Below are 119841 nucleotides of genomic sequence, written 5' to 3' on the forward strand. Positions count from 1 at the left end.
CTGGAATCATCAGACGCAGATAAAGAACTGCGATCCGTCACTGCCCAGAACACGTCCAATGTTGGCGGCTTTACACCACTCCATCCGACGCTCTGCATTGTGCTTGGTGATGCACGGCTGCAGGCAGCTGCTCGGCCATGAAGCTCCCGGCGGGGGCTCACTGTTTATTCTGATGTTATACCAGAGGAGATCTGGACTTTGCAGTTATGGTGCCAGCAGAGCGGTGGGGACTTTTCTGCCCTCTGTTCCTGAGCACTCAGCCCCCCACTCTGTAATGTTACAGGGTCTCCACTTCATGGCTTCTCAATAGTATCACTCACAGGTGATGGGGGAAGATTCAGGAAGAAGAAATGTCATAGACGGACTTGTTACCCCGATGGCTCCAGGACCGCTCTGGTATCAGTGAGCGCCGTACCACCGGCTGCTCTGTCACATGGTAGTAACGGCAGACGGCATGGCGGGGGGCCGGAGAATGGAACCCATGACCTCTAGCATTGCAGACAGCAGCATTGCAGCCTGTGAGTCCACAGCAGAGGATACTGGTACACAGAGATATATCTGTACATAGCAGTGTATTTCTATCTCCCTGTATTCTAGAGGGAAAATAAAAAGATTTTTTTTTCTTCTTTTTTAATAAAAAACAATTACAATATTGTCATTTTTTACTGCACTTTAAAGAAACATAATGAACATCACAAATAAGTGAATAACAGACATCTCTGATGTCCCTGTAATTGTAACGAGCCGCAACACTGCGATCAGATTATTTACGGTGATCGGTTAATGGTGTAAAAAAAAATGGTGTGATTACTAAACTCATAAAAATGTAATAAATATGTAATGCTGAGGCCGTGTTCACACGCAGAGTAAATGCTGCATTTTTTTTTTTGCTTATTTTCTGTGCATACCAAATGACGCAATAACAATCTTCTCTGATTATTGTGTTTGCTGCGTTTCTTTTATGCATTTTCCCCTTTATTCGATGCGATTTTGCTGCAGATGTGAAGCCGCTTTTTTTTAATGCTTTTCTAATTGTACAGAAAAGCTTTGATTCTGCACTTAAAAATGCAATGGCGGTTTTGTTCAATTTATTCATTTTTTTTCCCCAGCTCCACCTAGAAGCCTATGGAGAAAAAAAAGTACCGAAACCGCAGAGTTCAGCAGCGTCTTTAGACCAGAGGGAATCGCATCCACTTTTCTTGGACATTTAGACCGTGTTCACATGTAAGGTAAATGCTGCGTTTTTTTCTGATGCTTGTTTTGCACAGAAATTTTTCTGTTTAACTTTCCAAGCAAAGTGGATGTGATTTCATGAAAACTGCGCCCCCTGTGGTCTGAACTGTGCGGTTTTGTTGCTTTTTTTTTTTTTCTTTTCCAGAGGCTTCTATATGGAGCCTGAAAAAACGTATGTAAAAAAAATGCAATTTTTTTTTAAAGAAAGAAATGGTAAATGGGTGAGACTCGGGGTGTAGTCAAAATGTGTCTTTCTTTCTCTTCTGCAATAGTTGGGAGATATCGGAATATTTTTTTGTTTTATTGGGGCCACATATAACAAGTGGTCGTCCTTTAGTCGACGTCCCCTTTAAGACGAGTGGCCCAATACTTTTCTATATGCAGTGTTCACCTGCTCAGAATTATCGTCCTCGTTAAGATCTGTCCCGGCAGCTGAAGGGTTACAGCTGCGATTTCCCTTGTCCCAGGTGTAGCCCCTCCACACATCTTGTCTCCTGCCATCTTGTGCACTGACACATTGTAGCGAAGGTCAGCTGTCTGCAGATAGAACCTGGTATGTAGATTGTTCCAAAATAAAAGACAAATGTTTCCATTTCTGCTGATCTCACAAGGTTGTAACAAGGGGAAAACTGATTATGGGGGAAATATTTCCCTGTAGGTAGCGACTATGGTTGATAACAGAGAGCAGCAGTCCACGTGTCAGCCTGAGCAGTATGAATTGTGTATTGTCAGATTGACCCCCCCACAAGTCTTGTAGACTTCACACCTGAGGGTTTGCTACAGTTGTATCTTGGTCTAGTCAGTCCTGTGTGAACAGACACCAGCTTGTCACTGTATATGGCAGCCTGCACTCTGCGCTCGGGATACAGACTACTGCAGATTTGCAATAAATTTGTTTTGCGTTGCTCCCGCAGGTAATGGCTGGAGTTGCTATTTAAGCAACAAAAACTTTTCTCCAAGGAGCTTTAAAAATGTCAAACTCTACTCAATGACGCGATTAATGGCGGCCGGGATAAAACCTATTATTGGGATTGTTACTTATGAGCTGATACATTCTCCAGCTGTTGTGAATGTACAACTCCAGCCTTGGTCACAGTCTGCTGGGAGTTGTAGTTTCCTTATCACTGTCTACTTTTATGGCATTCCTGTATATGTGTAATTCCCTATTGGGGACCATATGATTGGTGGGTTAACCCTTTTGCTCCCCAGACCCGGTAAGGATGGCCGTGACGACTCCTCGATGCACTTTGGATTTTGATGACGTTGACTTGAGCACTCCGAAATCCTCCCCCACGGACGACGTTCTGGTTCCGCCATTCATGGTTTCAGATGCTGATCTATCGTGTCTAAACGCCCCACAGGGCGGCCATGTACCCGCTCTGCCCCTCTCGGCATTGAACCCTGGCACCGAGCAGCATCATCCACTAAACCCAACTGTTATCAATGGGAACTTGGGCACCATGATGTCTTCATCCAACCCACCAGTTGGCATGAAGGCCAGTCTCAGACCGCCGCTTCCAGCTGTGTATGCCCAGAGCCGCCCTCCAGTCCAAGCAAGGGTTAACCAGAATTGCCATGGTGGTCCTGGTTCTGGATACTCGGGGGCTAGTACTGATGGTGAGTACACGTCGGGGGGGGGGGGGTCTTGTTTTGGCTTAGGCCATTAAATTTAAAAGAATGGACCAAACAGAACTGGCGCAGGGCATAATCACAGCTCAGTGTTTGCTACAATTGTATCCAGTCTAGATGATTCTCTGTGCGCGAGACTGATACATTGTAACAAAACGTCAGGATGTGAGGGCCAGAGCAGGGGCGGAAAGACCACTGGTGCAGCCGCACGGGGGTCCGAGAGGTCAGGGGCCACTATCCCCTCCAGAGCAGCTGGCATTGTGCATTATGATGGGATATTGGACTGTACAGGGGCCCCTTCCTGCTGGGTCTCCCATTGGAGAATGCTGGGAGTTGTAGTTTTCTCACACCTGGAGAGCCGTGGGTTGATGGTCGATTATATTTTGGAATTGCTATATATGCGATTCTCTCATGTGGATACCATGTGAATTCATAATAAATTAACCCATTAATCACTAAACAGATCACCCTCATTTGTCGGCTTCTTTACTTCCACATTTCCTTCCAGAACTTTTGAGTAATGATTTTCAGATTTGCCTTTCAGGTCTCTAGGAAAGTTGGGTGCCGGCACCTCACAGGGGGCTTTAATGGTCTCTATTTCTACAGGTGGGAAGCGTCGATCTTCTCCTTTAGACCCAGCTCAGGGGTCTGCCGGGACATCCTGCCCTACAAATACAGACCGCAGGTAAGAAGCCCCATGTTATCTTGACCCCCAGGGGCTGGCGAGGGTTAAATTATTTTAAAGGGACAGACCATCATAATCCTGATAATCGGCCGCCCTCTCTGTAGGGCGCTCCTGATCACCGAAGCTGCAGCCAAACAAGCTTTTCAGGAGTACGGTAACGGCAAATGTTGCTACGGGAGCTCTCCGGCCAAAGACATGACGACCGAGGAGCTGCAGCCATTCAACACTTATAGGGTGAGCGCCATAGACTGCTGCTCTCTTCACCATGCTTTTCACTGCAGCTTTTCTCCTTTTAGGATTCCAGCTTTGTTTTGTTGAATTTTTGGGTATCCACGCTTTTCTCCTCTCCCCATAAACTCAGAAACCTATTCTCCTTCTCTCATGCTTTACAGTGCAGCTCTGCTCCACCAGTGCACAGCGATGATCATAACCCCACCCTAGGTGCATTGTCTGCTGGAGACCTGGGTGGTCTGAAATCCACCTTATGTCTCATTACATGTTCATACTACTTCTTCTTCTCTATCCCTCCCCATGCTTTACACTGCAGCTTTGCTCTGAGATTTGTGGAAAGGACAGAAATATAGTATTATTGCCGAGGACAGTGATCAGATATTGTTACTGTACATCCACATCTAAAGTGTTTTTCTTTGCAGTATTCCCTGGAGACCTTCACGGAGTCGCGGATCTGTGAGTGGATAACGGCACAATATACGGGTCAGTGCCCTGAGGGGGCCACATTTACTGAGATTACCAAAGAGGAGGGGTCATAGTGACATGGGTGGAGCTTATCTGATGGATGAGAACATTCCTCATTGGTTGCAGATTAATGGAACCTTATTATATTAGGGAGTTGCTTTTAAAGGGGCGGCATCATTTTTGGGATGAACGGTAACGACTTGTCTGACGGTGACCCTCCAGGGTCAGGTTTTGGGGATGTTCTTTTTCATATTTATAAAATGGCTGATCCCTCTGGTCCGTAGGTCAGCACGTGGATGCCCCCAATGCCGGATCGGTCCTGCAGCCTTGGGAGATCCCGGTTGTTGTACCCGATATGTTCAAGGACGGAGCCCAGACGATGAAAGTTCCTAATACGACCTGTGTGAAGGTACCGAGCCGGGGGAGGGCAGCCCACCTATAAGATTCCGATAGTCCGGTACCCATTAGTCCAGAAATAAGAGGCCGACTATAGTAGGATGGGAAGATGGATCCCGCGCTGTTGGGGTGAATTCACACACGACATAGATTTCTGTGCTGCCCCATCCATATACACGAGGTTTGGCAATCTGGGTCCATGCAGAATCGTGACGCCTGGCAGACTCTGACCGGTTCATGCCTGCTAATAAGTTTTGCTACCTTTTGGACCTTGAAAGAAATAGGAGCAAACTGGTTGATAAAAGGGAAAAATAGCCCAACATGAAGGAGCAGAGCGAGATCTCGGCCCTGATGAGCTTGGCTTGGGCGCACAGTGCAGCACTAGCAATATCTAATAGGGATCTGTCCGGTCGTAGTGCACATTACATCTCCGGACCCCACGTGTTGCCCCCGTCCAGGGTTCATCATTTCTTCCTGACCTTTTCCTCTTCTTGTATTTTTCTTTTTTTTTTTTTTTCAGACTTGTTCAAATTGCAAAGGGATGGGAAAGAACATGTGTCTGAAGTGTCACGGGACCGGCCGGGTGCGTCCTACCAGCCAGTCACTGAGAATATGCGGAAAAGTGGTGACATGTCCCCTTTAAATCTTTAACAAGAAGCAGCATGTAAAAATCTCCTCCAGTCACATCCAGAGCTGCATCAACCATTTTTACAGCAGGCGCAAAAGGGAGTGTCATCCGAAGCTGACCGTATAGACTAAGCGCACAGCCCTGTAAGATATTGACCTCATAGATATGGCACCATTATTGCTCTAATCGTTGCCTCCGTTCTGCAAAAACTGATGCTAATTAGGTGCTCGTTGTGTTAAAAGGCTCGGATGCCGCACGCAGAGAGTATGGCAGAGGTTTAATTCAAGATTTGGTTTCTCCACGCAGGGAGTGTACATATAAGTAACCCAACAATAAAACAGTAAAATCGGACAATAAACGATTGTGGTTTAACTATAACACGGAAAGGATGAACAATACGGCGCAGTCCCAAAAGTTCAGGCTGAATAAGGGTATGTGCACACGATGCAGAAATGAAGCAGAAAATTTCTGCATCATTTCTGCATCTCCCTGGCAGAAAAAACGCATGCAGATTGTGCATGCGTTTTTCCTGCAGAATACATGCGGATCCACATGCAGATTCACATGCGTTTCCGCATGCAGATTGACAAGCGCTTTCCAGGCGATGTTAGCATCACCTGGAAAGTGCTTGATAACTAGGTCACACTGTATAAATCCATGCAAACAGCATGGATTTATACAGTGTGAACCGAGAGAGTGTATATACTTACCTCTGATGGCCCGCGCTGTCCTGCTCACTCCGTTCTCCCGGCTGCCGGCAACTTTGAATTGAAAGACCTGCCGACGTCAGCGTCACGTGACCCGTCACATGACTCTGACGTCACCGCAGGTCCTACAACTCACTGCAAGTGCCGGGAACCAAGCGGGAGCGCTGCGCGGGCCGACAGATGGTAAGAATACATTTATTTTTTATTTTATTCTTCTTTTTACAGCTTTTTCAATGGTACCTGGGTGTGGAGGAGACTCTCCTCTCCTCCACACCCGGGTACCATCCGCACATTAGAACGCACCAATTACGCAAGTACAAATGCTGTCTTGCGGAATTGGCGCGTTCTAATGCAAGTCAATGGCGGCGAAATCGCCGCGTTTCCGCAAAATTAATTGACATGCTGCGGATTTTTGACCGCAGCGTTAACGCTGCGGAAAAATCCGCATCATGGGCACAGCACATGCGGATTTCCATTGGGGAACATTGCTGCCCTTCTACCATGCGTTTTTCATGCGTTTCCGCGGCGTTTACGCAACTGCAAAAACGCCGCGGAAACGCATGAAATACGCATCGTGTGAACACAGCCTTAGAGAAGGCAGATTACTGGAGGCTTGCACTTATATGTCCTTTAGCGATAACTACGTCCGTCTTCAGACACTCACTCCGGAGGGTGTCCGTCTTCTGGTGGCAGTGGGCGGTCTCGGGTCTCACCCACTGGGCCCCCAGTCCTTTTGACCACATGACAGCGGTCACAACTCCTTTTAAGAGCCGTTGCAAGCTCCTCCGGCGTACAGCAAACTGCGTTAGGATCACTAATCCCGGGTGCGTCCTCTCCCGTAGGTCACCGTCAGATGTCTGGAAAACTGTGGTGATGCAGGTAACTGAACGATCACTTTCTGTAGGCCCGGTACAGACCGCACGCCCCTTGTTTTGCGGCAAGCTGTGCCACCTGTTTGTCCGTCACTGCAGACAGGTCAGCACGTCTCTATTTCTCCGAGGACAGGTCAGCACGTCTCTATTTCTCCGAGGACAGGTCAGCACGTCTCTATTTCTCCGAGGACAGGTCAGCACGTCTCTATTTCTCCGAGGACAGGTCAGCACGTCTCTATTTCTCCGAGGACAGGTCAGCACGTCTCTATTTCTCCGAGGACAGGTCAGCACGTCTCTATTTCTCCGAGGACAGGTCAGCACGTCTCTATTTCTCCGAGGACAGGTCAGCACGTCTCTATTTCTCCGAGGACAGGTCAGCACGTCTCTCCCTCGTTGTCGGCAGGTCAGACTGTTTCTCCCCAACTGCCGGTCTGCTCTCAACCACCAACTGTCTCTTTCGCGCGAGGCCAGACACATGACTTCCTCTCTTCCGTCCCTCTCCTCTGTCCCCCAGCACTGTCCAGGAAGCCTACCCCCCCCCCACCCCGTGTACTCTTAATCCCGTCCCCTGGCAACACTGGGCAGGACCCTGGCAGTCCTGGCACCGGAGCTCCGCACCTGTCCCTAGGCAAGTCTTCCTTCTTACACTCCCGCTCCCTTTGAGCTCGCCATTCCACGGGCGAGCGTTTTTTCCCCAGGCGCTCACACTCTCTGACCTCTTGGATGATACGTTGCCAGATGAACTGATCCTGATTGTAGCGGATAGGCGGCACACCAGCCGTGGATCGTTCGGACCGGCGTAACGCAGTTGGAGCGCAGGGTGCTTGAGAGTCGCTGGGGTTCCCAACTTCGCCCGGCCCAGCCTGATGGAGCGGTGGGCCCTCCTCTCTCGTGTGGGAAGCTGTGGGCGATGTGAGACTGGGGATCGCAGCCACTATCGTTTCTTCCTCCTCATCATCGTAGACGGGCGCACTGGGTGTGGGATCTCTCGTCCTTGTGCTGAGTTCTTCCTTCTTTTCCTCATCGCTAGACAAACAGGGCCATAACATGCTTCGATGAACGATTCTAGTTGGAGCCGCTTCTTCCCCCTCAGGCTGAACCTCATACACCGGTCCTTCAGGACTAACTCTCCGTTTCACTCGATACAGGGTCGACTCCCACCGTCTACTCAGCTTGCCCCGGGGACTCTTGTCCCGTACCAACATCCGTTCTCCCGACTTAAGGGCTGTCCCCCGAAGAGGTGGCGTTTCATGGTGCCTATGTTCCTTAAACTTCTGCTGCACCAACCTCCGAAGAGTCTGCAACCGGTGCCGATGATCCCGGACCCAGGTAGATGGGCCAGTCCTCCACGGGATCTAGTTCGAGCTTGGTGATCTCCCTACCCTTTTGTCCGAACAGCAGGGTGTAGGTGGTGAACCCTGTGGCACTATGTACCCGGTTATTATAGACCCACACCAGCTCGGCCACAAACTCCGGCCAGCGTACCTTCCGATCTTCTTCCAAGGTTCGAAGCATCTGGATTGAAGTTCTGTTGACGCGTTCACAGGACCCATTCCCTTTCGGATGGTAAGGGGTGGTCCTAGACTTCTTGATCTTGTATAGCCGGTGCAGCTCCTCCATCACCCGTCCTTGGAAACAAGCTCCTTGATTGGAGTGAATTCTCTTTGGACAGCCATAGACCCTGATGAAGTCCCGACAGAGAGCCTGAGCAGCTGATTCAGCTGTCTGATCCCTGGTCGGAGTTACCACCGCAAATTTCGTGAAGTGGTCGGTCATGACCAGGCAATGTCCATACCCAAGATGCGCCGGCCCGATGGTCAGGTAGTCGATCATCAACACCTCTAAGGGCGCAGCCGTCACAATGGTCTGGACGGGGGCCCGCTGCTCTGGGGTTTTCACCAACTCACAACTCCGGCACTTCTGGCAGACGTTCTCCACTGCAACGCTTAGCTGGGGGTGGTACACCAGCCTCTGCAGCCACTGGAAGGTCTTTTCGGGTCCAAAGTGTGCTCCCCGCTCGTGTGCTTCCTTGGCCAGTGTCCCGATCACACTCTCTGGAACCACTACTTGCCAAGTGGGGCCAAACTCCTGCACCAACTGGACCCGTCTGTACAACAAGCCATCCTGCAGGCTCACTCTCTCCCACTGCCGCAGCATCTTCAGCCCCTCTGGCGTCAGGGTCCCCCTTTCTTCGCAGTTAGGGACTTGTTTCAAAGCCACCCACTGTCGCATCCGCGCAATCTCTCCATCCATTTGCTGTATCCGTACCCACTCGTCCCTGGGCCGCCCCAACACGTGTCCTTCTTTCACTTCCCCGATCTGTCCCTGCGTAGCGGACAACGGGCTGCCAACCCTCAGGAAGATGGGCACCTCTTCGGCCTCCAGTTCTTCGTCTGTCACGGTTGGGGTGCTCATGGGTCACCCTGGAGAGGGCATCAGCATGCATGTTTTCAGCCCTAGGCCGGTAGGTGATCTTATACCGGTACCGAGCCATGCGAGCCACCCATCGTTGTTCCAGGGCTCCCAATTTCGCATTCTCCAGATGAGCCAACGGGTTGTTGTCTGTCTTCACCAACACTTCAGACCCCGACAAGTTCTCTGCGAACTTTTCTGTCATTGCCCACACTAGGGCCAACAATTCCAGTTTAAAGGAGCTGTAATTGTCTGGGTTCTTCTCCGAGTCTCGTAGGGAGCGACTCGCATATGCTCTCACCCGCTCTCTCCCCTCCTGCTCCTGCGTCAGCACGGCCCCTAGACCAAGGAGACTTCCATCGGTGTGAAGAACGAAGGGCTGAGAAAAGTCCGTGTAGGCCAGTATGGGAGCTTCCGTCAGGGCCATCTTCAAGGCCCTGAAGTCCTCCTCCTGTTCTCTTCCCCATTTCACTGTTCGATTTTTCGAGCCCGCAGGTATCCCTTGAAGGAGCTCCAGGAGCCGATTAGCGATGCGCGTGAAATTTTTCACGAATCTGCAGTAATACCCTGCGAGTCCTAGGAAGGCCCGCATGTCCTTTACAGTCTTCGGGGTGGGCCACTCTTGCACGGCGGCCACTTTCTCCCGAGTGGGCCTAACTCCTTCACCGGACACCGTGTGCCCGAGGTACTCAACCTGCTTGCGGAATATATGCCATTTTTGTGGCTTCACCTTCAGGCCGTGATTTGGAAGGCGACTCAAGACTTGCTCCAGTCGTCGTAGATGTTCCTGGAAGGTAGACGCATAGACTATGATGTCATCGAGGTAGATCAGTGTGGCCTCAAAGTTCAGATCACCTAAACATCTCTCCATCAAGCGTTGAAAGGTCCTGGGAGCATTGGTTAGGCCAAAAGGCATCCGAATAAACTTGAAGAGTCCCATGGGCAACACGAATGCGTTCGTGTTCAGCCACTGGCACTTGCCAGTATCTGCTGGCCAGATCCAGGGAGGAGAAGTATTTCACCTTGCCTAGGGCGGATAGAGACTCCTCGATCCTGGGTAAAGGGTACGAGTCTCTTACGGTGCAAGCATTTAGCCGCCTGTAGTCCACACAGAATCATAGGGTTCCATCCTTCTTCCTGACCAGGACGATTGGAGCCGCCCACGGGCTCTGGCTTTCCCGAATCACCCCGTTCTGTATTATATGGGCCAGCATTTCCTTCACCTCCTGGTACATTTGCGGGGGTATCTGTCTATACCATTCCCGTACCGGAGCAGCATTTCCTGTAGGGATCTCATGGGTGATGGCCTCGGTACATCCAAAGTCGTCCTCATGTCGGGCAAAGACGTCCTGGTACCGTCCCAGCATCTCTTCGACCTGGTACACCTGTTCCGTCGTGAGCCCTGTCAAATCAGCACGCATCTGTTCTAGGATCCTTCGACCGTCCTTAGTCTGAGGTCGAGGAGACCCCGATTGTATGGTGATCGCCAGGGTCCAGGGATCCCCCCCTTACGGCTGACAATTGTATCGCATCTGGCGGTTCCAGCTGTTCTGGCATCCCCAGGATCTGGGCCATTTCGGTCCTGGCGGGAAGAATGAGCTCACTCGGATTCAGATTCACGCATCGTACCACCATGTTTCCCTTATGGACGGTAGCCAAGGTCCGCGCTACCAATAAACCCGGAGGCACCTTGTCCACGGTGGTTGACTCGATCTGAATCTCTACCACTTCTAGTGGGGTGCAGGCTCGGACAGGCAAAGTGCGTACTGTCTGTCCTGGTGGTAAGGTGAGGGTGTTGGTGGTGGGTATTATCACCTTTCCCAGAACTTTTCCCCCACTCCAGGTCTCTTGCGCCTGGGCAACCCTGATCAGCTGCTGGAGGGCCTTCCTTTTGAGGTGCTCTAGAGTTCCACCGCCCTAGCGTGAGCTCTCGTGGTTCCCTAATCAAGATCTGCCCGATTTCCTTCAGCACGTTCATACCGAGGGTCACTGGTGGTCCTGGGCCAGCATCTCCGCCTGTCAGGACGACTCCTTTTCTTCCCACATCTTGTCCACACACCTGGATGCGTAACCACACTACTCCTGTGACCGGAATGGGCAGTTGCTTAGCGCCTGTGAGCTTTATCAAGGGACCCCCTTTATTTCGTGCCATCTCTGGGTACGGCTGACGGAAATAAGTTTCTCCCATGGTGGTCACTTGAGATCCCGTGTCGATCAAGCAGTGAACCGCCCGTCTGCCAAGCTCGGCCCACACTGTCGGGCTCATGGATATTAAGTCTTCGGGACTCACTGCCTTCCTCCGCTCCGGGTTGCGTCCCTCACACCCGGAGCCCGTCAGTTTAATGGCTGCCGGGACAGAGGCCTTCCTCGACTGGCACAGCTCCTGGTGTAATGCCCCCACAATTCCAACACGTTGGTCCCCTGTCTTCAAGGGGTCGTCGGGCCCCCCGATTGGGCTCTGTTCCAACCCGGGGTCTGGGCTCGTCCTTTACTTCGCCCGGGGGTCTCGGGTCAAGTGTTCCGGCTCTCACTGAGCCACTCGAATATTGTACCACTCTTCTCTTCTATTTCTTGGATCGCCCACCGCATCTCTCGGGCTCATTCTGGTTCGGCCGTGGGCGACGGGGACACTGCATTGTCCCGGACCATCCCTGCCAGGGTCACTACCCCCATCTCCTGTTCCCTCACGCGGGCCTCTGCCCCTGCCTCCAGAAATGTCATACGCGGGTTGATGCGCAAGCGCTCTCGCAAGGCCTGTCTTAGCTGCGCATCTCTGAGGCCGGCTACGAACTGGTCCCTAAGTACTAGGTCTGGGGGCCCCACTCCCATGTCTTCTAGGTTCGTTTTCCTAGTGATGTAAGTGTATATGTGGCACCCCAGGGGTCTGGTTTCCACAGTAACAGCAATGTTATGTCTGAGAGCAGGTGGGAGGTCTCTTGGTCAGGGATCCGATGCATGCCACACCTCCTGCCCAGTCCTGGGAGGGGAAGAACTTCCCCTATATAAACCTAGGGCTGAGGCAGGGTTAGTGAGTAGAGAAGAAGTAGAGACAGAGAAGAGCAGCAGATATAGGAGAAGAACATCAGGAGCTCTGTGGGAGCAGTGCTATAAGGAGTCAGGGGCTGGCAGCTGCAGAGCTCGCCCTGACTGAGAAGCTATCACCAGACCCGGAGTCCGAGGCTGTGGGGACTAATCTTTACCCAGCAGCAGAAACTGCCCGGCAGGGGATTTCAGGTCCTCTGGCCAAGAAACCCGAAGGCACGGTCACACGCGTGGGACCAGCACCGCCGTCGTGGAGCGGACGCCACTAGAAGGCCCCGAGTCACCGGCCATACGGGTGAGCACCACACGGTACACTCAGGGACGAGGGCTACTTATACCCGCCTCTAGCAAGGTAGCCAGAAGAGTACAGTCAGTTTGGAAGGCCTACAACTCCGCCTGGCCAGGGGAGATCCCATCTGCTCAAGGACTGACCAGGCCCCGATCGCTAGCCAGTACTCCGGGAGTGTCTATCTTTATCACCAGTAAAGACCCTGAACTACACCGCATCGTCTGAGTGATTCCTGATACCCCCATCATCCACGTCGGCTGCCCTGAGGCCATACCCCTCCCGTTGGGGGTGATACTACCACGCTGCACAATCCTACCACCGGCCTCAGCGGTCTGCCCTGCAGCGGCAGCTCCTTCGCTGCATTCAACGGGTGGCGTAGTCGTCCAACATCTACCGCTAATACAACGCCACTTAGTCTGACTCCCTGGGCACGGACCGGGTCACCGCCACGAGACTACAACCCTCAACAGATCCGGCTCCGGGTAAGCTCCTGCATGCGCAACGCTGTGCGACACAGGCCCAGGGGTGCGTCAACTTTTGGCGTAGTCGGCAGGATCTCGTGCCCGCAACCACCCCGGGTACTGCGTGCCTGAAAAAGACTGTTCAAACTTACCAGTGGTGAAGATTCCCGCCATCCGTGGAGGTTTCCCGCCATCCGGCGCCATCTTCTACCTTCTTCCCGCCATCCGCAAAGTTTTCCCGCCATCCGGCGCCATCTTCTGCCTTCTTCCCGCCATCCGTGGAGTTTTCCCGCCGTTGGACGCCATCTTGAAGACGCCGCGCGGGAAGAAGAGGGGCGTGGACTCCGAAAGCGCGCGAGAACTGAAGCCCCGCCTCACGTCCGGACGTTGCGTAAGGTCCTGGAAGGAGCCCAGCAGACGCCGACGTCACAGGAGCGCGACGGAAGGTCCTCAACCCTGACGATCCACTGCGGAGCCGCGGCCTACGGAAGAGGATCATCGCAAGGTAGGCCACGGTCCACTAGGGGGGAGGAAGATGTCGGATACGGAGGAGAGCTTCACTGCCTCAACCCCCGCCAGCGCCACCGCTGCTGCAGTCATGCCTTTCACCATGCCCTATATCCCGGGAGCGGCCTGGCTACCCCAGTACTCAGGGGAGTCACATACCCTGCATGACTTTAGAGAAAAGCTGGATAGCCTCTTCCAGGTGTATCCCCTCACAGAAGAGCAAAAAGTGAGCATCCTGGTTGCCCAATTAACCGGGGCAGCCCAAAGGGAGGTAAAGTCCTGGCCACCTGGGGGGAGGACTGTTGCAGGGATACTAATCCGGCTGAGGGACACCTTTGATACCCGCACCTCAGCCGAGATCAAGCTTAGATTCTACGGGTGCAAGCAGCGAGCACACGAGAGTATAAGGGACTATGCCCTGAACCTACAAGAGGCCCTGAGAGCTATTAAGCAGACCGACCCTGACGGCGTGGGAGACGAGGACAGGCTGTTGACTGAACAATTTATAGAGGGTTTATATTGCAATGCCCACCGAACCCAGTTGCGGGCAATGGACTTACAGGACCCTCATCTGGGATTTGCACAGTTCAAGGACAGAGCCATCCGGGTGCTCCGAGAACCGGCACCAGGTGGCGTTGTGACCCACAGACGCCCCACTACCACTTACCACCAGGAGGCGGCGCCCTTGTCGGCAGGGCCTGTGGGAGCTGATGCGCAGGCTTTGAACAATGACCCGGCTCCAGACCTGCACCATCAGGTCCAAGAGCTAGCTAAAAGCGTTGCCGCGCTAACCCGAACTGTGCAGTCTTTACAGGTTACCACTATCCCGTACGTGCTCTTCAAGCAGTACTGGAATGACTCTGATATCACCCGCTACCCTGACGACGATTTGAGTATCATCGCCAGCAATGGTCAGCCCGTGCCACAGATTGGATTTAAAGAGGTGACCATTAAAATCGGTAGAGTTGAACTGGCGGCACAGGGACTGATCATTGTACACATTGACAAGCACGAGAGTCACCCAAAGATAACTCTAGGAACTAATGTAATTGAAAATTGTCTTGCAGAGGTGATTTTCCTTTTACAGCAGGTTGCCAAGAACGCCAGCTCCGGCCAGCAGCGAGTGCTCCAAAAAGAGATCCGGGCACTGATGCGACGGCAACAGGTGGAACTCTCCGGTGGTGAGATTGGTAGCGTAAGAATGTGTGACCCTTTCCCTATTGCCATGCCCCCAAAAAGTGAAATGATGATTTGGTGCCGGGCAGCTATTGGTCTGAGAGGTAGAGATTACCAGGCAATGGTAGAACCAGTTTACTCCGACAGTAGGCCCACCATTTTGACAGCACGGGGGGTGGTCAATGTACGCCATGGGAGGGTGCCCGTTCGCATAATAAATATCGGGAAGAGGGAAGTGTACCTGCCCCGGTATGCCACGCTAGCCAAATTGTATACCATCAATCAAAATTCCATACAGTCCGTAGAACCCTTGCCTCCATCTTCCCCGGAGGAAGGTAACGGCTCTAAGGAAACAATGGAGGACTGGTGTCAGCAACTACGTTTGGGTGCTGACTCCACTCCCTCACACCAGAGACAGGGAGTCTACCGGGTGGTTCAAGAGTACGAGAGAGTGTTTAGTAAACACCCGTTAGACTTCGGGCGAGTCAAGGGGGTAGAACACCGCATCCCCACGGGAGACCATCTTCCCATAAAAGAGAGGTATCGACCCGTACCCCCTGCACACTACCAACACGCCAAGGGGATGCTTAGGGACATGAAGGAGGCTGGGGTGATCAGGGATAGCTGTAGCCCCTGGGCAGCTCCACTAGTCTTAGTCAAAAAGAAAGACAACACCATGAGGATGTGTGTAGATTACCGGAAAATCAACCGTATCACACACAAGGATGCGTACCCCTTACCAAGGATAGAGGAGTCTTTGGCTGCTTTAAGATCTGCTAACTTCTTCTCTACCTTGGATCTCACTAGTGGGTACTGGCAGGTTCCTGTAGCAGAGGCGGACCGGGAGAAGACCGCATTCACCACCCCGATGGGACTTAGCGAGTTTACCTGCATGCCGTTCGGACTCTGTAACGCACCAGGAACCTTTCAACGATTAATGGAGTGCTGTCTGGGCCACAAAAACTTCGAGACGGTCCTGTTGTACCTGGACGATGTCATCGTATATTCCAAGACTTATGAGGACCACCTGAAACACTTGGCGGAAGTGTTCGAAGCTCTGGCAAACTACGGCCTAAAGGTAAAACCCTCCAAGTGTCACCTCCTAAAACCAAAGGTGCAGTACCTGGGACATGTGGTGAGCGCTGACGGAGTGGCTCCCGACCCTGATAAGATCACCGCAATTAAGGAATGGCCAAGTCCCTCCAGTGTAAAGGAAGTGCGGCAGTTCCTCGGGTTGGTAGGCTATTACCGCAGATTCATCCCCGGTTTCACCAAAAAGGCAGTTCCTATGCAGGACCTCCTGATAGGCCAGTCCCGGAAGGCCAAGAACCAGAAGCCGCCCTTCAAATGGGAGAAGTTAGAAGAAGAGTCCTTCCGCCAGCTGAAGATGGCCCTCACGGGGGATGAAATCCTGGCGTACCCTGATTACAGCCAGCCCTTTATCCTCTACACCGACGCAAGTAACATCGGGCTAGGAGCCGTACTGTCCCAGATCCAGCAGGGGAAAGAACGAGTAATCGCTTACGCCAGTCGAAAACTGCGACCCACCGAAAGAAACCCTGAGAATTACAGCTCATTTAAGCTAGAGTTCCTGGCAGTGGTGTGGGCAGTCACCGAACGCTTTAAGCACTACCTCGCTTCTTCCCGGTTCACCGTGTACACGGATAACAACCCGTTGACACACCTGGACACGGCAAGACTCGGTGCCTTAGAGCAGAGATGGATGGCCCGTCTGTCCAACTACGAGTTCACAATCAAATACCGGGCAGGACGCTCCAATACCAACGCGGACGCCCTGTCCAGGATGCCAAACCTACCGGACGTAGGAGAAGATTCAGAGGGGCTGGAAGAAGTCGAACTCCCCGCGTTCCACCGTCATGGGACTATCCAGTATTCCCATCGGGTAAGGAGTAAGCAAGCCCCTACGTTTAACCCCTTGCCTCACTACAACTGGGAGGAAACGCAAGACAGTGACCCTGCCGTCCGACTGGTGAAGGAGATGCTGACTCGGCCAGAGGCTCGCCTTGACCCAGACGCTCCGGAGGAAGCCAAACAACTGTGGGCTGAGAAGAGTCGACTGTTCCTTTACAAGGGGAAGTTGTGCCGCAGAATGGTTAACTCCCGGACGCATGAACTAATCTGGCAAGTAGTGGTGCCAAGAAGAGACGCAGCTATGGTGATGGAGGCATACCACGACGGAGCTGGGCATTTCGGATGGAAGAAGCTGGAGTTCCTGCTGCGCGGGCGGTTCCACTGGGTAGGCATGAGGGGAACCATCGAGAGGTGGTGCAGAGACTGTGGCCCGTGCAACCTTAGAAGGAAGGACCGTGCCAGCCAGAAGACCCCCCTTCAGTCCATCGTCACCAAGCAGCCGTTGGAACTGGTAGCCTTGGATCATGTAAAACTGACCCCAAGCAGAAGTGGCTACGTCTACGCGTTAACCATTGTGGATCATTACTCCCGGTTCTTGGTTGTCGTCCCCGTTAAGGACTTAACGGCTCAAACAGCAGCTAGAGCCTTCCAGCAGCACTTCTGCCGTCCACACGGGTACCCGGACCAAGTGCTGACGGACCAGGGACCTGCCTTTGAAGCGGAGGTCTTCCAGGAATTCTGCAATCTGTATGGCTGCCGGAAGATAAGGATGACACCCTATCATCCGCAAACTAATGGACTTTGTGAGAAAATGAACCAGGTGGTAATGGATCTTCTGAAAACGTTGCCCCTGGAAGAACGCAGTCTGTGGCCTGAGAAGCTGCCCGACCTGGTGGACCTATACAACTACATCCCTGTAGGTTCCACCAACTGTACCCCGGCTTACCTAATGAGGGCAAGGCCTGGTAAGCTACCTGTTGACCTGGAGATGGGAGTCCTGACACCCGAGGACACTTCACCGGAAGCAGACTGGGACACAGAGAGGCAGCAGCAGTACCGGAAAGTACAGGAGAGCGTGGAGCGAAGTCTCTGTCTCGCTAGGGAAAGACAAGAGAAAACTTACAACCAGTATGCTCCCGCTGTTCCCCTGGTACCCGGAGAGCAGGTCTTGAAGAGGAAGAGACGGCTCCACAAGTTGGACGACCAGTGGGAGAAGGACCCGTACACCGTACTGCCCTCAAGCCACGATAACCCAAAGGTTTGTACCATCAGTAAAGACGGAGGGGAAACCACAGCCATTGTATCCCGGGATCACCTGAAGAAGTGTCCCGAACAGCTACGGAACCCAGAAGGAGAGCAAGAAGACCCTCGACCCGTAGAGGAAAAGGAAGATATGGTTAGTACTGTGCTCGGAGACTTCCCTCGGTCCTGGACTCAAGTCAATGGTGCAGTTGTGGTACCCGTCCTCACGTTCCTCCAACCAGCATCCCAAGTGCCTACGGAGCAACAGGTAGAGCTGGAAGAGCAGCCGGTCCAGGAGGCAGCAGACTCCACACAAGCAGAACAGGAGGATCAACCCTCTGCTCATAGTGAGCCTGCCGTACCCCTAGTGAGCCAAAGAGCCCGTAAACAGCTGCCCAGTTTACCCTTGACAGCTCCTACACCCTGTAGTTCAGGGCCAGACAGTCAGCTCCGTAGGTCCACTAGGGCCACTAGAGGCCAGTTACCCGCACGTTGGAGGATTTGAAGTGTTTAAATTGTTTTATTGAGGTCACCTGTCTGTTACTTGTAAATAATTATGTGTTTCTAGTTATTTTTAGGAGTCCTTGGTGGGTTTACCGGGAATCCTTGTACAATTGGTTGGAGCGTAACCTAGGAATGGACTAAAGACTGTTAAGGACTCGGGGCAGGACAGACCCCTACCTGGTTACGTCTCCCTGTTTTGGTGAAATGGACACCTTGCTTTTCTTCAAAATTGCACCCGGTTGCGGACACGCCGCAACCATCTTTGTGTTTTTCTTATTGTATTATTATTGTTTATACCTTGTTATGTTTTTCTAAAAATATGTTTAGTCCCGGAGTACTAAATTTCACTAGGGGGGAATGTGGCACCCCAGGGGTCTGGTTTCCACAGTAACAGCAATGTTATGTCTGAGAGCAGGTGGGAGGTCTCTTGGTCAGGGATCCGATGCATGCCACACCTCCTGCCCAGTCCTGGGAGGGGAAGAACTTCCCCTATATAAACCTAGGGCTGAGGCAGGGTTAGAGAGTAGAGAAGAAGTAGAGACAGAGAAGAGCAGCAGATATAGGAGAAGAACATCAGGAGCTCTGTGGGAGCAGTGCTATAAGGAGTCAGGGGCTGGCAGCTGCAGAGCTCGCCCTGACTGAGAAGCTATCACCGGACCCGGAGTCCGAGGCTGTGGGGACTAATCTTTACCCAGCAGCAGAAACCGCCCGGCAGGGGATTTCAGGTCCTCTGGCCAAGAAACCCGAAGGCACGGTCACACGCGTGGGACCAGCACCGCCGTCGTGGAGCGGACGCCACTAGAAGGCCCCGAGTCACCGGCCATACGGGTGAGCACCACATGGTACACTCAGGGACGAGGGCTACTTATACCCGCCTCTAGCAAGGTAGCCAGAAGAGTACAGTCAGTTTGGGAGGCCTACAACTCCGCCTGGCCAGGGGAGATCCCATCTGCTCAAGGACTGACCAGGCCCCGATCGCTAGCCAGTACTCCGGGAGGGTCTATCTTTATCACCAGTAAAGACCCTGAACTACACCGCATCGTCTCTGAGTGATTCCTGATACCCCCATCATCCACGTCGGCTGCCCTGAGGCCATACCCCTCCCGTTGGGGGTGATACTACCACGCTGCACAATCCTACCACCGGCCTCAGCGGTCTGCCCTGCAGCGGCAGCTCCTTCGCTGCATTCAACGGGTGGCGTAGTCGTCCAACATCTACCGCTAATACAACGCCACTTAGTCTGACTCCCTGGGCACGGACCGGGTCACCGCCACGAGACTACAACCCTCAACAGATCCGGCTCCGGGTAAGCTCCTGCATGCGCAACGCTGTGCGACACAGGCCCAGGGGTGCGTCATATACACTCTGTAGGGCGTTGACATATTGGGTCACAGTCTCCCCCCTCCCTTTGTACCTGTTGGAACAGTCGCATCCTTAACTCTGCCACATTAGTAGGGTCCCCATGCATTTCTTCTAGGATCCGTACCACCTTTTCCACAGTATTTCGGTCAGTGGGGGAACGAAACATTACTGACTGTCGAGCTTCTAAAGCCAGCAAAGCTATCTCTGCTTGCATATCGGGGGTCATTGGGTGCATCCGTAACATGCTCTTAACCCGTTCTACCCAATCCCACAGCATTATGTTGTCTCCGATAAACTTTTGGAGATTATTCAACATGGCGCCCAGGGGTAGGCTAGCTGTAGGGGCTCTCGTGCTGGCCTGGTCTGCCATGCCTGCAACTGCATCTGGGGACGACATCCTGCCGACTACGCCAAATGTTAAAAGGCTGGGATGCCGCACACAGCACGCAGAGAGTATGGCAGAGGTTTAATTCAAGATTTGGTTTCTCCACGCAGGGAGTGTACATATAAGTAACCCAACAATAAAACAGTAAAATCGGACAATAAACGATTGTGGTTTAACTATAACACGGAAAGGATGAACAATACGGCGCAGTCCCAAAAGTTCAGGCTGAATAAGAGAAGGTAGATTACTGGAGGCTTGCACTTATATGTCCTTTAGCGATAACTACGTCCGTCTTCAGACACTCACTCCGGAGGGTGTCCGTCTTCTGGCGGCAGTGGGCGGTCTCGGGTCTCACCCACTGGGCCCCCAGTCCTTTTGACCACACGACAGCGGTCACGACTCCTTTAAGAGCCGTTGCAAGCTCCTCCGGCGCACAGCAAACTGCGTTAGGATCACTAATCCCGGGTGCGTCCTCACCCGTAGGTCACCGTCAGATGTCTGGAAAACTGTGGTGATGCAGGTAACTGAATGATCACTTTCTGTAGGCCCGGTACAGACCGCACGCCCCTTGTTTTGCGGTAAACGGTCACCCGTTTTTCCGTCGCCGCAGACAGGTCAGCACGTCTTTCTCTCGTTGTCGGCAGGTCAGACTGTTTCTCCCCAACTGCCGGTCTGCTCTCCACAACCAACTGTCTCTTTCGCGTGAGCCCAGACACCTGACTTCCTCTCTTCCGTCCCTCCCCTCTGTCCCCCAGCACTGTCCAGGAAGTCCCCCGTGCACTCTTAATCCTGTCCCCTGGCAACACTGGGCAGGACCCTGGCAGTTCTGGCACCGGAGCTCCGCACCTGTCCCTAGGCAAGTCTTCCTTCTTACAGGTGCACTCTGGGTGTGGCCAAGAGGCTCACTCTACTGTTCCACCAATCAGTTTTTCAAGTCCCATCTCTATCATGGTGATTGACAGCGCAGACTTGCTTGGAGTGAGCTCTGTCTGCAGAGAAAGCTGAAGCCCATCAGTGCTATCAATCACCAATGAGGGAGGAGGGCACATGCGAAACCAGTGGGCCGAACAGTGCTCTGAGCCTCTTGGCCACACCCAGAATACACCAAGTATCTAATTAGCATATGTGATTTAAACTTCAGTTTCTGCAGAGAAGGCAGCGATTACATCAGTAATGGTGCCATATATACAGGGACGATATCCTCCACAGGGCCGTGCGCTTAGTGCATGCTGTCAGTTTGGGCTGACGCTCCCTTTAACTGAGCTTCTACACTGCACAAAGCAGCAAATAAAGGTGATAATCTCCCACAATTCATAGCCATGCATAATCTGCAGGGGATGCAGCAGAGGCTTGAATGCTGCTTTGGGTGTGACTGGAGGACTAGCTAAGTAAAAGTTGACATTGGATATGTTTTTTGCAATGTTCAGTAGTAATAATCATGTAATGCTATAAATGAGGGCTTGGAGGTGGGACGGGGAGGTCCACACACTCTCTCTGATCTTCTGTACAGTGATATTCCTGTTCCTATTGCTGCAGATCCAGTGCATGTGGTGCAACGGGACCGGGAGGCGGCTGCAGATGGAGATGTGTCAGCAGTGCTACGGGGTCGGGACCGAGAGGTGAGCGATGGGATGATCCATGCTCAGAGCCCTGCAGCTTGTGACACCACCGCTCCCCGCTGAAGGCCGTCAGAGCATGCTGGGAGTTGTAGTCGCACAATAATTTGGAATCTGTCTCCTTCTTTTTCTCTGCAGCTGCAGGATGTGTAACATCAGCTACATCCAGACCTGCGTCACCTGTGCCGGGACGGGACAAGTCCTGACCTACCTGCAGCTGAGCACCACCTGGTGAGGACCTGATAACAGAGAATATAGCGGCACCATTTTTCAATATCTCTGCTTACTGGGATGGGAGTTTTCATGTTCACCTGTGGAAGAAGAAAACCTGTTGGGTGTGAATAGTTCCGTATCTGAAGGTTTGCTACAATAGTATCCAGACAATTCTGTGACTGACACATCTCACCTGCACTGATACATTGTAGCAAACTATAAAGATAAATATTGTAATCACCGGCTAATCTGCCCCACGTGATGGTATAATATGATTAACTCTTCATGGTCTGACATTCGACTGCTGCTTATATATTTCATGTATTAATCAGATCTGTAATTTTTTTTCTTTTTCTTTGCAGGAAAAATAATAAATATCAATTCCTATCGGATCATCACTCGGAATTCTCCGCGGATCTCTTCCAAGCTGTGCACGGAGAGAGGATCCATACAGAGGAGCAGTTGTCGGTCAGCTATCCAGACAGATCAACCATACAGGGGGCACAAACTTAAAATTCTATAGTGACGACAGTCACTGTGATCAAGCAGCACAGAGTATTTCAGGAGGTAGAGCATGCTGATCATATAGGACTTCACAGATGAGAAGTGCATAAGAAAAGAACATGGTTCCCAGGAGCACAGAGGATTTGAGGAGCGATGTACTGTATGCTGCACATATGAGGTTGGGGCAGTTGCATTATGGAAGCGGCAGGATTCTTGACAGCACAGAGTATTTCAGTAGAGGAGTGAGCTGATTGTCACGGTTAGAAGGTCCACAGCAGCACAGAGTATTTCAGCACGGCGTTCAGATCTTGTAGGAGCTCTCAGACGGGAAAAGATTCTCGGAAGCACAGAGTATTTCAGGAGAGACGTGGGATTGGGCAGAGTCCTCGTTCATTACATTGTGACATTAAATGTTTAACGAACGATTGAATTCCTTTTTTTTTTTTTATTTCACATAAAGGCGACTCCGCTGTCAGATTTCCCAGACTCCTCCATTACTTGGGCTTCCCAGAATGCTTTGGAGCAGCATCGTATGCAGTTCTCCTCATCGTGTCGTGTTCTTAGACAGGTATGGGTCAGTGCGCTGTATCTGCTCGGTGTTGAGGGAATTATATTATTGTTGCATTAATGGTTCCCATAATATCATATGTTGTGGAGTCCCAGCTTTGCTGTCAGCTTTAATTTCAGATAATTTGAAAAAATTGCAGATACTGGTTTTTGCCACTAGAGGGCGAGAACTACACAGCTGTAATTGAATCCTATGTACCTGAAAAGGAGCTGCACACAGATTGCCCCTAGTGGTGATAAGCAGTATCTCATGTTTTTAATTACTGTTTTGTTTTTTTTTGTTTGTTTTTTTTAATGATAGAAAGTTAATTTTTTTAAATAAGCTTTACTCTACTCTTCCTGCAATAAAACATAACAGGTTTTATTTCCTCCCGGCAGAGGCAGAGCGTTGAATTAATTCCTCTCACCAAGGTGCAATATGTCTGGAAAGGGAAGAAATTAAACTACTTTGTTTATGGAATGGAGAACAAGGTGTTTGCGCAGAATTACCCCCAGAAGTGCTGCTGCGCGGTCATGTGACCTCCCTGGATCAATCACATTTACACCCCCTAAACCACCATCTTTTGTAATAATTTAATATTAAAATATTTTTTTCACTCATCTGAGCAAAGAGAAGATAAAATCCACAACCCAAGAATGTGCAAAGAGTTTTTTGTTCTAAAAAGCTTAATTTTATAAATTTGTTTTTATACTGTTCTCTCTAATGGTAAATTATATATATTAAAGTGTGTATTTTTCCTGTCATCTGTAGTGTTCTATATTTAAAAAAAATATATATCTATATCTATATATATAATCGTCTTATCCCGTCTGTCTGTCTGTTTGTCTGTCTAGGAAATCCCGCATTGCTCATTGGTACGGCCGCGGCCAATCAGCGCCGCGGGATTTCTGAAAAAAGATGGCGGCCGTTAGCGGCTCATCTGCGGGACGGAGGTCAGCGGCGATGCAGCCGGGAGATGAGCGGTGCGAGGCACTGCCCGCGACCAATCACCGATTTGGGCGCCACATTTAAATATCGGCCGCGACCAATCAGCACAGCGGTGTTTTAAATGTGGAGCCAAGATCGGTGATTGGTCGCGGCCGATATTTAAATTTGGCGCCCAAATCGGTGATTGGTCGCGGGCAGCGATAGCGACCAATAAGCGATTTTTTAACACAAATGTCCGGACCTTTGTAACACCATGCGGATACTGTGGGGACATCAGCGGCTAGGGTGTGAAGGGAGGACCGGGGAGCGGCGCTGCGGGTCGGGATACTTCTGCTGCGAGCAGTCGCTCATGTCCCGGCTTCTCGTAGCGGAAGTAGCCGCACAGGCAGCGGCGCTCCCCGGTCCTCACTAATACGATTCGCTGATGGTCGCGTGCGGAGAGCGCGACCAAATCAGTGATCTTGGCGCTAAAATTAAACACCGCTCTGCTGATTGGACGTGGCCGGCCACCCCGACCAATCAGCGAGAAGGGCGGCAAATTTAAACACCGTTTTGCTGATTGCGCCCGGTCGGCCGCATACATATTCTAGAATACCCGATGCATTAGAATCGGGCCACCATCTAGTCTATATATCTATATCGTCTTATCCCGTCTGTCTGTCCAGGAAATCCCGAGTCACTGATTGGTCCGGCCGCGGCCAATCAGCGACGCGGGATTTCTGAAAAAGATGGCGGCCGTTGGCGGCTCATCTGCCGGACGGAGGTCAGCGGCGATGCAGCAGGGAGATGACCGGCGCCAGCCGCTCATCTCCCCGCTGCTGGCAGCACAAGTACCCCGACGGGCGGCGCCGCTCACCTCCATACGGCTAACGTCGGGAGATCAGCGGCTTGGCCCACTGATCTCCAGACGGCAAGTGTGAACAGAGGACCGGGGAGCGGCGCCGCCGGTCGGGATGCTTCTGCTGCGAGTAGCCGCTCATCTCCCGGCTTCTCGCAGCAGCAGTAGCCGCACAGGCAGGACCGCTCCCCGGTCCTCACTAATACGATTCGCTGATTGGTTGTGGCCTCCTGCCACAACCAATCAGCGAGATTTAAACAACGCTCTGCTGATTGCGCCCGGTCGGCCGCATACCTATTCTAGAATACCCGATGCGTTAGAATCGGGCCACCATCTAGTGTGTATGTATATATGTATATGTATATGTATATGTATATGTATATGTATATGTATATATATATATATATATATATATATATATATATATATATATATATATATATATATATAATATAAATTTCCCAGTAGTTTATAGGATGGTGTCACCTTGAGATATTCTATCTGGAGTGTAGACTATGACCACAAAGTGTCAGTGTTACAATGGTTCTCTGTTGGGCTGTGTTTACATGAGGCAATTAGATATCTAGCCCCCTACAGATCAATGGAAAAGGGGGTCAAACCTTTCTGAATCCATCACTCCTACAGAGTTATTCTTGACAGCTGCTCCATTCACCGTGTAAAAAGTGAAGGACAACTGACTCGGGGACCTCCGTATTACTGACTGCTGGGGGTCTCAATGGATGAACCTATTTGGTGACACAACCCATTTAAGAGCAAGAAGTGCAGCCCACAATGTTACATGACAAATTCAGCTCTGCTACATCTGTCCATAAAGTACCAATGTACGTAACCTACAGCTTGAAAATAGTAGGTGCCGTCACTTGTGCAATGAACGTATCGCCCGGTGTCCTATAATTAGACCGGGTGACAATGAGGCCGCGCGGTCGGAGTTTCCTGAGTATTTTCTCTTGCAGATTCTTAGTTTTAGTTTTGTTTTTTTTTTTTCTTCACTTTTGATATTTGTCATAATAAAATGTAACGGACACAATAGAAGCGCCGCACCCGGCACCGAGCCGCACAATAACATGGGACGCCACCCACTGCTTCATTGTACACAGAGGACCCTGGGGACTTCTGCTATGTGGTCTTAAGTGGAACTACAAGTCCCAGCTTGCCCTGATAATACACTGGGAAATACAGCTTCTGCTTTATTTACACTTGTAAACCGGATTCTAAAATGTTCATAGTATCATTCAGGCTTCCAACTGGATAAAATTACTGCCGTGACACAAGTGCCGTCACCCAGCTTTCTCAGGATCCGATACTCAGCTTTCCCAGACACACACAAATAGCGGCCGCTCAGCAGGACCCACCGGCCCCTTCACTTTCTCGATCTTATCTATTGCTGTAGTGTAAGTGACGCCCCCTAACAATGGAGCGGTTACTTCAGCCGCCCTATATTTAGCGCAGAACAATCCATCTGCGTGCGGCCGCTCCGGGCTCCTCTTATCACAATCTGAGCAGATTGTACAAGCCATTGTCTGCCCGTCCCGAGGGGCATTAATACAGAGCCCCATCCCCGGGGCATGCCCCTTTTAGAGGTGCCAGCCGTGTGATTCCCCCCAGAGCACTGTGTCCGGGCTCCAAGTGAGACGTGACATGATTTTCTGCGCTCAGTGATTTCTCTACCTGTGGAGCAGGTTGTGTTGTCTCATCGCACAATGTCTGGAGGATCTACGTCTCTCAGTGTTTATTCTAAAAATGGCGCAGCCTCAGGAGCCGTCCGCCCGCTACTGACCTCCTGGATGTGACACTGGAAACATCTGCATGGAGCAAGGTGGGTGACTTGGACGCTGCTTTGTACATCTACGGTACTTTCTCTTATAGCTATGTACTAGATTAAAGAATGTTGACTTAATATAGAGCCATAAAAGGTGACTGCTATGGGGTCCCTGGAGGAAAAGTATATGGCACTAAACTGCTTCCTCTCTGTTCTGTCATAGCCTGTCTGCAGCCACCACTAGGGGGAGCTCCCTGTATACAGACATACATGATAAGATCCTGTCTGCAGCCACCACTAGGGGGAGCTCCCTGTATACAGAGATACATGATAAGATCCTGTCTGCAGCCACCACTAGGGGGGAGCTCCCTGTATACAGAGATACATGATAAGATCCTGTCTGCAGTCACCACTAGGGGGGAGCTCCCTGTATACAGAGATACATGATAAGATCCTGTCTGCAGCCTCCACTAGGGGAAGCTCCCTGTATACAGAGATACACGATGAGATCCTGTCTGCAGCCACCACTAGGGGGAGCTCCCTGTATACAGAAATACATGATAAGATCCTGTCTGCAGCCACCACTAGGGGGAGCTCCCTGTATACAGAGATACATGATAAGATCCTGTCTGCAGCCACCAGTAGGGGGAGCTCCCTGTATACAGAGATACATGATAAGATCCTCTCTGCAGCCACCACTAGGGGGAGCTCCCTGTATACAGAGATACAGTGCCTACAAGTAGTATTCAACCCCCTGCAGATTTAGCTGGTTGATACATGCGGAATTAACTTGGCATTGTGACATTTGTACTGTAGATCAGCCTGGAAGTGGGAAATGCACTGCAGCAAATTTTTTTTTTTTTTTTTTAAAACGTTAAAAGTTAATTCAGAGTGTCATTTATTATTCAACCCCTCAAACCACAAGAATTCTGTTTGGTCCCCCTAAAGTATTAAGAAGTAGTTCAGGCACCAAGAATAATGAGCTTCACATGTGTGGATTAAAGATCTCTTTTGCCAGCCTTTTCTGACTATTTAAGACCCTCCCCAAACTTGTGAACAGCACTCAGACATGGTCAACATGGGAAAGACAAAGGAGCATTCCAAGGCCATCAGAGACAAGATCGTGGAGGGTCACAAGGCTGGCAAGGGGTACAAAACCCTTTCCAAGGAGTTGGGCCTACCTGTCTCCACTGTTGGGAGCATCATCCGTAAGTGGAAGGCTTATGGAACTACTGTTAGCCTTCCACGGCCTGGACAGCCTTTGAAAGTGTCCTCCCGTGCCGAGGCCAGGCTTGTCCGAAGAGTCAAGGCTAACCCAAGGACAACAAGGAAGGAGCTCCGGGAAGATCTCATGGCAGTGGGGACTTTGGTTTCAGTCAATACCATAAGTAACGTACTCCACCGCAATGGTCTCCGTTCCAGACGAGCCTGTATGGTACCTTTACTTTCAAAGCGTCATGTCAAGGCTCGTCTACAGTTTGCTCATGATCACTTGGAGGACTCTGAGACAGACTGGTTCAAGGTTCTATGGTCTGATGAGACCAAGATCGAGATCTTTGGTGCCAACCACACACGTGACGTTTGGAGACTGGATGGCACTGCATACGACCCCAAGAATACCATCCCTACAGTCAAGCATGGTGGTGGCAGCATCATGCTGTGGGGCTGTTTCTCAGCCAAGGGGCCTGGCCATCTGGTCCGCATCCATGGGAAGATGGATAGCACGGCCTACCTGGAGATTTTGGCCAAGAACCTCCGCTCCTCCATCAAGGATCTTAAGATGGGTCGTAATTTCATCTTCCAACAAGACAACGACCCAAAGCACAGAGCCAAGAAAACCAAGGCCTGGTTCAAGAGGGAAAAAGTCAAGGTGTTGGAGTGGCCTAGTCAGTCTCCTGACCTTAACCCAATTGAAAACTTGTGGAAGGAGCTCAAGAATAAAGTCCACATGAGACACCCAAAGAACCTAGATAACTTGGAGAAGATCTGCATGGAGGAGTGGGCCAAGATAACTCCACAGACCTGTGCCGGCCTGATCAGGTCTTATAAAAGACGATTATTAGCTGTAATTGCAAACAAGGGTTATTCCACAAAATATTAAACATAGGGGTTGTATAATAATTGACCCACACTTTTATGTTTAAAATTTAATAAAATTCAACTGAGCAACATAACTTTTTGGTTTGTAAGATTTTTGCTTCTGTTCATAAAACCTACTCTCGTTTGCAGTTTGAAGGCTCTAACTTATTTGCATCTTATCAAAGCAGCTAAATCTGCAGGGGGTTGAATACTACTTGTAGGCACTGTACATGATAAGATTCTGTCTGCAGTCACCACTAGGGGGAGCTCTCTGTATACAGAGATACATGATAAGATTCTGTCTGCAGCCACCACTAGGGGTAGCTCCCTGTATACAGAGATACATGATAAGATCCTGTCTGCAGCCACCACTAGGGGGAGCTCCCTGTATACAGAGATACATGATAAGATTCTGTCTGCAGCCACCACTAGGGGAGCTCCCTGTATACAGAGATACATGATAAGATCCTGTCTGCAGCCACCACTAGGGGGAGCTCCCTGTATACAGAGATACATGATAAGATTCTGTCTGCAGCCACCACTAGGGGGAGCTCCCTGTATACAGAGATACAGGATAAGATCCTGTCTGCAGCTTCCACTAGGGGGAGCTCCCTGTATACAGAGATACATGATAAGATTCTGTCTGCAGCCACCACTAGGGGGAGCTCCCTGTATACAGAGATACATGATAAGATCCTGTCTAGAATAGATAATCTTCACATGTCTCAGTCCTGTTAGTTATCTTACATAGACTCGGACTGGCCCGTGGGGTGACAGGAGAATTCCCCGGTGGGCCCCACCCTTCTACATGGTCTATATTGGCACAATACACTGGTTTGTATGCACAGACAGGAGCAGCTCCTCATCATTCATTTACTAATCTCCCCGGTATATTATTATTATATAGAAGCAGAGGTAAATCTGTGCATGAGGGGAATGTGGCGTTTGCATGTAGCCATCTAGTGGCCCCTGAGTCATGTTCCTGCTGCACCTTTGGAGCCCCAGGCTGACAGTGCTCTTATATATTATCTTTCTATAGGAACCTCTGTGTTTAGAGACACGTCTCCGAGAGACCCCCAGGATTACAGGTGAGGGTCTGCATTGGTTGTGCTTTATCGAGTCTCAGTTCCCTCATTACAATTACAGAGCCCGACTCCCTGTTCCTCTTCTTACTTAGAAATGTCGTGTTCATCCCAAAGGAAGCGGCGAGGGACGCCGTGCGGAGATATGTGTGGTCCTCACACTGCTGCTGCAGACCCAGAAGAGAAGAGCCGGTGGTCGAGAGGTTAACACAAATGCCGGTCTATAGAGTGAGTCCAGAATCCGCAAAATACTAGTTATCCTCCAGTCACATCCAGAGCTGCGTTCGCAGCCACAGTCTCCCTGATTCACTGGACACGCCATAGCTGTATAGAGAAGCAGTGAAATGACCTCCCACAAAAGGACAGCCTCCCTAAAGTCCTGCACCGCAGAGAAACTGTCAGTGTGGAAACTGTCAGTAAGCTGCCGGTGGAGATCAAGCGGCAGAGAACCAAATTTCAATCTTTGAATGTGAATAGTGTATAAAACACAGTGCAAGAACAAAAGCTAAAAATGCAGTTCTAAAATGCAGCTCTGGATGTGACTAGAGCATAAAACATGCAGCTCTGGATATAACTTGAGCATAAAACATGCAGCTCTGGATGTGACTAGAGCATAAAACAAGCCGCTCTGGATGTGACTAGAGCATAAAACAAGCATCTCGGGATGTGACTAGAGCATAAGACAAGCAGCTCGGGAAGTGACTAGAGCATAAGACATGCAGCTCGGGATGTGACTAGAGCATAAAACATGCAGCTCGGGATGTGACTAGAGCATAAGACAAGCAGCTCGGGAAGTGACTAGAGCATAAGACAAGCAGTTCGGGAAGTGACTAGAGCATAAGACAAGCAGCTCGGGATGTGACTAGAGCATAAGACAAGCAGCTCGGAAAGTGACTAGAGCATAAGACAAGCAGCTCGGGAAGTGACTAGAGCATAAGACATGCAGCTCGGGAAGTGACTAGAGCATAAGACATGCAGCTCAGGATGTGTATGGATCTCTTAGACCTTTTCTTCCATATTAGTTGATCGGTTTGTTATCTTTCCCCCTTATTACAGTACAGACTGGAGACGTTCACTGAAGCAAGAAACATTGAGAAGATCTGCAAGCCGTATACTGGTAGGTGCACACAGCCCTAGTTCTGATTATGTCAGTGCACCGTTCACTTGTTGCAGACGGGAGGTGTGATGATACAGAGTAAAATATTAATAAGCCAGACGTTTAGATTTGTTAATCCAAGAGAAATGCCCTATTATCTTTGTGTATTTGTGTCTGGCCAATAAGAACATACCAGTATTTGTATAACCCTGAATGTTGAATTCTATTCATTTGGAAACAATCATGTTTACCATGCTAATGACAAATTGTACTAAAAGTCACCTAGATGTTTATCTACAACAGCCCCTGTGATACCAACTATGTAACTAGATTACCTAAAACAATGATCGCTGAGCCCTGCACCTTTACCTCTAATGCACAGTAAGCTTTGGGGGATGAGGGTGAGAGCAGTTCTGCTCATTCAGGGAGCTGAGCCCAGAGAAGCAGAAAGGACATGTGCTTCTGTAGCAGTCAGACTTAGGACAGAGAATAAAGGAACATCAGAAAGACTTTAGAAGGAGAATGAGAGACATCCTTCAGGACAGCGGATGGATTGCATGGCATCCAAAGAGAGACAGATTTGAATTCTACATGATTTTAGTCTAAGGGTGCCGGCCCTGACTGGAAAGATTCAGATCTGCTCCATTGACCATCAGAGAGACATGGATACATTTTGGGGAGTCCAGGAGAGGACGAAGAAGTCACCTGGCCCCATGGATGTTATTTTGGGGTTGCAAAGAGGGACCCACCAGTCGCCTGAACTCATGGAGACATTTGGAGTTGCCAGGAGGGGCCCACCGTTCGCCCGGCCCCATGGAAACTCTCGGAGAGGCCGGGGTGGGACCCTTGGGTCTCCTGGTCTTATACCTCGATGGACTGCTAGCTTCCTAAGCTTGATGCTACCTCCTCTCTGTGGGGGCCCGCCAGAAGCGGGGGGCCACTGGTTGAGGTAGTCGGCCCTGGAAGTCTCCAAAGATGCAGCTGTTCTATCCCAGGCAGGCAGAGAAGGAAGTGTGACACTGTGCAATGTTGAACCATCTTGGGTATTTGCTGGAACAGTTCTATGTGTTTATTGTCCGCTTTGTGGTTCAATAATGCTTTTCCACACTGTTTTACCCTCACCCTGTGTTGTTTGAGTAGACTTACGGCCACGGAAGACCCCGGGTCTTCACATATTGGAGGTTGCATATCAGAGTTCTTACATCTGCAGGTCAGCGAATCGATGCTCCAGACAGAGAACCCCTCCCGCAGATCTGGGACATTGATGTCTGTACCCCAAAAATGTTTCATGAAGGGTCAAAGAAAATTCCACTTCCTCGATCTGGAGAAATAAAGGTGAATGGATGTTGTGTTGAGTATTTCCAAACATAACGAATATGTATCTCAAGTTTCCCATAAAAGCCGCTCGTGTCATAGTTAATGTCATACTGATGAAATTATCATTTACTTCCCGTAACAAACATTATAAAGACCCCAAACAGCAGGATCCTGCACGGTATAGTCAGAAAGTGACATGTGACTGTTGGGGGGGATGTATGGATTAATGATATACCATGTAAAAAAATGAAAAAAGGAAGATTCTGACCAATCCTTAAGAATTTGAAAGTTATTTTTTCTTATTGGTTATAAATGATGAATTTGTGACCTTGTGATACATTGTTGCAGACATGTCACAAATGTGGAGGTCGTGGGCGCTGTAAATGCTCAAGATGTGGGGGATCAGGACAGGTAAGAGCAAAACTTTTACCCCTTTTATTTCACATTATAGTTTTGTTAATTGTCTCATAAAAGCTTTCAATTCCTCCACAGTTCAGATGTCGATGTTCCAGCAGCAGCCGCCAAAAATCCAGAAACAAGAGGTGTCCAGCATGTTCAGGGAGCGGAAGAAAAAGGTAAATGATGCAATAATTATGGAGTATTGTACAAGAATATAACTAGTAACTACTATAATACTGCCCCTATGTGCAAGAATATAACTACCATAATACTGCCCCTATGTACAAGAATATAACTACCATAATACTGCCACTATGTACAAGAATATAACTACTATAATACTGTCCCTATGTACAAGAATATAACTACTATAATACTGCTCCTATGTACAAGAATATAACTATTATAATACTTCCCCTATGTACAAGAATATAACTACTATAATACTGCCCCTATGTACAAGAATATAACTACTATAATATTGCTCCCTATGTACAAGAATATAACTACTATAATACTGCCCCCTATGTATAAGAATATAACTACTATAATACTGCCCCTATGTACAAGAATATAACTACAATAATACTGCCCCCTATGTATAAGAATATAACTACTATAATACTGCCCCCTATGTACAAGAATATAACTACTATAATACTGCCCCTATGTACAAGAATATAACTACTATAATACTGCACCTATGTACAAGAATATAACTACTATAATATTGCTCCCTATGTACAAGAATATAACTACTATAATACTGTCCCCTATGTACAAGAATATAACTACTATAATACTGCCCCTATGTACAAGAATATAACTACTATAATACTGCCCCCTATGTATAAGAATATAACTACTATAATACTGCTCCTATGTACAAGAATATAACTACTATAATACTGCCCCTATGTACAAGAATATAACTACTATAATACTGCTCCTATGTGCAAGAATATAACTACTATAATACTGCCCCCTATGTATAAGAATATAACTACTATAATACTGCCCCTATGTACAAGAATATAACTACTATAATACTGCTCCTATGTGCAAGAATATAACTACTATAATACTGCCCCTATGTACAAGAATATAACTACTATAATACTGCCCCCTATGTATAAGAATATAACTACTATAATACTGCTCCTATGTACAAGAATATAACTACTATAATACTGCCCCTATGTACAAGAATAAAACTACTATAATACTGCCCCCTATGTACAAGAATATAACTAGTATAATACTGCCCCTATGTACAAGAATATAACTACTATAATACTGCACCTATGTACAAGAATATAACTACTATAATATTGCTCCCTATGTACAAGAATATAACTACTATAATACTGTCCCCTATGTACAAGAATATAACTACTATAATACTGCCCCTATGTACAAGAATATAACTACTATAATACTGCCCCCTATGTATAAGAATATAACTACTATAATACTGCTCGTATGTACAAGAATATAACTACTATAATACTGCCCCTATGTACAAGAATATAACTACTATAATAATGCTCCTATGTACAAGAATAAAACTACTATAATACTGCCCCCTATGTACAAGAATATAACTAGTATAATACTGCCCCTATGTACAAGAATATAACTACTATAATACTGCCCCTATGTGCAAGAATATAACTACCATGAGGCTGCGTGCACACGATGCGCTTTTCATGCGTTTATGCTGCGGAATTTCCGCAGCGGAAACGCATCAAAAACGCATGGTAATCCGCACCCCATGGTCCCCAATGGCATTCCGCAATGTCAATGCACATGCTGCGGATTTTTCCGCAGCGTTTCTGCAGCGCAAATAAATCCGCAGCATGTTCATTAATTTTGCGGAAGCGCCGCCATTGATTTGCATTGAGACGCATAGAATCCGTGTCTGTACATTTGTACAAGCGGATTTTATGCGTCTCTATGTGTGGATGGTACCCAGTTCTGGAGGAGAGAAGACTCTCATCCAGACCTGGGTACTATTGTACATGTAAAAAAAAAGAATAAAATAATAAATAAAGTTTATATTCACCTGTCCGGCGGCCCCTGCAGCTCTTACCTTCCATGACCTGAGATAACGTCGCAGTCATGTGACCGCAGGCTGTCTCGCGAGATGCCGGCAACCCAGAAGAAGCCAGGACGAGCGCGACAGCACACGCGGCGGGGGATCGGGGGTAAGTATAGCTTTATTTTTTTATTTTTACGGTCACACTATATAAATCCATGCCTTTTGCATGGATTTATGTAGTGTGACCTAGATGTCAAGCACTTTCCAAGTGATGCTATCGCCTGGAAAGTGCTTGTCAGTCCGCATGCGGAAACACATGCGTTAACGCATGTGAGTACGCATGTGAATCCACATGTATTCCGCATGTATTCTGCAGGAAAAACGCATGCAAAATCTGCATGCCTTTTTTCTGCCAGGGAGATGCAGAAATGCTGCAGGAATTTTCTGCTTCATTTCTGCATCGTGGGCACATAGCCTAATACTGCCCCTATGAACAAGAATATAACTACTATAATACTGCTCCCTATGTACAAGAATATAACTACTATAATACTGCCCCCTATGTACAAGAATGTAACTACTATAATACTGCCCCCTATGTACAAGAATATAACTACTATAATACTGCCCCCTATGTACAAGAATGTAACTACTATAATACTGCTCCCTATGTACAAGAATATAACTACTATAATACTGCTCCCTATGTACAAGAATATAACTACTATAATACTGCCCCCTATGTACAAGAATGTAACTACTATAATACTGCCCCCTATGTACAAGAATATAACTACTATAATACTGCCCCCTATGTACAAGAATATAACTACTATAATACTGCTCCCTATGTACAAGAATATAACTACTATAATACTGCCCCCTATGTACAAGAATGTAACTACTATAATACTGCTCCCTATGTACAAGAATATAACTACAATAATACTGCTCCTATGTACAAGAATATAACTACTATAATACTGCCCTCTATGTACAAGAATATAACTACAATAATACTGCCCCTATGTACAAGAATATAAATACTATAATACTACCCTTATGTACAAGAATATAACTACTGTAATACTGCCCCCTATGTACAAGAATATAACTACTATAATACTACCCCCTATGTACAAGAATATAACTACTATAATACTGCCCCTATGTACAAGAATATAACTACTGTAATACTGTCCCTATGTACAAGAATATAACTACTATAATACTGCCCCCTATGTACAAGAATATAACTGCTATAATACTGCCTTCTATGTACAAGAATATAACTATTATAATACTGCCCCCTATGTACAAGAATACAACTAATATAATACTGCCCCCTATGTACAAGAATATAACTACTATAATACTGCCCCCTATGTACAAGAATATAACTACTATAATACTGCCCCTATGTGTAAGAATATAACTACTCTAATACTGCCCCTATGTATAAGAATACAACTACTATAATACTGCCCCCTATGTACAAGAATATAACTACTATAATACTGCCTTCTATGTACAAGAATATAACTGCTATAATACTGCCCCTATGTACAAGAATACAACTACTATAATACTGCCCGCTATGTACAAGAATATAACTACTATAATACTGCCTTCTATGTACAAGAATATAACTGCTATAATACTGCCCCCTATGTACAAGAATATAACTATTATAATACTGCCCCCATGTACAAGAATATAACTACTATAATACTGCCCCCTATGTACAGAAATATAACTACTATAATACTGCTCCTATGTACAGGAATATAACTGCTATAATACTGCCCCTATGTACAAGAATATAACTACTATAATACTGCCTCCTATGTATAACAATATAATTACTATAATACTGCTCCTATGTACAGGAATATAACTACTATAATACTGTCCCCATGTACAATAATATAACTAATATAATACTGCCCCCTATGTACAAGATTATAACTACTATAATACTGCCCCTATGTACAAGAATATAACTACTATAATACTGTCCCCATGTACAAGAATATATCTACTATAATTCTGCCACCTATGTACAGGAATATAACTTCTATAATACTGCCCCTATGTACAAGAATATAACTACTATAATACTGCTGCTATGTACAAGAATATAACTACTATAAAACTGCCCCTATGCACAGGAATATAACTACTATAATACTGCCCCCTATGTACAAGAATATAACTACTATAATACTGCCTCCTATGTACAAGAATATAACTACTATAATACTGCCTCCTATGTACAAGAATATAACTACTATAATAGTGCCCCTATGCACAGGAATATAACTACTATAATACTGCCCCCTATGTACAAGAATATAACTACTATAATACTGCCTCCTATGTACAAGAATATAACTACTATAATACTGCCCCCTATGTACAAGAATATAACTACTATAATACTGCCCCTATGCACAGGAATATAACTACTATAATACTGCCCCCTATGTACAAGAATATAACTACTATAATACTGCCTCCTATGTACAAGAATATAACTACTATAATACTGCCTCCTATGTACAAGAATATAACTACTATAATACTGCCTCCTATGTACAAGAATATAACTACTATAATACTGCCCTCATGTACAAGAATATAAGTACTGCTAGATGGAGGCCCGATTCTAACGCATCGGGTATTCTAGAATATGTATGCGGCCGACCGGGCGCAATCAGCAGTACTTTGTTTAAATTTGCCGCCAAAATCGCTGATTGGTCGCGGCCGGCAACCGCGACTAATCAGCAAAACGGTGTTTAAATTTGGCGGCAATATCGGTGATTGGTCACGGGTGGCGGCCGCGACCAATCAGGTAACTGTGTTAGTGAGGACCTTAGAGCTTGTTCAAATTTGGCGATAAAATCGACCAATGAGCAGAGCGGTGTTTAAATTTGGCGCCAAAATCGCTGATTGGTAGCGGTCGCCGGCAGCCGCGACCAATCAGCAGAGCGGCGTTTAAATTTGCAGCCTATATCGCTGATTGGTCGCGGCCGGCCACCGCGACCAATCAGCAGAGCGGCGTTTAGATTTGCTGCCCATCTCGCTGATTGGTCGCGGCCGGCGACCGCGACCAATCAGCAGAGCGGCGTTTAAATTTGCCGCCGATATCGCTGATTGGTCGCGGCCGGCCGCGATTAATCAGCAGAGCGGCGTTTAAATTTGCCGCCCATCTCGCTGATTGGTCGCGGCCGGCCACCGCGACCAATCAGCAGAGCGGTGTTTAAATTTGCCGCCCATCTCGCTGATTGGTCGCGGCCAGCCACCGCGACCAATCAGCACAGCGGCGTTTAAATTTGCCGCCCATCTCGCTGATTGGTCGCGGTGGCCGGCCGCGATTAATCAGCAGATTGGCGTTTAAATTTGCCGCCCATCTCGATCATGGGTCGCGGCCGGCCACCGCGACCAATCAGCAGAGCGGCGTTTAAATTTGCTGGCCATCTCGCTGATTGGTCGCGGTGGCCGGCCGCGATTAATCAGCACAGCGGCGTTTAAATTTAGCGCCCATCTCGCTGATTGGTCATGGCCGGCCACCGCGACCAATCTGCAGAGCGGCGTTTAAATTTGCCGCCCATCTCGCTGATTGGTCGCGGCCGGCCACTGCGACCAATCAGCGTCGTATTAGTGTGGGCCCGGGAGCGGCGCTGCTTGTGCGGCTCCGTATTAGCGAGGACCGGGGAGCGGCGCTGCCTGTGCGGCTCCTTCTGCTGCGAGAAGCTGGGAGATGAGCGGCTGCTCGCAGCAGAAGCATCCCGACCGGCGGCGCCGCTCCCCGGTCCTCCGTTCACACTTACTGTCGGGAGATCAGTGGGCCAAGCCGCTGATCTTCCGACGTTAGCCGCATGGAGGTCAGCGGCGCCGGTCGGGGTAGTTGTGCTGCTAGCGCCGCTCATCTCCCCGCTGCATCGCCACTGACCTCCGTCCGCCAGATGAGCCGCTAACGGCCGCCATCTTTTTTCAGAAATCCCGCGGCACTGATTGGCCGCTGCCGGACCAATGAGCGACGCGGGATTTCCAGGACAGACAGACAGACAGAAAGACAGACAGACAGAAAGACAGACAGACAGATAGACAGACAGACAGATGGGATAAGACAATTATATAGTAGATAATACTGCCTACTATGTACAAGAATATAACTACTATAATACTGCCCCCTATGCACAAGAATATAACTAATATAATACTACTCCCTATGTATAAGAATATAACTACTATACTACTGCCTCCAGCGTGCAAGAATATAAATACTGTAATACTGCCCCTATGTACAAGAATATAACTGCTATAATACTGCTCCTATGTACAAGAATATAACTACTATAATACTGCCCCCTATGTACAAGAATATAACTACTATAATACTGCTCCTATGTACAAGAATATAACTACTATAATACTGCCCCCTATGTACAAGAATATAACTACTATAATACTGCCCCCTATGTACAAGAATATAACTACTATAATACTGCCCCTATGTACAAGAATATAACTACTATAATACTGCCCCTATTTACAAGAATATAACTACTATAATACTGCCCCCTATGTACAAGAATATAACTACTATAATACTGCCCCCTATGGACAAGACTATAGCTACTATAATATTGCTCCTATGTACAAGAATATAACTACTATAATACTGCCCCTATGTACAAGACTATAACTACTATAATACTGCTTTTATGTACAAGAATATAACTACAATAATACTGCTTTTATGTACAAGAATAGAACTACTATAATACTGCCTACTATGTACAAGCATAGAACTACTATAATACTGTCCCCATGTACAATAATATTACTAATATAATACTGCCCCCTATGTACAAGAATATAATTACTATAATACTGCCCCTATGTACAAGAATATAACTACTATAATACTGTCCCCATGTACAAGAATATAACTACTATAATTCTGCCCCCTATGTACAGGAATATAACTTCTATAATACTGCTCCTATGTACCGGAATATAACTGCTATAATACTGCCCCTATGTACAAGAATATAACTACTATAATACTGCCTCCTATGTATAACAATATAATTACTATAATACTGCTCCTATGTACAAGAATATAACTACTATAATACTGCTCCTTTGTACAAGAATATAACTACAATAATTCTGCCCTCTATGTACAAGAATATAACTACTGTAATACTGCCTCCTATGTACAAGAATATAACTACTATAATACTGCCTACTATGTACAAGAATATAACCACTATAATACTGCCCCCTATGCACAAGAATATAACTACTATAATACTACTCCCTATGTATAAGAATATAACTACTATAATACTGCCTCCTACGTACAAGAATATAACTACTGTAATACTGCCCCTATGTACAAGAATATAACTACTATAATACTGCTACTATGTACAAGAATATAACTACTATAATACTGCCCCCTATGTACAAGAATATAACTACTATAATACTGCCCCCATGTACAAGAATATAACTACTATAATACTGCCCCTATGTTCAAGAATATAACTACTATAATACTGGTCTATGTACAGGAATATAACTGCTATAATACTGCTCCTCTGTACAAGAATATAACTACTATAATACTGCCCTCTATGTATAACAATATAATTACTATTATACTGCTCCTATGTACAAGAATATAACTACTATAATACTGCCCTTTAGAATCTGTTTTGTTTTAGTATCGGCCATCTTGTTGTGGTTTGCTTGCTTCTAGTCTTTTCCTCTGGTTCTGGGTTTCTTGATCACGTGATCTCTGCTCTCTTTATTACTCAGCACCTGGCTCCCATCCCCTGCTGGATATCAGTGTTGTAACACTCGTGCTCTGGCTAAGTAGCCTTGTTTAGTTCTTCTTGCTTTGGACTATTGTTATCCTGGGACTTCTTGTTCCACCAGTTTTGTTTCCTTTAATTTTCTTTTCTGCAACTAACTTTTCTGTTAGGAGGTCTCCTGCTTTTGCTCACAGTCCTTGGTTCTTTTAGGGACCCCTTTCCCCTTCCTACAGGTCTTCGTTTGAGTTCAGTGCAGGAGTTTCGGTGGGGCTATTCATAAGGAATAGGGCATCCATCCCAGCGCAGGGTAAAGCTGAGTCTCAGTGCAGGGACAGCTTTTCCCTCCTATTCCTTAGTTCTAAGTTGCAGAACATAACAGCATGTCCAGCCGCGTTTTAAAAAAAAGGTTTTGTTTTTTTTTCTTCTCCTCTCCTCTTCCTGGATTTTCTTCAGTATAGTTACCATCCAGAAGCTTGCTCAATGCTTGCAAGGGTTGACTCTGGAGGTAGCCGGTCTTCAGCAGTACGTGAGTAAATACCCTACAGAATGCTGTAAAGAACCTAAAGTAGGATTACCTGAGTGTTTCTTGGGGAAACTACAGGATTTTTTTTCATTTAAAAATGCTTGTTTGTTGTATTTTCGGCTCAGACCTAGATCTTCTTTTAATGAACTACAGCGTGTAGGAATTATTATGTCTCTATTGCGTAAGGAACCTCAAATCTGGGCGTTTTCCTTGTCTCCTGATGATCATTGTTTGAGTTCTGTGGAGGCATTTTTTGATGCCATGGGTTTGCTATATGATGATCCTGATTGGGTTACATCAGCTGAAGCAGAGCTCAGATGTCTCAAACAGGGTACTCTTGATGCTGAGAGTTATTGCACCCTGTTCAGACGATGGTCTGCAGAGGTCAGGTGGAATGACCCTGCACTCAAGTTTCAGTTTCTGGCAGGCTTGAGTGAAAGGGTTAAAGATTTGCTCATTGCATTCCCTGCACCTTATACTCTGCAAGTTGCCATGCAGTTAGCTATCCATGTGGATAGAAGGTTGAGGGCCAGACAGAATGAGGAGAAGTTTCCTGTACTGCTGGATTCTGTTTCTCACGATATTCCTGCCGACACTGGGGAACCTATGCAGGTCGGGGCAATGTCATCGCGTTCCAAGGAGAGGGACAGGAGGTTCTCTGAGGGACTTTGCTCGTATTGCGGTAAGGCTGATCATTTTTTAAAGCAATGTGAGGTTTGCTTAAGGAAAGAAAAAAAAATGGTCAGTAGAAATAACACTCCCATTCGCATTGCGTTTTTACGTTCTGCTGGGGTGTTTTTTCCTGGTAATACCACCTGTCAGGGTCGTTTGACTGAGTTTCAGGTTATGGTGGATTGTGGTTCTACACTTAATTTGATTGATCAACAATTTCTTGAAAAGTATAAGTTTGGTTCTGAACCTTTGTCATCTCCTTTTCCTGTGGTGGCGATTGATAATACTCCCCTGGAGTATGGGAGCATTCTACGAAAGGTCACTGGGTTTCCGCTTACTATGAATATGGAACATCAGGAGCAGATTGACTTATTTGTACTTGCTAAGTTGCCTTCCCCGGTCGTCCTGGGGTTGCCTTGGTTAAAAGTGCATAATCCTTTGCTGGACTGGTCCTCTGGTTCCATAAGATCCTGGGGTCAGGGGTGTTGTGGTAAGTGTTGTAATGTTCACATTGCGGCTGTTGTGAAGGGGGAGTTACCTGAACCCATTCAGGATTTTTGGAGGGTTTTTTCAGAGGTGGAGTTGAAAGCTTTACCACCTCATAGAGATTAGGATTGCGCTATTGACTTCGTCCCTGATGCTAAGCTCCCAAAGAGTCGGTTGTTTAATATGACAATTCCCGAGAGGGAGGCTGTGAAGGAGTACCTTCAGACTAGTTTAGCTGCAGGTCACATAAGACCCTCTAAATCTCCTGTGGAGGTTGGGTTATTTTTTGTCAAAAAGAAGGATGGGGGTTTTAGGCCATGTCTGGATTTTCGGGAGATTAATAAAATCACTGTGCGCAATCCTTACCCGTCACCACTTATTCCAGATTTGTTTAACCAATTGATCCGAGCTAAATGGTTTTCTAAGATTGACCTTCGTGGGGCATATAATTTGCTCCGGGTGAAGGACGGAGATGAATGGAAGACACCTTTTAACACCCCGGAAGGACATTTTGAGTGTTTGGTGATGCCTTTTGGGCTTACTAACGCCCCTGCATTTTTTCAAAATTTCATCAATGACATTCTGAGACCCTTGATCGGTAGGAGTGTTATTGTTTATCTGGATGACATTTTGATTTATTCATCGGATCTTGAGTCTCATTGGCAGAGAGTCCGCGAAGTTCTTCAGATTCTGAGAGATAACACACTATTTGCTAAATTGGAGAAGTGTCAGTTTGCTGTCCAGGAAATTAGTTTTTTGGGTTACTTTGTCTCTTGTGATGGTTTTGAGATGGACCTGGTGAAAGTTCAGGCTGTGCTGGAGTGGCCGAGGCCTGGGGGTTTGAAGTCCGTACAGAGGTTTTTGGGGTTTGCCAATTATTACAGGAAATTCATGAAGAATTTCTCTGTCATCGCTAAACCCATTACTGATCTCACCAAGAAGGGTGCTAATACAGTCCAATGGTCCACTGAGGCTATTGAAGCTTTTGAGTATCTCAAGGAGAGGTTCAGCTCTGATCCTGTTCTTATCCAGATGGATGAGACCAAGCCATTTTTGGTTGAGGTGGATGCCTCATCTATAGGCGTATGTTCTGTCCCAGGAGGGTGAGGATGGGGTGCATACCTGTGCTTTCTTTTCAAAAAAATTTCTGAGACAGAGCTCAACTATGATGTTGGGAATCGTGAGTTGTTGGCTATTAAACTCGCGTTCGAGCATTGGGAACATTTTTTGGAGGGGGCTCGACATCCTACACAGGTTTTCACTGATCATAAGAATTTGATTTATCTGGACGCAGCTGAACTTTTTAATGCCCGTCAGGCTACGTGGGCACTGTTTTTTGCCCGGTTCAATTTTTCTGTAACCTTTGTCCCGGGGACAAAGAATGTTAAGGTTGACGCTTTGTCTCGTAGTTTCTTTCCAGCGGTGAATGCTGAGAGGGAGGAGTGTATTTTGCAGAGAGGGGTGGTGGTGGCCGCATTGGATTCTGAGTTGGAGAATAGCATCCTAGGAGCTCAGAGTGCGGCACCAACTAACACTCCGTGTGGTAAATTGCTTGTGCCTAGAGCCTTGAGGAGAACGTTGTTTGTTGAATGTCATGAGTCTCGGTTGGTGGGTCACTCAGGGATTTCATAAACTAGGAAGTCTATCGGTCGGAGTTTCTTGTGGCCAGGGTGGCAAAGGGAAGTCATCAAGTGGGTGCGTCAGTGTTCTGTGTGGGCTAGGTCAAAGGCCTCTCACGATCCGGCTGCGAGGTTGCTATACCCCTTGGAAGTTCCTAATTCGCCATGGACGCACCTTGCCATGGATTTTATCACCGATCTGTCTTTATCGGAGGGTTTTTCTGTCATCTGGGTTGTTGTGGACCGGTTTAGTAAAATGTGTCAAATGGTTCCGTTCAACAAGTTACCTTGCGCCAAGACTCTTGCTAAGGCTTTTGTGAAGGAGATTGTCAGGTTCCATGGTGTTCCCACGGACATTGTTTCAGATAGAGGACCACAGTTTATGGTTTGCTTTTGGCGTGCTTTTTGTTACAGATTGAAAATTCATTTGTCATTCTCGTCGGGGTATCATCCAGAGTTCAATGGACAGACTGAAAGGAAGAACAAGGAAGTCGAGCAGTTTTTGAGATGTTTTGTGGCATCAGGAAATCTGGTCGGAATTTCTACCACTTGCGGAGTTTGCCCTTAATAATCATACTTCTTCCTTGACTGGGTGTTCTCCTTTTTTTTGTTGCACTGGCAGGTATCCATCTTTTGGTTCATTTTCCAAAGTTGGGGCTGCTGTACCGGAGGAGGACAATTTTTCTGGTGATTTGGAGAGGGTTTGGACCAGTGTACGCCTGAACCTTAAAGAGGCTAACAGGAGATCAAAAAGGTATTTTGACAAAAAAAGAAAGGAGTCCTTGTTTGCTGTTGGGGATATGGTTTGGTTGTCCTCTAGGAATCTTCGTTTGAAAATTCCTTCTAAAAAACTGGGGCCTAAATTTGTGGGTCCTTTCAAAGTGGTTCAGATTGTCAACTCACAGCGGTGAGGTTGGGCATTCCCTTGTCCTGGAGGATTAATTCTGTGTTTCATGTGTCGTTATTTAAGAAGGCGCACACGCCTGATAAGAAGGCGAAGCCTATATGTTCCTCCTGTTGATGAGGACGGTGAATTTGAGATTTCTTGCATTTTGGACTCCAGGTGGCTTAGAGGAAGATTACAGTATCTTGTGTTCTCGAGAGGTTTCGGCCCCGAGGATAATTCTGGGTGAAGGCCGAGGACATCTCGGCCTCAAGGCTATTTAAGGCTTTTCACAGATTTCCTAGTAAGGCTCGGCCTAGAGGATCCGGAGGATCCTCATAAAAGGGGAGGTACTGTTAGAATCTATTTTGTTTTACTATCGGCCATCTTCTTGTGGTTTGCTGGCTTCTAGTCTTTTCCTCTGGTGCTGGGTTTCTTGGTCACGTGATCTCTGCACTCTTTATTACACAGCACCTGGCTCCCATCCCCCGCTGGACATTAGTGTTGTAACGCTCATGCTCTGGCTAAGTAGCCTTGTTTAGTTCTTTGCGCTTTGGACTATTGTTATCATGGGACTTCTTGTTCCACCAGTTTTGTTTCCTTTAATTTTCATTTCTGCAACTAACTTTTCTGTTAGGAGGTCTCCTGCTCTTGCTCCCAGTCCTTAGTTCTTTTAAGGACCCCTTTCCCCTTCCTACAGGTCTTCGTTTGAGTTCAGTGCAGGAGTTTCAGTGGGGCTATTCATAAGGAATAGGGCATCCATCCCAGTGTAGGGTAAAGCTGAGTTTCAGCTTAGGGACAGATTTTCCCTCCTATTCCTTAGTTCTAAGTTGCAGAACATAACAGCCCCTATGTACAGGAATATAACTACTATAATACTGCCTCCTATGTACAAGAATATAACTACTATAATACTGCCCCTATGTACTGTACAATAATATAACTACTATAACACTGCTCCTATGTACAAGAATATAACTACTATAATACTGTCCCCATGTACAAGAATATAACTACTAAAATATGCCCCCTATGTACAAGAATATAACTACTATAATACTGCCCCCTATGTACTAGAATATAACTACTATAATACTGCCCCATATGTACAGGAATATAACTACTATAATACTGCTCCTATGTACAGGAATATAACTGCTATAATGCTGCCCCTATGTACAAGAATATAACTACTATAATACTGCCCCTATGTACAAGAATATAACTACTATAATACTGCCCCTATGTACAAGAATATAACTACTATAATACTGCTCCTATGTACAAGAATATAACTACTATAATACTGCTCCTTATGTACAAGAATATAACTGTTATAATACTGCCCCTGTGTGCAAGAATATAACTACTATAATACTGCCCGTGTACAATAATATAACTACTGTAATACTGCTCCTATGTACAAGAATATAACTACTATAATACTGCCCCTGTGTGCAATAATATAACTACTATAATACTGTCCCCATGTACAAGAATATAACTACTAAAATACTGCCCCCTATGTACAAGAATATAACTACTATAATACTGCCCCCTATGTACAAGAATATAACTACTATAATACTGCCCCTATATACAAGAATATAACTACTATAATACTGCTCCTATATACAAGAATATAACTACTATAATATTGCCCCTATGTACAAGAATATAACTACTATAATACTGCCCCTATGTACAAGAATATAACTGCTATAATACTGCCCCTATGTACAAGAATATAACTACTATAATACTGCCCCTATGTACAAGAATATAACTGCTATAATACTGCTCCTATGTACAAGAATATAACTACTATAATACTGTTCCCTATGTACAAGAATATAACTCCTATAATACTGCCCCTATGTACAAGAATATAACTACTATAATACTGCCCCTATGTACAAGAATATAACTACTATAATACTGCCCCTATGTACAAGAATATAACTGCTATAATACTGCTCCTTATGTACAAGAATATAACTGTTATAATACTGCCCCTGTGTGCAAGAATATAACTACTATAATACTGCCCGTGTACAATAATATAACTACTGTAATACTGCTCCTATGTACAAGAATATAACTACTATAATACTGCCCCTGTGTGCAATAATATAACTACTATAATACTGTCCCCATGTACAAGAATATAACTACTAAAATACTGCCCCCTATGTACAAGAATATAACTACTATAATACTGCCCCCTACGTACAAGAATATAACTACTATAATACTGCCCCTATATACAAGAATATAACTACTATAATACTGCTCCTATATACAAGAATATAACTACTATAATATTGCCCCTATGTGCAAGAATATAACTACTATAATACTGCCCCTATGTACAAGAATATAACTGCTATAATACTGCCCCTATGTACAAGAATATAACTACTATAATACTGCCCCTATGTACAAGAATATAACTGCTATAATACTGCTCCTATGTACAAGAATATAACTACTATAATACTGTTCCCTATGTACAAGAATATAACTCCTATAATACTGCCCCTATGTACAAGAATATAACTACTATAATACTGCCCCTATGTACAAGAATATAACTGCTATAATACTGCCCCTATGTACAAGAATATAACTACTATAATACTGCCCCTATGTACAAGAATATAACTGCTATAATACTGCTCCTATGTACAAGAATATAACTACTATAATACTGCTCCCTATGTACAAGAATATGACTGCTATAATACTGCCCCTATGTACAAGAATATAACTACTATAATACTGCTCCTATGTACAAGAATATAACTACTATAATACTGCCCCTATGTACAAGAATATAACTACTATAATACTGTCCCTATGTACAAGAATATAACTACTATAATACTGCTCCCTATGTACAAGAATATAACTGCTATAATACTGCTCCTATGTACAAGAATATAACTACTATAATACTGCCCCTATGTACAAGAATATAACTACTATAATACTGTCCCTATGTACAAGAATATAACTACTATAATACTGCTCCCTATGTACAAGAATATAACTACTATAATACTGCTCCCTATGTACAAGAATATAACTGCTATAATACTGCTCCCTATGTACATAAATATAACTGCTATAATACTGCTCCTATGTACAAGAATATAACTACTATAATACTGCTCCCTATGTACAAGAATATGACTACTATAATACTGCTCCTATGTACAAGAATATAACTACTATAATACTGCCCCTATGTACAAAAATATAACTACTATAATACTGCCCCCTATGTACAAGAATATAACTACTATAATACTGCCCCCTATGTACAAGAATATAACTACTATAATACTGCCCCTATGTATAAGAATATAACTACTATAATACTGCCCCTATGTACAAGAATATAACTTCTATAATACTGCCTCCTATGTACAAGATTATAACTACTATAACACGACTCCTGCACTGGAGATGAACCTATCCCATAGCTGAGTTTCTTTAGTACACAGTTCTGGCTCTTGATGGACTTTCTTGGTTGCCTGTAGTTTTCTTCACAGCTTTTAAACCTCTCTCTGAAGTTCTAGATGATTGGATAAATGGTTAATTTAGGGGCAATCTTACAAGCAGCAATGTCCTTGCCTGTAATGCCTTTTTGATGCAAAGCAATGATGACTGCTCGTGTTTCTTTGGAGGTAACAATGGTTAACATAAATAGAGAATGATTTCAAGCACCAGCCCCTTTATAAAGCCACCAGTCTGCTTTAATAATTCAATCAGTATGACAATGACATTAGCTGCCTTGTCCTTGTTAACACTTTCTCCATAGATTACGAGAAGATAATGTTCCTATCTGCTGCCCCTGGTGACATCTGTAGTTTTCTAAATGAATCAGGGGAGGCAGTGAGGATCTCGGTGATGGAGGGCGATGAAGGACATGGACGGCTCAATGCTCCTGTCAATATGTGACTTTTTTTTAATCAGATGCAGCAAATGTTCTGGACGAGGTCGAAAAATCTGTGGCTTATGTAAAGGAGAAGGACGACTCTTTTATTACCAGCAGCTGGCGGTGAAATGGTGAGCTGCGTGTGTCTTTTTCTCTCCAACTTCTACAAAACTACAACTTCCAGCATACCCTCACCATCACATATTATTAGGAGTTGTAGTTTTGCAGCAGGTTGGAGACCACTATGTTTGGGTGTGCAGCATAGTTGCTCTTTGCAGACACTGAACCAGCAGGAGATACAGAAAGGTGTGAGCTCAGAGTTTTCAGAACTCATTAGGACTCTCCCTTCATCACTTTTTTTTGGGATTTCCCATTCTTTCCTGGCAGGAAGACGCTGCAATCCCAGGTCGTCTCGGATCCACTGGAGCAGGAGCTCAGTTTGCCGCTTATCCTCCTGCAGAAGGTGACGGGGGAGGTGATAACGACGGATGATGATGTTACGGTAATAGTAGAATGTACATAATGTGGTACACACCTGTGGATTAGATACATAGTATTGGATTAGAAACGTACAAATGAAAAACCTGTCTGCTGGTTAAATACATAGTCATAAAACAGATTCCATCAATGAATTAGATACATTCATGTGGATTAGGTGGCAATTCCTATCCGTGTTAATCAGATACTTACTCATGGGTTAGATACTTAGTTGTGGATTAGATACATTCTTGTATTTCTTGACTATGTAGCTGTGGATAAAGAACACTAATTAACTGCATAGATACATGTGATTAGATCTATACTCTGGGGTTCCTTAAATAAGAATTAGATACTTCTATAAGGACTAGATGGTGGCCCGATTCTAACGCATCAGGTATTCTAGAATATGTATGCGGCCGACCGGGCGCAATCAGCAGAGCGTTGTTTAAATTTGGCGCCAAAATCGCTGATTGGTCGCGTTCGGCAACCGCGACCAATCAGCAAAGCGGTGTTTAAATTTGGCGGCAACATCGGAGATTGGTCGCGGGCGGCGGCCGCGACCAATCAGCGAACCGTGTTAGTGAGGACTGGAGAGCGTGTTTAAATTTGGTCGCGACTAATCAGCGATTTTGGCGCCATATTTAAACAACGCTCTGCATCGCTCTGCTGATTGGTCACGGTCGGCGGTCGCGACCAATCAGCAGTATTGGCGCCAAATTTAAAAACCGCTCTGCTGATTGGTCGCGAATAATCAGAGATTTTGGTGCCAATCAGCAGAGCGGTTTTTAAATTTGGCGCCAATACTGCTGATTGGTCGCGACCGCCGACCACGACCAATCAGCAGAGCGATGCATAGCGTTGTTTAAATTTGGCTCCAAAATCGCTGATTGGTCGCGGATGGCGGCCGGACCAATCAGCAGAGCGGTGTTTAAATTTGGCTCCAATCTCGCTGATTGGTCGCGGCTGGCGGCCGCAACCAATCAGCAAAGCGGTGTTTAAATTTTGCGCCAAAATCGCTGATTGGTCGCTGACGCTCCCCGCGACCAATCACCGATTTGGGCGCCAAATTTAAATATCGGCCGCAACCAATCACCGATCTTGGCTCCACATTTAAACACCGCTGTGGTGATTGGTCGCGGCCGATATTTAAATTTGGCGCCCAAATTGGTGATTGGTCGCGGGCAGCGTCAGCGGCCAATCAGCGCCGGGGGATTTCTAAAAAAAGATGGCGGCCGTTAGCAGCTCATCTGCGGGACGGAGCTCAGCGGCGATGCAGCCGGGAGATGAGCGGCGCGAGGCTGCCCACGACCAATCAGCACAGCGGTGTTTAAGTTTTGCGCTAAGATCAGTGATTGGTCGGGTCCGAAGACCGCGACCAATCATCGAATCGTCTTGGTGAGGACCGGGGAGCGGCGCTGTCTGTGCGGGTACTTCTGCTGCGAGAAGCCGGGACATGAGCGGGCGCTGGCAGCAGAAGTATCCCGACCCGCAGCGCCGCTCCCCGGTCCCCGCTGATACCGCCCTTCCACTGATAGCGGCCGGGAGATGAGCGCCTCGCGCCACTCATCTCCCGGCTGCATCTCCGTCCCGCAGATGGGTCCGGCGGTCGAGGTCCTTTTGCTGGTACCGGCTGGGAGATGAGCGCCTCGCGCCGCTCATCTCCCGGCTGCATCGCCGCTCAGCTCCGTCCCGCAGATGAGCTGCTAACGGCCGCCATCTTTTTTTAGAAATCCCCCGGCGCTGATTGGCCGCTGCTGGACCAATGAGCGACGCGGGATTTCCTGGACAGACAGACAGAAAGACAGACAGACACACAGACAGACAGACGGGATAATAAGACAATTATATATATAGATGAGATTATATTGTACATTATATAAAGTCATGTAAATATTTACCAATAGGTTGGATCCGGTCATTAATTCAGAACCTACACAACAATTAGAAATCTATTTGTAGCTCGGATACACACCCAGAGATTAGGTAAATACTTGTGAATGATATTTGTACCTAGGGATTAGATACTCGCCCAGGCGTTATGTATCCATTTGTAGGTGGCTCCAATAAGATGCACCAAATTCATTAGTAGCCTCTTGACAAGATATTTCGTCTTCTTGTGCCAAAGTCAGAAACTGTCTGTGATACTTTTCTGCCATGCACTTTTATGGCGTCGGGACGGACAAGGAGGCGACGACTTCACCAAGAACCTTCTGTAGAGACGAGTGAAAGGTTTGCAGGACGCTGGAGACTCAGAAGTAAATCTCAGTCCTACAGTCTGTTCTTCAGACATTTCTTACTAACATCCACTTCTGGGAAAGTGTTCTTCTTCATCCCCAGCTCTCACAGCAGGATTCTGGGGAAAGCTGAGTGACAGGAGGAGCAGCAGAGGTACAGCACTACAATAAAGGATTTTCTGTCTTTCTCATTCTTGTGATTTATTGCAGGTTCCACCTTTAGCCGGATTTACTGACGTTCCTGAGATTTCTGTCGCTTCCGGGAGATTGATCCAAGAACACCAGAAGACTTGTGGCCCCACGTGCCACGTCCTGAGGCAGGTACAGACCCTCCTGGTGTCACTGGGGACAGGGGGAGCGATGTAGCAATCAAGGTGTAGTATTAATATAGCGGTAACGGTTGGGGGGGGGGGGAGTAGTAGCAATATTGTGTAACACTAGTTCATATAGTAATGAAATATAGTAATAGTTTAGTAGTGATGTGTAATGCAGAAACTGACCACAGCGAAGCTGCCATGTGTGAACGTAGTCTAAGCAGTGCGATAACAGTGGCACTAACACTGCAGTAATATTAGTGTGCTAGTATTGTGCCAATAATATTGTAGTAATAAAAGCATAGTAACAATATTCTAACACCGAAATAGTAGCAATGTGGTGATGGGAATTGTGAAGTAAATGTGCAATTCTAGTGTAGCAGTAACAATGTCGCACAAGAACTATAGTAACGCACAGTAGTAATATTATATTGTGAGTATTGTAGCATTACTGTAGTAGTGACTATACAGCCGCCGCCGGGTCCTGCTCTGTGCGGCGCCCTCCTCTGGAGATCCTGAGTGCAACAGAAATTCAATGGGTTAATCACAGCAATTGCTTGATTGGATCAATGTTATCTGCGTCCTCATTATTTACCCCGAGAAAGGAGCGAAAATTCAATTTATTCATCAGACGCAGAAATACAGTCAGCAAAATGTGATACCATCTGCTGACTTGTGTATCTAATCCAGTCCTGTGTGATACTGCTGAGCTGTGTATCTAATCCTCTCCTGTGTGATACGGTCTGCTGAGCTGTGTATCTAATCCTATCCTGTGTGATACTGTCTGCTGAGCCGTGTATCTAATCCTATCCTGTGTGATACCGTCTGCTGAGCCGTGTATCTAATCCTCTCCTGTGTGATACCGTCTGCTGAGCTGTGTATCTAATCCTCTCCTGTGTGATACTGTCTGCTGAGCCATGTATCTAATCCTCTCCTGTGTGATACTGTCTGCTGAGCCGTGTATCTAATCCTATCCTGTGTGATACCGTCTGCTGAGCTCTGTATCTAATCCCATCCTGTGTGATACTGTCTGCTGAGCTGTGTATCTAATCCTATCCTGTGTGATACTGCTGAGCTGTGTATCTAATCCTCTCCTGTGTGATACTGTCTCCTGAGCTGTGTATCTAATCCTATCCTGTGTGATACTGTCTCCTGAGCTGTGTATCTAATCCTCTCCTGTGTGATACTGTCTCCTGAGCTGTGTATCTAATCCTCTCCTGTGTGATGCTGTCTGCTGAGCCGTGTATCTAATCCTCTCCTGTGTGATACTGTCTGCTGAGCTGTGTATCTAATCCTATCCTGTGTGATACTGACTGCTGAGCTGTGTATCTAATCCTATCCTGTGTCATACTGTCTGATGAGCCGTGTATCTAATCCTCTCCTGTGTGATACTGTCCGCTGGGCCATGTATCTAATCCTATCATTTCTGATACTGTCTGCTGAGCCGTGTATCTAATCCTATTCTGTGTGATACTGTCTGCTGAGCAGTGTATCTAATTCTATTCTGTGTGATACTGTCTGCTGAGCTGAGTATCTAATCCTGTCCTGTGTGATACCATCTGCTGAGCCGTGTATCTAATCCTATCCTGTGTGATACTGTCTGCTGAGCCGTGTATCTAATCCTCTCCTGTGTGATACTGTCTGCTGAGCCGTGTATCTAATCCTCTCCTGTGTGATACTGTCTGCTGAGCCGTGTATCTAATCCTATCCTGTGTGATACTGTCTGCAGAGCTGTGTATCTAATCCAGTCCTGTGTGATACTGCTGAGCTGTGTATCTAATCCTCTCCTGTGTGATACTGTCTCCTGAGCTGTGTATTTAATCCTATCCTGTGTGATACTGTCTCCTGAGCTGTGTATCTAATCCTCTCCTGTGTGATACTGTCTGCTGAGTCGTGTATCTAATCCTATCCTGTGTGATACTGTCTGCTGGGCTGTGTATCTAATCCTCTCCTGTGTGATACTGTCTGCTGATTTGTGTATCTAATCCTATCCTGTGTGATACTGTCTGCTGAGCCGTGTATCTAATCCTATCCTGTGTGATACTGTCTGCTGAGCCGTGTATCTAATCCTCTCCTGTGTGATACTGTCTGCTGAGCTGTGTATCTAATCCTATCCTGTGTGATACTGACTGCTGAGCTGTGTATCTAATCCTATCCTGTGTCATACTGTCTGATGAGCTGTGTATCTAATCCTCTCCTGTGTGATACTGTCCGCTGGGCCATGTATCTAATCCTATCATTTCTGATACTGTCTGCTGAGCCGTGTATCTAATCCTATCCTGTGTGATACTGTCTGCTGAGCAGTGTATCTAATTCTATTCTGTGTGATACTGTCTGCTGAGCTGAGTATCTAATCCTGTCCTGTGTGATACCATCTGCTGAGCCGTGTATCTAATCCTATCCTGTGTGATACTGACTGCTGAGCTGTGTATCTAATCCTATCCTGTGTGATACTGACTGCTGAGCTGTGTATCTAATCCTATCCTGTGTGATACTGACTGCTGAGCTGTGTATCTAATCCTATCCTGTGTGATACTGTCTGCTGAGCCGTGTATCTAATCCTCTCCTGTGTGATACTGTCTGCTGAGCTGTGTATCTAATCCTATCCTGTGTGATACTGTCTGCTGAGCTGTGTATCTAATCATATCCTGTGTGATACTGACTGCTGAGCTGTGTATCTAATCCTACCCTGTGTGATACTGTCTGCGGAGCTGTGTATCTAATCCTATCCTGTGTGATACTGTCTGCGGAGCTGTGTATCTAATCCTATGTGATACTGTCTGCTGAGCCGTGTATCTAATCCTATCCTGTGTGATACTGTCTGCGGAGCTGTGTATCTAATCCTATGTGATACTGTCTGCTGAGCCGTGTATCTAATCCTATCCTGTGTGATACTGTCTGCTGAGCCATGTATCTAATCCTATCCTGTGTAATACTGACTGCTGAGCTGTGTATCTAATCCTGTTCTGTGTGATACTGTCTGCTGAGCCGTGTATCTAATCCTCTCCTGTGTGATACTGTCTGCTGAGCTGTGTATCTAATCCTATCCTGTGTGATACTGTCTGCTGAGCTGTGTATCTAATCATATCCTGTGTGATACTGTCTGCTGAGCCATGTATCTAATCCCATCCTGTGTGATACTGTCTGCTGAGCCGTGTATCTAATCCTCTCCTGTGTGATACTGTCTGCTGAGCTGTGTATCTAATCCTATCCTGTGTGATACTGTCTGCTGAGCTGTGTATCTAATCCTATCCTATGTGATACTGCCTGCTGAGCTGTGTATCTAATCCTATCCTGTGTGATACTGTCTGCTGAGCCGTGTATCTAATTCTATCCAGTGTGATACTGTCTCCTGAGCCGTGTATCTAATCCTATCCTGTGTGATACTGTCTGCTGAGCTGTGTATCTAATCCTATCCTGTGTGATACTGTCTGCTGATTTGTGTATCTAATCCTATCCTGTGTGATACTGTCTGCTGAGCTGTGTATCTAATCCTATCCTGTGTGATACTGTCTGCTGAGCTGTGTATCTAATCCTATGTGATACTGTCTGCTGAGCCATGTATCTAATCCTATCCTGTGTGATACTGTCTGCTGAGCTGTGTATCTAATCCTATCCTGTGTAATACTGACTGCTGAGCTGTGTATCTAATCCTATCCTGTGTGATACTGTCTGCTGAGCTGTGTATCTAATCCTATCCTGTGTGATACTGTCTGCTGAGCCGTGTATCTAATCCTATCCTGTGTGATACTGTCTGCTGAGCTGTGTATCTAATCCTATCCTGTGTGATACTGTCTGCTGAGCCATGTATCTAATCCTATCCTGTGTGATACTGTCTGCTGAGCTGTGTATCTAATCCTATCCTGTGTGATACTGTCTGCTGAGCCATGTATCTAATCCTATCCTGTGTGATACTGTCTGCTGAGCTGTGTATCTAATCCTATCCTGTGTGATACTGTCTGCTGAGCCATGTATCTAATCCTATCCTGTGTGATACTGTCTGCTGAGCCGTGTATCTAATCCTATCCTGTGTGATACTGTCTGCTGAGCCGTGTATCTAATCCTATCCTGTGTGATACTGTCTGCTGAGCTGTGTATCTAATCCTATCCTGTGTGATACTGTCTGCTGAGCCATGTATCTAATCCTCTCCTGTGTGATACTGTCTGCTGAGCCGTGTATCTAATCCTATCCTGTGTGATACTGTCTGCTGAGCCGTGTATCTAATCCTATCCTGTGTGATACTGTCTGCTGAGCCGTGTATCTAATCCTATCCTGTGTGATACTGTCTGCTGAGCCGTGTATCTAATCCTATCCTGTGTGATACTGTCTGCTGAGCCGTGTATCTAATCCTATCCTGTGTGATACTGTCTGCTGAGCTGTGTATCTAATCCTATCCTGTGTGATACTGTCTGCTGAGCCATGTATCTAATCCTATCCTGTGTGATACTGTCTGCTGAGCTGTGTATCTAATCCTATCCTGTGTGATACTGTCTGCTGAGCCGTGTATCTAATCCTCTCCTGTGTGATACTGTCTGCTGAGCCGTGTATCTAATCCTATCCTCTGTGATACTGTCAGCTGAGCTGTGTATTTAATCCTATCCTGTGTGATACTTACTGCTGAGCTGTGTATCTAATCATATCCTGTGTGATACTGTCTGCTGAGCCGTGTATCTAATCCTATCCTGTGTGATACTTACTGCTGAGCTGTGTATCTAATCCTATCCTGTGTGATACTGTCTGCTGAGCTGTGTATCTAATCCTATCCTGTGTGATACTGTCTGCTGAGCCATGTATCTAATCATATCTTGTGTGATACTTACTGCTGAGCCATTTATCTAATCCTCTCCTGTGTGATACTGCCTGCTGAGCCCTGTATCTAATCCTATCCTGTGTGATACTGTCTGCTGAGCTGTGTATCTAATCCTCTCCTGTGTGATACTGTCTGCTGAGCTGTGTATCTAATCCTATCCTGTGTGATACTGTCTGCTGAGCTGTGTATCTAATCCTATCCTATGTGATACTGCCTGCTGAGCTGTGTATCTAATCCTATCCTGTGTGATACTGTCTGCTGAGCCGTGTATCTAATCCTATCCTGTGTGATACTGTCTCCTGAGCCGTGTATCTAATCCTATCCTGTGTGATACTGTCTGCTGAGCCGTGTATCTAATCCTATCCTGTGTGATACTGTCTCCTGAGCCGTGTATCTAATCCTATCCTGTGTGATACTGTCTGCTGAGCAGTGTATCTAATCTCATCCTATGTGATACTGTCTGCTGAGCCGTGTATCTAATCCTATCCTGTGTGATACTGTCTGCTGAGCTGTGTATCTAATCCTATCCTGTGTGATACTGTCTGCTGATTTGTGTATCTAATCCTATCCTGTGTGATACTGTCTGCTGAGCCGTGTATCTAATCCTATCCTGTGTGATACTGTCTGCTGAGCCGTGTATCTAATCCTATCCTGTGTGATACTGTCTGCTGAGCTGTGTATCTAATCCTCTCCTGTGTGATACTGTCTGATGAACAGTGTATCTAATCCTATCCTGTGTGATACTGTCTGCTGAGCCATGTATCTAATCCTATCCTGTGTGATACCGTCTGCTGAGCCATGTATCTAATCCTATCCTGTGTGATACTGTCTGCTGAGCCGTGTATCTAATCCTATCCTGTGTGATACTGTCTGCTGAGCCGTGTATCGAATCCTATACTGTGTGATACTTACTGCTGAGCTGTGTATCTAATCCTATCCTGTGTGATACTGTCTGCTGAGCTGTGTATCTAATCCTATCCTGTGTGATACTGTCTGCTGAGCCGTGTATCTAATCCTCTCCTGTGTGATACTTACTGCTGAGCCATGTATCTAATCATATCCTGTGTGATACTTACTGCTGAGCCATGTATCTAATCATATCCTGTGTGATACTGTCTGCTGAGCCATGTATCTAATCATATCCTGTGTGATACTGTCTGCTGAGCCGTGTATCTAATCCTATCCTATGTGATACTGTCTCCTGAGCCGTGTATCTAATCCTATCCTGTGTGATACTGTCTGCTGAGCCGTGTATCTAATCCTATCCTGTGTGATACTGTCTGCTGAGCCGTGTATCTAATCCTATCCTGTGTGATACTGTCTGCTGAGCCGTGTATCTAATCCTATCCTGTGTGATACTGTCTGCTGAGCTGTGTATCTAATCCTATCCTGTGTGATACTGTCTGCTGAGCCATGTATCTAATCCTCTCCTGTGTGATACTGTCTGCTGAGCCGTGTATCTAATCCTATCCTGTGTGATACTGTCTGCTGAGCCGTGTATCTAATCCTATCCTGTGTGATACTGTCTGCTGAGCCGTGTATCTAATCCTATCCTGTGTGATACTGTCTGCTGAGCCGTGTATCTAATCCTATCCTGTGTGATACTGTCTGCTGAGCCGTGTATCTAATCCTATCCTGTGTGATACTGTCTGCTGAGCTGTGTATCTAATCCTATCCTGTGTGATACTGTCTGCTGAGCCATGTATCTAATCCTATCCTGTGTGATACTGTCTGCTGAGCTGTGTATCTAATCCTATCCTGTGTGATACTGTCTGCTGAGCCGTGTATCTAATCCTCTCCTGTGTGATACTGTCTGCTGAGCCGTGTATCTAATCCTATCCTCTGTGATACTGTCAGCTGAGCTGTGTATCTAATCCTATCCTGTGTGATACTTACTGCTGAGCTGTGTATCTAATCATATCCTGTGTGATACTGTCTGCTGAGCCGTGTATCTAATCCTATCCTGTGTGATACTTACTGCTGAGCTGTGTATCTAATCCTATCCTGTGTGATACTGTCTGCTGAGCTGTGTATCTAATCCTATCCTGTGTGATACTGTCTGCTGAGCCATGTATCTAATCATATCTTGTGTGATACTTACTGCTGAGCCATTTATCTAATCCTCTCCTGTGTGATACTGTCTGCTGAGCTGTGTATCTAATCCTCTCCTGTGTGATACTGTCTGCTGAGCTGTGTATCTAATCCTATCCTGTGTGATACTGTCTGCTGAGCTGTGTATCTAATCCTATCCTATGTGATACTGCCTGCTGAGCTGTGTATCTAATCCTATCCTGTGTGATACTGTCTGCTGAGCCGTGTATCTAATCCTATCCTGTGTGATACTGTCTCCTGAGCCGTGTATCTAATCCTATCCTGTGTGATACTGTCTGCTGAGCCGTGTATCTAATCCTATCCTGTGTGATACTGTCTCCTGAGCCGTGTATCTAATCCTATCCTGTGTGATACTGTCTGCTGAGCAGTGTATCTAATCTCATCCTATGTGATACTGTCTGCTGAGCCGTGTATCTAATCCTATCCTGTGTGATACTGTCTGCTGAGCCGTGTATCTAATCCTATCCTGTGTGATACTGTCTGCTGAGCTGTGTATCTAATCCTCTCCTGTGTGATACTGTCTGATGAACAGTGTATCTAATCCTATCCTGTGTGATACTGTCTGCTGAGCCATGTATCTAATCCTATCCTGTGTGATACCGTCTGCTGAGCCATGTATCTAATCCTATCCTGTGTGATACTCTCTGCTGAGCCGTGTATCTAATCCTATCCTGTGTGATACTGTCTGCTGAGCCGTGTATCGAATCCTATACTGTGTGATACTTACTGCTGAGCTGTGTATCTAATCCTATCCTGTGTGATACTGTCTGCTGAGCTGTGTATCTAATCCTATCCTGTGTGATACTGTCTGCTGAGCCGTGTATCTAATCCTCTCCTGTGTGATACTTACTGCTGAGCCATGTATCTAATCATATCCTGTGTGATACTTACTGCTGAGCCATGTATCTAATCATATCCTGTGTGATACTGTCTGCTGAGCCATGTATCTAATCATATCCTGTGTGATACTGTCTGCTGAGCCGTGTATCTAATCCTATCCTATGTGATACTGTCTCCTGAGCCGTGTATCTAATCCTATCCTGTGTGATACTGTCTGCTGAGCCGTGTATCTAATCCTATCCTGTGTGATACTGTCTGCTGATTTGTGTATCTAATCCTATCCTGTGTGATACTGTCTGCTGAGCTGTGTATCTAATCCTATCCTGTGTGATACTGTCTGCTGAGCCGTGTATCTAATCCTATGTGATACTGTCTGCTGAGCTGTGTATCTAATCCTATCCTGTGTGATACTGTCTGCTGAGCCGTGTATCTAATCCTATCCTGTGTGATACAGTCTGCTGAGCTGTGTATCTAATCCTCTCCTGTGTGATACTGTCTGCTGAGCCGTGTATCTAATCATATCCTGTGTGATACTGTCTGCTGAGCTGTGTATCTAATCCTATCCTGTGTGATACTGTCTGCTGAGCCGTGTATCTAATCCTATGTGATACTGTCTGCTGAGCTGTGTATCTAATCCTATGCTGTGTGATACTGTCTGCTGAGCTGTGTATCTAATCCTATCCTATGTGATACTGTCTCCTGAGCCGTGTATCTAATCCTATCCTGTGTGATACTGTCTGCTGAGCCATGTATCTAATCCCATCCTGTGTGATACTGTCTGCTGAGCTGTGTATCTAATCCTATCCTGTGTGATACTGTTTGCTGAGCTGTGTATCTAATCCTATCCTATGTGATACTGCCTGCTGAGCTGTGTATCTAATCCTATCCTGTGTGATACTGTCTCCTGAGCCGTGTATCTAATCCTATCCTGTGTGATACTGTCTGCTGAGCCGTGTATCTAATTCTATCCTGTGTGATACTGTCTCCTGAGCCGTGTATCTAATCCTATCCTGTGTGATACTGTCTGCTGAGCCGTGTATCTAATCCTCTCCTGTGTGATACTGTCTGCTGAGCTGTGTATCTAATCCTATCCTGTGTGATACTGTTTGATGAGCTGTGTATCTAATCCTATCCTATGTGATACTGTCTGCTGAGCTCTGTATCTAATCCTATCCTATGTGATACTGTCTCCTGAGCCGTGTATCTAATCCTATCCTGTGTGATACTGTCTGCTGAGCCGTGTATCTAATCCTCTCCTGTGTGATACTGACTGCTGAACTGTGTATCTAATCCTATCCTGTGTGATACTGTTTGCTGAGCTGTGTATCTAATCCTATCCTGTGTGATACTGTCTGCTGAGCTGTGTATCTAATCCTATCCTGTGTGATACTGTTTGCTGAGCTGTGTATCTAATCCTATCCTGTGTGATACTGTCTGCTGAGCCGTGTATCTAATCCTATCTTGTGTGATACTGTCTGCTGAGCCGTGTATCTAATCCTCTCCTGTGTGATACTGTCTGCTGAGCTGTGTATCTAATCCTATCCTGTGTGATACTGTTTGCTGAGCTGTGTATCTAATCCTATCCTATGTGATACTGCCTGCTGAGCTGTGTATCTAATCCTATCCTGTGTGATACTGTCTGCTGAGCCGTGTATCTAATTCTATCCTGTGTGATACTGTCTCCTGAGCCGTGTATCTAATCCTATCCTGTGTGATACTGTCTGCTGAGCCGTGTATCTAATCCTATCCTGTGTGATACTGTTTGCTGAGCTGTGTATCTAATCCTATCCTATGTGATACTGACTGCTGAGCTGTGTATCTAATCCTATCCTGTGTGATACTGTCTGCTGAGCTGTGTATCTAATCCTATCCTGTGTGATACTGTCTGCTGAGCTGTGTATCTAATCCTATGTGATACTGTCTGCTGAGCCATGTATCTAATCCTATCCTGTGTGATACTGTCTGCTGAGCTGTGTATCTAATCCTATCCTGTGTGATACTGTCTGCTGAGCAGTGTATCTAATCTCATCCTATGTGATACTGTCTGCTGAGCCGTGTATCTAATCCTATCCTGTGTGATACTGTCTGCTGAGCTGTGTATCTAATCCTATCCTGTGTGATACTGTCTGCTGATTTGTGTATCTAATCCTATCCTGTGTGATACTGACTGCTGAGCCGTGTATCTAATCCTATCCTGTGTGATACTGTCTGCTGAGCCGTGTATCTAATCCTATCCTGTGTGATACTGTCTGCTGAGCCGTGTATCTAATCCTATCCTGTGTGATACTGTCTGATGAACAGTGTATCTAATCCTATCCTGTGTGATACTGTCTGCTGAGCCATGTATCTAATCCTATCCTTTGTGATACCGTCTGCTGAGCCATGTATCTAATCCTATCCTGTGTGATACTGTCTGCTGAGCCGTGTATCTAATCCTATCCTGTGTGATACTGTCTGCTGAGCCGTGTATCTAATCCTATCCTGTGTGATACTTACTGCTGAGCTGTGTATCTAATCCTATCCTGTGTGATACTGTCTGCTGAGCTGTGTATCTAATCCTATCCTGTGTGATACTGTCTGCTGAGCCGTGTATCTAATCCTCTCCTGTGTGATACTGTCTGCTGAGCCGTGTATCTAATCATATCCTGTGTGATACTTACTGCTGAGCCATGTATCTAATCATATCCTGTGTGATACTTACTGCTGAGCCATGTATCTAATCATATCCTGTGTGATACTGTCTGCTGAGCCGTGTATCTAATCCTCTCCTGTGTGATACTTACTGCTGAGCTGTGTATCTAATCATATCCTGTGTGATACTGTCTGCTGAGCCGTGTATCTAATCCTATCCTATGTGATACTGTCTCCTGAGCCGTGTATCTAATCCTATCCTGTGTGATACTGTCTGCTGAGCCGTGTATCTAATCCTATCCTGTGTGATACTGTCTGCTGATTTGTGTATCTAATCCTATCCTGTGTGATACTGTCTGCTGAGCCGTGTATCTAATCCTATCCTGTGTGATACTGTCTGCTGAGCCGTGTATCTAATCCTATCCTGTGTGATACTGTCTGCTGATTTGTGTATCTAATCCTATCCTGTGTGATACTGTCTGCTGAGCTGTGTATCTAATCCTATCCTGTGTGATACTGTCTGCTGAGCCGTGTATCTAATCCTATGTGATACTGTCTGCTGAGCTGTGTATCTAATCCTATCCTGTGTGATACTGTCTGCTGAGCTGTGTATCTAAACCTATCCTGTGTGATACTGTCTGCTGAGCCGTGTATCTAATCCTATGTGATACTGTCTGCTGAGCTGTGTATCTAATCCTATCCTGTGTGATACCCTCTGCTGAGCTGTGTATCTGATCCTATCCTGTGTGATACTGTCTGCTGAGCCGTGTATCTAAACCTATACTGTGTGATACTGTCTGCTGAGCCGTGTATCTAATCCTATCCTGTGTGATACTGTCTGCTGAGCCGTGTATCTAATCCTATCCTGTGTGATACAGTCTGCTGAGCTGTGTATCTAATCCTCTCCTGTGTGATACTGTCTGCTGAGCCGTGTATCTAATCCTCTCCTGTGTGATACTGTCTGCTGAGCCGTGTATCTAATCATATCCTGTGTGATACTGTCTGCTGAGCCGTGTATCTAATCCTCTCCTGTGTGATACTGTCTGCTGAGCTGTGTATCTAATCCTATCCTGTGTGATACTGTCTGCTGAGCCGTGTATCTAATCCTATGTGATACTGTCTGCTGAGCTGTGTATCTAATCCTATGCTGTGTGATACTGTCTGCTGAGCTGTGTATCTAATCCTATCCTATGTGATACTGTCTCCTGAGCCGTGTATCTAATCCTATCCTGTGTGATACTGTCTGCTGAGCCGTGTATCTAATCCTATCCTGTGTGATACTGTCTGCTGATTTGTGTATCTAATCCTATCTTGTGTGATACTGTCTGCTGAGCTGTGTATCTAATCCTATCCTGTGTGATACTGTCTGCTGAGCCGTGTATCTAATCCTATGTGATACTGTCTGCTGAGCTGTGTATCTAATCCTATCCTGTGTGATACTGTCTGCTGAGCCGTGTGTCTAATCCTATCCTGTGTGATACTGTCTGCTGAGCCGTGTATCTAATCCTATCCTGTGTGATACTGACTGCTGAGCTGTGTATCTAATCCTCTCCTGTGTGATACTGTCTGCTGAGCCGTGTATCTAATCCTCTCCTGTGTGATACTGTCTGCTGAGCCGTGTATCTAATCATATCCTGTGTGATACTGTCTGCTGAGCCGTGTATCTAATCCTCTCCTGTGTGATACTGTCTGCTGAGCTGTGTATCTAATCCTATTCTGTGTGATACGGTGTGCTGAGCCGTGTATCTAATCCTCTCCTGTGTGATACTGTCTGCTGAGCCGTGTATCTAATCCTCTCCTGTGTGATACTGTCTGCTGAGCCGTGTATCTAATCATATCCTGTGTGATACTGTCTGCTGAGCCGTGTATCTAATCCTATCCTGTGTGATACTGTCTGCTGAGCTGTGTATCTAATCCTATCCTGTGTGATACTGTCTGCTGATTTGTGTATCTAATCCTATCCTGTGTGATACTGTCTGCTGAGCTGTGTATCTAATCCTATCCTGTGTGATACTGTCTGCTGAGCCGTGTATCTAATCTTATGTGATACTGTCTGCTGAGCTGTGTATCTAATCCTATCCTGTGTGATACTGTCTGCTGAGCTGTGTATCTGATCCTATCCTGTGTGATACTGTCTGCTGAGCCGTGTATCTAAACCTATCCTGTGTGATACTGTCTGCTGAGCCGTGTATCTAATCCTATCCTGTGTGATACAGTCTGCTGAGGCGTGTATCTAATCCTCTCCTGTGTGATACTGTCTGCTGAGCCGTGTATCTAATCATATCCTGTGTGATACTGTCTGCTGAGCCGTGTATCTAATCCTCTCCTGTGTGATACTGTCTGCTGAGCTGTGTATCTAATCCTATCCTGTGTGATACTGTCTGCTGAGCCGTGTATCTAATCCTATGTGATACTGTCTGCTGAGCTGTGTATCTAATCCTATGCTGTGTGATACAGTCTGCTGAGCTGTGTATCTAATCCTCTCCTGTGTGATACTGTCTGCTGAGCCGTGTATCTAATCCTCTCCTGTGTGATACTGTCTGCTGAGCCGTGTATCTAATCATATCCTGTGTGATACTGTCTCCAGAGCCGTGTATCTAATCCTATCCTGTGTGATACTGTCTGCTGAGCCGTGTATCTAATCGTATCCTGTGTGATACTGTCTGCTGATTTGTGTATCTAATCCTATCCTGTGTGATACTGTCTGCTGAGCTGTGTATCTAATCCTATCCTGTGTGATACTGTCTGCTGAGCCGTGTATCTAATCCTATGTGATACTGTCTGCTGAGCTGTGTATCTAATCCTATCCTGTGTGATACTGTCTGCTGAGCCGTGTATCTAAACCTATACTGTGTGATACTGTCTGCTCAGCCGTGTATCTAATCCTATCCTGTGTGATACTGTCTGCTGAGCCGTGTATCTAATCCTATCCTGTGTGATACAGTCTGCTGAGCTGTGTATCTAATCCTCTCCTGTGTGATACTGTCTGCTGAGCCGTGTATCTAATCCTCTCCTGTGTGATACTGTCTGCTGAGCCGTGTATCTAATCATATCCTGTGTGATACTGTCTGCTGAGCCGTGTATCTAATCCTCTCCTTTGTGATACTGTCTGCTGAGCTGTGTATCTAATCCTATCCTGTGTGATACTGTCTGCTGAGCTGTGTATCTAATCCTATCCTATGTGATACTGCCTGCTGAGCTGTGTATCTAATCCTATCCTGTGTGATATTGCCTTCTGAGCTGTGTATCTAATCATATCCTGTGTGATACTGTCTGCTGAGCCGTGTATCTAATCCTCTCCTGTGTGATACTGTCTGCTGAGCTGTGTATCTAATCCTATCCTGTGTGATACTGTCTGCTGAGCTGTGTATCTAATCCTATCCTATGTGATACTGCCTGCTGAGCTGTGTATCTAATCCTATCCTGTGTGATACTGTCTGCTGAGCAGTGTATCTAATCTCATCCTATGTGATACTGTCTGCTGAGCTGTGTATCTAATCCTATCGTGTGATAATGACTGCTGAGCTGTGTATCTAATCCTATCCTGTGTGATACTGTCTGCTGGGCTGTGTATCTAATCCTATCCTGTGTGATACTGTCTCCTGAGCCGTGTATCTAATCCTATCCTGTGTGATACTGTCTGCTGAGCCATGTATCTAATCCTATCCTGTGTGATACTGTCTGCTGAGCAGTGTATCTAATCTCATCCTATGTGATACTGTCTGCTGAGCTGTGTATCTAATCCTATCGTGTGATAATGACTGCTGAGCTGTGTATCTAATCCTCTCCTGTGTGATACTGCCTTCTGAACTGTATCTAATCCTATCCTGTGTGATACTGCCTGCTGAGCTGTGTATCTAATCCTATACTGTGTGATACTGTCTGCTGAGCTGTGTATCTAATCCTATCCTGTGTGATATTGCCTTCTGAGCTGTGTATCTAATCATATCCTGTGTGATACTGTCTGCTGAGCCGTGTATCTAATCCTCTCCTGTGTGATACTGTCTGCTGAGCTGTGTATCTAATCCTATCCTGTGTGATACTGTCTGCTGAGCTGTGTATCTAATCCTATCCTATGTGATACTGCCTGCTGAGCTGTGTATCTAATCCTATCCTGTGTGATACTGTCTGCTGAGCCATGTATCTAATCCTATCCTGTGTGATACTGTCTGCTGAGCAGTGTATCTAATCTCATCCTATGTGATACTGTCTGCTGAGCTGTGTATCTAATCCTATCGTGTGATAATGACTGCTGAGCTGTGTATCTAATCCTATCCTGTGTGATACTGTCTGCTGAGCTGTGTATCTAATCCTATCCTGTGTGATGCTGTCTGCTGAGCCGTGTATCTAATTCTATCCTGTGTGATACTGTCTGCTGAGCCATGTATCTAATCCTATCCTATGTGATACTGCCTGCTGAGCTGTGTATCTAATCCTATCCTGTGTGATACTGTCTGCTGAGCCATGTATCTAATTCTATCCTGTGTGATACTGTCTGCTGAGCTGTGTATCTAATCCGATCCTGTGTGATACTGTCTGCTGAGCCGTGTATCTAATCCTATCCTGTGTGATACTGTCTGCTGAGCCGTGTATCTAATCCTATCCTGTGTGATACTGTCTGCTGAGCTGTGTATCTAATCCTATCCTGTGTGATACTGTCTGCTGAGCCGTGTATCTAATTCTATCCTGTGTGATACTGTCTGCTGAGCCGTGTATCTAATCCTATCCTGTGTGATACTGTCTGCTGAGCCGTGTATTTAATCCTATCCTGTGTGATACTGTCTGCTGAGCCGTGTATCTAATCCTATACTGTGTGATACTGTCTGCTGAGCCGTGTATCAAATCCTATCCTGTGTGATACTGTCTGCTGAGCCGTGTATCTAATCCTATCCTGTGTGATACTGCCTGCTGAGCTGTGTATCTAATCCTATCCTGTGTGATACTGTCTGCTGAGCCGTGTATCTAATCCTATCCTGTGTGATACTGCCTGCTGAGCCGTGTATCTAATCCTATCCTGTGTGATACTGTCTGCTGAGCCGTGTATCTAATCCTATACTGTGTGATACTGTCTGCTGAGCCGTGTATCAAATCCTATCCTGTGTGATACTGTCTGCTGAGCTGTGTATCTAATCCTCTCCTATGTGATACTGCCTGCTGAGCTGTGTATCTAATCCTATCCTGTGTGATACTGTCTGCTGAGCCGTGTATCTAATCCTATCCTGTGTGATACTGTCTGCTGAGCCGTGTATCTAATCCTATCCTGTGTGATACTGTCTGCTGAGCTGTGTATCTAATCCTATCCTGTGTGATACTGTCTGCTGAGCCGTGTATTTAATCCTATCCTGTGTGATACTGTCTGCTGAGCCGTGTATCTAATCCTATACTGTGTGATACTGTCTGCTGAGCCGTGTATCAAATCCTATCCTGTGTGATACTGACTGCTGAGCTGTGTATCTAATCCTCTCCTGTGTGATACTGACTGCTGAGCTGTGTATCTAATCCTATCCTGTGTGATACTGACTGCTGAGCTGTGTATCAAATCCTATCCTGTGTGATACTGTCTGCTGAGCTGTGTATCTAATCCTCTCCTGTGTGATACTGTCTGCTGAGCTGTGTATCTAATCCTCTCCTGTGTGATACTGCCTGCTGAGCTGTGTATCTAATCCTATCCTCTGTGATACTGTCTGCTGAGCCGTGTATCTAATCCTCTCCTGTGTGATACTGTCTGCTGAGCTGTGTATCTAATCCTCTCCTGTGTGATACTGCCTGCTGAGCTGTGTATCTAATCCTATCCTGTGTGATACTGTCTGGTGAGCCGTGTATCTAATCCTCTCCTGTGTGATACTGTCTGCTGAGCTGTGTATCTAATTCTATCCTGTGTGATACTGTCTGCTGAGCTGTGTATCTAATCCTATCCTGTGTGATACTGTCTGCTGAGCCGTGTATCTAATTCTATCCTGTGTGATACTGTCTGCTGAGCAGTGTATCTAATCCTATCCTGTGTGATACTGTCTGCTGAGCCGTGTATCTAATTCTATCCTGTGTGATACTGTCTGCTGAGCTGTGTATCTAATCCTATCCTGTGTGATACTGTCTGCTGAGCCGTGTATCTAATCCTATCCTGTGTGATACTGTCTGCTGAGCCGTGTATCTAATCCTATCCTGTGTGATACTGTCTGCTGAGCCGTGTATCTAATCCTATCCTGTGTGATACTGTCTGCTGAGCCGTGTATCTAATTCTATCCTGTGTGATACTGTCTGCTGAGCCGTGTATCTAATTCTATCCTGTGTGATACTGTCTGCTGAGCCGTGTATCTAATTCTATCCTGTGTGATACTGTCTGCTGAGCCGTGTATCTAATCCTATCCTGTGTGATACTGTCTGCTGAGCCGTGTATCTAATCCTATCCTGTGTGATACTGTCTGCGGAGCTGTGTATCTAATCCTATCCTTTGTGATACTGTCTGCTGAGCCGTGTATCTAATCCTATCCTGTGTGATACTGTCTGCTGAGCCCTATCCTGTGTGATACTGTTTCCTGAGCCGTGTATCTAATCCTATCCTGTGTGATACTGTCTGCTGAGCCGTGTATCTAATCCTATCCTGTGTGATACTGTCTGCTGAGCAGTGTATCTAATCTCATCCTGTGTGATACTGTCTGCTGAGCTGTGTATCTAATCCTATCCTGTGTGATACTGACTGCTGAGCTGTGTATCTAATCCTATCCTGTGTGATACTGTCTGCTGAGCTGTGTATCTAATCCTATCCTGTGTGATACTGTCTGCTGAGCTGTGTATCTAATCCTATCCTGTGTGATACTGTCTGCTGAGCTGTGTATCTAATCATATCCTGTGTCATACTGTCTGCTGAGCCGTGTATCTAATCCTATCCTGTGTGATACTGTCTGCTGAGCCCTATCCTGTGTGATACTGTTTCCTGAGCCGTGTATCTAATCCTATCCTGTGTGATACTGTCTGCTGAGCCGTGTATCTAATCCTATCCTGTGTGATACTGTCTGCTGAGCCGTGTATCTAATCCAATCCTGTGTGATACTGTCTGCTGAGCAGTGTATCTAATCTCATCCTGTGTGATACTGTCTGCTGAGCTGTGTATCTAATCCTATCCTGTGTGATACTGACTGCTGAGCTGTGTATCTAATCCTATCCTGTGTGATACTGTCTGCTGAGCCGTGTATCTAATCCTATCCTGTGTCATACTGTCTGCTGAGCCGTGTATCTAATTCTATCCTGTGTGATACTGTCTGCTGAGCTGTGTATCTAATCCTATCCTGTGTGATACTGTCTGCTGAGCCGTGTATCTAATCCTATCCTGTGTGATACTGTCTGCTGAGCCGTGTATCTAATCCTATCCTGTGTGATACTGTCTGCTGAGCCGTGTATCTAATCCTATCCTGTGTGATACTGTCTGCTGAGCCGTGTATCTAATTCTATCCTGTGTGATACTGTCTGCTGAGCTGTGTATCTAATTCTATCCTGTGTGATACTGTCTGCTGAGCCGTGTATCTAATTCTATCCTGTGTGATACTGTTTCCTGAGCCGTGTATCTAATCCTATCCTGTGTGATACTGTCTGCTGAGCCGTGTATCTAATCCTATCCTGTGTGATACTGTCTGCTGAGCAGTGTATCTAATCTCATCCTGTGTGATACTGTCTGCTGAGCCGTGTATCTAATCCTATCCTGTGTGATACTGTCTGCTGAGCTGTGTATCTAATCCTATCCTGTGTGATACTGACTGCTGAGCTGTGTATCTAATCCTATCCTGTGTGATACTGTCTGCTGAGCTGTGTATCTAATCCTATCCTGTGTGATACTGACTGCTGAGCTGTGTATCTAATCCTCTCCTGTGTGATACTGTCTGCTGAGCCGTGTATCTAATCCTATCCTGTGTGATACTGTCTGCTGAGCTGTGTATCTAATCCTATCCTGTGTGATACTGTCTGCTGAGCTGTGTATCTAATCCTATCCTGTGTGATACTGTCTGCTGAGCCGTGTATCTAATCCTATCCTGTGTGATACTGTCTGCTGAGCCGTGTATCTAATTCTATCCTGTGTGATACTGTCTGCGGAGCCGTGTATCTAATCCTATCCTGTGTGATACTGTCTGCTGAGCTGTGTATCTAATCCTATCCTGTGTCATACTGTCTGCTGAGCTGTGTATCTAATCATATCCTGTGTGATACTGTCTCCTGAGCCGTGTATCTAATCCTATCCTGTGTGATACTGTCTGCTGAGCCGTGTATCTAATCCTATCCTGTGTGATACTGTCTGCTGAGCTGTGTATCTAATCATATCCTGTGTGATACTGTCTCCTGAGCCGTGTATCTAATCCTCTCCTGTGTGATACTGTCTGCTGAGCTGTGTATCTAATCCTATTCTGTGTGATACTGTCTGCTGAGCTGTGTATCTAATCCTATCCTGTGTCATACTGTCTGCTGAGCCGTGTATCTAATCCTCTTCTATGTGATACTGTCTGCTGAGCCGTGTATCTAATCCTCTCCTGTGTGATACTGTCTGCTGAGCCATGTATCTAATCCTCTCCTGTGTGATACTGTCTGCTGAGCCGTGTATCTAATCCTCTCTTGTGTGATACTGTCTACTGAGCCGTGTATCTAATCCTCTCTTGTGTGATACTGTCTGCTGAGCCGTGTATCTAATCCTCTCCTGTGTGATACTGTCTGCTGAGCTGCTTTACCGGTTTTCACAACCTGCATTACCTAAGTATGGCCACAAGATGTCACCAGACCCTGTATTTCCTCCCACGCTGCCCGGATCCATTATAATCCTATTATTACCACTGTACAGACCTTTTATAATTAGCTGCATTTTTCCAATGAGAAATAACAACATTTATCTCCTTTTTATGTTGTTTCCCCAGCGTCAGACGGTGGAGATGATCCCAGTAGCGCACGTCCAGTACAGATACAGGGGGAAGGACCTGTCATGCCACGTTTCTGGCCTGGAGCACAAAGTCTTCGCTCCGCGGCGTCTCCATCATCTCGGTTGCTCACTTATGTGAGATTTGGATATTCATGATGAAGTCCGGAAGCCATTGCCTTGCATTGAAACAATAAATTGCTTCGCCTATGAGGCGGCACTCGCTCGCAGACAAAGCTTTCATGTTCTACAGTTTCACCTGCCGGCAGATTGCAGTAATGTGTGAACGCTCCTCTACCCTGCAAGCATCAGTTTAGGAATAAAATGCATCATAGGGCATCAAGTAAGCAAAGAATAGAAGGAAAACGATAACTCTCCATAGCTGCACTTATCAGAGAGCAGTGAGGGAATGATATATGGAATATATATACTGTATGTACAGTACAGACCAAAAATTTGGACACACCTTCTCATTTAAAGATTTTTCTGTATTTTCAGGACTATGGAAATTGTACATTCACACTGAAGGCATCAAAACTATGAATTATCACATGTGGAATTATATACTTAACAAAAAAGTGTGAAACAACTGAAAATATGTCTTATATTCTAGGTTCTTCACAGTAGCCACCTTTTGCTTTGATGACTGCTTTGCACACTCTTGGCATTCTCTTGATGAGCTTCAAGAGGTAGTCACTGGAAATGGTCTTCCAACAATCTTGAAGGAGTTCCCAGAGATGCTTAGCACTTGTTGGCCCTTTTGCCTTCACTCTGCGGTCCAGCTCACCCCAAACCATCTCGATTGGGTTCAGGTCTGGTGGCTGTGGAGGCCAGGTCATCTGGCGTAGCCCCCCATCACTCTCCCTCTTGGTCAAATAGCCCTTACACGGCCTGGAGGTGTTTGGGGTCATTGTCCTGTTGAAATAAAAATGATGGTCCAACTAAACGCAAACTGGATGGAATAGCATGCCGCTGCAAGATGCTGTGGTAGCCATGCTGGTTCAGTATGCCTTCAATTTTGAATAAATCCCCAACAGTGTCACCAGCAAAGCCCCCCCACACCATCACACCTCCTCCTCCATGCTTCACGGTGGGAACCAGGCATGTAGAGTCCATCCGTTCACCTTTTCTGCGCCGCACAAAGACACGGTGGTTGGAACCAAAGATCTCAAATTTGGACTCATCAGACCAAAGCACAGATTTCCACTGGTCTAATGTCCATTCCTTGTGTTCTTTAGCCCAAACAAGTCTCCTCTGCTTGTTGCCTGTCCTTAGCAGTGGTTTCCTAGCAGCTATTTTACCATGAAGGCCTGCTGCACAAAGTCTCCTCTTAACAGTTGTTGTAGAGATGTGTCTGCTGCTAGAACTCTGTGTGGCATTGACCTGGTCTCTAAACTGAGCTGCTGTTAACCTGCGATTTCTGAGTCTGGTGACTCGGATAAACTTATCCTCAGAAGCAGAGGTGACTCTTGGTCTTCCTTTCCTGGGGCGGTCCTCATGTGAGCCAGTTTCTTTGTAGCGCTTGATGGTTTTTGCAACTGCACTTGGGGACACTTTCAAAGTTTTCCCAATTTTTCGGAATGACTGACCTTCATTTCTTAAAGTAATGATGGCCACTTGTTTTTCTTTACTTAGCTGCTTTTTTCTTGCTATAATACAAATTCTATCAGTCTATTCAGTAGGACTATCAGCTGTGTATCCACCTGACTTCTGCACAACACAACTGATGGTCCCAACCCCATTTATAAGGCAAGAAATCCCACTTATTAAACCTGACAGGGCACACCTGTGAAGTGAAAACCATTTCCGGTGACTACCTCTAGAAGCTCATCAAGAGAATGCCAAGAGTGTGCAAAGCAGTCATCAAAGCAAAAGGTGGCTACTGTGAAGAACCTAGAATATAAGACATATTTTCAGTTGTTTCACACTTTTTTGTTAAGTATATAATTCCACATGTGGTAATTCATAGTTTTGATGCCTTCAGTGTGAATGTACAATTTTCATAGTCATGAAAATACAGAAAAATCTTTAAATGAGAAGGTGTGTCCAAACATGCGCTTTTTTATTATTTAGTTTGTGCTATTTTTAACTTATCGTTACTTGGCTTCGTCTTTTCTCTTATTTCCTTATCCCGATACATTTGCTTAATTCCTCATTTGCAACTTTTTGAACTGTTGCATGAACTTTTGCTCAGTTCGTACATCCAGTGTCCTGATGGGGTACAAAATCTGTCCCTGATTTGTGATTTACTTTCTTTGACCATTGGCCCCGATTCATCACGCGTTTTATATCTATCTGTCATAATAAATGGTGCTCTAGAAAGATGCGTCTCTTAATGAATTTAATGTCCTGACGTAAGTTGTACAAACATTTTATGACCTTTCATGAAGTTTCCCGACAAAATTCTGCTGAAGACAAATAATTTTCTTTTTGTGCAGTTAAGGACTAACGGGCGACACTTTAAAGGATTGCGCGACTTTTTGCTCTAAAAAAGTCAACGTTCACTGTTTTTAAGAATTTGGAGTAAAATAATGCAACAAATGTTAAACTAGAAAAAAAGAAAAGTGACTTAAAACAGAAACGCAAAAGAATTGGTCTCTGTGTGTGATCCAGCAGAGGGCGCCAGTGCCACAACAATCTGCTGTAGCTCCTTACATGGACCCCGATGGGTGCGCAGATAAACGGAAGGTGGAGTGCAACCAAAACCTCTTAAACTCTCCCCCCAAAAAACTAAATCAATTCTGTACTGTTGCATTTAGTATTGTTGGACAGTAGGGGGCATCATTACTGTTGTGACTCCCAGTCTAAGCTTCCTGCGTTATCATGTGAATATTATGGAATAATTGCCTAAATATTTCCCACTGCAGTAAAATCCCTTTAATCCAGGATCCGACAACATGGAAAATCAGTTTTATGTTTGTGATAGACGGCAATTATATCACAATATTTCAGTCGTTGTGATGTCATCGCTTTATATCTGGAAGCCGCGTGGCTTAAGACTGGAAATGACCATAGTGAGATGAAGAACCGCTGCGTCCATCTGTATTTTAATATTATAAATAGAATAAAGATTGCATCAGCTTTTATTGGTGAGTGCCGCATTGATTTTTACTTTTGTGGATACTTTTCAGCTTGTGATGTCATCGCTTCGGTCCTTGTGATGTCATCACTTTTCCCCTTGTGGCATCATCACTTTTCCCCTTGTGACGTCATCACTTTTCCCCTTGTGACGTCATCACTTTTCCCCTTGTGACGTCATCACTGTTCCCCTTGTGACGTCATCACTGTTCCCCTTGTGACGTCATCACTTTTCTCCTTGTGACGTCATCACTTTCCCTCTTGTGACTTCATCACTGTTCCCCTTGTGACGTCATCACTGTTCCCCTTGTGACGTCATCACTTTTCCCCTTGTGACGTCATCACTGTTCCCCTTGTGACGTCATCACTGTTCCCCTTGTGACGTCATCACTTTTCCCCTTGTGACGTCATCACTTTTCCCCTTGTGACGTCATCACTGTTCCCCTTGTGATATCATCGCTTTGGTCCTTGTGATTACTCCTAGAAAATTTTGTCTCCCCAAGTCGACAGGAGATCATTCCATGATTCTGATTTGGCAATGGAGCGTTTATCAGGCTACTGTTTTATCTGTATCGCCCTCACAGGCAGAGCAGAGTCATCGCACCCCCCACCAGACGCCACTGCTGCTCCTGAAGAGTCACTAACTCCGGATTTATCTCTTTAAATACTAAATAAACATAATGAAGCCTGAACATCTCCGGGGGCCGCGAGCGCCGGCTGAGGGGCCTGTAATTAAAATATGAAAATCTCTTGATTAAATTCATAGTTCGTACCTCCTGTATCTGTCAGCTGCGGGATTAGCGGGGTCCGCAGTAAAAGGACAACTGCCGGGATATTGGGGGTTATCAAAATATGAGGCCGGGATCACAGGAAAACATGGAACGAAATATCAGGTCTGATCAGCGGCGCCCGATTCCAACAAGGGCGAATATGAGACCAGCGCAGGTCAGGCCAGGGCCGGCTCCAGGTTTTCGTGGGACCCTGGCGAAAGATTCTCAGTTGCCCCTTTAACACATGCACGGTTCATGATGCACAGATATGGCGGTGAAATATAGGTATACAACACAGGGCCCAGCCTGCCCCCTCATCCTTCACATATGCAGACATGCACATGCACACATACACAGTACACAGACATGCACACGTACACAGACATGCACACATACACATACACAGTACACAGACATGCACAGTACACAGACATGCACACATACACAGTACACAGACATGCACAGTACACAGACATGCACACATACACAGTACACAGACATGCACACATACACAGACATACACAGTACACAGACATGCACACACACAGTACACAGACATGCACACATACACAGTACACAGACATGCACACATACACAATAGGCAGACATGCACACATACACAGTACACAGACATGCACACATACACAGTACGCAGACATGCACACATACACAGTACGCAGACATACACACACACACAGTAGGCAGACATGCACACACACACAGTAGGCAGACATGCACACACACACAGTAGGCAGACATGCACACACACAGTAGGCAGACATGCACACACACACAGTAGGCAGACATGCACACACACACAGTAGGCAGACATGCACACACACACAGTAGGCAGACATGCACACACACACAGTAGGCAGACATGCACACACACACAGTAGGCAGACATGCACACACACACAGTAGGCAGACATGCACACACACACAGTAGGCAGACATGCACACACACACAGTAGGCAGACATGCACACACACAGTAGGCAGACATGCACACACACATGCACATGGTACACAGATAAGCACACATACAATATGCAAACATGCACGTCACCAGACATGGCTGCGTGCCGTGCGCTGTGCGGCAGTGTTTGGTAGTAATGACGCGACAGGAGTGACACACAAGGAAAATTAAAGGCACAGTGTCCCCCCTGCCATTTCATTACTACCAGACACTGCCGCACAGCACACTGTGCGCAGCCATGTCTGGTGAAGTGCCGGCAATCAAACACCACCAGCAGCCCTGCACAAATGCCGGTGAGTGAGCTCCTCTGATAGTCCAGGGTCCTGACACTTGCAAGGGTGCGCCGGGTGCTAACACCGGCCCTGGGTCAGGAGAACAGAAATCAGCCCCAGTAATCTACTGCACATATCAAGAGGACATGAAAAGAGAGACAGAGTGTCTGTACAAGATCTTATCAATGCACAGAGTGCAGCTCTGGAGTATAATAAAGGAGGTAACTCAGGATCAGTAAAGTAATGTATGTACACAGTGACTGCACCAGCAGAATAGTGAGTGCAGCTCTGGAGTATAATAAAGGAGGTAACTCAGGATCAGTAAAGTAATGTATGTACACAGTGACTGCACCAGCAGAATAGTGAGTACAGCTCTGGAGTGTAATACAGGATGTAACTCAGGATCAGAACAGGATCAGTAATGTAATGTATGTACACAGTGACTGCACCAGCAGGATAGTGAGTGCAGCTCTGGAGTATAATACAAGATGTAACTCAGGATCAGTACAGGATCAGTAACGTAATGTATGTACACAATGACTGCACCAGCAGAATAGTGAGTGCAGCTCTGGAGTATAATACAGGATGTAACTCAGGATCAGTAATGTAATGTATGTACACAGTGACTGTACCAGCATAATAGTGAGTGCAGCTCTGGAGTATAATACAGGATGTAACTCAGGATCAATAATGTAATGTATGTACACAGTGACTGCACCAGCAGAATAGTGAGTGCAGCTCTGGAGTATAATACAGGATGTAACTCAGGATCAATAATGTAATGTATGTACACAGTGACTCTACCAGCAGAATAGTGAGTGCAGCTCTGGAGTATAATACAGGATGTAACTCAGGATCAGTAATGTAATGTATGTACACAGTGACTGCACCAGCAGAATAGTGAGTGCAGCTCTGGAGTATAATACAGGATGTAACTCAGGATCAATAATGTAATGTATGTACACAGTGACTGCACCAGCAGAATAGTGAGTGCAGCTCTGGACGATAATACAGGATGCAACTCAGGATCAATAATGTAATGTATGTACACAGTGACTGCACCAGCAGAATAGTGAGTGCAGCTCTGGAGTATAATACAGGATGTAACTCAGGATCAGTAATGTAATATATGTACACAGTGACTGCACCAGCAGAATAGTGAGTGCAGCTCTGGAGTGTAATACAGGATGTAACTCAGGATCAGTAATGTAATGTATGTACATAGTGACTGCACCAGCAGAATAGTGAGTGCAGCTCTGGACGATAATACAGGATGTAACTCAGGATCAATAATGTAATGTATGTACACAGTGACTGCACCAGCAGAATAGTGAGTGCAGCTCTGGAGTATAATACAGGATGTAACTCAGGATCAGTAATGTAATGTATGTACACAGTGACTGCACCAGCAGAATAGTGAGTGCAGCTCTGGAATATAATACAGGGTGTAACTCAGGATCAGTAATGTAATATATGTACACAGTGACTGCACCAGCAGAATAGTGAGTGCAGCTCTGGAGTGTAATACAGGATGTAACTCAGGATCAGTAATGTAATGTATGTACATAGTGACTGCACCAGCAGAATAGTGAGTGCAGCTCTGGAGGATAATACAGGAGGTAACTCAGGATCAGTAATGTAATGTATGTACACAGTGACTGCACCAGCAGAATAGTGAGTGCAGCTCTGGAGTATAATACCGGAGGTAACTCAGGATCAGTAATGTAATGTATGTACACAGTGACTGCACCAGCAGAATAGTGACTGCAGCTCTGGACGATAATACAGGATGCAACTCAGGATCAATAATGTAATGTATGTACACAGTGACTGCACCAGCAGAATAGTGAGTGCAGCTCTGGAGTATAATACAGGAGGTAACTACGGATCAGTAATGTAATGTATGTACACAGTGACTGCACCAGCAGAATAGTGAGCGCAGCTCTGGAGTATAATACAGGATGTAACTCAGGATCAGTAATGTAATGTATGTACACAGTGACTGCACCAGCAGAATAGTGAGTGCAGCTCTGGAGTATAATACAGGATGTAACTCAGGATCAGTAATGTAATGTATGTACACAGTGACTACACCAGCAGAATAGTGAGTGCAGCTCTGGAGTATAAGACAGGAGGTAACTCCGGATCAGTAATGTAATGTATGTACACAGTGACTGCACCAGCAGAATAGTGAGCGCAGCTCTGGAGTATAATACAGGATGTAACTCAGGATCAGTAATGTAATGTATGTACACAGTGACTGCACCAGCAGAATAGTGAGTGCAGCTCTGGAGTATAATACAGGATGTAACTCAGGATCAGTAATGTAATGTATGTACACAGTGACTGCACCAGCAGAATAGTGAGCGCAGCTCTGGACGATAATACTGGCTGTTTATGAAGCTTCATTCTATATATAGGATACTGCCATGTAATATAACCCGGTTCTTTACTTGATGTTTGCTTTGTCCTTGCTGTGATTTGCTTTTTCTTTGCTGTTTTATATCTCTGCTTCCTGAGCCCTGAAAGAATGTAAATTGTTCTTATCCGGAATTGCAGATCTCGTCTTCAGGAAATCACGGCTCTGAAGTGTAAAATTCCATTCTGTGGAGCAGATTCTCGGTGGGCACCTCGTCTTTCGCCGTGGACGGGCCTAGGGTTAAAACTAATAATTCTGAAATCTGAGAGTTTATTATTGTTCCTCCTGTCCCGATAGTTTGCCACAATGTATCAGTGCAGGTAAAATGGTCAGGTATACAGGGTTATTTAGACTGGATACAACTGAAGCGAACGTTCAGCTGTGAGAAGTTTTGGTCTGTACAACCTCAGGGTGATAACAGGAATGTTCCCATTCATGGACAGAAAGCAGAAGTCTTGAAAAATAAGATTTGAAACCCAAAGAAAATTAGAAAGTAGCAGAAACCTAAATGATGGAGATGCAGAGCTTGTGGAGAGCCAAGACATAAGGGAAAACTGTGGCCCCTCAGTGGCCGGGCCCCTGGACGTTGCCTGATTCCTTACCCCTCCAGTATATAAATATTCCTTCTGCCGGATCTCGCAGTTTTCATCTTTGTGATTCAGTGGATTCTTTGGATTCCTTGGGAGATCACACACACAATATTTTGCGCCTTCAAGGGCCGCAGGTCACCAGTCAGGAGCTCGCCCCAAGAAAACTCCCATTTTCTGTAATTAGATTTGAGCACATTCCGCTTCATGCCACAGTTTGGAGGAGACGGAGACACAGGAATGAAGGAAAAAAAGTCAATTCTCAAGGAGGAAACCATTGAAAACAAAATTCCTTCCTTTGAAGCTTGTGGTTGGAGGTTTCCAAGCTGCGATCCATTAGTTGGGGGCGATGCCGATGACCCCCATCGCCTCCGTCATATCACCTCCAATCTCTGGGAAGAAGATGGAAACAATTTATTTTTGTGCAAAAGTTTAAAAAGTACTTTAAAAAGCGCTTCCCCTTTAATAAAAAATATGAAGAATGCTGCACATGGTGCATTCCTGCTACGTGGCGGTATAAATCCCATGTAATTGATCTTTAAATGGCCGTCCAGTGTATAATGCAAATTTCTGGACATTTCTGATAGTCTTAACTTTTCACCCTTTTTTTTGAGATCTCTGTTTGCCGTCAATGAACTGAAACAACAATGGTGTCTGTATAAAGGTTGTCTAAATCATCACGGACGCAGGATCGGTTACAATGCACCAAGATTCACCATAGTCATGGGCCGAGTCTGCAAGTCAGCAGAAAACCCCTTTTAAAGAGGAATGGTGGACCTCCCACCCTCTTTCAGGTATAGGAATTGTCAGCAGGCTCCTTAGAAAGCCACTTTATTAAGAGAATCAATAGAGCTCCCACCTTAAAGAGGTATCATGACTGTGGAGTTCCCCTTTAAGAGCCATACATGGTTTTCCAATGAGGCTGAGGTCATGTTGCACCGTAAATATACCTTTAATTCTAGATCCATCACCTGTATCCTGCCTTACATCATCATACCTGCTGATAATTGACAGCCGCTCACCACCTCTGACGCCGCTGATTAGTAATGTCAGGACGCTCCCTATGATGTCAGACAGGAAGTGATCGCTTTGTTTACTGTTACATTGTTTCATCCTTCACTGTTTATTTGTTAAGTATCTTCACAAATCTATTCCTTACAGTTACATCCCGACTAAAGCCATGTTCACACGTGCAGTATTTGGTCAGTATTTTACATCAGTATTTGTAAGCCAAAACCAGGAGTGGGTGATAAATACAGTAGTGGTGACAAGTTTCTAGTATACTTTTCCTCTGATTGTTCCACTCCTGGATTTATCTTACTGATGTAAAATACTGAAAGTGTGAGCGTGGCCTTACACTCCAGTTACATCCAGAGCTGCATTCACATTTCTACTGGTTTTCTCATCACACAGAGCAGTGCATTGCAGAAGCTCGTGTGACTTTTACATAGGCAGAGTTCAGCTCTTGAGTAATACTTCTGATGGGGATTTTTCAGACATATTCCAAGTAGCAGACACATTTTTTTTTTTATATTTTCTTTGGATATGAATGGAGAAGAAAACAGGACCCACTGTGAAAGAGTGTTTAAAGGGACGCTGTCGCTTTATCCAGCCAATCATATCTGTATAAACTCTGTAGAGTTACAGGACTTCAATGCTTTTCCAGCTCCATGACCTCTGAGCTAATACTGACAGCTCTACCATTGACCCAGGGCGTCTCTTCAAAAAAATGACACTTTCCCTTTAAGAGGTCATAATCAAGGTCAGGTGAACTTGGTGACCCTCTTCCATCAGGTCTTGGACCTCTGCTGCTGTTTGTTCCGGCAAGGATACATATGTGACCTGGACCTGCGTCATTCCTCTCCCCGGGGATCAGTCCAGTAGTGACGGACACTTCCAAGAATCCGCAATGCTGGAATAGGGAAGACAACAAGCTCCCATCAGTGACCTGGGGTGAGAAAATCAGCAAAAATAGAAGAAACATGTCTGCAGACACTTATACATAGAACCTAATTAAAGGGAAAGTGCACCTTAATCCACCTTTAACATCACGTTAGAGTTGAACGTTCCCTAATTCCCTTTTATGAGCCGCGTGCAAGCTCTATAGTCAGCAAGATACATTGTACATCTCTCTCTTTACCTGGAAACCGCCAGTAAGTAGGGCTGTTCCAATTTAATATTGACTTTTTAGCATCTGACACATATTAACCCAAATCCACAAGCAGAGTTTTATTAACCCCATGAACACTGGTACGTGCACCACAACCTCGAGCAGAAGTGCCCCAAGTAAGATGCCGCTCATTCCCTCCAAACACGTATAAAGTAAACTTCTGAAAAGGTGGTGGAAAGAAATATAAATTGTCAAAAAGTTACAAATGTTATCCATAAATTGTGACTTAAATAGAATAAAAAAAATAACAGATCCGTAAACAGCAACTTGTTGATGGTTTCCAGGTAGCAAAATTGCCTATAGAGAAAAGCAAAACAGGTGATGAAGATGTTACAAAAATGAGGGCTTTTATGACTGCTGACTATAAACTCAATGTTAAGTCAAGGTCGAGCTTCATTTTAGAATTACCCTAAGGCCACATTCACATGTTCAGTATTTGGTCAGTATTTTACATCAGTATTTATAAGCCAAAATCAGGAGTGGAACAATCAGAGAAAAAGTGTAATAGAAACACATCACCACTTCTGAGGTGCGCGAAGCCGAGAGGTGCGGGGCAGAGAGGAGCGAGGCGGCGAGGTGCGACGCGGAGAGGTGTGAGGCGGAGAGGAGCCAGTCGGCGAGGTGCGAGGCGAAGAGGTGCAAGGAGGAGAGGAGCGTGGGCAGAGAGGAGCACGGGGCAAGGAGGAGCGCGGGGCAGAGAGGAGCGCAGGGTGGAGAGGAGCAAGGCGGAGGAGAGCCAAGTGGAGAGGGGCAAGGCGGTGAGGAGTGCAAGGCGGAGACGTGCAGGGTGGAGCGGAGCGAGATGGAGAGGTGTGGGGCGGAGAGGAACGAGGCGGACAGGTGCGGGGTGGAGAGGTGCGCGGGGCGGAGAGGTACGAGGTGGAGAGGTGCATGAGGCGGAGAGTTGCGCGAGGCCGAGAGGTGCGGGGCGGAGAGGTGCACGAAGCCGAGAGGTGCGAGGCGGAGAGGTGTGGGGCGGAGAGGCGCGAGGTGGAGAGGGGAGAGGAGTGCAAGGCGGAGAGGCGCGCTGCGGAGAGGAGCGCAAGGCAGAGAGGATCGCGGGGCAGAGAGGAGCGCTGCGTGGAGACAGGCGAGACAGAGGGGAGTCAAGTGGAGAGGTGCAAGGCGGTGAGGAGCGCGCGGTGGAGAGGTGCGTGAGGCGGAGAGGTGCGGGGCGGAAAGGTGCGGGGGGTGGAGAGGTGCGCGAGGTGGAGAGGTGCGAGGCGGAGATGTATGAGGCGGAGAGGAGCGAGGCGGAGGGGTGCGTGGGACAGAGAGGTGTGGGGTGGAGAGGAGCGAGGCGGAGAGGTGCGAGGAGAAGAGATGGGAGGCCGAAAGATGCACGAGGCGGAGAGGTGCGAGGCGGAGAGATGCAGGGTGGAGAGGTGCGCGAGGAGGAGAGGTGAGGGGTGGAGAGGTACGAGGCGGAGCGAGGCAGTGAGGAGTGAGGCGGAGAGGTGCGTGAGATGGAGAGGTGCGGCACGGAGAGGTGCAGGGTGGAGAGGTGCAGGGCGGAGAGGAGAGGAGCGAGGCAGAGAGGTGCGAGGCAGAGAGGAACGAGGTGGAGAGAAGAGAAGCGGAGAGGAGTGAGGTGGGGAGGTGCCGCGAGGCCTAGAGGTGTGGGACGGAGAGGTGCACGAGGCTGAGAGGAGCGAGGCTGAGAGGAGTGAGGCGGAGAGGAGCGAGGTGGAGATGAGCGAGGCGGAGAGGAGCAAGTTGGAGAGGTGCGGAGCGGAGAAATGCGGGGTGGAGAGGAGCGAGGTGGAGAGGTGAGTGGAGCGGGGCGGAGAGGTGCGGGGTGGAGAGGAGTGAGATGAAGAGGTGAGAGGAGCGAGGCGGAGAGGAGCGAGGTGGAGAGCTGCGGGGGGTGGAGAGGTGCACGAGGCGGAGAGGTGTGGAGAGGTAATTGAGGCGGAGAGGTACGTGAAGCAGAGAGGTGTGGGGCGGAGAGGTGCGCGATTCAGAGAGGTGCGGGGCAGAGAGGTGCACGTGGCCGGGAGGAGCGAGGTGGAGAGGAGCAAGGTGGAGAGGTGCGGGGCGGAGAGGTGTGGGGCGGAGAGGAGCGAGGCAGAGTAGTGTGAGGCGGAGAGGAGCGCGGCGGAGAGGTGCAGGGGGGAGAGGTGCTGGGCGGAGAGGAGCGAGGCGGAGAGGCACAAGGCGGAGAGGCACGAGGCGGAGAGGCGGAGAGGTACAAGGCGGAGAGGAGTGAGGCGGAGAGGTGAGGGGGGAGAGGTGCGGGACGGAGAGGAGTGAGGTGGAGAGGAGCGAGACTGAGAGGTGCGGGGCGAAGAGGTGCGGGGAGAAGAGGTGTGGGGCGAAGAGGTGTGGGGCAGCGAGAGGAGCTAGGTGGAGAGGTGAGAGGAGCGAGCGAGGCGGAGAGGTGCGGGGCGAAGAGGTACGGGACGGAGAGGTGTGGGGCAGAGAGGAGCTAGGTGGAGAGGTGAGAGTAGCGAGGCGGAGAGGTGCGGGGAAGAGAGGAGCGAGGAGGAGAGGTGCGAGGCGAAGAGGAGCGAGGCGGAGAGGTGTGGGGCGGAGAGGTGTGGGGCGGAGAGGTGTGGGGTGGAGAGGTGTGGGGTGGAGAGGTGTGGAGAGGAGTGAGGTGGAGAGGTGCGGGGCGGAGAGGTGCGGGGCGGAGAGGTGTGGGGCGGAGAGGAGCTAGGTGGAGAGGTGAGAGTAGCGAGGCGGAGAGGTGCGGGGAAGAGAGGAGAGGTGCGAGGCGGAGAGGAGCGAGGAGGAGAGGTGTGAGGCGGAGAGGTGCGGGGCAGAGAGGAGTGAGGTGGAGAGGAGCGGGGCGGAGAGGTGTGGGGTGGAGAGGAGTGAGGTGGAGAGGTGTGAGGCGGAGAGGTGCAGGGCGGAGAGGTGTGGGGTGGAGAGGTGTGGGGTGGAGAGGAGCGAGGTGGAGAGGAGTGAGGTGGAGAGGTGAGAGGAGCAAGGCGGAGAGGTGCGGGGCGAAGAGGTTCGGGGCAGAGAGGTGTGGGGCGGAGAGGAGCTAGGTGGAGAGGTGAGAGTAGCGAGACGGAGAGGTGCGGGGAAGAGCGGTGTGAGGCGGAGAGGTGCGGGGCGGAGAGGTGTGGGGTGGAGAGGAGCGAGGCGGAGAGGTGCGGGGCGGAGAGGTGTTGGGTGGAGAGGAGCGAGGCGGAGAGGTGCGGGGCGGAGAGGTGTGGGGTGGAGAGGAGCGAGGCGGAGAGGTGCGGGGCGGAGAGGTGTTGGGTGGAGAGGAGCGAGGCAGAGAGGTGCGGGGCTGAGAGGTGTGGGGTGGGGAGGAGCGAGGCGGAGAGGTGTGAGGCCTCGGGACTCCACTCGCTCAGATGTTACCTCATTCGCCCTCTCTCCGGATTATTATTAATGACACATTCACTTTACATGTGATGTTGTCTGGGATGATGGATGAGTAGTCCGCAGCCCTCCCATCCCCCGACCATTGCTCAGTTGTAGATGCCACGCATTTTGTGTACGAGGCTCTGATTAACAATAAACATTTATTCCAGGGCGGCTCCTTTTGGCGCAGGAAGACAAGGAAATGTCTCCCAGATGATGGGACACCAGGGAAGCGGCAGGGGTCAGCTGGGAGGACGACCACCGTGAGGGCTAATATGGGGTCACTCAGCTTTCTACAGATTCTGAGTATCACATACTTAAAGGGATGTTCCACTTTCAGGAGAATGGACCCCAACGTTCTAAAATACCTAAAATAACAAACAGAGCCGGTCTCACCCTCCTCAGGTCCAGCACAGCGGTGTTTTGGGCACATCGGTGACGTCACGTCGTCCGTGCACATAACCAATCGCTGAGCTGGCGGCTTACGCCATTGACTAAATTGGTGATTCGCACTGACGCCGAGACGTCACCGCTGCGGTCAAAACACAGAGACCCTAGTAGTGGCGGAGAGTCGGTGCAGGACATAGGGGGCAAGAGTGCCTGCTGTAGTTATCTTTTAGGGTCCTCCTTTATGAAAGTGGAAAACCCATTAGTTGTGTATGGCTCTAGACATCACCCTAATTATCTGCCTGACTTTGCATTCGTGAATCAGGAGGCCCAGGATGAACAGCGTTTTCCAGAGGCCCCATTGGCAGCTTTTTCTAAAAGTCTTGTTGTCACCCAGATGAGTCCTTTGTGTCTGGATACAATGTTGCACAATGTTTCCTTCTTCTGCCAGCTGTTCCTTCCACAAGGTGAATGGATATAATGGACGTGCGGCCGGTGCCAGCCCCCCGTCTCATGTATCTGGTCCGGGGGACTCATCCATCAAACATCTGCAGAAAAGACTCATTTTAGGATAGAAATCTCCATAAAAGGGTCGGAGCGAGTCGCTTGTTGTTGTTTTTACTTCACCAAATGTTAATGACATCACCCTGCAAGCAGCTGTACGTGTGCCAAGCGTCCCGGCTCACACATGTGCTGACAGACCCTCACGTATCACCCCTCCCTGCCTGCACCAAGTGTCTGGGGGGTCCGACCTGGGACTCCATATGGAATAAGTCTGGCTTAGTCTTGGCTCTTATAGTCAGGTGTGTATAGGAGGCAAGAAGCTGCGGCCTGCGCAGGGTTACATAAAATGGAGAATTTCCGTGCGGGTTTGGGCACTCCCTGGAGGAACAGAAAGGGGCTTAACGCTACTAAAGTCACAGACTTCCCATGAGAGTGTCAGTCACAGCCTCCATGTCCCTATACCTGTGCCAGCCATAATGCCCCTATACCTGTGCCAGCCATAATGTCCCTATACCTGTGCCAGCCATAATGTCCCTATACCTGTGCCAGCCATAATGCCCCTATAACATGGCCAGCCATAATGTCCCTATACCTGTGCCAGCCATAATGCCCCTATAACATGGCCAGCCATAATGTCCCTATACCTGTGCCACCCATAATGCCCCTATAACAGTGCCAGCCATAATGTCCCTATACCTGTGCCAGCCATAATGCCCGTATAACAGTGCCAGCCATAATGTCCCTATAACAGTGCCAGCCATAATGTCCCTATACCTGTGCCAGCCATAATGCCCCTATAACAGTGCCAGCCATAATGTCCCTATACCTGTGCCAGCCATAATGCCCGTATAACAGTGCCAGCCATAATGTCCCTATAACAGTGCCAGCCATAATGTCCCTATACCTGTGCCAGCCATAATGCCCCTATAACAGTGCCAGCCTTAATGTTTCCATATCACTTTTAGCCAGTGATTTGATAACAATACTAATCACCTACTCACAGAGCTCCTATATGATTGTGTCAGTCACAGAGCTGCTCATATACTAGTTGCTACCAATGACTATTAGTTAGCGCTCAACTAACAATGCTATTTTCAAAGTGCCAGACATAGGGCTCCCATATCAGTGCCAGTCACTGTGCTCTTATACTAGCACCAACCACAGGTCCTATAAGATTGCCAGCCACAGTGCCCCTATATCAGAGCCAACATATAACAACAATACCAGCCACAGTGCCTCTACAATAGTGCCATGAAGTGTGCTCCTATATCAGTGCCAATCACAATGCTCATAGGCCAGTGCCAGCCACAGTGCGCTTATAATAGTGCCATACACGTGCTTCTAATATCAGTACCAGCCACAGTTCTCCCATATATCAATGCCAAGTGGCTCCTATATCAGTACCAGCCACAGTTCTCCCATATATCAGTGCCAGGTGGATCCTATATCATTGTCAGCCACAGTTCTCCCATATATCAGTGCCAAGTGGCTCCTATATCAGTACCAGCCACGGTTCTCCCATATATCAGTGCCAGGTGGATCCTATATCATTGTCAGCCACAGTTCTCCCATATATCAGTGCCAAGTGGATCCTATATCAGTACCAGCCACAGTTCTCCCATATATCAGTGCCAGGTGGATCCTATATCAGTACCAGCCACAGTTCTCCCATATATCAGTGCCAGGTGGATCCTATATCAGTACCAGCCACAGTTCTCCCATATATCAGTGCCAGGTGGATCCTATATAAGTACCTGCCGCAGTTTTCCCATGTATCAGTGCCAAGTGGCTCCTATATCAGTACCAGCCACAGTTCTCCCATATATCAGTGCCAGGTGGATCCTATATAAGTACCTGCCACAGTTTTCCCATGTATCAATGCCAAGTGGCTCCTATATCAGTACCAGCCACAGTTCTCCCATATATCAGTGCCAGGTGGATCCTATATCATTGTCAGCCACAGTTCTCCCATATATCAGTGCCAGGTGGATCCTATATAAGTACCAGCCACAGTTGTCCCATATATCAGTGCCAAGTGGCTCCTATATCAGTACCTGCCACAGTTTTCCCATGTATCAGTGCCAAGTGGCTCCTATATCAGTACCAGCCACAGTTCTCCCATATATCAGTGCCAGGTGAATCCTATATAAGTACCTGCCACAGTTTTCCCATGTATCAGTGCCAAGTGGCTCCTATATCAGTACCAGCCACAGTTCTCCCATATATCAGTGCCAGGTGGATCCTATATCATTGTCAGCCACAGTTCTCCCATATATCAGTGCCAAGTGGATCCTATATCAGTACCAGCCACAGTTCTCCCATGTATCAGTGCCAAGTGGCTCCTATATCAGTACCAGCCACAGTTCTCCCATATATCAGTGCAAGGTGGATCCTATATCAGTACCAGCCACAGTTCTCCCATATATCCGTGCCAGGTGGATCCTATATCAGTACCAGCCACAGTTCTCCCATATATCAGTGCCAGGTGGATCCTATATCAGTACCAGCCACAGTTCTCCCATATATCAGTGCCAGGTGGATCCTATATAAGTACCTGCCACAGTTTTCCCATGTATCAGTGCCAGGTGGCTCCTATATCAGTACCAGCCACAGTTCTCCCATATATCAGTGCCAGGTGGATCCTATATCAGTACCAGCCACAGTTCTCCCATATATCAGTGCCAGGTGGATCCTATATCAGTACCAGCCACAGTTCTCCCATATATCAGTGCCAGGTGGATCCTATATAAGTACCTGCCACAGTTTTCCCATGTATCAGTGCCAGGTGGCTCCTATATCAGTACCAGCCACAGTTCTCCCATATATCAGTGCCAGGTGGATCCTATATCAGTACCAGCCACAGTTCTCCCATATATCAGTGCCAGGTGGATCCTATATCAGTACCAGCCACAGTTCTCCCATATATCAGTGCCAGGTGGATCCTATATCAGTACCAGCCACAGTTCTCCCATATATCAGTGGCAGGTGGATCCTATATAAGTACCTGCCACAGTTTTCCCATGTATCAGTGCCAAGTGGCTCCATTATCAGTACCAGCCACAGTCCTCCTATATTCTAGCTTCAGTATTCCCAAAATAGAACCTGAGGTGGTGCTGCTAAATAGCTGCCAACACAGCGCTGCTATAACAGTGCCAGCCTGGGGCAACTATAACAGTACCAGCCAAACCGCGCCTAGAATAATGTTTGCCACATTACCAATTATTAAGGTTATCCTGTGTGATCCCATATTAGTGCCGTCCATGCTGCCCATATTATGGTGTCAGACACCCTGGCTCCTTATTATACCAGCCTCAGTACCAGACAGTATTCACAGACTTGGTGAAGCTTCCACTTTTATTCCTTCAATGTGCACCATATGGATGTCATTGGGTGGTAATGGGGGAGTGGATTACCCCTAATACATGGGACCACCAGGGCAATATACAACCTATAAGCAGTATAATAGCATATCTAGGAAGGTCTGTGTTCAGGAGACGAGATGCTGGGGAATAGCCGCCACATCAGCAGAGACCCAGGTTCTGACAGCAGCTCTGATGTTTCCTGGGGATTTTCTATCACTCCATGTGGAAATGCCGTGATATTTTCTTTGGCCTCCTCCGCAGGGATCGGTGGCTCCGTGTTGTGTGCGCAGTGCGTGCTGCGCCTGTGTGCATTGTGCTCTATCCGTGCCCTGCTCTGCCCCGATCCCGCTGAGCTCCGTCTCATCAAAGGTTCATGTTTTTTTTTTCTTGACTTGAACGCTGAAATCACCCGATAAGAGTTGTTATCGTTTCACCAGTGATTGTTTTCCAGGAGAACATTGAGTTTTATTATGTTACCCCAAGAAATATCTCCAGGAATCTTTTAAGTGAAGCCAAGAGGTCTGAAATGTTCAGAGAAACCTCCCTGGGGTCAATTAGAGCAAGAAGAAATATCTCCACACCTTGAAGACACCTCAGCAGAGAAACACTCAGAACCTTGGACGAGTTATACACAATGTAGCAAAATGTAACAAAGTGGAAAAAACAAATATTTATTTCGAAGTCCCGTCCTCAATCACATGACCACAGCCACAAAACTGCTGCACAGCGACAACCGGCGCGCACCTTATGTAACATCCACATCTGGACTTGTCTCTACTACCTCTGCTTCTGTCGTGAAGCGTCACCACTCTTTCATTGCCTACGATGTGGGACAACACAAGAGCAGTTCTGATATGTGATTTCTAGGACTTGTGGTGCCATCCAGGCAGGCAGCTTGTGGGTTAATACCTTGACATTGTAAATCTGATAGCTTCTTGCTGTGACCCTAGGGTGAGGCGACACTCAATTTAAACCTCCTACTGACTGCCAGTGTTGCCAGTTATAAGGTGAACTTACCCTGGTCTACTGCTTGGTTTTGCTTCCGCATCCTTGCACTTCCAGTTTTAGTTCCTGACATCGGCTTGTATTTTAACTACTAGACTGTCTCTGAATTTGTCCCTGACTTTGATCTCCGGGACATGACCTGGCTAGTTGACGCTTGTGAAGACACAGGGTCTTCCGTGGGCATAATACTACTCAGACAACACAGGGTGAGGGTAAAACAGCGTGGCAATACTTTATTGAACCACCAAACAGACAGTCCCAGCAAATACCCAAGATTGTGCAAAATTACATAGTCTCACCCTTCCGCTGGCCCGCCGGGAATAGAACAACTGCGACCTTGGGACTTCCAGGGCCAACTACCTCAATCAGTGGCCTCCTGCTTTGGATGGACACCCACAGAGAGGAGGTAGTGGCAAGCTTAGGAAGCTGATAGTCCATTGAGGTACAAGGCCAGAAGACCCAAGGGTCCCACCCTGGCCTCTCTGAACAACTCCATGGGTTCCAGGTGACCTCCTTGTCCCAACCTGGCTTTCTTCAAGTTTCTCCATGGGTTCCAGGTGACCAAATGGTCCCAAATTGGCAAACCCAAACAACATATCCATGGGGCCAGGTGACCTCTTTGTCCCAACCTGGTTTCCCCAAATGTATCCATGGGTTCTCTGATGGTCAAAGGAGCAGATTTGTATCCTTCCAGCCAGGGCTATGTACCCTTAGGCTGGAATCCTATAGAATCTGTGTCTCTCTGTATGGAGCCATGCTACCAAACTACTGTCCTGAAGAGTATCTCAGATTCTCTACTTCTGTTTGGAGCAGGATAGAAAAACCCTTTTTATATTTACATATGTGGCTAAGGTCATCATTTACAGGTCAGAGGGAAAGGTGCAGGACTCATGTCTCATTGTTTGAGCATGTATTCAATTTGTCATAGTTTGTATCCCCCTGCTCTGTAAATCAACAATTAGCTGGCCAAGTACAATATGTAATTAGCATATAAAAAAAATATCATTTTCCCCAACACTAAGTAGCTGCCCTCCATACAATAAGTCGCAGTAGATATCAACTCAAATGTCAATATTCAAGTTTATACAAATACTAGACTGTCTTTCTTTACCCACCAAAGAAACGCACATAAATTCAAAAGTCAACACAAACACGATAGTGTATTTCTCCTGGCCTAACATCTGGCTAATTAAGATTAGAAGCTGTGTTCTTACAACACTTCTCTGTGTCAACTCGTGCCCACCGTCCAGCAGCCACTTCATGGACGCAGCCCGGAGGGGGCCTGTAAAAGCTCAAATCCCTGTTTAGGAATTACAGGTTGTATGCCAGGGTTCCACTGGGATCTGCCAAATGAAGCAGCTTTGTCAAAGCCTGTTCTGGGAAGCCCTATTAAGAGCTGCCAGGCATCCACCTTCAGTAGAACTGAACAATATTTCTAGAAGCCTATCAGTTCTTAGTAGAGCTTACACAGACAGGTTTTGTACAAAACGTTCTGTTTAGCAGATCTCAGGGAAACCTGGGCTTCACCATCCAGTGCAGGGTCTCCTTCGGTACATCCATGGAGTGGCTGATGGCTGGTGGTGGAGCTGGCAGAGCGGAGTCATCTGGGTGGGTCATATTCAGAAAATCGAAAAGTAAGAGACAAAGTCAGAAACAGTCGGGCGGTCAAATTATGAGCCGAAGTCAGGAACTAAAATTAAGAAGTAAAAAGAGGCCGGAAGAAAACCAAGAGGTAGACCAGGCTAAGATCAACTTATAACTGGCAACACTGGCAAGCTGCAGGATGTTTACTGTATATTGAGTGTGACCTCACCTGAGGCTGACAGCAAGGAGCTAACAGATGAACAATGTTCAGGTATCAAATCACAAGCCCCCTGCCTGGACAGAGCTACAATAGGAAGCTTGGTTTGGCACTGTTTATAGGGGATATCTGGATGCAACTATATATGGGGCAAATTCAAATTGCACTTTTATCAGAGCACTGGCATGAGAAGCTGGCACTATATAAAGGTGATATCTAGCTTCTTATATTTTAAGGGTAACACGTTACCAGTCACCAGTTTACCAGTTTCCATAACTTTGTGCCTTGATAATAACATTGCCTCAATAAACAGTATCACGTGTCACTATGTACAGCCTCAGACTGCTCTATGAACAGTGCCAGTCACAGTTTCTAATGCCATTAGCAGATAAAACTGTCCCATAAACAATGCCAACAAAATGATCACATAAAATATCCCCATAAACAGTTTCAGTCAGTACTACCCTCATAAAAAGTGTCAGACAAAGTTCTCTTTTAAACACATCCACCCAATATTTCTCTATAAACAGAGCTGGACATTAATTCTCATAACATTGTGCCCTGATAACAGTGTCAGTCAAAGGCTCCACTGAAACACTGTCACAGCTAAAAATCCCCCATAAACAGTGCCAACATCGTATCCTATAAATAGGGTCAGCCAATGTTACCTTTCACACAATGGCAGCCAGCTATCCTCTATAGACAGTGCCTGCTAGAGATGACTCACAAAGAATGATATCAAAGCTTTTCCATAAAGTTTCCTCACCAACAATGACAGACAGGAATATCCTGAAAACAGCATCAGCCAGATATCCCCTATAATCAGTGACATCAGTAATATCATGAAAACAGCATCATCCAGATATCCTATATGATCAGTATCAGACATATATATATCTTAAAAACACTATCAGACAAATATCCTATATAATTAGTGCCAAAAAGTGATACCCTGAAAACAGCATCAACTATACATCCCCTATAAACAGTGCCAGACATCATTACTCATTGCTGTAGCCCAGTAACAGTGCTTTCTAAAGCTGCAACATAAAGAGCACATACAACATTTTTCCAAAACAGTCAACATAAATAGTCAGACAGTGCTACCCTCATAAAGTGTCAGCCACAGCCCCCTAAAAATTAAAGTCAGATAACCGTTCCCAATAGTGTATCATAATCAGTGCCAGCCAGAGCTTCCCCAGTGTCAATCAGTTCTCAGTCATATTGATCCCAATATAGTCAGAAAAATCCCCCAATAAACAGTAACATCTTTGCAAGCACAGATCAGCCTAAAAGAGAAGCTGCTGGTATGTAAAATATCAAACACTCAAAGAAACCAGATTGTTAGATTCTGATCATTTTTACTTGTATGAAATGTTGTATTGTGGCAACTAAACACAAAAGAACAACTGCGGACAACAAAGAAGATTGTATAGTCTGAGCAAAAAAGCGAGACAAGGAGCAAGAGTCAAAGATTGTGACAAAACATCCAAGTTCACAGCTGATTCCTTATCCTTGATGAACTGTGACTTCAGATCTTTCCAAAACTTCTCCCTCTTTCAACTCCTATTTCCCATAGGACGTAACTTGGCAAGAATTATCCCCGCTTGAGGCGTCCGACTAACTTACTTGAAAGATTTTCTTTCTCCAGGTCTAAAAGGTTTCCTGGAAAATTGTTCTCATATTTTCACGGAATATAATCACAGTTTAGAAGGAAAAGGAAGAGAAAGAAGACTAGGCAAGAATATAACTACTATAATACTGCCCCATGTACAAGAATATAACTACTATAATACTGCCCCCTATGCACAAGAATATAACTACTATAATACTGCCCCCTATGTACAAGAATATAACTACTATAATACTGCCCCCTATGTAGAAGAATATAACTACTATAATACTGTCCCCTATATACAAGAATATAACTACTATAATACTGCCCCCTATGTAGAAGAATATAACTACTATAATACTGCCCCATGTACAAGAATATAACTACTATAATACTGCTCCCTATGTACAAGAATATAACTACTATAATACTGCCCCTATGTACAAGAATATAACTACTATAATACTGCTCCTATGTACAAGAATATAACTACTATAATACTGCTCCTATGTACAAGAGTATAACTACTATAATACTGCCCCTATGTACAAGAATATAACTACTATAATACTGCTCCTATGTACAAGAATATAACTACTATAATACTGCTCCTATGTACAAGAGTATAACTACTATAATACTGCCCCTATGTACAAGAATATAACTACTATAATACTGCTCCTATGTACAGGAATACAACTACTATAATACTGCTCCTATGTACAAGAATATAACTAGTATAATACTGCCCCCTATGTACAAGAGTATAACTACTATAATACTGCCCTCTATGTACAAGAATATAACTACTATAATACTGCCCCATGTACAAGAATATAACTACTATAATACTGCCCCATGTACAAGAATATAACTACTATAATACTGCCCCATGTACAAGAATATAACTACTATAATACTGCTCCTATGTACAAGAATATAACTACTATAATACTGCTCCTATGTACAAGAATATATCTACTATAATACTGCCCTCTATGTACAAGAATATAACTACTATAATACTGCTCCTATGTACAAGAATATAACTACTATAATACTGCCTTCTATGTACAAGAATATAACTACTATAATACTGCCTCTATGTACAAGAATATAACTACTATAATACTGCCCCCTATGTACAAGAATATAACTACTATAATACTGCCCCATGTACAAGAATATAACTACTATAATACTGCCCCATGTACAAGAATATAACTACTATAATACTGCTCCTATGTGCAAGAATATAACTACTATAATACTGCCCCCTATGAACAAGAATATAACTACAATAATACTGCCCCATGTACAAGAATATAACTACTATAATACTGCTCCTATGTACAAGAATATAACTACTATAATACTGCTCCTATATACAAGAATATAACTACTATAATACTGCCCCATGTACAAGAATATAACTACTACTTGATGGTGGCCCGATTCAAACGCATCGGGTATTCTAGAATAGGTATGCGGCCGACCGGGCGCAATCAGCAGAACGGGGTTTAAATTTGGCGCCCAAATCGCTGATTGGTCGCGGGCGGCGACCGCGACCAATCAGCAAACCGTGTTAGTGAGGACTGGAGAGCGTGTTTAAATTTGGCACCAAAATCGCTGATTGGTCGCGGCCGCCGACCGCGACCAATCAGCAGAGCGTTGTTTAAATTTGGCGCCAAAACTGCTGATTGGTCGCGGCCGCCGACCGCGACCAATCAGCAGAGCGATACAGAGCGGGGTTTAAATTTGGCACCAAAATCGCTGATTGGTCGCCGGCCGCGACCAATCAGCAGAGCGGTGTTTAAATTTGGCGCCAATCTCGCTGATTGGACGCGTCTGGCGTCCGCGACCAATCAGCAGAGCGTTGTTTAAATTTGGCGACAAGCTGGCTGATTGGTCGCGGCTGGCGTCCGTGACCAATTAGCACAGCAGTGTTTAAATGTGGCGGCAAGATCGGTGATTGGTCGCGGCCGCTATTTAAATGTGGCGCCCAAATCGGTGATTGGTCGCGGGCAGAAGCCGCGACCAATCAGCAGAGCGGTGTTTAACTTTATCGCCATGATCACTGATTGGTCGCGTGCGGAGAGCGCGACCAATCAGCGAATCGTATTGGTGAGGAGCGGGGAGTTGAATCGTATTAGTGAGGACCGGGGAGCGGCGCTGCCTGTGCGGCTACTTCCGCTGCGAGAAGCCGGGACATGAGCGACTGCTCGCAGCAGAAGTATCCCGACCCGCAGCGCCGCTCCCCGGTCCTCCCTTCACACCCTAGCCGCTGATGTCCCCACAGTATCCGCATGGTGTTACAAAGGACCGGACATTTGTGTTAAAAATCGCTGATTGGTCGCGGTCGATAATTAAATTTGGCGGCCAAATCGGTGATTGGTCGCGGGCACCTCCAGCGACCACTCAGCGATTTTTAACACAAATGTCCGGACCTTTGTAACACCATGCGGATACTGTGGGGACATCAGCGGCTAGGGTGCGAAGGGAGGACCGGGGAGCGGCGCTGCGTGTCGGGATACTTGTGCTGCGAGCGCCCGCTCATGTCCCGGGTTCTCGCAGCGGAAGTACCCGCACAGGCAGCGCCGCTCCCCGGTCCTCACCAAGACGATTCGATGATTGGTCGCGGTCTTCGGACCCGACCAATCACTGATCTTAGCGCAAAAGTTAAATACCGCTGTGCTGATTGGTCGCGGCCGATATTTAAATTTGGCGCCCAAATCAGTGATTGGTCGCGGGCAGCGTCCGCGACCAATCAGCACAGCGGTATTTAACTTTTGCGCTAAGATCAGTGATTGGTCGGGTCCGAAGACCGCGACCAATCATCGAATCGTCTTGGTGAGGACCGGGGAGCGGCGCTGCCTGTGCGGCTACTCCCGCTGCGAGAACCCGGGACATGAGCGACAGCTCGCAGCAGAAGTATCCCGACCCGCAGCGCCGCTCCCCGGTCCTCCCTTCCGCATGGATGTCAGCGATGCCGGCGGTCCTTCCGCTGCTACCGGCCGGGACATGAGCGCCTCGCGACGCTCATCTCCCGGCTGCATCTCCGTACCGCAGATGGATCCGGCGGTCGAGGTCCTTCTGCTGGTACCGGCCGGGAGATGAGCGCCTCGCGCCGCTCATCTCCCGGCTGCAACGCCGCTGAGCTCTGTCCCGCAGATGAGCCGCTAACGGCCGCCATTTTTTTTCTGAAATCCCGCAGCGCTGATTGGCCACTGCCGGACCAATGAGCGACGCGGGATTTCCTGGACAGACAGACAGACGGGATAAGACAATTATATAGTAGATAATACTGCCCCATGTACAACAATATAACTAGTATAATACTGCTCTTATGTACAAAAATATAACTACTATAATACTGCCCCTATGTACAAGAATATAACTACTATAATACTGCCCCCTATGTACAAGAATATAACTACTATAATACTGCTCCTATGTACAAGAATATAACTACTATACTACTGCTCCTATGTACAAGAATATAACTACTATAATACTGCCCCCTATGTACAAGAATATAACTACTATAATACTGCCCCCTATGTGCAAGAATATAACTACTATAATATTGCCCCTATGTACAAGAATATAACTACTCTAATACTGCCCCATGTACAAGAATATAACTACTATAATACTAACCCATGTACAAGAATATAATTACTATAATACTGCCCCATGTACAAGAATATAACTACTATAATACTGCTCCTATGTACAAGAATATAACTACTATAATACTGCCCCTATGTACAAGAATATAACTACTATAATACTGCCCCTTTGTACAGGAATATAACTACTATAATACTGATCCATGTGCAAGAATATAACTACTATAATACTGCCCCATGTACAAGAATATAACTACTATTATACTGCTCCCTAAATACAAGAAAATAACTACTATAATACTGCTCCTATGTACAAGAATATAACTACTATAATACTGCTCCTATGTACAAGAATATAACTACTATAATACTGCTCCTATGTACAAGAATATAGCTACTATAATACTGCCCCCTTTGTACAGAAATGTAACTACTATAATACTGCTCCTATGTACAAGAATATAACTTCTATAATGCTGCTCCCTATATACAGGAATATAACTATTATAATACTGCTCCTGTATACAAGAATATAACTACTATAATACTGCCCCTATGTAGATAATATAACTACTATAATACTGCTTCTATGTACAAGAATATAACCACTATAATACTGCCCCCATGAACAATAATATAAATACTATAATACTACTCCTATGTATAAGAATAAAACTACTATAATATTGCTCCCTATATACAGCAATATACCTACTATAATACTGCCCCCTATACACAGGAATATACCTAGTATAATGCTGCCCCCTATGCACAGGAATATAACTACTATAATACTGCTCCTATGTACAAGAATATAACTTCTATAATGCTGCTCCCTATATAAAGGAATATAACCACTATAATACTGTACCTATGTACAAGAATATAACTACTATAATACTGCCCCCTAGGTACAGTAACATAACTACTATAATACTGCCCCCTATGTACTAGAATATAACTACTAAAATACTGTTCCTATGTACAAGCATATAACTACTATAATACTGCTCCTATGTACAAGAATTTAACTTCTCTAATGCTGCTCCCTATATACAGGAATATAACTACTATAATACTGCTCCTATGTACAAGAATATAACTACTATAATACTGCTCCTATATGCAAGAATATAACTACTATAATACTTCTCCCTATATACAGGAATATAACTACTATAATACTGCTCCTATGTACAAGAATATATCAACTACTATAATACTGCCCCCTATGTACAGAAATGTAACTACTATAATACTGCTCCTATGTACAAGAATATAACTACTATAATACTGCTCCTATGTACAAGAATACAACTACTATAATACTGCCCATATGTACAAGAATATAACTGCTATGATACTGCTCCTATGTACAAGAATATAACTGTTATAATACTGCTCCTATGTACAAGAATATAACTACTATAATACTGCTCCTATGTACAAGAACATAACTACTATAATACTGCCCCCTTTGTACAAGAATATAACTACTATAATACTGCCCCCTATTTACAAGAATATTACTACTATAATACTGCACCCTAAGTACAAGAATAAAACTACTATAATACTGCTCCTATGTACAAGAATATAACTACTATAATATTGCTCCTATGTGCAAGAATATAACTACTATAATACTTCTCCCTATATACAGGAATATAACTACTATAATACTGCTCCCTATGTAAAAGAATATAACTACTATAATACTGCTCCCTATGTACAAGAATATAACTACTATAATACTGCTCCTATGTACAAGAATATAACTACTATAATACTGCCCCCTTTGTACAAGAATATAACTACTATAATACTGCCCCCTATGTACAAGAATATTACTACTATAATACTGCGCCCTATGTACAAGAATAAAACTACTATAATACTGCTCCTATGTACAAGAATATAACTGCTATAATATTGCTCCTATGTACAAGAATATAACTACTATAATACTGCTCTTATGTACAAGAATATAACTACTATAATACTGCCCCTATGTACAAGAATATAACTACTATAATACTGCCCCTTATGTACAAGAATATAACTACTATAATACTGCTCCTATGTACAAGAATATAACTACTATACTACTGCTCCTATGTACAAGAATATAACTACTATAATACTGCCCCCTATGTACAAGAATATAACTACTATAATACTGCCCCCTATGTGCAAGAATATAACTACTATAATATTGCCCCTATGTACAAGAATATAACTACTATAATACTGCTCCTATGTACAAGAATATAATTACTATAATACTGCCCCATGTACAAGAATATAACTACTATAATACTGCCCCCTATGTGCAAGAATATAACTACTATAATATTGCCCCTATGTACAAGAATATAACTACTATAATACTGCTCCTATGTACAAGAATATAATTACTATAATACTGCCCCATGTACAAGAATATAACTACTATAATACTGCTCCTATGTACAAGAATATAACTACTATAATACTGCCCCTATGTACAAGAATATAACTGCTATAATACTGCTCCTATGTACAAGAATATAACTACTATAATACTGCCCCCTATGTACAAGAATATAACTACTATAATACTGCCCCTATGTACAGGAATATAACTACTATAATACTGATCCATGTGCAAGAATATAACTACTATAATACTGCCCCATGTACAAGAATATAACTACTATTATACTGCTCCCTAAATACAAGAAAATAACTACTATAATACTGCTCCTATGTACAAGAATATAACTACTATAATACTGCTCCTATGTACAAGAATACAACTACTATAATACTGCTCCTATGTACAAGAATATAGCTACTATAATACTGCCCCCTTTGTACAGAAATGTAACTACTATAATACTGCTCCTATGTACAAGAATATAACTTCTATAATGCTGCTCCCTATATACAGGAATATAACTATTATAATACTGCTCCTCTATACAAGAATATAACTACTATAATACTGCCCCTATGTAGATAATATAAATACTATAATACTGCTTCTATGTACAAGAATATAACTACTATAATACTGCCCCCATGAACAATAATATAACTACTATAATACTACTCTTATGTATAAGAATAAAACTACTATAATATTGCTCCCTATATACAGCAATATACCTACTATAATACTGCCCCCTATACACAGGAATATACCTAGTATAATGCTGCCCCCTATGCACAGGAATATAACTACTATAATACTGCTCCTATGTACAAGAATATAACTTCTATAATGCTGCTCTCTATGTACAAGAATATAACTACTATAATACTGCCCCCTATGTACAAGAATATAACTACTATAATACTGCTCCCTATGTACAAGAATATAACTACTATAATACTGCCCCCTATGTACAAGAATATAACTACTATAATACTGCCCCCTGGGTACAGTAACATAACTACTATAATACTGCCCCCTATGTACTAGAATATAACTACTATAATACTGCTCCTATGTACAAGAATATAACTTCTCTAAGGCTGCTCCCTATATACAGGAATATAACTACTATAATACTGCCCCCTATGTACAGAAATGTAACTACTATAATACTGCTCCTATGTACAAGAATATAACTACTATAATACTGCACCTATGTACAAGAATACAACTACTATAATACTGCCCATATGTACAAGAATATAACTGCTATAATACTGCTCCTATGTACAAGAATATAACTGCTATAATACTGCTCCTATGTACAAGAATATAACTACTATAATACTGCTCCTATGTACAAGAATATAACTACTATAATACTGCCCCCTTTGTACAAGAATATAACTACTATAATACTGCCCCCTATGTACAAGAATATTACTACTATAATACTGCGCCCTATGTACAAGAATAAAACTACTATAATACTGCTCCTATGTAAAAGAATATAACTACTATAATATTGCTCCTATGTGCAAGAATATAACTACTATAATACTTCTCCCTATATACAGGAATATAACTACTATAATACTGCTCCCTATGTAAAAGAATATAACTACTATAATACTGCTCCCTATGTACAAGAATATAACTACTATAATACTGCTCCTATGTACAAGAGTATAACTACTATAATACTGCCCCCTTTGTACAAGAATATAACTACTATAATACTGCCCCCTATGTACAAGAATATTACTACTATAATACTGCGCCCTATGTACAAGAATAAAACTACTATAATATTGCTCCTATGTACAAGAATATAACTGCTATAATATTGCTCCTATGTACAAGAATATAACTACTATAATACTGCTCCTATGTACAAGAATATAACTACTATAATATTGCACCTATGTACAAGAATATAACAACCATAATACTGCTTCTACGTAGAAGAATATGACTACTATAATACCGCCCCTATGTACAAGAATATAACTTCTATAATACTTCTCCCTATATACAGGAATATAACTACTATAATACTGCTCCCTATGTAAAAGAATATAACTACTATAATACTGCTCCTTATGTACAAGAATATAACTACTATAATACTGCTCCTATGTACAGTAATATAACTACTATAGTACTGCACCCTTTGTACAGAAATGTAACTACTATAATACTGCTCCTATGTACAAGAATATAACTTCTATAATGCTGCTCCGTATATATAGGAATATAGCTACTATAATACTGCTCCTATATACAAAAATATAACTACAATAATACTGACCCGATGTAGATAATATAACTACTATAATACTGCTTCTATGTACAAGAATATAATTACTATAATACTGCCCCCTATGTACAAGAATATAACTACTATAATACTGCCCCCTATGTAGAAGAATATAACTACTATAATACTGCTTCTATGTACAAGAATATAACTACTATAATACTGCTCCTATGTACAAGAATATAACTACTATAGTACTGCTCCTATGTACAAGAATATAACTACTATAATACTGCTCCTATGTGCAAGAATATAACTACTATAATACTGCCCCTATGTACAAGAATATAACTACTAAAATATTGCCCCTATGTACAAGAATATAACAACCATAATACTGCTACTATGTACAAGAATATAACTACAATAATACCGCCCCTATGTACAAGAATATAACTTCTATAATACTGCTCCCTATATACAGGAGTATAACTACTATAATACTGCTCCCTATGTACAAGAATATAACTACTATATTACTGCTCCCTATGTACAAGAATATAACTACTATAATACTGCTCCTATGTACAAGAATATAAATTCTATAATGCTGCTCCCTATACACAGGAATATAACTACTATAATACTGCTCCTATATACAAGAATATAACTACTATAATACCGCCCCTATGTAGATAATATAACTACTATAATACTGCCCCCTATGTACAAGAATATAACTACTATAATACTGCCCCCTATGTACAAGAATATAACTACTATAATACTGCCCCCTATGTACAAGAATATAACTACTATAATGCTGGCCCCTATGTACAAGAATATAACTACTATAATACTGCTCCCTATATGCAGGAATATAACTACTATAATACTGCCCCCTATGTACAAGAATATTACTACTATAATACTGCGCCCTATGTACAAGAATATAACTACTATAATACTGCTCCTATGTACAAGAATATAACTAATATAATATTGCTCCTATGTACAAGAATATAACTACTATAATACTGCTCCTATGTACAAGAATATAACTACTATAATATTGCCCCTATGTACAAGAATATAACTACTATAATACTGCTCCCTATGTACAAGAATATAACTACTATAATACTGCTTCCTATGTACAAGAATATAACTACTATAATACTGCTTCCTATGTACAAGAATATAACTACTATAATACTGCTCCTATGTACAGTAATATAGCTACTATAATACTGCCAATATGTACAAGAATATAACTACTATAATACTGCCCCTATGTACAAGAATATAACTACTATAATAATGCTCCTATGTACAAGAATATAACTACTATAATACTGCTCCTATGTACAGTAATATAGCTACTATAATACTGCCAATATGTACAAGAATATAACTACTATAATACTGCCCCTATGTACAAGAATATAACTACTATAATACTGCTCCTATGTACAAGAAAATAACTACTATAATACTGCCCCTATGTACAAGAACATAACTACTATAATACTGCCCCCTTTGTACAGAAATGTAACTACTATAATACTGCTCCTATGTACAAGAATATTTCTTCTATAATGCTGCTCCCTATATACAGGAATATAACTACTCTAATACTGCTCCTATATACAAGAATATAACTACTATAATATTGACCCGATGTAGATAATATAACTACTATAATACTGCTTCTTTGTACAAGAATATAATAACTATAATACTGCCCCCTATGTACAAGAATATAACTACTATAATACTGCCCCCTAAGTACAAGAATATAACTGGTATAATACTGCCCCCTATATGCAAGTATATAACTACTATAATACTGCCCCCTATGTACAAGAATATTACTACTATAATACTGTGCCCTATGTACAAGAATATAACTAATATAATACTGCTCCTATGTACAAGAATATAACTACTATAATATTGCTCATATGTACAAGAATATAACTACTATAATACTGCTCCTATGTACAAGAATATAGCTACTATAGTACTGCTCCTATGTACAAGAATATAACTACTATAATACTGCTCCTATGTACAAGAATATAACTACTATAATATTGCCCCTATGTACAAGAATATAACAGCCATAATACTGCTCCTATGTAGAAAAATATAACTACAATATTACCGCTCCTATGTCCAAGAATATAACTTCTATAATACTGCTCCCTCTATTCAGGAATATAACTACTATAATACTGCTCCCTATGTACAAGAATATAACTACTATAATACTGCTCCTTTTGTACAAGAATATAACTACTATAATACTGCTCCTATGTACAGTAATATAACTACTATAATACTGCCCCCTTTGTACAGAAATGTAACTACTATAATACTGCTCCTATGTACAAGAATATAAATTCTATAATGCTGCTCCCTATACACAGGAATATAACTACTATAATACTGCTCCTATATACAAGAATATAACTACTATAATACTGCCCCCTATGTACAAGAATATAACTACTATAATACTGCCCCCTATGTACAAGAATATAACTACTATAATGCTGCCCCCTATGTACAAGAATATAACTACTATAATACTGCTCCTATGTACAAGAATATTACTACTATAATACTGCCCCATGTACAAAAATATAACTACTATAATACTGCTCCTATGTACAAGAATATAACTACTATAATATTGCTCCTATGTACAAGAATATAACTACTATAATACTGCTCCTTTGTACAAGAATATAACTACTATAATATTGCCCCTATGTACAAGAACACAACAACCATAATACTGCTCCCATGTAGAAGAATATAATTACTATAATACCGCCCCTATGTACAAGAATATAACTTCTATAATACTGCTCCCTATATACAGGAATATAACTACTATAATACTGCTCCCTATGTACAAGAATATAACTACTATAATACTGCCCCCCTATGTACAAGAATATAACTACTATAATACTGCTCCCTATGTACAAGAATATAACTACTATAAAACTGCACCTATGTACAGTAATATAACTACTATAATACTGCCCCCTTTGTACAGAAATGTAACTACTATAATACTGCCCCTACGTACAAGAATATAACTACTATAATACTGCCCCCATGAACAATAATATAACTGCTATAATACCGCCCCCTATGTACAAGAATATAAGTACTATAATACTGCCCCTATGTACAAGAATATAACTACTATAATACTGCTACTATGTACAAGAATATAACTGCTATAATATTTCTCCCTATATACAGCAATATACCTACTACAATACTGCCCCTTATACACAGGAATATACCTAGTATAATAATGCTCCCTATGTACGGAAACATAACTACTATTATACTGCCCCCTATGTACAGGAATTTATCTACTATAATACTGCTCCTATGTACAAGAATATAACTAATATAATATTGCCCCTTAGGTACAGTAATATAACTACTATAATACTGTCCCCTATGTACAGGAATATAACTACTATAATACTGCTCTTATGTACAAGAATATAACTGCTATAATACTGCCCATATTTACAAGAATATAACTACTATAAAACTGCCCCTATGTACAAGAATATAATTACTATAATTCTGCCCCCTATGTACAAGAATATAACTTCTATAATACTGTTCTTATTTACAGGAATATAACTACTGTAATATTGCCCCTATGTACAAGAATATAACTTCTATAATACTGCTCCTATGTACAAGAATATAACTTCTATAATGCTGCTCCCTATGTACAAGAATATAACTACTGTAATACTGCTCCTATGTACAAGAATGTAACTACTTTAATATTGCCCCTATGTACAAGTATATAATAACCATAATACTGCTCCTATGTAGAAGAATATAACTCCTATAATACCGCCCCTATGTACAAGAATATAACTTCAATAATACTGCTCCCTATGTACAAGAATATAACTACTATAATACTGCCCCCTATGTACAAGAATATAACTACTATAATACTGCTCCTATGTACAGGAATATAACTGCTATAATACTGCCCCCTATATACAGGAATAAAACTACTATAATACTGCCCATATGTACAAGAATATAACTACTATAATACTGCTTCTATGTAAAGGAATATAACTACTATAATACTGCTCCCTATATACAGGAATAAAACTACTTTAATACTGCCCATATGTACAAGAATATAACTACTATAATACTGCTTCTATGTACAGGAAAATAACTACTATAATACTGCTCCCTATGTACAGAAATATATCTAGTATAATACTGCTCCTATGTGCAAGAATATAACTACTATAATACTGCTCCTATATACAAGAATATAACTATTATAATACTGCTCCTATGAACAGAAATATAACTACTATAATACTGCCCCTACGTACAAGAATATAACTAATATAATACTGCTCCCTATGTACAAGAATATAAGTACTATAATACTGCCCCTATGTACAAGAATATAACTACTATAATACTGCTCCTATGTACAAGAATATAACTACGATAATATTGCCCCTATGTACAAAAATATAACTGCTATAATACTGATTCTATGTTCAAGAATATAACTATTATAATTCTGCTCCTACTGTATGTACAAGAATATAATTACTATAATACTGCCCCTATGTACAAGAATATAACTACTATAATACTGCTCCCTATATACAGCAATATACCTACTATAATACTGCCCCTATGTACGGGAACATGACTAATATAATACTGCCCCTATGTACAAGAATATAAGTACTATAATACTGCTCCCTATATACAGCAATATACCTACTATAATACTGCCCCCTATGTACAGGATTATAGCTACTATAATACTGCCCCCTATGCACAAGAAAATGACTACTATAATACCGCCCCCTATGTACAGGAATATATCTACTATAATACTGCTACTATGTACAAGAATATAACTAATATAATACTGTCCCCTATGTACAGGATTATAACTACTATAATACTACCCCCTTTGTACAGGAATATAACTACTGTAATATTGCCCCTATGTACAAGAATATAGCTACTACAATACTGCTCCTATGTACAAGAATATATCTTCTATAATGCTGCTCCCTATATACAGGTATTTAACTACTATAATACTGCCTTCTATGTACAGGAATATAACTACTATAATACTGCCCATATGTACTACTATAATACTGCTCCTATGTACAACAATATAACTACTGTAATACTGCCCATATATACTGCTATAATACTGCTCCTTTGTACAGGAATATAACTACTATAATACTGCTCCCTATGTACAAGAATATAACTACTCCAATACTGCCCCTATGTACAAGAATATAACTACTATAATACTGCTCCTATGTACAAGAATATAACTACTATAATACTGCCCCCTATGTACAAGAATATAACTACTATAATACTGCTCCCTATGTACAAGAATATAACTACTCCAATACTGCCCCTATGTAGAAGAATATAACTACTATAATACTGCCCCTATGTACAAGAATATAACTACTATAATACTGCTCCCTATGTACAAGAATATAACTACTCCAATACTGCCCCTATGTACAAGAATATAACTACTATAATACTGCTCCTATGTACAAGAATATAACTACTATAATACTGCCCCCTATGTACAAGAATATAACTACTATAATACTGCTCCCAATGTACAAGAATATAACTACTATAATACTGCCCCCAATGTACAAGAATATAACTCCTATAATAGTGCCCCTATGTACAAGAATATAACTACCATAATACTGCTCCTATGTACAAGAATATAACTACTATAATAATGCTCCTATGTGCAAGAATATAACTACTATAATACTGCCCCTATGTACAAGAATATAACTACTATAATACTGCCCCTATGTACAAGAATATAACTACTATAATACTGCCCCCATGTACAGGAATATAACTACTATAATATTGATCCTATGTTCAAGAATTTAACTACTATAATACTGATTCTATGTTCAAGAATATAACTATTATAATACTGCTCCTTTGTACAAGAATATAACTACTATAATACTGCCCCTATGTACAAGAATATAACTACTATAATACTGCTCCCTATGTACAGGAATATAACTACTTAAATACTGATCCTATGTTCAAGAATTTAACTACTATAATACTGCTGCTATGTACAAGAATATAACTACTATAATACTGCTCCCTATATACAAGAATATAACTATTATAATACTGCTCCTATGTACAAGAATATAACTACTATAATACTGCCCCTATGTACAAGAATATAACTACTATAATACTGCTCCCTATGTACAAGAATATAACTACTATAATACTGCTCCCTATATAAAACAATATACCTACTATAATACTGCCCCCTATGTACTGGAACATAACTAATATAATACTGCCCCCTATGTACAAGAATATAACTACTATAATTCCGCCACCTATGTACAAAAATATAACTAATATAATACTGCCCCTATGTACAAGAATATAACTACTATAATACTGCTCCCTATATACAGCAATATACCTACTATAATACTGCCCCTATGTACGGGAACATGACTAATATAATACTACCCCCTATGTACAAAAATATATCTACTATAATACTGCTACTATGTACAAGAATATAACTAATATAATACTGTCCCCTATGTACAGGATTATAACTACTATAATACTGCCCCCTATGTACAGGAATATATCTACTATAATATTGCTCTTATGTACAAGAATATGACTAATATAATACTGCCCCCTATGTACAGCAACATAACTAATATAATACTGCCCCCTATGCACAGGATTATAACTACTATAATACTGCCCCCTATATACAGGAATATAACTACTGTAATATTGCCCCTATGTACAAGAATATAACTACTACAATACTGCTCCTATGTACAAGAATATATCTTCTATAATACTGCTCCCTATGTACAAGAATATAACTACTATAATGCTGCCCCTATGTACAAGAATATAACTACTATCATACTGCTCCTATGTATAAGAATATAACTACTATAATACTGCCCATATGTACTACTATAATACTGCTCCTATGTACCAGAATATAACTACTGTAATACTGCCCATATATACTGCTATAATACTTCTCCTTTGTACAGGAATATAACTACTATAATACTGCCCCCTACGTACAGAAATGTAACTACTATAATACTGCCCATATGTACAAGAATATAACTACTATAATACTGCCCCCTATGTACAAGAATATAACTACTATAATACTGCCCCCTATGTACAAGAATATAACTACTATAATACTGCCCCCTATGTACAGGAATATAACTACTATAATACTGCTCCCTATATAAAGCAATATACCTACTATAATACTGATCCTATGTTCAAGACAAGAATTTAACTACTATAATACTGATTCTATGTTCAAGAATATAACTATTATAATACTGCTCCTATGTACAAGAATATAACTACTATAATACTGCTCCCTATGTACAGGAATATAACTATTTAAATACTGATTCTATGTTCAAGAATTGAACTACTATAGTACTGATTCTATGTTCAAGAATATAACTATTATAATACTGCTCCTATGTACAAGAATATAACTACTATAATACTGCCCCTATGTACAAGAATATAACTACTATAATACTGCTCCCTATGTACAGGAATATAACTACTATAATACTGCTCCCTATATAAAGCAATATACCTACTATAATACTGCCCCCTATGTACTGGAACATAACTAATATAATACTGCCCCCTATGTACAGGATTATAACTACTATAATACTGCCCCCAATGTACAAGAATATAGCTACTATAATACCGCCCCCTATGTACAGGAATATATCTACTATAATACTGTCCCCTATGTACAGGAATATAACTACTATAATACCGCCCCCTATGTACAAAAATATAACTACTATAATACTGCCCCTATGTACAAGAATATAACTACTATAATACTGCCCCGTATGTACAGGAATATATCTACTATAATACTGCTCCTATGTACAAGAATATAACTTATATAATACTGCCCCCTATGTATAGAAACATAGCTAATATAATACTGCCCCCTATGCACAGGATTATAACTACTATAATACTACCCCCTATGTACAAGAATATAACTACTATAATACTGCTTCCTATGTACAAGAATATAACTACTATAATACTGCTTCTATGTACAAGAATATAACTACTATAATACTGCTCCTACGTACAGGAATATAACTACTATAATACTGCTGTTATGTACAAGAATATAACTACTATAATACTACCCCTTAGGTACAGTAAGATAACTACTATAATACTGCTCCGTATGTACAAGAATATAACTACAATAATACTGCTCCTATGTACAAGAATATAACTACTATAATACTGCTCCTATGTACAAGAATATAACTACTATAATACTGTTCCTATGTACAAGAATATAACTACTATAATACTGTTCCTATGTACAGGAATATAACTACTATAATACTGCACCTATGTACAAGAATATAACTGCAATAATACTGCCCCCTATGTACAAGAATATAACTACTATAATACTGCTCCTATGTACAAGAATATAACCACTATAATACTGCTCCTATGCACAAGAATATAACTACTTTAATACTGCTCCTATGTACAAGAATATAACTACTATAATGCTGCTCCCTATATACAGGAATATAACTACTATAATACTGCCTTCTATGTACAAGAATATAACTACTATTATACTGCTCCTATGTATAAGAATATAACTACTATAATACTGCCCATATGTACTACTATAATATTGCTCCTTTGTACAAGAATATAACTACTATAATACTGCTCCCTATATACAGCAATATACCTACTATAATACTGCCCATATGTAATACTATAATACTGCTCCTTTGTACAGGAATATAACTACTATAATACTGCCCCCTATGTACAGAAATGTAACTACTATAATAATGCCCCTATGTACAGGAATATAACTACTATAATACTGCCCCTATGTACAGGAATATAACTACTATAATACTGCCCCTTTGTACAAGAATATAACTACTATAATAGTGCTCCTATATACAAGAATATAACTACTATAATACTGCTCCTATGTACAAGAATATAACTACTATAATACTGCCCCTTTGTACAAGAATATATCTACTATAATACTGCTCCTATATACAAGATTATAACTACTATAATACTGCTCCTATGTACAACAATATAACTACTATAATACTGCTCCTATGTACAAGAATATAACTATTATAATACTGCTCCTATGTACAAGAATATAACTACTATAATACTGCTCCTATATACAAGAATATAACTACTATAATACTGCTCCTATGTACAAGAATATAACTACTATAATACTGCTCCTATGTACAAGAATATAACTACTATAATACTGTTCCTATGTACAAGCATATAACTACTATAATACTCCTCCTATGTACAAGCATATAACTACTATAATACTGCTCCTATATACAAGCATATAACTACTATATTACTGCTAGTATATACAAGAATATAACTACTATAATACTGCTCCTATATACAAGAATATAACTACTATAATACTGTTCCTATGTACAAGCATATAACTTCTATAATACTGCTCCCTATGTACAAGAATATAACTACTATAATACTGCCCCCTATGTACAAGAATATAACTACTATAATACTGCTCCTATATACAAGAATATAGCTACTATAATACTGCTCCTTTATACAAGAATATAACTACTATAATACTGCCCCCTATGCACAAGAATATAACTACTAGAATACTACTCCTCTGTACAAGAATATAACTACTATAATACTGCCCCCTATGTACAAGAATATAACTACTATAATACTGCTCCTATGTACAAGAATATAACTACTATAATACTGCCCCTATGTACAAGAATATAACTACCATAATAATGCTCCTATATACAAGAATATAACTACTATAATAATGCTCCTATGTACAAGAATATAACTACTATAATAATGCTCCTATGTACAAGAATATAACTACTATAATACTGCTCCTATGTACAAGAATATAACTACTATAATACTGCCCCTATGTACAAGAATATAACTACTATAATACTACTCCTATGTACAAGAATATAACTACTATAATACTCCTCCTATGTACAAGAATATAACTACTATAATACTACTCCTATGTACAAGAATATAACTACTATAATACTGCCCCTATGTACAAGAATATAACTACCATAATAATGCTCCTATATACAAGAATATAACTACTATAATAATGCTCCTATGTACAAGAATATAACTACTATAATACTGCTCCTATGTACAAGAATATAACTACTATAATACTGCTCCTATGTACAAGAATATAACTACTATAATACTGCCCCTATGTACAAGAATATAACTACTATAATACTACTCCTATGTACAAGAATATAACTACTATAATACTCCTCCTATGTACAAGAATATAACTACTATAATACTGCTCCTATGTACAAGAATATAACTACTATAATACTCCTCCTATGTACAAGAATATAACTACTATAATAATGCTCCTATGTACAAGAATATAACTACTATAATACTACTCCTATGTACAAGAATATAACTACTATAATACTCCTCCTATGTACAAGAATATAACTACTATAATACTACTCCTATGTACAAGAATATAACTACTATAATACTACTCCTGTGTACAAGAATATAACTACTATAATACTTCTCCTATGTACAAGAATATAACTGCTATAATACTACCCCTATGTACAAGAATATAACTACTATAATACTACTCCTATGTACAAGAATATAACTACTATAATACTCCTCCTATGTACAAGAATAAAACTACTATAATACTGCTCCTATGTACAAGAATATAACTACTATAATACTGGTCCTATATACAAGAATATAACTACTATAATACTGCCCCCTATATACAAGAATATATCTACTATAATACTGCTCCTATGTACAAGAATATAACTACTATAATACTGCCCCCTATATACAAGAATATATCTACTATAATACTCCTCCTATGTACAAGAATAAAACTACTATAATACTGCTCCTATGTACAAGAATATAACTACTATAATACTGGTCCTATATACAAGAATATAACTACTATAATACTGCCCCCTATATACAAGAATATATCTACTATAATACTGCTCCTATATACAAGAATATAACTACTATAATACTGCCCCCTATATACAAGAATATAACTACTATAATACTGCCCCTATGTGCAAGAATATAACTACTATAATACTGCCCCCTATGTTCAAGAATATAACTACTATAATACTGCCCCTATATACAAGAATATAACTACTATAATACTGCCCCCTATGTACAAGAATATAACTACTATAATACTGCTCCCTATGTACAAGAATATAACTACTATAATACTGCCCCCTATATACAAGAATATAACTACTATAATACTAATCCTATGTACAAGAATATAACTACTATAATACTGCCCCTATATACAAGAATATAACTACTATAATACTGCCCCCTATGTACAAGAATATAACTACTATAATACTGCTCCCTATGTACAAGAATATAACTACTATAATACTGCTCCCTATGTACAAGAATATAACTACTATAATACTGCGCCCTATGTACAAGAATATAACTACTATAATACAGCCCCCTATATACAAGATTATATCTACTATAATACTCCTCCTATGTACAAGAATAAAACTACTATAATACTGCTCCTATGTACAAGAATATAACTACTATAATACTGGTCCTATATACAAGAATATAACTACTATAATACTGCCCCCTATATACAAGAATATATCTACTATAATACTGCTCCTATATACAAGAATATAACTACTATAATACTGCCCCCTATATACAAGAATATAACTACTATAATACTGCCCCTATGTGCAAGAATATAACTACTATAATACTGCCCCCTATGTACAAGAATATAACTACTATAATACTGCCCCTATATACAAGAATATAACTACTATAATACTGCCCCCTATGTACAAGAATATAACTACTATAATACTGCTCCCTATGTACAAGAATATAACTACTATAATACTGCCCCCTATATACAAGAATATAACTACTATAATACTAATCCTATGAACAAGAATATAACTACTGTAGTACTGACCCCTTGCACAAGTCTGGCTCATCCTTGGGTACAATTTCAAGATACCTGAAGATGCCTCGTTCATCTGTACAAACAATTATACGCAAGTACAGACATGATGGGAGTGTCTAGCCATCATACCGCTCAGGAAGGAGACAGGCTCTGTGTCCCAGAGATGAACGCGCTTTGTACAACATGTGCATATCAACCCAAGGTCAAAAGCAAAAGACCTTGTGAAGATGATGGCAGAAGCTGGTAAGATTGTGTCAATATCCTCAGTGAAACAAGTAGTATATCAACATGGGCTGAAAGGCCACTCTGCCAGGAAGAAGCCATTACTCCAAAAAAAACATAAAAAAAAGCCAGATTAATGTTTGCAAATGCACACAGGAACAAAGAACTTAATTTTTGGAGACATGTCCTGTGGTCTGATGAAAGTAAAATTTAACTTTTTGGGCATAATGACCATTGTTACATTTGGAGGAAAAAGGGAGAAGCTTGGAACCCTAAGAACACCATCCCAACTGTGAAACACGGGGGTGGCAGCATCATGTTGTGGGGTTGTTTTGCTGCAGGAGGGACTGATGCACTTCACAAAATAGATGGCATCATGAGAAAAGAAGATTATGTGGCAATACTGAAGCAACATCTGAAGACATCAGTAGGAAGTTAAAGCTTGGGCGGAAATGAGTCTTCCAGATGGACAATGACCTGAAGCATACTGCCAAAATGATAACTAAGTGGCTTAAGGATAACAAAGTCAATGTTTTGGAGCGGCCATCACAAAGCCCTGATCTCAATCCTATGGAAAATTTATGGGCAAAGCTGAAAAGGCAGCGAGCAAAGCGACCTACAAACCCGGATCAGTTACACCAGTTTCATCAGGAGGAATCGGCCCAAATCCTGACCAACTATTGTGAGAAGCTGTGGAAGGAGATCCCAAACGTGTGACCCAAGTCATTCAGTGTAAGGGCGATGGCACCAAATACTAATGAAATGGATGGAAACTTCTGACTTTGCAGTAAGTAATAAAAATGTCTTAAACCATTCTCTCTCTCTCATTATTCTGGCATTTGGCAAATATTAAAGATTATGGTATAATCCTAATTGTCCTAAAACGGGAAAGGTTTATTCTGATTTCATGTCAGATATTGAGAAAAACATCATATGTATCTCTTTATATAGTGGAGGGAAACTTCTGGTTTCAACTGTACATGAATATATCGATTATTATAATATATCTTTCTACATGAGCATACAGTATCTGGAATCTCCAGCTCCCGGGTTAATCCTGCTCCGTCTATAGTTGCTCCGCTATCAGGATTTGTGATGGTAGAAGTGACTTTTCTCCGGCACTTATGGGGTTACACCAGCCCTCCCCTGGATGTCTTCCCTGTATTGTTTTATGTTTTCCTTCTCACTTTTTAAAGTTTAATGTCAAGCAAATAAGAAACAGACAAACAAATGGACAAAACTGTCAGCAGATTGGCTGCATCCTGATAAAACTGGAGATGATCCATCTGTTGGATCGGAGACCCGGAGCATCGTCTCAATTATTCCTCTGGGAGCTTCAACCCTGAGGATTATTCCCCCATTAGGCTCCAATGTTGCACGTTCTGGGGGTCGGCTTCAAATTTTTTTGATTATTTTTTTTGTTTTATGGTGTGGTTTTTTTTGGGTGGGGGGTAAGAGGAGTTACTGATTACGGTCCTAACCACGTGCAATGAACGGCACAATGTACAGCGGAAGGTAATGATTTTCCCTTTATTCTCCTGGTTTACACCCGCTCAGAGGTGTTTAATGTTTTCCCATCGTTGCACCTCACAAATTCTGCAGGAAATAGTCAGTAATTGAACCCGTTGTAGAATTCTGCAGTAAATAAGCGCGACAGAATGCGGTTTTTATTTTTAATTCACTCGCGCACGGCCTGGTTTTTTTTTTTTTTAAGCAATAGCCTTAAATTATGGGAGCTTGTTGTCCTACTTAGTAGCAGAAATTAATTAATCTGGTTACATTGTGTACAAACATGTTATTCTCCGGAGGCCGGGACTGCACGGAACGTGGTGCGATGCTGGAAGCAAACGATCAGGAGAAATAAGGGAAATGACTACTAACTAGGAAGCCCCCCGGCGTCATATGTCGTCCTGACTCAGAGGTCGGAACATAAAACACAACGAGGGTCCTGTACAGTGTCTGCACCAGAGCAGCACAGCGCATGCAGGGTTAATATTCTCTGACTGGTAGCAGCGCTGTCATTAGTGGCCTCATTATAAACAACATCCCAGAGCTCTTCACTGATGAGAGTGTATCTAATCCTATCCTGTGTGATACCCTCTGCTGAGCTGTGTATCTAATCCTATCCTGTGTGATACTGTCTGCTGAGCTGTGTATCTAATCCTATCCTGTGTGATACTGTCTGCTGAGCTGTGTATCTAATCCTATCCTGTGTGATACTGTCTGCTGAGCCGTGTATCTAATCCTATCCTGTGTGATACTGTCTGCTGAGCTGTGTATCTAATCCTATCCTGTGTGATACTGTCTGCTGAGCTGTGTATCTAATCCTATCCTGTGTGATACTGTCTGCTGAGCTGTGTATCTAATCCTATCTAGTGTGATACTGTCTGCTGAGCCGTGTATCTAATCCTCTCCTGTGTGATACCGTCTGCTGAGCCGTGGATCTAATCCTACCCTGTGTGATACTGTCTGCTGAGCCGTGTATCTAATCCTATACTGTGTGATACTGAATGCTGAGCTGTGTATCTAATCCTATCCTGTGTGATACTGTCTGCTGAGCCGTGTATCTAATCCTATACTGTGTGATACTGACTGCTGAGCCGTGTATCTAATCCTATACTGTGTGATACTGACTGCTGAGCTGTGTATCTAATCCTATCCTGTGTGATACTGTCTGCTGAGCCGTGTATCTAATCCTATACTGTGTGATACTGACTGCTGAGCCGTGTATCTAATCCTATCCTGTGTGATACTGTCTGCTGAGCCGTGTATCTAATCCTATACTGTGTGATACTGACTGCTGAGCTGTGTATCTAATCCTATCCTGTGTGATACTGTCTGCTGAGCCGTGTATCTAATCCTATCCTGTGTGATACTGTCTGCTGAGCTGTGTATCTAATCCTATCCTGTGTGATACTGTCTGCTGAGCAGTGTATCTAATCCTATCCTGTGTGATACTGACTGCTGAGCTGTGTATCTAATCCTATCCTGTGTGATACTGTCTGCTGAGCAGTGTATCTAATCCTATCCTGTGTGATACTGTCTGCTGAGCTGTGTATCTAATCTTATACTGTGTGATACTGACTGCTGAGCTGTGTATCTAATCCTATCCTGTGTGATACTGTCTGCTGAGCAGTGTATCTAATCCTATCCTGTGTGATACTGTCTGCTGAGCCGTGTATCTAATCCTCTCCTGTGTGATACTGTCTGCTGAGCCATGTATCTAATCCTATACTGTGTGATACTGACTGCTGAGCTGTGTATCTAATCCTATCCTGTGTGATACTGTCTGCTGAGCTGTGTATCTAATCCTATCCTGTGTGATACTGTCTGCTGAGCCATGTATCTAATCCTATACTGTGTGATACTGACTGCTGAGCCGTGTATCTAATCCTATCCTGTGTGATACTGTCTGCTGAGCCGTGTATCTAATCCTCTCCTGTGTGATACTGTCTGCTGAGCCATGTATCTAATCCTATACTGTGTGATACTGACTGCTGAGCTGTGTATCTAATCCTATCCTGTGTGATACTGTCTGCTGAGCCGTGTATCTAATCCTATCCTGTGTGATACTGTCTGCTGAGCCGTGTATCTAATCCTATCCTGTGTGATACTGACTGCTGAGCCGTGTATCTAATCCTATCCTGTGTGATACTGTCTGCTGAGCCGTGTATCTAATCCTCTCCTGTGTGATACTGTCTGCTGAGCTGTGTATCTAATCCTCTCCTGTGTGATACTGTCTGCTGAGCCATGTATCTAATCCTATACTGTGTGATACTCACTGCTGAGCTGTGTATCTAATCCTATCCTGTGTGATACTGTCTGCTGAGCTGTGTATCTAATCCTATCCTGTGTGATACTGTCTGCTGAGCCGTGTATCTAATCCTCTCCTGTGTGATACTGTCTGCTGAGCCGTGTATCTAATCCTATCCTGTGTGATACTGTCTGCTGAGCCGTGTATCTAATCCTATCCTGTGTGATACTGTCTGCTGAGCTGTGTATCTAATCCTATCCTGTGTGATACTGTCTGCTGAGCTGTGTATCTAATCCTCTCCTGTGTGATACTGTCTGCTGAGCCATGTATCTAATCCTATACTGTGTGATACTGACTGCTGAGCTGTGTATCTAATCCTATCCTGTGTGATACTGTCTGCTGAGCTGTGTATCTAATCCTATCCTGTGTGATACTGACTGCTGAGCTGTGTATCTAATCCTATCCTGTGTGATACTGTCTGCTGAGCCGTGTATCTAATCCTATCCTGTGTGATACTGTCTGCTGAGCTGTGTATCTAATCCTATCCTGTGTGATTCTGTCTGCTGAGCCGTGTATCTAAACCTGTTATGTATAATATGGTCTACTGAGTAACTGTATCTAAGCCTGTAATGGGCAGTACTACATAATCAGCTGCAGTATCTAAGCCTATCAGATCAGGTGTGTTCCTTTCTGTTCAGTAACTATCTTATGTGATTCTCTCTACTGAGCTGCGGTATCTAATCCTAACTTGTGATACTGTAACTAATAACTTATATATAAGCGCTCGGTCCTCCTTGTCCATCGTCCGCAGTTCTCGGTCTTCACTGATTGACAGCTTTTACTTAAGCACAGTTCATGGAGGGGGCGACAGTACGAGACCCCTGCACTCGGATCCGCTGCTGCGGATGAACGTAGATTATATAAAGACCTGTAAAATAAAAATAAAGGCCCGCAGGAATCAGGACATCTGTCCCTACACCTCCCCTAGACGAGGAAGCATGAACCTGGGGAAGAGTCTCCCCCCCCCCACCGTACTTCTCACTGCTGAGGGTCTCGGCCATCATCAGCAGCACAAACCTCTCTACTGTCCTGATCGTTTGTTACAATGTATCAGCCTTTACCATCGCAGGATCTTTGGGTCAAGTGTGATAGTAAAAAAGTAATTGAAGAGTAAAACTCCCATCATTCGTACATGTCGATTTATTCCAAGAAGCATCATGGCAGCCAATGCCTTGTCAGAAAACACAAAACCAAATATTAATAGCAAAGTAAAAAAAAGGCATAAACCCCCTGATCCTTCCAAGCAGTTTTTGCTGCATTTTCTTAGAGACTGTTTCAGTTTCCCATTATATTCAAGTTTACAGTCAGTGAATGGAAACACTCAGACAGCAAACTGATATAGGCTGTGTGCCCACGATGCGTTTTTTAAGCGTTTCCGCAGCAGCAATTCTGCTGCAGAAACGCTTAAAAACGCTTGGTAGAAGGTCTGCCATGTTCCCCAATGATAATCCGCATCTGCTGTGCACATGCTGCGGAAATTTCCGCTGCGGATTATCATTGCGGAAAAATCCGCAGCACTACCAATTATTTTGCAGAAGCGCTGCGTTTTCACCGCCATTGACTTGCATTGGAACGCATGGAATCCGCATCACTGCATCTGTACATGCAGAATCCATGCGTTTCAATGTGTGGATGGTACTCGGGTCTGGAGAAGAGGAGACTCTCCTCCAGACCCCCCCCCACCATAGAACCTGTGAAAAAAAAGAATAAAATAAAAAATAAATATTATACTTACCTTCTGATGGCCCCCGGTGTCCTTGTCTTCGCTTGCTGGCAGCTCGCGGTAGACTAAAGGACCTGCGCTGACGTCATTTAGTCATGTGATGGCAGGTCCTTCAGTGTACCGCAAGCTGAGACGCATCGAAGCAAGACTGCGGGGGCCATCAGAAGGTAAGTATAGATTTATTTTTTTATTTTTTAAGGTTACACTATATAAATTCATGCCGGTTGCATGGATTTATATAGTGTGACCAAGTTGTCAAGCACTTTCCAAGTGATGCTAAAATCGCTTGTCAACCCCCATGCGGAAATGCAAGTGAAGAACGCTTCACATCCGCATGTCCCTGGCAGAAAAAACGCATGTACAATCCGCATGCACAATCCGCATGTACAATCCGCATGCACAATCCGCATGTACAA

The 119841-nt window shown here is 44.2% G+C and overlaps 2 protein-coding genes across 4 annotated transcripts; both read left to right on the top strand.

Moving 5' to 3' along the window:
• The first annotated feature begins 454 nt into the window (after positions 1-454).
• On the top strand, positions 455-23606 carry LOC141157773 (protein SSUH2 homolog). Its single transcript, XM_073645302.1, has 12 exons — positions 455-518; positions 2443-2850; positions 3469-3547; positions 3652-3781; positions 4201-4261; positions 4528-4652; positions 5160-5222; positions 21635-21717; positions 21853-21945; positions 22290-22395; positions 22892-22999; positions 23377-23606. The coding sequence occupies exons 1-12, from the start codon at positions 455-457 to the stop codon at positions 23515-23517; spliced, it is 1461 nt and encodes a 486-aa protein (XP_073501403.1). The 3' UTR covers positions 23518-23606.
• A 2542-nt stretch (positions 23607-26148) lies between these two features.
• Positions 26149-71346, top strand: LOC141156600 (protein SSUH2 homolog). 3 transcript variants are annotated; one of them, XM_073642799.1, is made up of 11 exons: positions 26149-26601; positions 29663-29711; positions 29801-29933; positions 30762-30822; positions 32012-32136; positions 32467-32529; positions 32611-32693; positions 48554-48646; positions 48903-49017; positions 51440-51603; positions 70832-70952. In XM_073642799.1, the coding sequence occupies exons 1-10, from the start codon at positions 26592-26594 to the stop codon at positions 51593-51595; spliced, it is 888 nt and encodes a 295-aa protein (XP_073498900.1). In that variant the 5' UTR covers positions 26149-26591; the 3' UTR covers positions 51596-51603; positions 70832-70952. The 3 variants fall into 3 exon arrangements, with proteins under 3 accessions (XP_073498900.1, XP_073498902.1, XP_073498899.1); XM_073642801.1 differs by having other exon boundaries at positions 26156-26601; positions 29823-29933; positions 51440-51550; positions 70832-71346; XM_073642798.1 differs by having other exon boundaries at positions 26166-26601; positions 51440-51550; positions 70832-71346.
• Positions 71347-119841: the final 48495 nt, after the last annotated feature.

This window comes from Phyllobates terribilis, unplaced genomic scaffold, assembly GCF_046119375.1.
Source record: "Phyllobates terribilis strain yellow unplaced genomic scaffold, ASM4611937v1 Scaffold_8__6_contigs__length_399053987, whole genome shotgun sequence".
Lineage (NCBI taxonomy): Eukaryota > Metazoa > Chordata > Amphibia > Anura > Dendrobatidae > Phyllobates > Phyllobates terribilis.

Excerpts from the sequence above, each read along its gene's own strand:
- LOC141157773 (XM_073645302.1), top strand. The coding sequence starts at position 455 with ATGGCGGGGGGCCGGAGAATGGAACCCATGACCTCTAGCATTGCAGAC. Across the intron at positions 4,653-5,159 it reads CTAATACGACCTGTGTGAAG|ACTTGTTCAAATTGCAAAGG; the intron begins GTACCGAGCCGG and ends TTTTTTTTTCAG. Across the intron at positions 5,223-21,634 it reads AGTGTCACGGGACCGGCCGG|ATCCAGTGCATGTGGTGCAA; the intron begins GTGCGTCCTACC and ends CTATTGCTGCAG.
- LOC141156600 (XM_073642798.1), top strand. Across the intron at positions 29,934-30,761 it reads CACAAATGCCGGTCTATAGA|TACAGACTGGAGACGTTCAC; the intron begins GTGAGTCCAGAA and ends CCCTTATTACAG. Across the intron at positions 32,137-32,466 it reads CTCGATCTGGAGAAATAAAG|ACATGTCACAAATGTGGAGG; the intron begins GTGAATGGATGT and ends ACATTGTTGCAG.